The sequence below is a fragment of the Carcharodon carcharias genome, chromosome 14, assembly GCF_017639515.1.
Source record: "Carcharodon carcharias isolate sCarCar2 chromosome 14, sCarCar2.pri, whole genome shotgun sequence".
In the NCBI taxonomy this organism is placed as follows: domain Eukaryota; kingdom Metazoa; phylum Chordata; class Chondrichthyes; order Lamniformes; family Lamnidae; genus Carcharodon; species Carcharodon carcharias.
The window spans coordinates 74895351-75039529 of NC_054480.1; the positions used below are offsets into that span (position 1 = coordinate 74895351).

The 144179-nt window shown below is 43.7% G+C and overlaps 2 protein-coding genes across 6 annotated transcripts; both read right to left on the reverse strand.

The window, feature by feature from the left end:
* Positions 1-898: 898 nt before the first annotated feature.
* Positions 899-24239, reverse strand: prelid3b (PRELI domain containing 3). Of its 2 annotated transcripts, none has more exons than XM_041204282.1 (6): positions 24103-24239; positions 16169-16337; positions 12272-12361; positions 7749-7819; positions 6335-6437; positions 899-5123 (listed from the first exon to the last, which is right to left on the reverse strand). In XM_041204282.1, the coding sequence occupies exons 1-6, from the start codon at positions 24132-24134 to the stop codon at positions 5010-5012; spliced, it is 579 nt and encodes a 192-aa protein (XP_041060216.1). In that variant the 5' UTR covers positions 24135-24239; the 3' UTR covers positions 899-5009. The 2 variants fall into 2 exon arrangements, with proteins under 2 accessions (XP_041060216.1, XP_041060215.1); XM_041204281.1 differs by lacking the exon at positions 24103-24239 and adding an exon at positions 23774-23999.
* A 14761-nt stretch (positions 24240-39000) lies between these two features.
* ctsa (cathepsin A) lies at positions 39001-99399 on the reverse strand. Of its 4 annotated transcripts, none has more exons than XM_041204064.1 (15): positions 99320-99399; positions 98479-98642; positions 88363-88474; positions 85354-85404; positions 84541-84627; positions 78314-78469; positions 76595-76686; positions 74455-74539; positions 64314-64405; positions 57928-58012; positions 52899-53047; positions 50076-50151; positions 48265-48351; positions 45221-45322; positions 39001-40274 (listed from the first exon to the last, which is right to left on the reverse strand). In XM_041204064.1, the coding sequence occupies exons 2-15, from the start codon at positions 98640-98642 to the stop codon at positions 40191-40193; spliced, it is 1422 nt and encodes a 473-aa protein (XP_041059998.1). In that variant the 5' UTR covers positions 99320-99399; the 3' UTR covers positions 39001-40190. The 4 variants fall into 4 exon arrangements, with proteins under 4 accessions (XP_041059998.1, XP_041059996.1, XP_041059997.1 ...); XM_041204062.1 differs by having other exon boundaries at positions 48265-48354; XM_041204063.1 differs by lacking the exon at positions 99320-99399 and adding an exon at positions 99244-99300 and having other exon boundaries at positions 48265-48354.
* Positions 99400-144179: the final 44780 nt, after the last annotated feature.

Below are 144179 nucleotides of genomic sequence, written 5' to 3' on the forward strand. Positions count from 1 at the left end.
TGCAGAGCCTTGGTCAGACCCTGCCTGGAATGCTGTATTCAGTTCTGGACATACCTCAGGAAGGGTATATTTAATCTTGGGGAGGGGAGGTGGGTGCGGGGTGCAGTGCACGATTCCTCAGAACGATACTTGGGCTAAGAGTTTAAATTCGGAGGAAAATGGCATAAACTTGTCTCTATTCGCTCAAGCATAGAAGTTTGAGGTGTTACCTGGAAAAACTCAGCAGGTCTGGCAGCATCGACGGAGAAGAAAAGAGTTGACGTTTCGAGTCCTCATGACCCTTCGACAGAACTTTTGTCAAAGGGTCATGAGGACTCGAAACGTCAACTCTTTTCTTCTCCACCGATGCTGCCAGACCTGCTGAGTTTTTCCAGGTAATTCTGTTTTTGTTTTGGATTTCCAGCATCCGCAGTTTTTTTGTTTTTATCTCTGAAGTTTGAGGTGTGATCTTTTCGATGTGTTTCAAATAATACAAGGATTCATTTGGGTAAAGGTAACTATTTCAGCTTGTGGGAGAAACCCAGTACAAAGGAGCCATAACTTAAAATGAGTCTGGTCTTCTGGGAGTGAAACCAGAAAGTACTACTTTAAGCAAAGACAAGTAGAAATCCATCTGCCCCCCAAAGATTGTGAAATGCTATGCCAATTGAAACTTTCTAGACCGAGATTTCTTTGTTGGATAAAAGGGTATGAAAGCATCTGGAGCAAAGGCAGGTAAATGGGGTTGATGTGCAGTAGATCAGCTGTGATCTAATTGAATGGTAGAAAGGATTGAATAGCTTATTCCTATTCTCCATGTCTGGACTACTATATGCTCTCACATATCACTCAATAGCTTAATACCTAATGTGGCCTAGACAAACCTTCAAATCCAAAGAAATTCAGACACAGTGCAATCTACTTTAAAAACACAATTTTATTGTCAGCAGTTTTGTTAAAAATGATAACTTGGCTGGACTTTGAAGTAGAATTCAGTGCTATTAAAATAAATACTATTCCATACAAAAAAACTCCTTCATGGAAATGAAAGGCAGCAGAGATATTACACAGGAAAATAATTTTTTTATAAAACTAACACTGTGTTATGCTTCAATTGAACAAGCCTAATCCAATGCTCACTTCTTTCTGTTGGTCACATTAAGTTAAACAGAATCTTTATCTAGCAAAACATTAAATAATAAATGTTAGTAGCAGCATGTAAAAAATTGTCTTTTTGTAGCGGTACAAGATTCCAGCTCACAGGCCATTTTATGTAGAGAAGGGAACACAAGTAGATGCAGACTGGCCCAGGGAGGAATGTTCATTGTACCACAGCAAAACCAAATAAAGTAGGTGTAAGGGTAGAGCCTGGAACAGTCCTCTGAACCCATTTAACTTACTAACATACAGCAGAATTCAGTGTGAAATTGTCCATTCGCTGATTATGTCATTTTTAACTTTGATAACAATATTGGGTCACACTGCCTAATTAAATCTTCGTCCATCTGAATCTTACTTTTCAAAGAATGAGCTTTAGGTATGAGCTGTAGGTATGAGGTGATGAAACACTGGGTTCCAGTCCCAAACCTCAGTTTGAAAGAAAAAATCACCTATCTCTACAGAGTCGTAGCAGCCTTAGTACCCCTTGGGAGTCACTGAAATTACTGCGCAAGAAAGTATCTGTGATGGTGTGAACTCTTCAACTGAGCTACCTACTGTAAAACAAAATACCACGGATGCTGAAAATCTGAAGTAAAATAGAAAATGCTGAAAACACAGCATCTGTGGCAAGAGGGAGGTAGGGTCAATGTTTCAATTCGATGGCCTTTCATCAGAACAAATTCTGACGTGAATTAATCGACTTGAAACATTGATTGTGCCTTCCTCTCTCTACATATCTACTTTGTTAATCTCATCTCCCAGCTGTACAATTATGTAAACTGGAGTGGAGTAGCAAACTCACCACGTGCAGTGACATTTTCCATACATTGTTAAAAGTGTGACACTACTGAAAGTGTTTGGCACAATTCTGCCCAGATAAAATTACAAGGTGAGCCCAGAAAATAATTATATTAAGAGAATTATTTAAATGAAAATTTGAAGTTTAGAACAAAGAAGTGAAGTTTTCTTATTGCGAGATATGCTGTGTGTGATTCAATCTTGAGTGAAATAGTAAACACCTGTACTTTAGTGCTGCATGTTAGGTCTCAGCATCAGATAGTAATGTTTCCATCAGTGTACTGAGACATATGCTGGTGAATGGAGACAGCTCAAAGTTGTACCTGTCGTTCTCTCTGTGTTCCGATGGAAGTAAACCCATCTGTGCAGTAGCACAAGCTCTGAGTTTGTACTCCCTGTAAATATAATGGAGACTGAGTAGAATACAGTCCCTGAGAGCAAACCAAAATCCTACTGTATTTACTAATCAATAATCAATTGGTACTATGTAAAATCAGTGGTTATGAAGCGAACAGCTCAGCAGCTTCACATCAGAAGCCAAAAGTTCTTAACTCTCCAACAAAAATGTTACAGAAAGAGAGCTCAAAAAGATAAGAAGCTCTAAGACAGGACAGCCCAAATGAGATTCTCAACTCAAAACTGTCCTGTAGTTTAGAGATAAAAAGTCTATTAAAATTAAACGATTGCATTTGTAAAGCTTCTCAAACTCATTTTCAATGAGTTGCTGTGGAGTAACTTACGTAAGGAAATGTACAGCCAATTTGACTGCAGCAAGGTCCCACAAATAGTAATAGATGATCAATTAATATTGCTTTGATGGTATTGAAAGAGGAATGTTAGCCAAGGTAGTGGAAAATCTCCCTTTGTGAAATACTGCCTTAGGGTCTTTAACATCCACTTGACTTGATCAAGTCCCACGAGAAGGATGGCATTACTGATTTCTGTGTAGCTAATGTGCTGGTGCTCAATGGAGTGGGGCTTATACCCCAGCAACCTTCTGATCCTGAGGCAAGATTGCTGCTAACTGAGCCAAACTGACACTTTACTACACCAACTCTATAAGTTACATTAATCATTTTACATTCAGAACTGGAAACTGCTTTATAACTAGAATCCTGCGAACACTAAATCAAATTCCATTTTCAAGTGCTTTTAAAATGTTAAAGCAACTGTTTGAAGTGAAACAGGTCACAAAGATAACAGCTTAGCTCCAGGTTTTGTTAAGTGGCTTTTACCAATACAACAGGTTCCCCTTGCCACATGGCCTAGCTCAGGAATTCTTACATGGTGATCTGTCCCATTTAACTGTGTGATATTGGTTTGGTACAACAGAAGGATTGTTTCCCTGTAATCTGCAAGTGGCTACAGGAGCATCCTAGATATCCAGCCAGTAGCCGAAATCAATATTGCCCCTTGGGGTCAGAAGAAAGGGTTCTAAGCCTGGTCACTGAGGTAACCATGATATGTAAGGGTTATTACAAGGCCCCACAGAAATTCTGATAATTCAAAAGTAATGCGACTTTGGGAGGTGAAGGAACTGCATTTCCTTCTGCTAATTTACTGCTGGATCAGACGATGTTCCTGTTAAGATGAAAAATAATTAACGAGCAAGTGTCTCTTTTAAAAAGCACTAGATCAAAGTACCACAACATACAGGAAATCTTCACTAACGTTTCAGTGTGTTAGGAATGTCAACACTTCAATGTAGAAAATCTATGGCAGCTATGTGGTATAATTCTCTCCAAGTTAAATTGTAAACACTAATGAGACAAAGATTACCAAAACCTGGTTACCCAGAGATTCACAGGAACTTTTCATACAAAACCATAACTATAAAGTCTTTTTTGAGATTACGACAATACCCTTGGTTTTATGATACAAACTTGCTCTTGACCTGAAGACTTCATTGCTAAACTTAGAAGCTCCATATGATATTGCTTACTATGTCAGAGGCCCATTTATTGAAGAATGTTGCACAGAATGACAGAGAACTACATATAAGTTCCAAATGTTTAACTTCCTTACTTTAATACCGCAATTTTAAACACTCATGCCATGATACTTGCTATTTGGAACTAACAGTTGGGCTGTTAGGTGTGGGAGGCCAAAACAACAATATTTTCCAAGTTTTGATCACTTTGAATTTAACAGTACAATTATGCCAGAAAACCCCATGTTAATCCCTTATTTCCATTAAGTCTAAATCACAAGAGCTTGTCCAAATTGCAGGTGAAATATTTGAGTGTCCTGTACCTCAACCTCTGCTCAAAGTTGCTAGGTGCTGAGTCCTGCTGGGTTAAAGATCAAAAGGATTTTGCCACTCTCCAGTGCCTCATCCACATGGTAGGTCACAAGTTGCAAAGACAAGACAATAAGCATCAGTAGGTTGTTGGGTGCCACAGCTGATCCAGTCTCATGTTTTCTAACAGGAGCTACTGGAAAGCAAGCAGGAATGGGAATCCTGGCTGATTTTTCTGGTCTAGCATTGCTGAGACTAATTGCAGCAAACCTACTGGCCACCTGGCTATGGAGTCCAGACAAAGGACTGAACCGGATCTGTCTTCTTCAGTTATACAAGGTGTTGTCAAATTGATCCACCAGGGAGGGTACTGCTTTCTGATCAATGCAAGTGAGTGACACAAACACAGCTTTATCTTTAACCTCTGCAGGTATGTGGGCCACAACATCTGAAACACTGAGATCACAAGCTCCTCCATTGCTAACTTACTGGTCTTTGCCATCTCTCAATTCTTTTGCCAACATTATGATATACCTAGTAATAAATATTAATACCCAGTACTTCCCTCTGTGCTAATACAGTTCTAATACATTCTCTCCACAAAACAAACCCTCCAGGAAACATCATCACTGCACAGCTGGGACACAATCGCAATCAGCACGCTGCTGTATGGGGTGTCCCACTGAAACAGAGCAGGAACCAAACAAGTCCAAGCTGCTTTTCGTTTCTTAGATCAACAGCTCTAGTGAACGAGGGAAATTAAATGCACAGTGGGAAGCAGTCGGCTAAACAGCCCGAGGTGAGCAACATATTTCTCAACAACTCTCAGCTGTTATTCCACTGAAGTTGCAGCCATCGGCATTTTGATACTTCCTCTTGCAGATGCTGCCAACTCTTCGATTTCAGCATTTAACTTGCGAATTACCCATTCCATTGCTTCTCGTCCCTGTGTAGAGAAACACAGACTGCAACATTAAAACACTGGCTAAAACAGTGCAAGTCATTCATTAACTGTAGCTAAAGGAGCAAATAAAGTGCAGTAAGACCCTTTTGAAACCCCCGCCCCAAAACAACTCAGCCTGTCAATCAAATCAAAAAACCAAAGTTGGACAATTTAAGGGGGAGCATTATGGGTGCTGCAATTTTCCCCAGTGCCCATCAGGCAGAAAGAGAAAATGGTTTGGTGGGGGGAGGAAGGGTGTGTGTGTGTGTGTGTGTGTGTGTGTGTGTGTGTGTGTGTGTGTGTGTGTGTGTGTGTGTGTGTGTGTGTGTGTGGGGGGGGGGAACAGAATGAGAAAAATCAGACAGAATCCCCATAACTGATCACAAAGAAATGCTGCCAGGTGAGGAAAGATCAGGTCTGCCTTTTGTGCTCAACTAAGTGGGCTCTTACATCCTCGAAGGGTAGTGTGGTGGTAACATTTACTTATCTGGATAAGTAATCCAGAGGTTCAGGCTAACAATCCGGGGACACAGGTTCAAATCCCACCACGGCAGCTGGTTTATAGCAATTTATTATAATAAAATCTGGAATTGAAAGCTAGTCTCAGTAATGATGATCATGAAACTATCATCAATTGTTGTAAAAATCCATCTGGCTCACTTTAGGGAAGAAAATCTGCAATCTTTACCTGATCTGGCCCATATGTGAATCCAGACCTACAATAACATAGTTGACTCTTAACTGCCATCCGAAATAGTCTAGCACTACCTGCAAGTTCCCCACCAAGCCATACACCACCCTGACTCACAATTATATCACTGTTGCTTCACTGTAGCTGGCTCAGAATCCTTGAACTCCCTTCCTAATTGCACTCTGGGTGCACCATGGACTGCAGCAGTTTTAAAAGGTGGCTCACCACCACATTCTCAAGGGATAGGCAACAAATGCTGGCCTAGCCAGTGATGCCCACATCCCACGAAATGATAAATAATAAAAAAACATATAGAATGGCCACAGATAGGAAAAGAGATAGAGAAGAACTACCCGCATCCTTCGAACTATATTTAAAAGTTAGGGAAGAAATGTTGAGGGAGGGGTTTGGAAGGGAGAAGCACACAGGCTAAACTATTATCCTGCACAGGTAATTCAAAAAGAAAGTAATATTTTTTCCATTGTATCACTTACAATTCTGTTTTCCAAACCCTTATACTCACTTTATTTGCATTAGCAGAGATGCTGTTTGCCATTATTCCTTCCATGTAGCTGCTTAGACTGACCCCTTTAACACTGATTATAGCTTCTTGGGTAAGAATTGTTCTGAAAAAACAAAACAGAATCATATATTTGAAATCCTATCAGAATGGTCTGTACCTTCTTGCTCTCAATTAACATTTATACAATTTCCTAGTTCACTTTCTACTCAATTCGGTAGAAAATCGCATGAGTTACTTCTCCTTCAGGTGACAAAGCACTTTCCACTGAGGCAAAGCCACCAGAAATTAGTCAGCTGGACTAGCCATTGGTTACATCCCTTAACACAAAAAAGATCAGACATAGAAGGCAGAATAATGGAGAAAACCAAGCAGCAGATGCATCTTACAAGTCAATGCATTCCCATGGGTTTGTCACCTGCCTTATTCAACCTCATTGCCCAGTTATACTACTAAATAGCCAAGTTTTTAAAATGATAGAAAAGAGAGCAGCAACCAAAATGTGAGCTGGAACTCTAGAGGTTGACTCTACAATTCACTACAAATTTCTGCTCTTAGCCAAATTGATGGAGTTCACTCTTCATTTGGTGACTGCAAAGCCGATAATGAACTGCTGTTGGCCACCCAAGAGGAAAATGTGGAAGTCATCTAACAATGGAAGATTCTGCATGGAGGAGCAGTGAACAGCAGGGCTGGTGATTGTGCTGAGGGCTGCCAGGCTGAGGGAAACGAAGGTATGGCGGGGGCTGGAGCGCAGTGAACCAAGCAACAGTGGGGCTGGAGACGGGGAGCCAGGTACGTCCAGCTCCTGCAGGGCAAGGTTTTGGAGGCTGGTGCCATGGTATGTGGGAGTGAGTCTGACTGAGTGTATGGGGGAAGTGAGAGTGTGTGGGTGAGTGTGTGATTGTGAGAGTGTGGAGGTGAGTGAGACAGTGTGACTGTGTGGGAGCGGTTAGTGTGGGAGATTGAGTGTTATGCGGGGGTGGGGGGTGGTTGAGAGTCTGCCTTGCGACCAGTTTCAAGTTTCCTGCTCACTCTCACCACCACACACCAGCACATACACACACACACCCACTCACAGTGAGTGAGTGAGCACCCTGAGATTGGGAGTCAGCCAGACACACACACTGACCTCTCACATTCTGGTCATTTTTATTACTCTTTTTTAACTTAACAATTTATTGCTATGACATTGCTGTACTTTAGCTTAGCAATTGTTTCTTTCCTTAAAACCCAACTTGTGTTTTTGAAATTCAGTTTATTATTGTGCCAGGCCTTAATTTTCTGAAATTTGCTCAATAGCCACTTGAGTGAGAAAAATATGCAAATGTGCCTCCCCATCCACCGCCCCCCCCGGCCACCAGGCCGAGCTAAAAGGTTGGACAAGCCTGCCATATACTTGTGTGTGTGTACCTACTTTTCTGGGTCCTGTGGGTGGGGTTTATATTCCAATCTTTCATCCACCGATACTAGATTTGTTAACGTTATCTGCAAAATAATGCAATTAAGAACAGAATTGAAACATTAAGCAGAACATGTATTTGTAGGTGCTCAAAAGAGTATACACCATTAGTGACATATAACATGGCCACCAATAAAATCCTATCAAAATGAATGGGGAACCGGGTGGTTCAGTGGACAACATGCTTGCCTTCACCTTGGGATTTGGTTCAAACCAGATCCAGATTGAGAGTTTGTCAGCAGACTGCAAGGGAAGAATTTTATGTTCCATGGGCACGCCTGACCCAATCGGATGTAAAATCACGCAAGATGACATTGGACGAGAGTCCCAACATCATCGCGCACTTGCACGATATTTCACTCGGTGGATGCGCACGAGAGTCGGAAGCGCGCTCACTGACAATTAAGCCTATTAACGCTACAATTGTCTCTGAATTTTCGTGGCCCCAATCTTGCAGTTTGTGGATGAGCGAATTGACTAGGCGGCCTTTACATCTTTCATGAAACCTTATCCAAGGGTGGGATGAAATCTCCATTAGGAAATAAAATAAAAAAGAAATATCTGGAGACAGGATTTTTATGAGGTATGCCTTCAGGTGCTTGATTATGATGCATGGACATTTTTTTTGCAGCTGTTTAGAGCTTTATTTCATTATTTGCAGGTCTGCAGCTCCCAAAGGCAGCTGTCTGCCTTCAGGGAGCTCTCTCACAGCGCTCACCCACACCCGCAGTGAATTCGTCAGCTGCCCTCTACCTGCCGCCCACCCCAGCAGCACTGAGCTTTTCAGCACGTGTTTCATGCTGGCCAGCCAGTGTGAAATCATGGTTGGGGGCCCATTTCCCTGCCGCTCCTGGGCCTGCCAATCACGCATGCCCGGCGAGGGAAGAATTCAGGCCAAAGAGATGTCAGTTAGGATGGTCTTATCGGCATGGATCACAACATAAAACTACACCCAGTCTGGGAAACACAACACATCGGCTGTTTCAGTAAATGATAAAATCATCATTGGTGCAGCAGACGTTGCTGTTCTGAGGTACCAGTGTCACAGTAAAGTGAGCTTTACATGATCACACTGTGCCATACTGTTATGGGAATAATAATGCTGAATTATATAGACAGACTTTACAAGATGAACAGGCCATTGGCCCATCAGGTCTTTGCTGCACAAGAGCCTTCCCCAGCTTACTAGATCTAATCATACCATCAGGTCCTTCTATTCCTTTCCCCTTTGTGTACTTATCCAGCCTGCCTTTAGTATATCAATGCTATTTGCCTTAACTACTCTGTGGTCATGAGTTCCACATTCCCACCACTCTCTGGGTAAAGAAGTTTCTTTTGAATATCCTACTGCATTTAATTAGTGACCATCTTATATTTATGGTTCACATGGAAACATCTCCCCTAAATCTACCGTATCAAACCATTTCATAGTCTTAAAGACCTGCATCTGCTCACTCTTCAAACTTCTCCTTTCTGGAGAAAAGAGCCCCAGGCTGTTCAGCCTTTGCTAAGGTTTAATCTCTCAGTTCCAGTATTGTCCTTGCTAATCTTAACAGAAAAGATATAGAGGTACAGGAGAAAGTGCAGTAATGTGCAGACCAGAACTGTGCAAAGTGCTCCAACTGAGATTCTCTTCATTGTTTTCTGGTTCTATTACTCCACAAATGAATCACGTGCTTTGCTTTCATATTTTTATGGCTTTGTTAACCTGTGTTTCTACTTTGAATGATTTGTGAAATAGAAAAAAATGCTCTATTCTAGTGTTAGAACTGATCATTGCAACAAATACAAAGATGCAGACAGAAAGGGAAAGATCTCTTCAGCTTGGTGCTTCTTTTCAGTGCACTTCAACTTGTGCACTGTCACACCACCTCAAATGTCTGGAATTTTAGACTGTGGGACATCAGAATGATGAGCATAATATTCACCAATCCTTCATATTGAGCAGCAAGAACAATTTGCATTGCAATAATCCGGTGATTTGTCAACTGGCACCAGAAATATATATATTTTTTATTCTTTCATGGAATGTAGGCATCAACAACCAGCATTTGTTGCCCATCCTGAATTGTTCTTGAACTGAGTGACTTGTTAGGCCATTGCAGAGGGCTGTTAAGTCAACCACATAGGTGTGGGTCTGGTGTCACATGTAGGACAGACCAGGTATGAATGGCAGATTTCCTTCCCTAAAGGACATTAGTGAACCAGATGGGTTTTTACAACAATTGACAGTAGTTTCACAAACAGACTAGCTTTAAATTCCAGATTTACCCAGCCTGCCTTTCCAGATTCCATCAGCTGCATTGTTGGGATTTGAACCCTTGTCCCCACAGCATTATCATGGGCCTCTGGATTATTAGTCCAATGACATTACCACTACACCACCATCTGCCCTGTACATTATATGGTTTCTTAATTGCATTATTTTGCAGATTACATTAGCAAATATTGACCATAAAAGGTGCTTTGATTTAAAAACTCAACCGGTTCACTAATATTCTTCAGGGAGGGGAATCTTCTATTCCTATAGTAACTGTTTCCGCTGGCAGGAGTCGGTAACTAGAGGGCATTTTTAAGGTAATTTGTAAAAAGAAGCGGTGAGAAGTTATGACTGGAATGCACTGTCTGAAAGGGTGATGGAAAGTTTCAATTCTAACTTTCAAAAGGGAATCGGATGAATACACGTAGGGGAGAAAAATTGAAGCACTATGGGGAAAAAACAGAGAGCGGGTCTAATTGGATAGCTTGTTCAGTATTGCCAGATTCTACAATTATAGCACCTTTAACATTTTTGAAAAGCCTCAATTTCAGAGAAGCGCATTCAGTCACAAATCAACACTGTGTCAAAGATGGCTACATGGGATGATTAAAAGCTTGGCTAAAGAGATGATTTTAATGTATTAAAGGTGGAAAGAGAGGCAGAGGGGTTGAGGGAGGGAATTCTAGGGCTTAGAGTACAGGAAGCTGAACACATGGTTGCCAATGGTGGGTTGGTGGGAAGGGTTGGGGGGGGGGGGCGGGGGGGGATGATTTTGTGATGCACAAGACACCACCATTGGAGGACCAAGGTCTTAAGGGGTTTAAATACTTCAGTGAAAATTTAAAATTTGAGCTTTGGGATAGTGGAAGGGAATGTACATCAGTGAGCACGTAGGTGATCACGGAGATGAGCTGAGACAAGAGCAAAGTCAATTGATGTCAGAGATAGGAGGGGGTATGGAGTTGGAAGCTCAGCTTGGAATCAAAAAAGGTGCAAAAGGTTGCATAAAAACCTGTTCTAACCTGAGAGAATGGGGCGGGTAGGGGATAGAATTGGTGCCAAAGGAACAGAGTTTATGCCAGACCTGTCACTTTTTGTCACAAGCAGGTCACCTAACATTCAACTGGGGATAATCAAGGCTCATCCAAGGCTGAATGTTAAACAAGTAGCCTGACAACACAGCGGCAGTATAGGAGTTGAATGGGTTAATGGAGAGTTGGAGCTGGGTGCAGTCAGCATATTTGTGGAACTTGGTCCCATGCCAGTCAAACTCCTGTACTGGTCAAGTATACAGTGATTAGATATTGAGAAGTATGGAGTTGGTGACAATGCTTTTGCATGAACCATAACATTGAATAAGAGAGTATTGACCAAATTGGAAAATCAGACAAGGTATTGCCTGAATGTTTAAAGTTCCTCAGATAGCCAATTGGTAAGACACTATTCTGTATCACATTAAATCATACACTAGAAAGTCCCAACCCAATCTGTATCAAGTTGAGGTAATATTACCACAACTGATCTCAACATCCCTGGACTAGAATAGTGGAACGAAAGTGCCAATTCAAGCACCCCCTCACCATCCAAAGGCACCGTGGGAAATCTGCACCTGATAAGAATCAATTGTGTTCAGATATGATGCCATTAAATCAAGTAGTTGGCTGACACGGACAGGTATGCCAACAGGCTGCTGCCAATATGAACCATATTACAGCAACTATTTGGGAGTACAATACCCAAAGATGTCTGCAATAAGCTTCCTGTTATAGAATAAATGCAAAATGTCTTAAAGTAGACAAACATAATAAATAACAGACCAACTGTTGATTAAGATGATGCAGTTGCAATGTAGCAAGGCCAGTGATGAAAGAATCCCATTTAATTGGTTGGTTTATGCCTGCTGCTCATTGGACAAACTGGTTGTGACAGGAACATGCATTTTGTGTGATTTTTTTCCCTAGCACACAGGTTACAGCACTCAAGCATTTACATGGTCAAGGTTTGCTGTTATGTCTACAGAAGGAAATGCAGATCCAGAAAAAACTACACCTTGTGCACTGAAAACAGGGTCTACTCGTTTCAGAATGTGGGGCTGATTGCAGCCAAATATGGAGTTCCTGAAACTATGCAATATGTCTGATCATATATTAAGGCTCCCGTTATCCCCTCATGCATACACAGTGGGAAATTATGTCCTAAGTCATGTTACTTGACTAACATTTGCGGATCTAAGCTCCATGGTCCGTTTCGCGGGATCTACGACAGAATGTTCCTGTACATACGTCCGTGTCCTTGATGCACCGATGAGCTGGAAAATGGGAAGAAAATCAATGTTTTAGATTAAAAAACTTAATTCTTCCACCTGTCATTAATCAGAGCTACAGTGAACTTACTCCATTCGAGTCAATACAGCATTTGACAAGAATGACTACTGTACAGTATGGCAAAATTAGCTGCCCACTCCCCAGCCGTATGGGTTGTAAGTGAGACAGTCCAGATTCCTGACACTGCACTTTACAGACACAGCTGAGATATCAAGCAGTTATCGCTTGTCAAAGCAGGGAAAACCATTTCTTTTGTTTTTTTTTGTGACATCTTTCCATCTATGGATGGACACACGGTAAACAACCCATTTCAGATGGGATGTCTTCATATGGTGCACCTTTGCTGATGACCGAAGGGGCTAATCCTTCAGAGGCAGATTGTGCCACAAGTTCCAAACATGAAGCTACCAGGTGTCATTGTGGGTTGTTGTTTTTGGCGCTGGAGTCTGTTGCCAAGCTGCTGTAGCCACTGGTCATTGTGGTGGGGCATGCCAGTCCACAGGAGGTGCCACCATTTTCCTCAGTTGTCAGCTAGTGACACCCAAGTGCGATAATCGACGTCTAAGGCACTCATGTCACCCTTACAAGTATCCTTGAAGAGGAGCTCTGGGCTTCCTACTAATCTTCTGGCTCCAGCCACCCCACGATACAGAAAGCCCTTGAGGATGTGACCATCTTCCATCCTGCTCAGGTACATCCACAGGATGTGTGGGTGTGAGGAGCCAGAATGGGAGGTGTGAACTGTAACACTTGCTTAATTATCAAATTCCTCTCTACCTCCTTTTTATTTTAGTAGTTAAACATAGAGGTGTCAAACATATTCATTTGCCTCAGTCAGCAACAGAAACTCCTTATTCACCAGTAAATTGTTTAGGCACTTGGAGGGCTATGGCAATAGAGTGGAGGAATGTAACTGACTGGACTGCCTACAGGGACCAGCATGGACTCAATTGGCCAAATGACCTTTTGTGCTGTAACGATTGACTAAATAATGGACACAGGGTATTAGGATAAGCTGTACAACAAATAAGGGAAGTTGCAGATTATTTTTTTTTAAAAGAGTCGAGATGGTGTTCTTTTACTCCCAGTTTGTGATGCCATTCCATCTACATATTTCACAAAATGATTTACTTACCGAGCTGTAGAAAATGGACACCACGACCTCTCCTATATGTGGTAAAATGGCACACTGCCAGTACCGTAGGTTGGTTGGAGGGGGGCAGTGGTGCTTTCGAGGGGGTGGAGTGGGGGGTTGTACAGTTGAATCAACTTCTTTCAATTTAATTGAAAGAACAAGGGATTCTGTTTTATAAAAGTTTTATTTAGCAGAAACATAAATCTCACGTGTGAAACACTTGAACAGAATGTGACTGAGCAGTAAATTGACATCACCTAATTCAAAAAAACACCTCCAGCTGGGTTAAACTCTTGTACTTAGACTAAAGCAGTGAACTAGATTCTGACCCTGAATCTAACTTGAGCAATGTGTTAGAGGTCACTAGACAAGTAATCACATGCTATAATGAGTGAACAGGAATCACATGCTATAAAGAGTGAACTTCCCCTCCTTCTCTCCTGTTCTCAGCTTCTTGAATGAGTCTAAGTAGTAATTTGATCCACCCAGTCACTGAGCATGAGTCACAGTGAAGGGCTTGAAAGGTGACCTTGAGTTATTTTGACCTGCTTTTGCACACATTAATCAGTTGTGCAATAGCAGGGAGCCTGATGTGGAATTACAAACTGAAGTTATACGCAACCAATGTAACCTTTAACATACATTCCATGATAGAATCAAAGTCCACTGCCATTTCTACTACAATTAACTGAACTTTACCCCTTGTCAGTCTGATTTATTCTGCAATTCACTCACTGGATAAAATTAATACCGATTCTGTGAACCTAAAACATTTAACTCCATCCAATAGGATTCCATTCTTTTATAACTTCATCTTTCCTCACTCAGCCATTATATAAAATGCTTCCTTGTTTTCAGAGTACAGCATGATACACATAGTAAGTTGTAGGTTAGATGTCACAAGCCTGCATAGTTCAGTGAACCAAACATGGTTCAGAGCTCTGAATAGAGCACTCCTTATGGGCACACTGGAGATTCAAATTGGAGGACAGTGGAAGTTCTGGAATACAGTGGTTCTTGTCCCTTAGATTGTCAGATGGGATCATTTAATTAGTAGGCTAATAAATTCTTTGTGGACAGTTTTGGCGCTCAACATGTGGCTGTGCAATAAAATTTTAATCCATTTTCATTTAATTTACACATGTCTCAAACTGTGCATACCAAAAAATTCCAATGCTCTAATTTGGAATTTATCTACTACATATTTAAATACTTTTGCCACGCAAATTTTTAATGAAACTCTATTGGACACGCTTAAGTAAATGACAAAGTGTTGTGTAAATGGCAGCTAATTTTAATAGGACTAAGAATTTAATGATATAATATCTACATATTTATTCAGAATACTCCCAAGAACGGATAAAAGATAAAAAGTGCAGAGCATTCTTATCTGCTATTGTTTCATTCCATGCCTTGAGTGTGGAAACCTGATATCTCTCTCTCTCCCATGCTACTGATTTTAAGTTGTGATATAGTTCTCTTCCTGACTAAAGATGCTGCTCACACAAGTCTTCCATTTATTTTGAGGCTATCAGAATCCCATACAACAAATTCAGGTTGATGGATCTCTGGTCTCAACTGATTCAGGTCATTAGAGTGACAAATGTAAAATGCAGCTTGCAGGTGACTCTAGAGATTGATTCTGGTGAACGGCAACAGTTTGGGGTATGCTCTTGTACTTGTCCCCAAGTTCATATTTAGGATATTTTATTTGCACTATCATGGGCTGTGGGCGACTATATTTGGAGAAGTGGCAATTAAACATGTCATCAAATATTGTAACACAATTCATAACACCAGAAGGACAGGACACTGACTTGTTAGGCAAACACTGTGGTACAAGAATTGGTTTCATGTTAGTAAAATGTACATTTGCACAGTACCCCTGGCATAAGTATCAATGGAATGTGTGTCAGGATGAGGTGGGGTATCTGGATATTAGGCATGTGCCCTGATTGCTAGGGACTTCTGCTGGGTGATTAATGGAGCTATGATGCATTGAGCAGGGTGAGGGACTGATGGGTAGGAAATGTCATGTGAAGATGGATTTACTGACCTGGAGCACCCATGTGAGGTCATTTGAAAAGGGAATTGGATAAGCACTTGAAAAGAGAAAATTTGCAGGGCTATGGGAAGAGGGTGGGGAAATAGGGCCAGTTGAATTGCTCTTGGAGAGAGCCAGCATGGACACATCTGGCTGAATGGTCTCCGTCTGTGCTGCAATCATTCTAGTCTATTCTCGGGAAAGCGAGAGACAGCTCAGTCTCAGAGAGACAGAGGACGTTGAACAAAACATAATTAACAGTAGTGAGAAGATAACAGAACAATTAGTACTGGGAGCAGATGACAGCACGGTGAAGCAAGGGTCTTAAAGGATAATAACTGCCAGGTTCCTGTTAGTCAAAGAGAGCAGTGGTGTAGGATGGGGATCACTTCATTTATCCTTTTAGCTGCAGACCAAAGTTGTCTCTATGGGACTTAAAAAGGAAGGGTCCAGTAGCCTTAAAAATGTTGAAGGATTTTTTGCTTGCAAAAAGAAAAAATGTTCTATATATATATTCTGTATAGCTTGGGTATTAACCAAAATGTAGGTTCTACTCCTTACTACCTAAAAGAAAAAAAGTGTAACAGCTCATAGCTGAAGATCAATACTTACTGATTTGACAACAGACGGTAGCCCCCATTCTGTGCTGAGCAGTCTCTGACTATGCAACTTGCCTTGGTCATCAATATGTCGATCTAATACATCCACTCCTACAACACACGGATTCATGGGATTTGGGTACTTTTGCATGGCAGCTTTAAACACAGTTTCCCATGGGTGGCTGGAGAAATAAATACAAAGAAAAAGAACAAAATCACAGACTAGAAAAGTGTACAGGTGAATTTTGGCTTTGAAAGTGGCAAAGGAGGGGCAAAGCAGAACTCTGACAAGTTATAAACGTCAACTCAGGTGTGCACTTTCTAGTTCAAGCATTAGTCTCTCCCTCAAAACTTTATATTCCGCTCTTAATTCCTAAATTGGATAGTTGTCAGACATTTGGACATTTGAAAATGTGAACATTGTATGTCAAAAAGATTCTGCTATTTCCATTGTCTAGAATACAAGGCACTAATTTCAACATTATTTTTAGAATCTGAAGCACTGGACTTCCAGAGAGTAACACAGGGCAAAAGACCTTTAAATTATCATTTTTAGTAAGGTTGCTGTAGATCTGAACCCAATCAATATTAATCCATTAACATGCTAAAAAAAGAAATGGCACAGGTAGTAAGCAAGTAATCTAGCAAAATGGATTTTGAGATTACTGAATGACTAAGGAGCAGATGTAGAAAATTTAGTGTGAATTACCAAAGGAATAGCATTAAAAAGAAACGAGTCCAACATAAATTGAGCAAATCAAAGGTACTTGATGGTTTGTACTCCAACATTCTGGGGGGAAGCCAAGGAAAAATAGAAGCCTAATATAAAACTTTTCCCGAATGCTTTGGAAGAGAAAACTGTGTCAAAGGAATGGAGGGGGGCAAACATGACACTCATCTTTAAAAACAAGAAAGAAATAAACCAATAAATTGTGGGCTAGTTAGTCTCACTGCAGTGACTGATTAGAAAGTGGAGTATGCAGTATGAGATAAAATTACAGAGATTGGAGAAACAGGTCAACCAGGGCCAGTCAACCTGGGTGTCTGAAAAGCAGGTTGAGTTTGACTTAGTTTCTGGAATCCTTTGAAGAAATTAAGAAAAGATATAGAGGCGAATTCAGTGAAATTGGTTTATATAGATTTTAAAAGATTTGATAAGAAATTTCTGCGAGGATCTAGAAATAGAAGGGAACATGACACTTAGGTAGAAGTGGTTAGAGGGTAGAAACCAAAGATCGAAGCCAAAAGGTATGTCCCAGTGCATTTTACTTCCTGGTTAGCTGTCTGTGAGATTATTTCAATGTGATTCATTACTTAGCTTACTTGATGACATCACTGCTGCTGGATCCCTGGAGATGTTCTTGACTTTTCACTAGATTCAAACTAAAGTCAAGAAAGAAGAAACCTATGCCACCAAGATCATAAGATCTCTGTGGGCAACTCTCAAGGTCAGTGATGACTTGTCCTGGCACAGTTGATGGTAAATGCTGAGCTGCTCGAATCCCAGAGGTAAACTTGAAACAACTGCCACAACTTGTTTTGCAATTTGTATAAATTTCGAGATGCGTACCTTGAATTCAGTAGAAATAAGGCCACCAAGTCTTATAGGTTTCTTACAAAACTAAATTAAATCTTTATTAATAGAAGAAAAGATTTTAAGCACATACACAGATCTACAAATTACTATGGTAACTTCTATAATTCCCAGTTACACTCGCTAAGGCAACAGTAAGACACATTGATTTTAAAAGACCCAGGCAAAGAAACACGATACCCTGAACAATCCAATTCAAAATGAGTTTTCTTAACTTCGGTTCTTGGTACACAGCAGCTTGAGGCTTAGATGCTGGTGGCTTTTCACACTTGTTAGATCTTAGAATTCCTTGCCTTGCACACAGCCTTCTCTCCTTTATCCATATTTTCCCCATTGAATGCAAAATCCCATTGTTTCACTACTTCTTTGGACTTTACCTCTCTAATCATAAAAATCTCTCATAGTACCAATTTTGGGGAAAAATAAGCACACTGTTCCTTAACTTCTCCAGGCTAGATGAAACATTTCACCCCTCCTTTGAGATAAATCTAGTCTGGTTTATTTAAAAATGCAAATGTTCCCTTTACATCTATGTTTACCTACTTAACATTTCAAACCTTGCTTATGTTCTGTTACATCAAAGCCTTCAGACCAGCTGCCTTTAATTCAATTAAGTCACACACACACACATAGACTAAGAGCCCACTATCACTCTACTTTACAATAAATTCCAATGACATTTATTTCGAGAGGACTAGAATATAAGATATAAAATATAAAAGAAGGTATGTGCTGCTGAGGCTTTATAAGGCTCTGGTCAGACCACATTTAGAATACTGTGAGCAATTTTTGGGCTCCGTATCTCAGGAAGGATGTGCTGGCCCTGGAGAGGGTCCAGAGGAGGTTCACGAGAACGATCCTAGGAATGAAAGGCTTAACATATGAGGAACGTTTGAGGACTCTGGGTCTACACTTGATGGAGTTTAGAAGGATGAGGGGGGATCTGATTGAAACTTACAGAATACTGAAAGGCCTGGATAGAGTGGACGTGGGGAAGATGTTTCCATTAGTAGGAGAGATTAGGACCCGAGGGCACAGCCTCAGAGTAAAGAGAAGATCCTTTAGAACAGAGATGAGGAGAGACTTCTTTAGCCAGAGAGTGGTGAATCTATGGAATTCATTGCCACAGAAGGCTGTGGAGGCCAGGTCATTGAGTGTATTTAAGACCAAGATGGATAGGTTCTTGATTGGTAAGGGGATCAAAGGTTACGGGGAGTAGGCTGGAGAATGGGGTTGAGAAACTTATCAGCCATGATTGAATGGTGGAACAGACTCGATGGGCCCAATGGTCTAAATTCTGCTCCTATGTCTTATGGTCTTATGGACATTATGAGAATTATACCTTCCTGACAACTGCTGTTGCTTCACTACTCATCACGAAATCCAGGTCATTGTCCCAATGTCTTTGACATATGCTGTATTCACCAACAGCAAGATCTTATCACATTTCACTTGGCATTGTTAGCTTATGTTTCCAGCCAGGATATGGCAGGGTAAAAGAACCCTTGAATTTTTCCCTTCCCCCTTAATCACGGAGACCCATTATTTTAGGTTTTGGAATGGAGATTTTTAACTTGAACAGTTACGGCATCACTGAGAAACCCCACTGGAAACTCTCCAGAGAAACATTCTTTCAGCAATGAATGCTAACTGAACACTATCCAAGGCAGAAAAATGCTGAAGTAACAAGCTCACAGAAATATGTGACCAGTTCATAAACTTACTAATTACATCAGACAATAGCCAAGCTGGCAATGACAGGTCTTCATGACAAAAGAATACAATTATAGATATTATCAATGGCAGATGATTTAATTCAAAATGAACAGTATTTCATACTGAAATTTTCCACTCTTACAATTTTTCCTCCTTTAAGCACTAATGATTCACTAATGTCATTCAGGGAAGTTAAGCTGCCATCCTTACCAAGCTTTGGCCTGCACATGACTCCAACCCACAGCAACATGGCTGATTCTTAACTTCCGTCCAAAATGGTCTTCCAAGCCAGGTAGTTCTATCAAACCACTGCAGAAAAGTCGAATAAGAATAAAACCAGGCAGGCCACCCAGCATTAACCCAGCAGTGGAAATGACCAAGGTGCACCATGTCCAGTCAACACTTCAAAGACCTCCTGGGGGATTGTGCCAAAATTGGGAGAGCTGTCCCACAGACTAGTCAAGCAACAGCCTGACATAGTCATCCTCACAGAATCATACCTTACAGACAATGTCTCAGACACCACCATCATCATCCCTGGATATGTCCTGTCAGGTCAGACCCAGCAGAGGTGGTGGCACAGTGGTATACAGTCGGGAGGGAGTTGCCCTTGGAGCCCTCAACATTGATTCCGGACGCCATGAAGTCTTATGGCATCATGCCAAACATGGGCAAGGAAACCCCCTGCTGATTACCACCTACTGCCCTCCCTCAGCTGATGAATCAGTGCTTCTCCAAGTTGAACATCACTTGGAGGGAGCACTGAGGGTGTCAAAGACGCAGAATGTACTCTTGGTGTGGGACTTCAATGTACATAACCAAAAGTGGCTCAGTAGCATCACTACTGACCGAGCTGGCCGAGTCCTAAATGACATAGCTGCTAGACTGGGTCAGCAACAGGTGGTGAAGGAACCAACACGAGGGTAAAACCCACCTGACCTCATTCTCAGCAATTTACCTGTTGTACTTGCAGCTGTCCATTACAGTATTGGTAGGAGTGACCACCACACACTCTTTGTGAAGATGCTGCTTTCACGCTGAGCATACCCTCCATTTTGTTGAGTGGTACCAGCACCGTGCTAAATGGGATTAATTCAGAACAGATCTAGCAGCTCAAAACTGAGCATCCATGAGGCACTGTGGGCCATCAGCAGGAGCAGAATCTATTAGAACCACCATCTGTAACCTCATGGCCTGGCACATCCCCCATTCTATCATTACCATCAAACCGGGGGATCAACCCTGGTTCAACGAAGTGTGCAGGAGGCCAAATGTCAGGAGCATCACCAGGCATACTTAAAAATGAAATGTCAACCTGGTGAATCTATAACACAGGGCTACTTGCATGCTAAGCAGCAGGAGCAACATACAATAGACAGAGCTAAGCAATTCCATAATCAATGGATCAGCTCTAAGCTCTGCAATCTTGCCATATCCAGTCATTGCAATGAACAATTAAACCAGTGACGGACAACTAAACTGCAGGAGGCGGCTCCACAATATCCCCATCCTAAATGATGGGGGAGCCCAGAACTTCGATGCAGAAGACAAGGCTGAAGCATTTGCAACAATCCGCAGCTAGAAGTGCCGAGTGGATGATCCATCTCTGACTCTTCCTGAGGTCCCCAGTATCAGAGATGCCAGTCTTCAGCGAATTTGACTCACTCCACGTGATATCAAGAAACAGCTGAAGGCTATGGATATCACAAAGGCTATGGGACATGATACCAAGCTAGAGTGAAGACTTCTGCTCCAGAATTGCCAAGCTGTTCCAGTGGCTACAACAATGGTATCTACCCCTCAATGTGGAAAATTGCCCAGATATGTTCTATCCAAAAAAAAAAAGCAGGACAAGTCCAATCTGGCTAATTATGGTCATTGGAAGTCAATCATCTCAGCCCCAGAACATCAATGCAGGGGTTCCTCAGGGTAGTGCCCTAGACCCAATTATCTGTAGTTAATTCATTATTGGTCTTCCCTCTATCATACAGTCAGAAGTGGGGATGTTCGCTGATGTTGCACAACGTTCAGTGGCATTTGCAACTCCTCAAATACTGAAACATTCCCGAGCTTTCATGCTGCAAGACCTGAACAACATTCAGGCTTGGGCTGGTAAGTGGCAAAATGGGTGACTCGCACTATACAAGTTCCAGGCAATGGCCATCTCCAACAAGAGAGAATCTAACTATCTCCCCCTAGACATTCAACGGCACTACCATCACTGAACCACCATTATCAATAGTCTGAGGGCTACCACGGACCAGAAACTGAACTGGACCAACTATATAAATACTGTGGCTACAAGAGCAGGTCAGAGGCAGGGAATTCTACAATGAGTAACTCAGCTCCTGACTCCCCAAAGGCTGTCCACTATCTACGAGGCACAGGTGAGATGTATGATGGAATACTCTCCACTTGCTTGGATAAGTTCAGCTCCAACAACACTCAAGAAGCTTGAGACCATCCAGGACAAAGCAGCCCACCACATTAAACATTCAGTCCCTCCATCACTGATGGGCAATAAACGCTAGCCGCATCCCATGAATAAATAAAAAAAGCATTCAAATCTTCTTGTAGAGTGCACATTCTCTAACATTCAAATACACTAGCCCCAGTCACTTGGTGATCATGTATTTTTAAGATGGTAATCTAGCTGTAATGAGACATGCATTAAATAATAAATATAATCATTTAGAAAGTCATTTTTTCCTACACTGTAAAAGTATACAGAAAAGGGGTAATTTCATAATAAAGCTGGACACAATTAAATCCCGCTTTGGTGAGGAAATCTGCAAGCATGTGGTAATCTGCAAGCCTCCCTCACCCATAGCAATTAACCTGTAAACTAAAGTGAAGTCATTTACAGTAAAGCTGCTTTGTAGATTTAAAACTGCAGGCCAATTAAAATCATTTGACATTCTTATTATTCTGCTTTGGGGAACTGAATGGCATAATCTCTCATTATAGTATGACACATTGTCCATTTTATCTGAAGCAGCACCAGATCTACCAGTTTGTATAAAGTCAATACACAAATTGCCACATAGAGCACTTGGAGTGAGTAAATTAGGAGATCAAATTACAGCTCCAAACTAACTACGACTTGGACACACAGATTTTGTTGCCACAACAATGCAAAACACATTTTAACTATCGAGAAGGAGCATTTGTGCGGACTGTAAAGTACCAGCCAAGTAAATTGGACTGTGATTTATCAAGTGAGGTGTTTAACAGATTCAAACAGAAAATACTTTTTTTTAAAACAAAAAGCATTTGTCCTGTCAAATTCTCCTCTACTTGGAGCAAATTCACAGGCACAAGGTTTCCTGATGGCCTGTCATCATGTGTGTGGCCCACCAGCGAGTATCAGCAAGTTATTGGGCTGAGGATATAGGATCACCACACAAGGAAATTCTGTCCTCCCAGCAGCAAGCTCTAGCTAATGATTCTATTCATTCGCCCGACTTCCCAAAGCATGGCAACCATCTACAAAGTACGTCAGGAGTGTGATGGAATACTCTCCACTTGCCTGCATGAGGGCAGCTCTAACAAGAAACTCGAAACCATCCAGAGCAAAGCAGCCCATTTGATCAGAATCCCACCCACAGCCTCAAATATTCACTCCCTCCACCATCAGCTCACAGTACAATTTACAAGATGCACTGCGGCAACACATCAAGGCTCCTTGGACAGCACTGTCCAAACCCACCACCTCTGCCACCTAGAAGGGCAGCAGATGCATGGGAACATCAGCACCTGCAAGCTCCCCTCCAAGGCACACACCATCCTGACTTGGAAACATATCTCTGTTCTTTCACTGTTGCTGGGGGAAAATTCTGGAACTTCCTAACAGCACTCTGGGTGTGTCTACACTACATGGACTGCAGTGGTTCATGATGACAGTTCACCACCACCTTCTCAAGGGCAATTAGGGGTGGGTAATAAATGCTGCCACATCCCAAGAACGAAAAAGAAGCAACAGCGGCCTTCCATTCATCTTCCTGTAAATCCAAAAGACTAAAGCGGATCGTTTATTTCAACAGTCTGAGCCTGAATTATATTGAATCATTGACTTCACAGCTCCCTCTCTCTAGAGGTCAGCACATGGAGACTGCTGTCACCTTGACTGTAATCACAGGCTGACTGAGCATCGCCAAAAGGACCCAGGCCCGGCCAGGCCCAGCCGCCCTTCTCACCCACTAACCCGAGTGGGCCGGGGGGAGAACAGCAGCACCCACTCCCCGGTTCCTGGCGCGACCCTGAGGGGGGGGCCTGGTGTCAGCCCCGGTTATTGACTCTCTCACTCACTTAAACACATGCTCCGAGGTCCAGATCTTCATTTTCCCAGTAATCTCTGTCCGGTTCCGTGCGCTCTGAAGCCCTGCCGGGTACCTTCAACACGCAGCCCGACCCGCCAGCCACTCACGTCACCACACAGCCCGACCGGCGCCCCACTGACGTCAGCACGCAGCCATAGACCGTCCACCACTGACGTCAGCACGTAGCAAGACCACAGCGCCACAGCCGTCAGCACATAGCCCAAAACGCGTGCGATGGCGGCTCCCACTCCCCGGCTCCTGACACGACCCTGAGGCGGGGGCCTGGTGCCAGCCCCGGTTATTGACTCTCTCACTCACTTAAACACACGCTCCGAGGTCCAGATCTTCATTTTCCCAGTAATCTCTGTCTGGTTCCGCGCGCTCTGAACCCCTGCCGGGACTCTTCAACACGCAGCCCGTCCGGCGCTCCACTTACGTCAGCAGATACACCGTCCTGGCCATCACAGCCTTAACTGACCTCACGCAACCCGCCCTCCAGGCCAACCTCCAACTGGCCCCGCCCCCCGGCTGACTCGGGCTTGTGCGTGTTCACATCTTTATGTCAATGGGTAACTTTGCTGCTTTACAAAAACAAAAATTGCTGGAAAAACTCAGGTCTGGCAGCATCTGCGGAGAGGAATACAGTTAATAGAGAAGAGGTAAATTTAAACTATTTTGGGGGGGGGGGTGGTGGGACAGGCAGAGCTGGATAGAGGGCCAGTGATAGGTGGAGATTGCCAAAAGATGTCATAGACTGAAGGACAAAGAGGTGTGGAAGGTGTTGATATTATCTAAGGAATGTTCTAATAGGTGACATTAAATGTAGAAAGCAGGAAGAGCAAGGTACATATTAGCCCTAGTGGGGGTGGGGTGGGGGGAGGGATCAAAATAGGCTAAAAGGAATACTCAGTTTGGAAAGCTGTAAAATAATCATGAACTCTCTCCTCCAACCCCACCTCCTTTCCGATGCCCCTTTTTCCCATAATTTATATATATTTTTCTTTTCCCACCTATTTCCATTATTTTTAAAAGTATTTCCATCCATTGTTTTATCTCTACCTTTTAGCCTATTTCGATCCCTTCCCCTCACCCCACCCCCACTAGGGCTATCTGTACCTTGCTCGTCCTGCTTTCTACCCTTAATGTCACCTATTAGCACATTCCTCTGATAATATCACCAACTTCCACACCTTTTTGTCCTTTTGTCTATGACATCTTTTGGCTATCTCCACCTCTCACTGGCCATCTATCCAGCTCTACCTGTCCCACCCCCCCTTAAACCAGCTTATATTTCACCTGTTTTCTATTTTTCCTTAGTTTTGAAGAGTCATACGGACTCGAAATGTTAACTGTGTTCCTCTCTGCAGATGCTGTCAGACCTGCTGAGTTTTTCCAGATATTGTTTTTGTTTTGGATTTCCAGCATCCTCAGTTTTTTGCTTTTATCTTGGAATAGAAATGAGGTAGAATATAAGCTGGTTGAGGGGGTGGGACAGGTAGAGCTGGATAGAGGGCCAGTGACAGGTGGAGGCAAAGCAGAGATTGCCAAAAATGTAATAGACAAAAGGACAAAGGGGTGTTGACGGTGATGACGTTAGCTAAAGGATGTGCTAATGGTGACATTAAGGGTAGAAAGCAGGATGAGCAAGTGAGAAATGGCCCTAGTGGGGGTGGGGTGGGGGGAAGGGATCGAAATAGCCTAAAAGGTGCAGGTAAAACAATGGATGGAAATAAATGTTAAAAATAATAATAGAAATAATTGGGAAAAGAGAAAAAAAAACAATATTAATAATTATTAGAAAAAAGGGGATCAAAAAGGGGGTGAAGATGGAGGAGAGAGTTCATGGTCTGAAGTTGTTGAACTCAATGTTAAGTCCGGAAGGCTGTAAAGTGCCTAATCTGAAGATGAGGTGCCGTTCCTCCAGTTTGCATTGAGCTTCATTGGAACATTGTAGCAGGCCAAAGATGGACATGTGGGCATGAGAGCAGGGTGGAGTGTTGAAATGGCAAGCAACAGGAAGGTCTGGGTCATGCAAAGCAGACACCCAGTCTGCATTTGGTTTCTCCAATGTAGAGGAGACCGCATTGGGAGCAGCGAATGCAGTAGACCATATTGAGGGAAATGCAAGTGAAGTGCTGCTTCATTTGAAAGGAGCGTTTTGGCCCTTGGATGGTGAGGAGGGTGGAAGTAAAGAGGCAGGTGTTGCACCTTCTGCGGTTGCATGGGAAGGTGCCGTGGGAGGGGGTTGAGGTGTAGGGGGTGATGGAGGAGTGGACCAGAGTGTCCTGGAGGGAATGGTCCCTACAGAATGCTGACAGAGGGGGTGAAGTTAAGATGTGTTTGGTGGTGGCATCATGCTGGAGTTGACGGAAATGATGGAGGATGATCCTTTGAATGCGGAGGCTGGTGGGGTGATAAGTGAGGACAAGGGGGACTCTATCTTGGTTCTGGGAGGAAGAGGAAGGTGTGAGGACGGATGTGCAGGAGATGGGTCGGACATGGTTGAGGGCCTTGTCAACCACTGTGGGTGGAAAACCTTGGTTAAGGAAGAAGGAAGACATGTCGAACTGTTTTGGAAAGTGGCATCATCGGAACAGATGCAACGGAGGCGAAGGAACTGAGAGAATGGGATGGAGTCCTTACAGGAAGCAGGGTGTGAGGAGCTGTAGTCGACGTAGCTGTGGGAGTCGATAGGCTTGTATTGAACATTGGTGGATTGTCTGTCACCAGAAGTTGAGACAGAGAGTTCAAGGAAGGGAAGGGAAGTGTCAGTGTTGGATCATATGAAAGTGATGGAGAGGTGGGAGTTGGAAGCAAAATTAGTACATTTTCCCAGGTCCAGACGAGAGCATGAAGCAGCATCGAAGCAGTCATCAATGTACTGGAAAAAGAGTTCTGGTTGTGGGAGGGGGCCTGAATAGGACAGGGACAAGGAATGTTCCACACACCCCATAAAGAGACAGCATAACTGGGGCCCATGCAGGTACCCATGGCCACACCTTTTATTTGGAGGAAATGAGATGAGTTTAAGGAGAAATTGTTCAGTGAGAGAACAAGTTCAGCCAGACGGAGGAGAGTGGTGATGGATGGGGATTGTTCGGGCCTCTGTTCAAGGAAGAAGCAGAGAGCCCTCAAACCATCCCGATGGGGGATGGAGGTGTAGAGGGATTGAACGTCCATGGTGAAGAGGAAGTAGTTGGGGCCAGGGAAATGGAAATTGTTGATATGATGCAGGGCATCAGAGGAATCGCGGATGTGGGTGGGAAGAGACTGGACAAGGGTAGAGAGAATGGAGTCAAGATAGCAAGAAATGAGTTCCATGGGGCAGGAACAGGCTGACACGATCGATCTGTCGGGACAGTCCTGTTTGTGGATTTTGGGTAGGAGGTAGAAGCAGGCTGTCTGAGGTTGGGAGACTATGAGGTTGGAAAATGTGGAGGGAAGATCTCCAGAGGAGATGAGGTCAGGGACAGTCCTGGAAACAATGGCTTGATGTTCAGTGGTGGGGTCATGGTCCTGGGGAAGATAGGAGGAAGTATCTGTGAGTTGGCAGTCAGCCTCTGTGAGGTCAAGGTCAGTACGCCAGACAACAGCACCACCCTTGTCAGCAGGTTTGACAACAAAGTCAGGGTTGGACCTGAGAGAACGGAGTGCGGCAAGTTCAGAAAGAGACAAGTTAGAGTGAGTGAGAGGAGCAGAGAAATTGAGACGACTGATGTCACGCCGACAGTTCTCAATGAGAAGATCAAGAGCAATTAAGAATGCAGAGGGAGCGGTCCAGGTGGAGAGAGAATATTGGAGGCGGGTAAAAGGATCTGTTGAACAGGGGGCAGAATCCTGCCCAAAGAAGTGAGCACGGAGACGAAGGCGGCAGAAGAAGAGTTCAGCATCGTGCCGAGCTCGGAATTCATTGAGGCGAGGGCACAGTGGTATGAAACTAAGTCCTTTGCTGAGCACTGAACGTTCAGCATCAGAGAGGGGAAGGTCAGGGGGTATGGTGAATACACAGCTGGGGCTGGGATTAGAAGATGGGATGGGATCAGAGGGATGGGCAGGGGTGGAGGGTCCTGGATGGGCATTGGTATCGATAAGTGTTGGCGCTTTCATCCCTTAGCGCCTGAAAGAAAGAGACAATGTTTCTTGTTCGGCGTTGGATGAGACGAAGAATAAAATGAAATTGTGGTGTGTGTGTATATATATATATATATATATATACTCATATATATATATATATATATATATATATATATTTCCCACCAATTTCTATTATTATTTTTAAAATTTATTCCCATCCATTGTTTTATCTCCACCTTTTAGCCTATTTCGTTCCCCTCCCCCACTAGGGCCATCTGTCACTTGCTCATCCTGCTTTCTACCATTAATGTCACCATTAGCACATCCTTTAGCTAATATCACCACCGACATCACCCCTTCCACCTTTTGTTTATGACATCTTTGGCAATCTCTCCTTTGCCACCACCTGTCACTGGCCCTCTATCCAGCTCCACCTGTCCCACCCCCCTTAAACAGTTTATATTTCACCACACTTCTATTTCTATTTCTCTTTAGTTCTAATGACGAGTCATACGGACTCGAAACATTAACTGTGTTCCTCTCCACAGATGCTGTCAGACCTGCTGAATTTTTCCAGAAATTTTTGTTTCTGTTTCAGATTTCCAGTATCTGCGGTATTTTGCTTTTGTATTAGGGGACAGGCAGAAGAGTTTTGTGTGAGCTCAAGCTTATGGAGGGTGGAAGGTGGAGACTGGTGACAGGAGCATCGGAATGTTGGACCCGGCACTTCCTTACCATCAGAAGACAGAGTGGTGTGTGGTGGGGAATCATCCTCTCCTAGTGATGTCCCCTCGGGGTGCCTCAGGGAACTGTGTTGGGACAATTACTCTTCTTGATATACAGAAACGAGCTTCCCAACAAATTGAAAAACAGGGTGTGACAATTTGCAAATGACTGCACGGTTTACGCATCAAGGAAAACTTGAGATCATATCAATTCACTGTAAGATGATCTTCTGGAATTGCAAAAATGGCGGGATCCACGGGAAATGGCATTCAATGCCAAAAATGTTATGTCATGTGCATTACCAACAAAAAGGATCCACCAGCAGATAGCTTTAAGTTCTGTAATCAAATTCTCCAGCAGGTAGATATAACCATACCTGTGGCTCATCTGAAAACAATCTTCAATTGGCATTCCATATTCAGCAGATAACATTCAAAACAAACAGAATTCTTGGATTTCTGAGGATGAATTTTTGGTATTGTGACAAAAATATCAGAATTATAGCTTACTAAACATTAGTTCATCCAATCCTGGAGTATGTAAGTTGTGTGTGAGATAGGAACATAGGACCTAGGAGCAGGAGTAAGCTATTTGGCCCTTTGAGCCTGCTCTGCCATTCAATAAAATCATGGCTGATCTGATTGTGGCCTGAACTCCACTTTGCTGTTTGCCCCCCATAACTCTTATCTCCCTTGTCTTTCAAAAATCTATCCAACTCAGCATGAATAGATTCAATGACTCAGCCCCCATTGCTCTCTGGGAAAGAGAATTCCACAGACTAACCACCCTGTGAGAGAAAAAATTTTTCCTCATCTCCATCTTAAAACTGTGTTTCCTAGTTCTAGTCTCCCCCATAAGAGGAAACATCCTCTGCGTATCCATCTGATCAAGGTCCCTCAGGAGTTACATGTTTCAATCAAATTGCCTCTTGCTCTTCTAAACTCCAGCAGATACAAGCCTAGCCTGTCCAACATTCCCTCATAAGACAACCCGCCCATTCCAGTTATTAGTCTGGTAAACTTCTCTGAACTGTTTCCAATGCATTTATATCTGTCCTTAAATAAGTTGACGCATACTGTACACAGTACTCCAGATGTGATCTCACTAGTGCTCTGTATAACTGAAGCATAACCTCCCTACTTTTGTATTTAATTCCAATTGCAATAAATATTAGCTTTCCTAATTATTTGCTGTACCCGCATACAATCCTTTTGTGATTCATGCACTAAGACACCCAGATCCCTCTGCATCTCAGAGGTCTGCAATCCCCCACCAATTAGATAACATACTTCTCTGGCATCAGTACTGGGAAAAGTGGGGGCTGTACCATTGGAATGGTCTACAGCTGAACTGTGCTGGGACCAGTGAGCCATATAACTAGGAAAGTAGAGAGGGCTTTAAACTAAACAAGGGGAGGCGAGGGGTCAAGCTTGGGTAGATGTTGCAAATCAAGGGATAGAGTCAAGTCAGGAGAGCCAAATAGTAATTTGGGAAGCGTGAGTCAGAGAATGGCAGGATGGGCAGAGAAAAAAACTTCAGAATAGACCAACAGTCAAGACTAGATGCTATAAAGATAACAAAAAGGAAACACTAAAGGCTATATGAATGCATGTAGCATTCATAACAAAGTAAATGAATTGATAATACATAATGAAGTAAATAAATATGATCTGATAGCCATTACAGAGACATGGCTGCAGGATTACAAGGATTGGGTTCTGAATATTGAGGGGTACAAGACATTCAAGAAGAACAGGAAGGTAACTAAAGGTGGAGGGGCACTGGTAATCAAAGATGGCATTGGTGCAATAGTTAGAGATGACCTTGGTTCAGGAGATCAGGATGTAGTAGGGGAAAGAAGTCACTAGTGGGACTGGTGGTCTACAGACCCCCTAACAGTAACCACAATGTGGGACAAAGAATACAAGAAGAAATATTGGGTCTTTGTGATAAAGGGACGGCAATAATCATGGTGATTTAATTCTACGTATAAACTGGAAAATTCAGATTGGCAGTAGTAGCCTGGATAAGGAGTTCATAGAATGCTTTCAAGATATTTTCTTAGAGCAGCATGTTCTAGAACCAACCAGAGAGCAGGCTATATTAGACTTGGTATTGTGTAATGTGATAGGATTAATTAATGGCCTCAGTGTAAAGGCACCCCTAGATAGCAGCGACCACAATTTGATTGAATTTTATATCCAGTTTGAAAGGGAGAAGAGTGGGTCTAAGACTTGTATTTTAAACTTAAATAAGGGCAACTATGTGAGCATGGAAAGCTGAGCTAGCTGAAGTGAACTGGGATACTAGCCTAGGGGATAGATCAATAGAGAAGCAGCGGGAGACATTTAAGGGGATATTTCAGAATATTCAGAATAAGTATACTCTTATCATAATGAAATATTCTAAGGGGAGGACCCACCATCCTTGTTTAAAGAAGTTAAGGAAAGAATCAAACTTAAGGAAAAAGCATATAACTGTGCAAAGATGAGTGGCAGGTCAGATGATTGGTCAGAATATAAACAGCAGAGAATGACTAAAAGGTTAATCAGGAGAAAAGAAAAGAGTATGAGAGGAAGCTAGCTAGAAATGTAAAATATACATTTTATGATAGCAAGAGCAACTTCAGGTTTTAAAAAGGAAAAGAGTAAGTAAAATGAGTGTTGGTCTCTAGAGAGTGAGAATGGGGAGTTAATAGTAGATAATAAGGAAATGGCAGATGAAATGAACAAATATTTTGCTCCTGCCTTCAGGCATATAAAATATATAATATATTCAGGAGAGAAAAAACATTCCAGTAATAGCTATAATTCAAGAGGTGGAAGGGAGAGGGGAACTTAGTGAAATTACAATCACTATGGAAGCCTTACTAAGCAAACTGTTAGAGCTGCAGGCTGACAGTCTCTGGGTGCTGATGGGCTTCATCCTAGGGTCTTAAAAGAGTTGGCTAATGAGGTAAAAGATGCATTGGTGTTAATTTTCCAAAATTCACTAGATTTTGGAAAGGTTCCATCACACTGAAAAGCAGTAAATATAATCCCTCTATTCAAGAAAGGAGGGGGCCAGGAAACAGGAAACTATAGGCTAGTTAGCCTGATGTCTGTGTTGGGGAAGGTGTTAGAATCGATCATTAATGAGTTACAGCTGGGCACTTAGAGAAACTCAAGGTAATGGGGAAGAGTCAGCATGGTTTTCTGAAAGGGAAATCATGTTTAACCAATTTATTGGAATTCTTTGAAGGAGTAACATGCGCAGTGGATAAAGGGGAGCCTGTCGACGTGCTATACTTTGATTTGAGAAGGCATTTGATAAGGTGCCACATCAAAGGTTATTGAAGAAAATAAAAGCTCATGGTGTAGGGGGTAACATATTAGCATGGATAAAAGATTGGCTGGCTGGCAGAAAACAGAGTATGCATAAACAAGTCTTTTTTTGATTGGTAGAATATAACGAGTGGAGTCCTGTAGGGGTATGTGTTGGGGCCTCAATTTTTTACAGTTTATACCAATGACTTAGATGAGGGGAGCAAAAGTACAGTAGTTAAATTTGCAGATTACACAAAGATAGGCAGGAAGGTTTGTTGTGAAGAGGACATAAGAAGGTTGCAGACGGATATAGATAGGATGTGAATGGGCAAAAATCTGGCACATGGAGTGTAATGTGGGAAAACGTGAAATTGTTCACTTCAACAGGAAGAATAAAAAAGCAGAGTATTATTTAAATGGAGAATGACTGCAGAATTCCGAGATGTAGAGGGATCTAGTGCATGAGTCACAACAAGTTTATATGCAGGTACAACATGTAATCAAGAAGGCTAATGAAATGTTATCCTTTATTACAAGAGGAATTGAACATACAAGTAAAGATGTTATGCTTCAGTTATACAGGGCATTGGTGAGACTGCATCTTGAATACTATGTGCAGTTTTGGTCTCCTTATTTAAGGAAGGATGCAAATGTGTTAGAGGCGGTTCAGAGGAGCTTTACTAGATTGGTACTTGAAATGAGTGGGTTGTCTAATGAGGATAGGTTGGGTAGGCTGGGCTTGTTTCCACTGGAGTTTAGAAGAGTGAGGAGTAACTAGATTGAAGTATATCAGATCCTGAACAGTCTTTACAAGGTGGACGTGGTAAGGACGTTTCCTCTTGTGGATGAGTCCAGAACGAGGGGGCACTGCTTTAAAATTAGGGGTCCCCCTTATCGGACAAAGGTGATAATTTTTTTCTCTCAGAGGGTTGTGCAATTTTGGAACTCTGTGCTTCAAAAGACTGTAGAGGCGGAGTCACTGAATACCTTTAAGGCGGAGGTAGGTAAATTCTTGTTAGGCAAGGGAATCAAAGGTTATTGGGGGGTGAGATGGGAATGTGGAATTAGAAACACAAGCAGATCAGCCATGATGTTATTGAATGGCGGAGCAGGCTTGAGGGGCCAAATGGCCTACTCCTGCTCCTAATTCATATGATTCATATGAGTTTGCTAATGAAAAATGAAAACTAGTGAGAACACTAGTGTCAGTCACAGGAAGTAGAACACTTGAATGAGGATTTGTAATGACTAAACCTTATACTTATAGAAACAAATTCAACAAAGAAAGATCTTCAATTAAAACTTGATGAACTTTAAGGACAGCATTCCCCCCCCCCCCCCCCCAATTGGGGGTGTTGTGCGGGAGCGGGCGCAAGCGGGCAGATTCCCAATTGGTGCCCCCATTTGGGGGCACGCCACCATTTTACATGGGTGGGCCAATTAAGGCCCACCCAGTGTGAGGTCCACCAGGAAGCGCTATGCACTCCCTGTGCAGGTGTTGGGGGGGGATCCTTGAGCTGGGGGTGCGCTCTTTTGCGTGCATACAGATCTCCCTGAGGCAAAGTGCTGCCTCAGGGAGATCAGTGTTACTTTTAAAAAGATAATAAATGATGAGAAAAATGTTACTGACGTGTTCCCTCATCTGACACTGTCACATGTCAATTACTTTTATTAAAAATGTAACAAAAATTTTAAATCCATCATGAAACATCATCCCACCCGTGAATGAGGTTTCATGTTTTTTCTGAAGGCCGCCTGGGTGCTTTGCCTGCCCGCCAACATTAAGGCTGGACGGGCAGGTCCGCTAATCATTTCAATTACTTTTCAATAGGCCTTTGACAGTTCGGCCCAGCCGATGTCACCGCGCATCATTTTACACCCACTTGCCAAAGGAACAATTCTGCCCTAAGTTTCAGGACCCTCTATTAAGTATCATGAAAAATGCCTTGAACAGGAAAATGAATTACTGAGGAGTCAGAACAGCTGGTTGAATACAGAATTTAAAACCAACAGTGACGGGTGAGATGTGTGGTTTGGAAAAGCAGTTCCAGGCTTTCAAAGCACATTATGCATATTTTGAGAAACAGGTTGAGGATTAACCAAATGAATTGGAAGAGTCTAAGGAGCAGTAACAACCATGGAAGAAAGATTCCAAGATGAACTGAGTGCCAGTGTGAAGCTGTCAAACTTGTATAAGGGTTCTGGAGATAATCCTGAAACAAAGGCAACTGAACTCACCAAAGCAATTGAGAAGCTTCATAGTCTAATGAAACAAGCAAATGAAGTCCATAAAATAACTAAAGATTGACTGGTTGAGGTAGGTATCTCCATGAAGTTGAGCTGAATGAAAGATCAATGAACTTGAAAAGGAATTGGAAAATAAGAGAGTAAACAAATATTTGGATGAAATTATGAAAGGAAGAAAGAGGGAGGCTCCAGTTTTGAAGTGTCAGTGGGAGGAAATAAATGTGTGCAGAAGGCTGTAGCACATCTCTCGAGCTAAACTAGAAAATGACTTAAGGCAGCAAAACACTCTTGGTGCAGGTTTATTCATCTGGTTTTGATCAAGACAATGAAACGACAAAATCTGTTCTGAAGAAAGTGAGGAAGATGATTTTGAAGGTGGCTGTCAATCAGAAACACAAACTTTCTTTAGAAAACTCAAAGGACCAATCAAAGGCATGCTTCCATCAACAGAGGAGAATAGTAAAGCCCCCATGTTCTTCTGCATTAAGTTTGAGAAACTGATGTGAAAGCCATTTGTATCATATAGCATGACTACAATGCATCCATATGTGATAAAAAGTGTGGCTGCCACAGTATTGGTTTACAGTTCCACCAGAGAGGGTGGAAAATCATGGCCCAAAATAGAAATATAAGCTGGTCAAGATGTTTTTAAAGAAAACTTCAATGTATCTTCACTGCAATCAGTTTCATACTCAGGCTAAAAAAATGGCAAGTAACATTTGTGCTACACAAGTTCCTGGCAATGATCATCTCCAACACAAGAGAATCTTGTAGTATGTCATAAATGATCTGCTGTCCTTTTTTACTAACAGAAAGCAATCTAACCATGGCATTACCATCACTGAATCCCTCACTATCAACATTCTGGAGGCTGCCATTGACCAGAAACTGAACTGGACTGGACATATAAATACTGTGGCTACAAAAGCAGGTCAGGGGCTGGGAATTTTGCAGTGAATAACTCACAACCTATCTCCCCAAAGCCTGTCCACAATCTACAAGGCACAAATCAGGAGCATTACAGAATACTCTCCATTTGTTTGGTCGTGTGCAGCTCAACAAGTATGACAGCACCCAAGATGAAGAAGACCACTTGATTGGCATCCTTTTCACTACCCTAACTATTCACTCCCTCCAACAGTGATGCACGGTGGCAGCATCTAGAAGATGCAGTACAGAATCTTGCCAAGTGTCCTTTGACAGCACCTTTTAAACCCGCAACCTCTACCACTTAAAAGGACAGCAGGTAGATGGGAACACTATCACCTGCAAGTTACCCTCCAAGACACTCACCATCCTGACTTGGAAATATATTGCCGTTCTTTCACTGCTGCTGGATCAAAATCCTGGAACTCCCTCCCTAACAGCACAGAGAGTGTACCTACACCACATGGACTGCAGTGGCTCACCACCACTTTCTCAAGGGCAATTAGGGATGGGTGATAAGTGCTGGCCTAGCCAGCGATGCCCACATCAGTGAATGAATAAATAAATGAAAAGATTATGGGAAAACAATGCAATTGCTGATGGTTCTGTCCAGAGTTTAAAGGAAAGTAGGAGAAAAACAGGCTCTGAGTAATGATAATTCTGTGATGTTTAAACCCTGCTAACTATATTTGTCACATACACTTGCTTTTGCTTTGGTTAAACTCTTATAACTTTGTAAATACATGTGTAATTGTGAAAAATGAAAAGGTTATCTATTTATCTATACAGTATGTAGTAAGCTATTTGTCAAAAAGTTTATGATGGGAGGAACTTGTTATATTTTGAAAACTATTGTAAAGAAACCTTCACTATGGTGAAGCTTCCCTCTCTTTCTTTCCCTAACGAAGAAAGGAATCCGGCACTGCTACCTGACTCTCTGGGTCATGCTGTAGGAAAAACGGCATGGTGCAGATTGGAGTGGCTACAATGTACCGCTGGAGGTTGAGGACTACAACTCCTGGCATGTCTGGCATCCAGAAAAAGCATAAAGAATTTAGTTGGGGGGTTGTTAGAGGGAAAGGCTGCATATGCTCAAAGACAGCCGTTTGGATACGGCGTACAAAGGGTGACCACGGGATCAGGTTTCAGGGCACAAAAAATGAAGCAACATTGCGAGGTTAGTCCAGAGCTGGACAGGCGGCAGCTGAAGTGCTGTCATTAGCTCTGTGCATCTGGTGCTCAGGGTAGCATAGGAGCAGTTGATCGCTCTGTGCTGCTGGGGAGTTGGAGCTCAGTGAAGCTATCGGCTTTTTGAGGCTGGCAGGTGAGGAACAGGAGAAGCCCATGGTGAGCAGTGGGAGTCTGTTCAGTGCAGTTAGATAACTGGGATTGTGCCAGTGATTAGATACTAGACTGCAGCCTTGTGAATGGTGTGGAGTCTCAGGAGAAGATTGAGCAATTGGGAGGTAAGCAGTCATTGTAGCAGTTTGAGTGGGAGCAGCTGTTTAGAGAAATCAGAAGTTATGTCCTCAATAGCTGAAATCCCTCTCAAGAAAGACAGAGTTTTATAGGATTTTTTGTGACTTACAGTGATCACTGACATGAGTGGGTTACTGAGAAATTTGAGAGATCCGTCTGTTATGTCTGCCATTTGTGGTTTATGTTTGATTACAGTTTGCCTGTTAATTTTTACTTACCTCAGTTAATTCTGAATGTTACAGTATAAGATAGTATTGACTGTTTGCTTTGTTGACTCTTGTATAGTAAAAAAATACTTGTTTGTTTAAAAACTGTGGAACCTTGTGGCTTTATTCTCTTAATTCCTGGGATTTTAAATTTCATCTAATTTTTAAAGAATGTTGCTGGTCCCTCCAGTTCATAACGTTCCCACTAACAGCAACGTGGTAATGATCAAGTAATTTTTTAAAGTGTTGATTGAGGGATAAATATTGGTCAGGACACCAGGGATAACTCACTTGCTCTTCTTCAGAAGTGTCATAAGATCTTTCATGTTTATTTGAAAGTGCAGACAGATTCTTGGTTTAGCATCTCACACAAGGCACTTCCAAAAGTGCAGCACTCCCTTCGTGCTGCATTAGAATGTCAACCTAAACTTGTTCAGGTCTCTGATGTGGGATTTAAACCTGCAACTTTTTGAGTCACCATTGAACCAGAGCCAAATGATTAAGTCTAGTTAGTAAGGGATCGACTCTCAACTGAAGTGCTCAAAGGAATGTTTTATTGAAATTACTGCAAGTCTGAAGAAATCCTCTTTGAGAACACTAGCATATCCCAAAACATAACAGATCACAGACACTGTAGACAGAGTTTTCCAACAAAGTATAAAGCCACATCATGATAGCCTGTAGGAGATGCCTACAGACAGCAGATTGCCCCAAAGAAGCATTACAATAGCCTGATTTCCACACTTAGTGTCTAATTCTTAAGAACACTTTCAACCCAACATATTAAACAAATCTGTCCTCTTTCTCCATCCTCTTCCTGAGATAAACCCCTCTATCCACCAGCCCTCAATCCAGAAATATATTCAACTTTCTTGAACCTTACACTGTCTGCACTGGTGGCCTTTCCTGATCACTAATCCACAACTCAACCACCCTTCAGATGACAGTCTGACTGCCCTAAATAACCTAACTTTTGAATATGTGCCTTCCTGGTATTTGGTGCCTCTTAATACATAAACAGCCTGAATCTAAAGAGACAGAGTCAGATTGACAGTATTTACAGCAGAAGTATTTAAACCTGATGTGCAAATTTCAAGGAGAATTTCAGTAAAGATTGTGCTAGCTTAGCCTCTTCAATCAGCTGAACTGGCAGGCAGGCATGTGTGCAGCCTTGAGGCCCTACCAGCTCGTTGGTCTAGGGGTACAATTCTTGCTTTGAGTGTTTGAAGCAGAGAGCATGTGAGAGGTGCAGGGTTCAAATCCTGGACAAGCCCTTTGATGTTGTTTTCTTATAGGCCAAGTCATAGGGTTACATTCTGTGGCATGGTGACCAAGTGGGAAGGCGTGATCTCAAACTAAAAATCGCAGATTCAATCCCCGTCTGTGCCTCGAGGTAATTGATAGTTGTAATCTTCTCTGCTGAAAAAAGCATGTGTGCAGCCTTGGAATCCTACTCATGGAAAATCTGATAGTGACAATCCTCCTCCCCATGTCCTGTAAACGGAAGAGTAGATTCCTCGTATTCCTGAGCTCTAGCTTTTCTACTCATTTTTTAAAACTGACCCACAAGAAAAAGGGCAGCAGCACCCATAAGGGAAAAAAAGTACATCACTAAACATAAAGAAGGTGCTACATATTACAGCACAGAAGGCTATTCAGCCTATTGAGCCTGTGCTGTTTAAAATAACAATTAGTCCCACTTCCCCACTCTTTCCCCAATGCTCTGTATAGTTGTTTATTTTAAAGTATATATTCCAATCTCTTTTGAAAGCTACTGTTGAATCTGGTTCCACCCATCTGGGAATGCATTCCAGATCATAACTCTCTGCTTATTCAGGTTTAAAAAAAGTTTTCCCACAGATAAATTCTTTACAGTAAAAGAGAGCAGGTATATGAGTAATGCTCCAGAATCTGAGGTTTTTGAGGGCAAACTATTAGCCTTCACTGTTATTACCCCTCAAACTGACCACACAACTTTAGGATTTAGCACAAGTGCAGATTAATGCAGAAATGCCAACATTGTGGTCTGTCACTCTGCTCCATCAGATGCCACAGTGTAGACCCATCCACAGCCGACAATCAGTAAAAACAACTGAGTTAGTGAAAATGCCCATTTTTATATTTCATCTCATTGTTAGAAACCCTGTCAGAAGTTAAACCTGTTCAATGAGGGGTAGCTGGGTTTCTAAGTGGCGGGGTGGGGAGGGTGGGGGGGGGGGGGGTGCTGAGAAATAATTACTAAGCAAGTAATCTGGCCCTGAGCAAATAATTTTATATTTGTACAATGTTGTCAAATGTCTCCATTAGGATTAATTAATTAGATTTTTAAAAAATAATTATGTTCAAGCTTGTTCATGATATTTCTGCTTCCACATTAGCTCCATTTGCATATCCCAATCTTTCTTTCAATTTAAAATGATGTGATTAACAGTGCTTTTCATTTCCCGGTTGGTGCCTGTGGAAATTCTTAAATGTAAGCAGCTGCACAGTCAGCTTGAGGACATCACCGCAGCTTGACACTGGGAATCCCCATTACAGAACACTACAATCCCAAATGCACACTGGGCAAGTTAAAAGTTCACGTCACTGATAGCTAGATTTCTTTAGTTTCAACGAGGCCAGAAAGGCTTTGTTTTGCCACTGACTCTAAAGTCCAGGCCAATGTTAACAACAGCACACTGAAGGTTGAGCTTAGATCTCTGCACTCCAGAAGTTTTCCTCTAGGCCTCATCAGCCCAGATTTACAAAAGCAACAGAACCACAGAAAACATAGTGTATGGCACAGCAGCAAAGGTCAGAAAGAGCAAAGCACAAAACCTGAAGTTGCACAGCAGTCGAAAGTTTCAGTTTCCTATATTGGGTCAGCATTTGTTGCTGAAATTTCAAGATGGAGGAGTCTGTAGTTCATTTGAATTTCTGATATTAACAGGTTGGGGATCATTCTATTACTCCAGGTTAAAATCAAAACCCATTTAGGTCTCCTAGCTGGGTGCCAGGACCCAGGAGTTCATCAGTTTTCAGAATTTGTCTATTCCCTGATTGACTGGCTCATTATTTCTGTTGCTGTACACTAATTGCTGTCCCATTTTGGTAGCTAACCACAGAAATGTGCCAAGAACTGCAGGGAGGCCAGGCCCCAGCGGTGTACCCATGATTGCAAGAGGGAGGTGTCCCTGAAGTGTGCCAATGATTGAAGGCATTTCTTGGGAGTGTTTAATATTTGTATAGAAAAAGACCGGTTTAGAGTATGTTAGGAGGCAATAACCCTTTACAGATTGGAAGCAATGTTTCATGAATGGTGCTCAGTCCTCAACCACACTAACTCAACAATCCTTCCAAATATTGCCTCAGAACACACTTTGAACTCTATTTTGATGTCCACTTGTCCAGCAAGGTGATCCCTATCTTCAGGGCTTCTTGGTGCAATTCATGCCAGTCAGTCTCAATACGGCTCCTTGTGTAGGAAACGGCTGAAGAACGTAAATGAAGCTTTTGGTTTGTCAGTTGGCACCATGTGACCTGCTCCCTACAAATCAAATTTGAGATAAAATTAATGAAACAATGTTGTTAATGTAATGTCTAAATTATTGGCATCTGCTTTCTTCCTCTTCTAAACTTTCTCCTTCGTTGCTGAAGGACCAAACTCTCAGACCCTTGATGTGCTCAAATGGTCATTCTGCCTATGAACACTTAGCTAGTGGGGGCTCATTCAATCCTCCGCCAATTTGCAGTTGGGAGTATTTTAACACAGTAAAGCATACCACGGCACTTCACAAGCGAGTGAGCAGATAAAAACTGCCACTGAGGCAAAGTTGTCGAAAGAGGTAGGTTTTAAAAGAGGAGGGGTGAGGTGGAGGTAAGTACCAAGGTTCAGAGAAGGAATTCCAGAGCTCGGGGTCTAGGCTGCCAATGAGGCAGGGGGCCAAAATTGGAGGAGCACAGCGGGGTGAGGACACGCATGGATTTGAACACAAGGTCAAGACTTTTAAGATCACGGCCTTGCCAGACTGGATGCGATATCAGTCAGCAATCACAGTGGTGGTGGGTGATCTTGATCTTGCTGCATTTGGACATGGACTGCTTCTGTATCTGAGGAGTCATGAATGGTGCTGAACATTGTGCAATCATCAGCGAACATCCCCACTTCTGACCTTATGATAGAAGGAAGGTCATTGATGAAGCAGCTGAAGATGATTGGGCCTAGCACACTAGCCTGAGGAATTCCTGTAGTGATATCCTGGAGCTCAGATGATTGACCTCTAACAACCACATCCACTTTCCTTTCTGCTAGATAGGACTCCAACCACGGAGAGTTTCCCACTGACTTCAATTTTACTACCATCGCTTGATATTACAGTCAGTCAAATGCTGCCTTGGTGTCAAGGGCTGTCACTTTCACCCACCCCATGAGTTCAGCTCTTTTGTCCATGTTTGAACCAAGGCTGTAATGAGGTCAGGAGCTGAGTGGCCCCTGTGGAACCCAAACTGAGTGTCAGTGAGCAGGTCGTTGCTGAGTAAGTGCTGCTTGATAGCACTGTCGACACATCACTTTGCTGATGATCGTGAGTAGACTGATGGTGCAGTAATTGGCTGGATTAGATTTGTCCTGCTTTTTGTTGCTGGGCAATTTTCCAGATTGCCAGGTAGATGTCAGTGTTGTAGCTGTACTGGAACCGCTTGGCTAAGGGCGCAGCAAGTTCTGGTGCACAAGCTTTCAGTACTATTGCCAGGATGTTGTCAAGGCCCATAGCCATTGCAGTAACCAGTGTCTTCAGCCATTCGGGAAGTGGTACTGGGCAAATTGTTGGAACTGCAGGCTGACAAGATGTGAGATTCTGGTGGACTTCATCCTAGGATCTTAAAAGAAGTGGCTAGTGAGATAGTTGATGTGTTGGTTTTAAATTTCCAAAATTCCCTAGATTCAGGGAAGGTTCCATTAGATTGGAAAATAGCGAATGTAACTCCTTTATTCAAAAAGGGTGGGAGACAGAAAGCAGGAGACGACAGGCCAGTTAGTCTAACATCTGTCATAGGGAAAATATTCAAAGCTATTATTAAAGACAGTGTAGCAGGGCACTTAGAAAAATTCAAGGTAATCAGACGGAGTCAACATGGTTTTGTAAAAGGGAAATCATGTTTAATCAACTTATTGGAGTTCTTTGAAGAAGTGACATGTGCTGTGGATAAAGGGGAACCGGTGGATGTACTGTACGTAGATTTCCGGAAAGCATTTGATAAAGTGCCACATCAAAGGTTAATGCAGAAAATAAAAGTTCATTGTGTAGGGGTTAACATATTGGCATGGACAGAAGATTGGCTAGCTGACAGGAAACAGTAGGCATAAATGGATAATTTTCTAGATGACAAGATGTAATGTACAGTGTACCGAAGGGATCAGTGCTGGGGCCTCAATTTTTTTTACAATTTATAAAAATGACTTGGATGAAGGGGCCAAAGGTATAGTTGCTAAATTTGCTGACGACACAGATGATGATAGGTAGGAAAGTAAGTTGTGAAGAGGACATAAGGAAGTACAAAAGAGATATTTACATTAAGTGAGTGGGCAAATATCTGGCAAATGGAGTATAATGTGGGAAAATGTGAAATTGCCCATTTTGGCAGGAAGAATAAAGAGCAACATATTAACTAAATGGTGAGAGATTGCAGAGGTCTGAGATGCAGAGGGATCTGGATGTCCTGGTGCATGAATCGCAAATGGTTAGTGTACAGGTACAGCAAGTAATTAGGAAAACCAATAGAATGTTATCGTTTATTGTGAGGTGAATTGAATACAAAAGCAGGGAAGTTCTGCTTCAGATACACAGGGCATTGGTGAGACCACATCTGGAGTACTGTGTACACCTTATTTAAGGAAGGATGTAAATGTGTTGGAAGTAGTTCAGAGAAGGCTTACTAGATTAATACCTGGAAAGGGTGGGTTGCTTATGAGGAAAGGTTGGGCAGGCTAGGCTTGTATCCGCTGGAGTTTAGAAGAGAAAGAGGTGACTTGGTGGAAACATATAAGCCTGAATTTCACCTTTCGTGGGCACGCCCGATTGGTGGGCATGGGAGCGGTCGAGAAATGGACTGCCAACCACAATCAGCCTCTGACCACGATTTCACTCTGGCCAGCCAGTGTGAAGTGCGTGCTGAAATGCTCAGCTCTGCTGGTATGGAGGCAGGAAGAGGGTGGGTGATGACATCACCGTAATCATCAAATAAAAGGGTTTAAAAGCTGAAAAAAATGTCCATACATCACAATCAATCACCTGAAAATATAGCTGATAAAAATGCTGTCCACAGATATTTATTTTTATTTTATTCCATAATGGAAACTTCATCCCACCCTTGGGTGAGGTTTGATGAAAAATGGAAAGTGTGCCTGGCTGATTCGTCCATCCACCAACTCTAAGGGTGGATGAGCCATGAAAAATCGGAGACAATTGCGGCATTAATGGGCTTAATTGCCCTCTTAATGGTTGGCAGGCGTGCTTCTGACTTTTCAGCACACCCGCCGAGCAAAAACTGTGCGAGTTCACAATGATGTTGGGACACTCGCCCATGTCTTCTCACGCAACTTTACGCTCGATTGGGTCAAGCGGGCACCCACCTGCGGGACATTAAACTCTGCCCATAAGATCTTGACGGATCTCGACAGGGTGGATGTGGAAAGGATGTTTCCTGTTGTGGGAGAATCTAGAACTAGAGGGTCACTGTTTAAAAAAATAAGGGGTTGCTTATTGAAGACAGAAATAAGGAAAACATTTTTCTCAGAGAGTCTTGGGAACTCTTCCTCAAAAGGCAGTGGAAGCAGAATTTTTGAATATTTCTAAGGCAGAGGTAGATGGATTCTTGAAAAACAAGGGGTGAAAGGTTATCGGGGATAGGCAGGAATGTGGAGTTGAAGTTACATTCAGATCAGTCATGATCGTATTGAATGGTGCAGCCGGCTTGAGGGCTCCTAATTCATATTTTTATATGTACTTGATATCATGTGGAATGAATCAAATTGGCTGAAGACTGGTATCTGTGATGTTAGGGACCTCTGGAGGCAGTGGAGATGGATCATCCACTTGGCCCCTCTGGTCATATGGTTGCAAATGCTTCAGTCTTGTCCTTTGCACTGACATGCTGGGCTCCCACATCACTGTGGATGAGGATATTTGTGGAACCTCCTACTGCAGTTAGTTATTGAATTGTCCATCACCATTCTTGACGGGATGTGGCAGGACTTCAAAGCTTATATCTGATCAATTGGTCATGGGATTGCTTAACTCTTGTCTATCACATGCTGCTTCTGCTATTTGACCTGCAAGTAGCCCTGTGTTGTAGCTTCAGCAGGTTGACACCTCATTTTTACATATGCCTAGTGCTGCTCCTGGCATGCCCTCCTACACCCTTCATTGAACCAGGGTTGATCCCCTGGCTTGATAGTTATGGTAGAGTTGGGGATATGCCAGAGGTTAGATTGTGATTGAATATAATTCTGCTGCTGTTGATGGCCCACAATACCTCATGGATGCTCAGTTTTGAGCTGCGAGATCTGTTCTGAATTAATTCCATTTAGCACGGTGGTGGTGCCACACAAGATGATGGAGGGTATCCTTAATGTGAAGATGGGATTTTGTCTCCACAAGGACTGTGCGGTGGTCACTCCTACCAATACTGTCATGGACAGATACATCTGCGACAGGTAGACTGGTGAGGACGAGGTCAAGTATGTTTTTCCCTCTTATTGGTTCCTTCACCACCTGCTGCAGACCCAGTCTAGCAGCTGTGTCCTTTAGGACTTGGCCAGCTTGGTCAGTACTGGTGCTACCGAGCCACTCTTGGTGATGGACATTGACGTTCCCAACCCAAAGTACATTCTGTGCCCTTGCCACCCTCAGTGCTTCCTCCAATTGGTGTTCAACATGGAGGAGCACTGATTCATCAGTTTAGGTGGGGCGCAAGTAGTGATCAGGAGATTTCCTTGCCCATGTTTGGCCTGATATCATGAGAATTCATGGATTCTGGAATCAATGTTGAGGACTCCAGAGTAACTCCCTCCTGACTGTATACCACTGTGCTGCCACCATCTCTGGTGGGTCTGTCCTGCCGGTGGGACAGAGTATACCCGGGGTGGTTACGGTGATATCATTGGCTGTAAGGTATGATTTGGTGAGTATGTCAAGTTGTTTCTTGACTATGATAGCTGCTGCCCCAGAAAGTAGCAGAGGTTATGTATGAAATTGTTGAACTCGATGTTAAGTCTCAAAGGAAGGTGAGATTCTGTTCCTCAAATTTCCATCTCATCTTCTGCTTCCCTTCCCTGGCTCTGCCCTTGGTTATAAGCTCTCTAACTTCTTCCAGTTCTGATGTAAGGACATGGACCTGAAACATTAACTCTCTTTCACCGATGCTGCCAGACCTGTTGAGTATGTCCAGCATTTCTTGCTTTTATTTATTGTTCATGCTATTATGAAGCCATACCTTTATTGTCAGGAAAGCAAGGTTGCCAAACTCCTTGACGAAACCGCCCACCTGATAACCATTCCTGTCGTTATACAGCCAGGTCCGACGGTTCACCGTCACCTGAGGGGAAAATAAAAGGTGCACTCAGATGGGGCCATGCTTCCCAAAAGGCAGTGACACCAACCCTCCACTACTCTGTTCTCTTCAGCAATGCAGATCCAACAACTCATTGTGAAGGTGGTCAGACAATCGAGATACCTCTGCTATTGCAGACTCCTCTTACCATAAGGCTTATTTTGCATGGATTCTAGAGAGATTTCAAAATCCACAGCTCCTTCCCTCTCTCAGCTTTCTTCTTCCCCTAAAAACAAAAGCTTTAAAGCACAAGGCTAGTGTTATCTCACTGGCATTATCTGAGTCATCGTTACTCATGATACAGTCATGGTTACCTTGGCCCAGTGGTTGCTGCATTTTAAAAAAGAGCAATGTGATTTACAAGGGAAGACCTCTCATTGTCTGAATAAACTTTTGTGTATTCCCACAGAGTAAACGTTATATCTTCTTCATACAGAGATGCTAAAGTAATGAACTTATAAGCTAAGCAAAACTTGCTCATTATTAGTGAATCCTATCCCAGGATTCCATAGAGCAGCACAACTTCTGCTAATGTATCCAAAATTTAAACAGTGCCTTCAAAACTGATGCTCCAACTCTGGGGACACGGCACTCTCGGAGCTCAGTGTACATTTGAGACTTTATTTACTGACTCCCCAGTTATGGGATCGGAGCACAGGTTCACTGCTGTTTCCTCTTGTTCTTATCCAGCAAGAAAATAATATCCAGGGACAGGGTTAACCCTGGTTCCATAAGCCCTGCCATAACAGACCCAATACCCTAGAATTTCATTTTTCTTCCTGTGCTTGACCTCCATTTGAAACGAATGAATTCAGGGCTTCCTTACAGCACAGGAGGTGGTCATTTTGCCCATTGTGCCTGTGCCAGGTCTTTTAAAGAGTTATTCAATTAGACCCATCTCCACCACATTTCCTTTTCAAATATATTTCCAAATCCAAATGAGTTCTAGCTGTGGCTCAACCACTTAACCTGCTCTTCCACCTTCAATTATTTTTATGCATATACCCATCTGCTCCTGCACTCCCTTTGGAATTGAGCCTTTTATCTTATATTGCCTCTCCTCACTCTTCCTAATAAAGTGTACCATTTCACACTTCTCTGCATTAAATTTCATTCGCCATGTCTCAGTTCATATCACCAATCTTTGTCTTCTTGAAGTTTATCGCCATTCTTTCACAGTTTAATACTTCCAAGTTTTGCGCCATCTGCAAATTTTGAATTTGTGCTTGTACACCAAAGTCCAGATCATTGATATATATTAAGAAAAGCAGTGTTCCTAGTATCAACCATGGGGAACCCCCTTGTACACTTTTGCCCAGTTTGAAAACAACCGTTTGTTACTAATCTGTTTTCTGTCACTCAGCTAACTTGATATCCATGCTGCCATTTTCCCTTTAATTCTATGGGTTTCGAGTTTGTTGGCATGCCTATGATATGACACACTACCAAATGCCTTTTGGAAATCCAACCACATTACCTCCATCAACCCTCTCATCAAACAAACTCAATCAAGTGAGTTGAACATGATTTTCCCTTAACAAAACCATGTTTTGCTTAGGCAATCCACATTTGTCCAAATGACTGTAGTTCCAGATTATCATTTCTAAAAGCTTTCCCACCATCAAAGTTAAATTGACTGGCCTGTAGTTAGTTTATCCTTACACCCTTTTTAAACAAATGTAGAACATTTGCAATTCTCTAGACCTCTGGCCCCACTCCTGTTTCTGAGGAGGATTGGGAGACTGTTCCTCTGCAATTTTCACCCTTACTGACTGAGACTGCTGCCTTACATAAAAAGGTGAGTCTTACTTGTTTAGCTGAAGCATGCTTGCCATTTGAGCACCTTGTGTGGTAAAATGGATCTTTGTATTTTGCACTAATAAATTATGCAGCAGTCACGGCCAAAGAAGGTGGGAGAACGGGAAAGGTGTCTGTAGTGCAGTCAGGAGATGGCTCTCGTAGGCCCTTTTGGGATTTTTTTCAGCTACTTAGTGCTTTCCTCACCTGGCAACAGGCAAGAATTCTTCCCATACCGCTCACAGTTTATGGTCACAAATGAGGTTACCACAGCTACCGCTCTTACTCCAGTATGGAGGCAACTAAAGGTACAGAGCAGTTCGACAGGTTTATCTTTAAACTACACGCTCGGTCACGGCTGTTAAATCAAGTAGATGAACAATTCCACACATACATTAAATATCACCTCTACCTGAGCCATATACAGGATACTGCATCTCCTTGGTCTTTGCATGTCCCTCAGACCTTGCGTATATTTGGCTGTGAAGTGTTACTTGCAACCATATGAGTATTTTTTTTGAAATACCCAGAGAAATTTTAGTGGTTAAGTTTAAAATTGACCTGATACGAATGTTGGGGAAAAGGACATTTTGCCATGCTAATGGTCATTATGACTGGTGTCCTAGCATCTAACTGCCATTATCAGGATTGGCTAGAAGTGAAAGTGAATTCCTGACTCTGTTTACTTCCCTTTTGAAGTAGAGTGTCCTGTCATCCTTTTAAAGAATTTCCATTCCGATAATTATATTAGGCTATGATTAAACTTCAGTTCATTTCATATTTTTCACCGTGTGTTCTGAACGTCACAAACAGCTCTGTTGCATATATCGTTAACATTTTCATTGCAAATTTTGAGGGCAGTTTATGGGAAGTTTTTTTAAGAAATGCAAAATCTGGCACTGTTCTCTTTTAGGCTCTTACTTGCTACCTCCTGCTGTTAATTATGAGGTTATTCAAGAATTAAATAAAGCTTTTCCCTACTTCCTTTAATGAATTTGAATTTTAGTTCATTGTCACAGTATTGTGAAAGTACTCATATGCAGATGCACACAATTAGCAGTCTGCTCCTTCCACACAGCTCAAATCCACTCACATCTGACTCTGCAAACAAGCCGCAGAAAAGTGCTCACCTTTTGTTGAAGAGACTCCACAAACCACTCGTCTCCCAGGAAGTTACAGGCCATGTCCACATCTCCATTATAAACCAAGATCTGGTACTGCTGTCGCCAGAAATACAGCCAAATTGACACAAAGGAAAAAAAGTCTTTAACATTTAATTCAGAGAGATTGGAAAGTATTTGCATCGTAGACTGAGAGCTAACAGGCAATAGTCACCTCAGACTTGAGAGAATCAAGCACATAGCCCAGTAGTACTGAGAGATAACTGCATTGTCAGAGGCGTCATAATTCAGATGAGATATTAAATAAAAACTCTGTGTGCCCTCTCAGGTGGATGCAAAAGATCTCCCAGCACTCTGAGGGGAATTCTCGATGTCCTGGTCAATATTTATCCCTTCACTACCATTGTTGGAGCAAGTTATCAGTATCATGGTGCTGTTTGTGGGATCTTGCTGTGCAAAAATTGGCTGCTGTGTTTCCCTATGTTACCACAGTATGTACACTTCATACCTACTTCATTGGTTGCAAAGCCCTTTGGGCCACTGAGGTTGTGAAAGGTGCTAATATAAACGCTCTTTTCTTTATTGTAGTAGGCACTACAGTGTGGAACGTAAGCCACTTGCTTTCAAACTTGAAACAGCATGGGTACCGGCGCCCCTGGGAGCCCTACTTCAAACTGCCAAATGACAGCATCATTCACTCAAAGATGGACAGGCCATCACAACGCAAAATGTTTATATTGATATACAACGACAGGAATAACTTGATAGTCAGCCAGAAATACTGAAAGCTGGTGGCCTTTGAGCCACTCATGGACTCCCTAGGATTCAGGGTCTGATGCCATTGTAGGCTGCTCACATAGTACGGACTAAAATGTCATTGAGGGTGCCGTGGAAACTTAGCAAGGTCCTTTCACAGTCCATCTAATGGATTAAAACTTAATTCAACAATTATAAGGCTTCTTGTTGCAAGGCTTCGCAGAGAATTAATTGGAATTTTAAAAAAAGGGAGTGAGCTGTCAGCATGGTGAATCCTGCATAAAGATTTTGTTTTCCAATAAATAAATCATAAAATATCTAAAAGAACATCCAACGTGTTTCAAAATGGTCATTATGGAAAGTGCAATAATATTCAACTGCAGCATGTTGCACTCTGAGGTGCCTCAGTAAATTGCTATTCATGTGATATTTGTCATATACATTCAATGTCCGTCATACAGCCTGAAGGGTCCGACACAATTTCCAGCCCTTTGGTGCCCTATGGCTGAAAGATGACCTTTCCCCATTGTGCCTTTGCAGCAGCTGTCCCAAGCTTTAGTGCGTCCCTCAGCACACCATCCTGGACCTTGGAACATGCCAGTCCGTAACAGTCAGTTGGGGACAACTCTTTGTCCTGGAAGACCGACATAAGGATAACCCTGCATAAGGATATTAAAACCAAGACCCTGTCCTGCAGATGAGTGTGAAGAGATTTTATGAATTTGGTCAGAGGGAGGAAACTTAGTGAACATTCCCCTCAGTCGTCACCAAAAAAAAATTAACTGAACATTCCTCTCATTGTTATTGCTGAGTCCTTGTTTCTCAGAAGAGGTGCTACCAGATTTGACCACATAACATTAGTCACTGCATTCAGAGCCATTAACTGTATGTGAAGCCAATGGACTGTGAATAGCTCACGACAGAGACATTAAACAATACAATCAAGCTTCACCTCCCCACAATCCCAAATCAGTGCTACATGATTCCAACAAGCACAATTTCTAGAAGTTAGTAGCTAGCTTGGAATAAAAACAGTGGAATGGAAGGAGCAATGTTTCAATTACCCTGGCAGCCAGTAGTTTCAGGTATTGATCCTTCATATCAGTGTAGAGGGGCCGGTAAAACAGGTTCACAATTGCACTAAGCAGGAGCAAAACCAAATAAGAAAACAATTAAAAGTAATCCAGAGGTTCTTCAAAATTTCCTAAGGAGGCTGCATTTAAAAATATCACAACGTTCCTGCAAAAATAGACTCCCCAGAAAAGCCTTCTCCTGATCTCAACTCCAGAAAGACAGCACACTTTCCAAGGAAAACAGTACGACTCTTGCCGAAAATACTTTTAATTAATGTACAGCAACAGGAATAATAAAGGTAATTTGAACTTAACCTGCCTGTCTGGAAATTAGCAGGGTTGGGGGCAATACTTGTTTTTCACCCTGTCTGATTTTACTCGTTACTGAAGTCGGTGGAGAGCTAGCTTGGGCTGGGAGCAAAACTGGGATTCCATGGGATTCTTGTTGAGTGGACTGGGGTACAATTGCCCCAATGCCCTGGCCAATAAATAGACAAAGAGGATTCTCAAAGCACTGCGCTTGTCTTACTTGGTATCCCAGTCCCAAATGGGCAAAGATCAAATGACATCACAGTACCTTTGGAAACTGCAGACTGCAGTTAAAATAAACTAAAGCCTACACATCAAAGTTTAATTTGGCTTTGGAATAAGACTGGGCCATCACCACTGAAAATCCATTCATGGATTAAGAGGGTAAGAGTGACAATAAGATTAAGTAAATGGGCAAAACTGTGGAAAATAGACTTTAATGTAGGCAATTGTGATGTCCCCCCCCCCCCCCCCCCCCCCCCCCCCCCCCCAACCACTGCTGTACGCAGCCAGACCACAAGTGATACTGGAGGGAAAAATGGTGTGTGTGTGTGTGTGTGTGTGTTTGTGTGTGTGTGTGTCAGAGCCTTTTGGAGCCTCATGCAAGCATTCTCCCACACACGCAGAGCATTCCTCCTTACAAATCTCACTGTCCTGAGTATTTGCAATGCTGCCTGCTGGGGTTCTCTTTCAGTTGTCTATCTGAGCTGACCTGTATCTCCACCCACCCACTGATCTCACTCCCATACAGCACCAGCACCCGTACAACACGAGGCTCCGCTCACTTTCGATTTCAAAAGCGTGGTCATTGTAAGGTTTATTTTCAGCTCCCCCATCCTTTCCCCTCCTGCAGTCACCCATGTCCTTTCCTGTTCATCACTGTTGGCTCCCCGGCATCATCTTCCACCTTCCCACTGTCAAATACCAACCCAAACCCTTTTCATTCCAGGATGTCCAGGTGAAAGTTCTCTATTTTTCTGAGAATCCCATCCCCATCCACAATGACCTCCCCAACCTCCTCCTTCCCACGCCCAAGGTCCGTGTCTGCCCTTGAGTCCCCACTAACCACCCTCAGCATCCCTTCTACTGCTACCATCACCCTCCCAGCTCACTCTGTCCCCTCTCACACTCACCATTCCCTCCTACCACATCCACCTTCAGTTCTCCCCCCAGGAGGCAGTCATCAACCCCATATACCCCTCCCTTGCATGTTCACCTGGACATCCCACTCCCCCTTACTCCTCCTCTACCCTTACTACCCCCCCACCCCTGGTACACCTTCCTCTCCCAGTCAAACCTAGACTTTCACCACCCCCCCAACCCTGCCCCGGTACACCTTCACGCCTTCCTCTCTCACTCACACTGGAGCTTCCTCTCTCTCCCCAACACCACACCCCCAATGATCATCCGTAACAGCCCATGGCCAAGACTGTGATGCACTGAAGCATACTTCTGGCAACAACAGAGACCTCCCACCTTCCCAGAGCTGCCTCGCGGCAGAGTCCTGTCCATGCATTCGATGCACATGTTCCTCCAGGGTCCTGTAGCTGTGGGGCTCCAGCATCTTCTGCTTCTTGGATGTTGGCGATGTGAGCAAAGCTCCTGTACATCTCACTTGTCAAGAGATGTTCTGGGACGGCTTGTCTTCCCAATGACGTGGGCCGTAAATTTGACATGGGGGGATGATTCCAGCGAGCAGGGTTTATAACGATAAGTAGATATGTTAACATGACTTTCCCGATGTGCAGTGGTGGGAAACTCAGCCTGCCATTGATGAGTGGAGGGAATAATTGCAAACTACTTTCACAATGATGTGAAACTGATTTTTGGCCTTCCCACCCATGTTGTCCGCTCATGCCTGCCATGGTGCTCAACACCAACGGGCATAGAAAATTCTGGCCTATCATCGATTGTCATAAAGTCCCATCCGGTTCATTAAAATCCTTTAGGGAAGGAAATCTGCTGACCTTACCCCAGTCTGGCCTACACATGACTCCAGACCCACAGCAATGTGGCTGATTCTTAACTACCCTCTGAAATGTTCAGTTCAAGGGCAACAAATGCTGGTTTTTCCAGTGATGCCCACATTCCATGAAAAAATAAAGAAAACAGAAGCATTCCGCATTCCTACAAGATGATAGAAGCATTCCAAAGAATGGAAGTACAATCATATTGCCCTATCCGGAGTAGTTGTGAGGATACCATACCATGTACCAGCCATAGCATGAATACAAGTACACAACTTAAACCATATACCTGTATAAAAATCACAGTGAGACTTTGTAAGTACACTGTTCACCAAGACTCCATCCATAGTCAGAGTTTGTAATGACTAATACTTTTGGCACACCTCACTTTGGGGTACAGCCAAGTGGAACCCACCCCAAAGCAAGAGAACAGTCCTAATGACAAATTACAGCAAGAACGGCTGAGCACAAGAAATTCTACTTCCACGCTCTTACATTTATCACACAGAATTGCATTGTAATTCAAAGACCATTTTACCTGCACATCTCCCATTTCTGCACAAAGGCAGGAATGTGCAGAGCCTTCCGCACTCTTGGGTCATTCAGGTAGTTGCTGCAGGCAGTGGTGTTGGTGCATGGGGGGTCAAGCCGGACATTTCTGTGACTCAGATATGCATCCTGCAGTTTCTAGAGAAAATACATCAAAGGTGAATACGCTGAGAAAGACAGAGAAAACAAGGCAGTAACTACATAACACAACCCGGTCCACCAGAAAGTTCCCTAGGTCCTGCTGTGTAGGTGGCATGAGAGAGAACATTTTCAATTTACACTACCTTGAAGATATGGATTCATCCTCTCTATTTTGAAATGGGCACTCATACCAGGTACTGGACAGAATCAATCCCATGGTCGTTCTGCAACCCAAATTAAATTTCACTGTCACATTGTTCCTAAAGAATTTCACGTGATACTTATCTCCATTTTTCACCAGGTTCAAATGTAAGACTAATGGACCTGAGCCTTAAACTGAAGCTGGATCTGACTGGACTTGATCGAAAATTCCTGAGAAAATGAACGGTGCAGAAAACAAAATGAAACTATCTGCAGTAACCGTGTACAGACTGGGAATACCTATAATGAGCTGGAGCAGCCGTATGAGGAGGAGTGAACAGTTCAATCATGTTTCAGTAACCAGAACTCTCTGCTGGAAAAACTCATAGGCAGAAATTGAGGGAGTGTAAAATCAGGGTCTGACATGACTTCACTGCATGGTTGAACACTCATTACACTTGGGCAGTCACTTGGGTCAGGTACGGAAGTGGTATGGGTAAGAGTCAGCATCTTCAGGAGAATACTCATTAATAGAAAAACAATTCAGATGTATGAGCTGGACTCAGTTCAAACAGTAAAATCATAAGATTGGTTGAGTTCTAGATCAATTTAGTTCACCAATTCCTTGCAGCAGGAGACAAAATAATTCCCCCCCATCTCCCAGCCCCGAGGCTACTTTTGAGATTTTCCCGAGGGCTACTTTTTGATTTTCAGGGACTTCTTTCTCATCCTATCATTAAGTAATGCTGTCACATAGTAACATCACCTTCTGCATTTGTTTCCTTCTTTAGATATATAAGAAAGCACAAGTAACAAACAAAAAGACTATAACAGCTCATAAATTCAAGACAAGGATTAATCAGATCTAAATAGTATGCTAACCATGTGTCAATGCTAGCTTAAAAACTTATTTTGCAAAGTAAGCCCTTTATTTGGCGACACATCTTGTGCATTCATGACTTAAAGAGAACAGGTAGAAAGTAACAGCAGTTTTGACTGGAAAGTTTCCATTCTAACCAAAAGTAGTAAATATTTATAAAGTTAACATTAGTTTCTCCTTTGTTTACCTTCTATTACTGTTAAGACTGTGTATTTGTATCAAATCATCATAGTGACTTCAGCATTTCACCATTTTATGCAGTTAGTACATGACTTACAGGGTGAAGTCAGTGCAGCACCAACATCAGAACATGACCTTGTTGGATTATGTATACCATGCTTTAGTAAAAGGAAGCAAGGTGTCACCATCCATGAACTAAGGTTGCCTGTCCTGCTATCTGAAAAGTCTTTGTTCATCGCTTAAAAACAATTCCTAATTTATAACAATAAACTAAGATCAGATTCATCTCAATTCCAACTATCTGATGCAATGAAACAGAAATCAGACAGGCATAGGCAGCTTCAGTTAGTTAGTAAAGGATCAAATAAAGCTGCATTGCTCTCTTCTCTTTGCCTCCCCAACCCCACCGCACAAAATTAACATCTGATGGACCTTCTCTCCATTGGCTGCTGCCCGTCCTTGGCACAGGTGGGTCCTCTGGACCTGCTCCTGGCCCCTTTTTTTGGTTTCTGGTTATCTCCATCCTTTTAATTCTATTTTTTTCCAAAACCTCATTCTGGTCCAGAGGATGTCAGAAGTTTGACTCAAACTGGTTACGTGGTTCTAGAAAATGTGGGATGATTTGATCAAATGGGTCAATGTCTAGGATAATTGCTTCAGCTCCTCCAATGACAGGTTCGCTACCTCCCGCCGCTGCTACTCCTCCAATCATAGCTTCTGTCTCTCGAGGAGCAGCAGGGAGGGAGGCTGTGATTGGAGGAGCTGAAGCAGCCAGCGCAGGAGAGGCAGGACATGTGATTGGAGGAGCAGCTCTTCCCAAATTCTGTCTCCCACATTTGCTTACTGCTCCTCCAATTAAACTGCATGTTGTTTTCTCACTCGCTGTACCTGGGCTTTCAATTCTTCAAACCCGGATTGGAGAAGCCATGATGTATGGAATGGGGGTGGGTGATGTTTGGGGGAGGGGGGGGGTGACCTTTCTTGAATTTGTCACCCCATCTTTATTTTTCATGCGGGCCACTGGTGGCGTTTAGGAGGCAAAATTGCCCACAGCCCCATTTATTTTTAATCCTGCCTTGCAGTTTGATTACCAGTGTCACCCTGTTGTCCTGACTTTTAACCAAAATAAGTAAGGAAACAAAGATACCACTTTCCTTAAATAAAAGGCCCATTGCTTAGATTAGGCAATTACTTCCTGCTCGTTCACAATTCCAAGAAATCACCTTTCCTCCAGTACTTCTACTTTCTCTATACTCAACATCCCCTTTTGTCTGCTCTGTTAATTAAGTTCATTTATAGGATCCTTTTCCAAATAGGACATCTCAAGATGCTTCACAGGAACACTGGATGTGAAATGGTCAGATAAGGGACAGAAGGACAAACATGTTCAAAAGCAACACTTTGGAGAGGCTTACACAGGAGGGGAGAGATAACAGGTAGTGAGGGTTGGGGCAGCAGTTCAGGGGTAAGTGTGGGGCTCTGGAAAAGCTTGAGCAGGAGGTAGTGGGATACTAGCAGAAAAGACAAACTCAGCCACCACCTGATTTTCAAAATGCTTTTTCCCTCTGACCTTCTCTTTATTCTAAAGCCACCACTGACTTCCTTCCACCACAATAAACCTCACCCTTTCCCATTAGCTGGCAGACTTTACAACCACCTGTTGCTCTCTCTCTCTCCATAACTGCTTTTCTATTGTGCCAGCACTGTTAGCTCTTCATGGGTTTGCTGTTGCAGGTAGGAACACCAAACATGCCAGGTTCACTGCAGCTGGTGGCCGAAAGGATCCCCAGTACAATATAAAAGCAACTTTTACTTCCATTGGTTCAGGTCTGAATGCTTGCATTTTCCCTCAAAATATAGATTTAGCCGTTTGGTAGTACAGAACTTGAGTATTGCTGAAAAAAAAGAGACATGTCTAAGCTTTGCGTCTTGCAATCAGCAGGAATGAACCAGCGAATGGCTGTCACTTATTTTGTTTAGCTGAAACAGACATAATGTGTGTACATGTTCTGTCTGTAAAGAACAGGGACCTGTGTATTAATATATGTAGCTTCCAGTACACATGGTGAGCCTGACTGACAATCTTAAATTGGTTGTCAGCATAATTCTTAGCACATTGAGGACTAATTAGCAAATGTTGTCCAATTGGGGAATCAAATCTAATGTTTGGAGTTTTGCAAGCACGGGCTGGTTGGGTATGGTCTGTACCTTGCCTGTTGCGAACAGTGGCTGGGAGCTGTTTGATATGATCCGCTAGGCTTTGGGATGTACGGCCTACATACATAGCATCACACTGAAATTGATATACCACATTGCTCATTCCTCAGGGCAATGCCTTGACAAATCAGGGTGGAGCTGCCTGGTTTAAATTTCAAACAATGCTTAGCAGTTAACTGTTAGCCATTATCAGTGGTGCTTTCTCCATGGCAACACCACTTGCTGCCCAATCAGCACTCTCTTCACATACAGTATAAATTGTTGTTTTCCACCTTATATTGGTATTCTTGCAAGTATCCTGATGAGTGCAAGATGAAAAGTTTCAACACTTTTTTTTCAGCAATACTCAAAAATAGTTTTGTAAAATTGTTATTTTTAAAAGCACACTGGGATGGGGTGAAATTGGACATGGGGGCAAAAACAGGGGGAATGGGTCGTTCAAATGTTACGCAGCCTGCTGATAGGTGGACTGATGATCTTCAACACAGTGGGATGTCATGCAATGGGCAGTAAATCAGTTTCCACCTGACATGTGTCTCAGCCCAATTCCAATTTCACCTCCATCCTCCACTCTATTGTCTTATTTTAATTCAACTGATAGAATCTTCACACAAGGCCTCAGATTGTTTTTGCCAATTAAATGAGATGCACAGCCCACTGCTGACTCACATACTACCTACTTCCCTTGGTCAGCACTGCCAGACAACTCCACTCACCTTGGCCAGCGCTGCCAGAGCCCCCCATCCCTCCACCAGCACCTAGTCAGTCCACAGCAGAACACAGTCTCAACTTTCAAAGTCTGTTTAAATTTTTGTTACTCCAATCCTCAAACTCCACAGTGCACAGTATTTGCTCGATAGATACCACAAGTATGACTTCCTATTAACACCTGCATTTCTGTTCATTTTATTCAAATTCTTTGGCTTCTGTTTGATCCATCCCCAACAAAATTACAGGGGAATACGGGACAAACTTAGTGCCCCTGACGAGCTAACCCAATGGAGCCAGGGATGGAATCCAAGGCCAGTCTTTCCTGTATGAGGCAGTTCCACTGCGATAATCTGCATCAACAGGAGGATTGTCTGAACAGAATCACTATCTACAAGGTTATATTTTATTAAAGTACTAGATTCACCACTGGAAACAAGAAGAAAGAGCAGGGACTCTAATGCACCACCGCCTCAACACCCTCTGCTCCACCATTGAAAGCTGTGCTTTTAGCTGCTCATGTCCCACACTCTCCTCCTCTAAGATGTTCCTTAAAACCTACTCTAATGGAGCTTTTGGTCCGCTGTCCTAATAGCTCCTTATGTGGCTCAGTGTCAAATTTTATCGTCTAATTACACTCCAATGAAGCATCCTGGGATGCCCTATTACATTGATATCGCTATATAAATGCAGATTGTTGTTGCATTATCAATCTGGCCACCATCTTTACAAAGGCATTAAAGGAGTTTACCTTCCTCCACCACTGGCTCATTTCGTTTTTGGGGAACAAATTTCCCAAGTTACTGATGACCAGCTGCTTCTGGTTCTCGTCAAAGCTGTTGAAAGATGAAAGAACAGTTGGTCACTTGTTGATTAAGTACTTGGCTCTTAATGTATTTTCTCCCACTGTCGTGTAGCTCCCACCTCAATGACAGACCGTGACCTCGAGGGACAACACAGTTACCTGCTGCCATTCCCTCCACTCCTCTGTAACCCCCAACACCCCCTCCCTTTCCTATGGCACCTTTCCGTGCAAGCGCAGGAGATGCAACACCTGCCTTTTCACCTCCTCCCTTCTCACCATGCGAGGCTGCAAACACTCCTTCCAAGTGAAACAGCGATTTACTTGAACCTCCCTCAGTTTAGTGTACTGTATTCGCTGCTCACAATGTGGTCTCCTCTACATTGACGAGACCAAACACAGACTGGGTGACGACTTCGAGGAACACCTCCATTCAGTCCATAAGCACGACCCTGGGCTACCTGTTGCTTGTCATGTTAATTCTTCACCTTGCTCCCACTCTGACTTTCCTGTCCTTGGCCAGCTACAGTTCCGATGAAGCTCAACGCTAGTTCATGAGCACCTTATCTTTCAATTCAACACTCTACAGCCTTCTGAACTCAATATTGAATTCAATGACTTGTCATGCAAGTATAATAATTTTCACAATATTTTTCTGGTTTATTGTGAAGTAGGTTTATGGAAGTAAGTATAGTTGGGTCTGTGTGAATGTGATTTAATTACATTTGGAATCAAGTAGGCTGCAAGTTTAAAAGCTGCAAGTTTAAAATTAATCAAAAGAAGCTGGGTGCTTGACATGCTAATGAGTAAACACGGATGCTGGCTTAGCATGTAAGGTTTGAGGGGAATTTACATGTTTAAATAAATGAAGGGATATTTGGATTTCAAAGGGATCTCAGTCTGTTTACAACTAGCCAGATAAGCAAGGCTAAGGAATGTGTTATTTTTCCCCAAAGGTTACTGGCAATATTGGCACCATGAAAGTTTTTATATTGTGAGGAAGATACAGGCTGGGAATTTCAAGCCCCGTCGCAGGCAGGACCCGCCATGGGCGAGGCAGTTCTCCAGCCTGAAGTCCATTGACTTGCGGTGGGACTGGAAGATCATGGCGGCGAGGTGTGGAAAATCCTGCTCACAGTTTCAAAGACATATGAAACAACAGAATTTACATATTAAAAAGGAGAGAAACATATATAAAGAAAAATGAATGACTGTGTCAGAAAGACATGTGAGATCTAACAGGAGTAAGTGGAATAGCCTTAGTGAAGCCTCCAGCATTTGTGCATAAGTCTGCTGTCTTACAAAGCTGAAGTTGGGGAATAGCCATTTGGAATTCACCGTCCAGGGTATTAAGCTAACTTGCTGAGTTTTTTTTAAATCTAAAATTTAGTGCGGACAGTTGCTTTAAAGGGAGCGTAACAGGGAATCAGGTTAATTAGGAATTTTAAGAGTTATTAGTAATAATTGTAGTCTTATGTGTGTGCTTGAAATCTTTTATATTTTGTTAATAAATATTTTACTTTAATTTTTAAAATCTCTAAACGTGTTGGTGGACTTATTACTTTGAATTCAATGTACACATCTCATAATAAATACAAATTGCAAAACTGTTGTGATAGAATGACAAAGTTTCCCTCGTGGATTTGGTTTGCCTTGCACACATTATCTACCACGTCATAACAGACTTTAGAACATGACCTCGGTCTCCACCTTGTTCCATGTGTTTATTTGAATTTTTTTTTGCTGGCTGGTTTCTTTCTTTACCCCTTCATGTTCCATTCAGATGGTTGCTATGTAGCTATTCACGCCTCATTTGGACACAACCCTTGTTTCTTTACTGTACCCATTACCATTCTCTTTGGCTTTTGTATCATCAAATCTTTTGTTATTTATACTCCCTTGCCCATCACCCTACCACAGGCCTTCCCTTTTGTTCTTCCTGTCCTCCTCCCCCACTTCTCCTGGCTTAAAAAATCTTACCTTCCTATTTTTCTTCAGGCCTGATGAAGGGTCATCAACCTGGAACATGAACTCTGTTTCTCACCACCAATGCTGCCTGACCTGCTGAGTATTTCCATCAATTTTTTTTGTTTTTATTATCTGCTGCTCTTCACTGGTCTATTGTGAGGGGAGGTTAGGGGTAGGGGTATGAACATCTGAGTGTGTGGCCATTGGTCAGAGGAGTCAGCAGGCATACACATAGCATAATTTTATTTATGAAGGAGTATATTCTGGGGAGAAGGCTCTCAATGCCATGTTACAGAAGTGAATGCTAATAGTATGAGATAAAGAGCAAATTAACATTTATATAGCCCCTTTCATGGCCTCACAGCCAATGAAGTACTTTTGAAATCACTATAGTAATGTCGGAAACACAGCAGCCAATCTACATATAGCAAAAAACAACCCGATAATCAGTGATATTAGTGAAGGAATAATACTAGCCAGGATATCGAACAGAATTCCTCTGCTTTTCCTTGAAGTAGCACAATGGGATCACATCCTCAGTACTGCACTCAAGTGTCAGCCTAGATTATCAAGTTTCTGGACTGGGACTCAAACCCATGACCTCCTGAAGAGCAGCAGTGCTATCACTGAGGCAAGCTGACACCTTCAGTGATCCTCTCTGTTCCCCCTCACATACCTGCTCATGGTGTACAGTGGACGATGAGGCCAGATCTCAAAGCCCTCCAGGCCTGTTCAGAGTCTGTGGATGCTGGGGATCAACTGAAACTTTTCAAAACTGAAACTGATAGATTTTTATTCTATAGGTTTACATGGAATATGCAGCACAAGGGTAGGCCACTCAGCCCAACAAGTCTATGCCAGCATTCATGTTCTATTCAAGGCAAGGACATCAATAGATATGAAATAAAGGAAGGCAAATGGATTGAGTTGTAGATTAGCCATGGCCTGAATGGCAGAACAAGCTCGAAGGTGTGAATGGCCTACTCCTCTTCCTATGTTCCTCCATGTTATGGGTGAGGTGTGTCTGGAACAGTCCAAGCAGATTGGAGGGTGGCAAATGTAACCCCACCATTTAAAAAGGAGGGAGGGAGAAAACAGCTTTTTACAGATAGGTTAGCCTAACATCAGCAGTTATGCTAGAAAATGCTAGAGTCTATTATAAAGGATGTGATAACAGGTCACTAAATATCAACGGGATTAGACAAAGTCAACATGGATTTATAAAAGGGAAATCATGTTTGACAAAACTACTGGAGTTTTTTTGAGGACTTTATTAGCAGAATAGATAAGGGAGAACCAATGGATGTTTTGATAAAGTCCCACATAAGAGGTTAGTGTGCAAAGTTAAAGCACATGGGATTGGGGCTAATATTTTGGCATAGATTGAGAATTGGTTAGCAGAGAAGAAACAGAGAGCAGGAATAAATGGTTTTTTTATGGAATGGCAGGCGGTGACTAGTGGTGTACCGCAGGGATCAGTGCTTGGGCCCCAGCTATTTACAATATATATCAATGATTTGGATGAGGGAACCAAATGTAATATTTTCAAGTTTGCTGATTACATGAAACTTGGTGGGAATGTAAGCAGTGAGGAAGGTGTTAAGAGGTTTCAAGGTGATTTGGACAGGTTGAGTGAGTGGGCAAATACATGGCAGATGCAGTATAATGTGGATAAGTGTGAAGTTATCCACTTTGGTAGGAAAAACAGAATGGCAGAGTATTATTTAAACGGTGATAAATTGGAGAATGTTGATGTATAAAGGGACCTGGGTGCTCTTGTACACCAATCACTGAAAGTAGGCATGCAGGTGCAGCAAGCAGTTAAGAAGGCAAATGGTATCTTGGCCTTCATTGAGAGGGGACTGGGGTACAGAAGCAAGGATGTCTTAGTGCAGCTATACAGGGCCTTGGTGAGATCACACCTGGGGCAGCCTTTTCTGGTCGGTGAGCAGGGGGTGGGGCCCGCTCGCCGATGCGTAAAACGACGCGGGGTGACATAGAGCATGTGTCCTGACGTCACCATTTAGATTTTCAGTTCGGTGGGTGCATAGCCGACTCGGCTGCATGCCAGCCAACCTGTCAACAGCCTATTAAGACCATTAAAAAAGTAATTGAAATGGTTAATGGACCTGCCTGTCCAACTTTAAGGTTGGCGGCAGGCAAAGAGCCCAGGAGGCCTTCCCATAAAGCATGAAACCTCATCCACGGGCGGGATGAGGTTTCATGAGGGATTTAACATTTTTGAAACATGTTTAAATAAAAGTAATGGACATGTCAGGAAATTTTTTTCGACCCTTTAAAAAATGTAAAAATCTTCAACCGATCTCCCTGGGGCGGAACTTTGCCTCAAGGAGATCTGTGCGCTCTTTCGTGCCCATGTGCAAAAGAGCACACTCTCTTTTCAGGGAATCCCCACTCCCCGCTGCCCCCACCCCCACACAGGGAACGCATAGCGCTGCCAAGCGGACGTCACACTAGGTGGGCCTTAATTGGGGGCGCCGATTGGGAACCCGCCCACCCACGCTCGCTCCCACACAACACCCCCAATGGAGGGAAAATGCTGCCCTTAGAGTAATATGTGCACTTTTGGTCTCCTTACCTAAGAAAGGATATACTTGCCATAGAGGGAGTGCAGCGAAGGCTCAGCAGACTGATTCCTGCGAGGGCAGGATTGTCGTATGAGGAGAGATTGGACCGACTGGGCCTGTATTCACTGGAGTTTAGAAGAATAAGAGGAGATCTCATTGAAGCATATAAAATTCTGATAGGGATGGACAGACTGGATGCAGAGATGATATTTCCTCTGGCCGGGGGAGTCTAGAACTAGGGGTCAACAGTCTCAGGATACAGGGTGGACCATTTAGGACTGAGATGAGGAGAAACTTCTTCACTCAGAGGGTGGTGAACCTATGGAATTCTCTACCACAGAAGACTGTGGAGGCCAAGTCACTGAATATATTTAAGAAGGAAATAGATAAATTTCTGGACTCTAAAGGCATCAAGGGGTCTGGGGAGAGTGCTCGCCTATGGTATTGAGATAGAGGATCAGCTATGAACATATTGAATGGTGGAGCAGGCTTGAAGGGCCAAATGACCTACTCCCACTTCTTTTTTCTATGTTTTGGTATAATTGGCAGGAAGTGCCCCGGGAACATGAACTAAGCTAGCAGCAAACAAAAATTGTCATTTCAGATAATAAAAAAGGAAAGAAAAAGAGTACAGAAGAAAGTGAGAAGACAAAGACAAGAAACATGAAAAAAAGAATTTGAAAGTAAACGGAAGAGATATATAATTTGGGTTTTTCCTCTGAACAGAGGAAAAACTATATTTTATGATGTTACACTCCTACATGTCATAAATGCCCTGTGAATATAAAATAACGTACCTCCAAATCTGAGCAAGAGTTACTTGAGAAACATTTTAGATTTAGCTAATTCCTGGTGCCTGATATTTACACTCTTTGCAATTGATCTCTGCTTGACCCTGTGGTTAACAACCAAATACAGTTAGCTGGAGTTTCTTATTTAGAACAGAGCCCAGCTTAACAGCTGATCAACAAAAACCATGCTCCAGATCCTAGACTGCCCAGTAACAATGCCAGGGAACATCAGTTCATTTATACAAAAATGTAAATGGGAGTATTACAACTCTCCTCACCTGGCAGAAATCAGGTGCATAGGCAATTAAAATTCTCCTTGCGTCCACCCCTCCTCCAATCCCACTGCTTTCCTGTGGGATCCCATATTAACCTGCTTTCATTTTTACAGCCATAACAGCTCATTCACAAAGGCAGTGAGGTCCTGCTTTAGATATGCTGACCAGGTTCCAATCGGGGCCAGTGGCAATTTTGACCACAGGCCTGGGGTAGGGAGTGGGGGTGGAAGCCCATATGGATGTCCCAGCAGGCCAAACCAGTCGGGAGCAGAAACTAGGGGCCGCCAAAGATGAGGCTTGTTAGCTTATTTTTGTTTTCATGTAGGTGGAGAGAAACAGGATGCTCCTTTGCACCCCACAAAGAAACTATGGGCCTCCTCTACCCTAATGTTTGCCTTCTCCTCTGACTCCACACTTCCCCCTCTCATCCCTGGCCCACTTATTTGAATGCCGGACCATCTACTTTCAGCAATTAGAATCTCATTCCTGTTTGTTGACCTTCCAATGCTTCCCACAGGGTGTGGGGTTGGAGACTGATGGAGGCCCAGGACATAATCCCTTTGATCTCAAATCCACCTTGATCTCATTTTCCACTAATGTCACCACACCCCTCCCCACCTACCCATGCCCAATAGTTACTAAGCACTAAATCTCTGACAGGTAGCACCCTGCTTGCCTTCCCAACTTCGGGTCCTGTCCTGACTATTCCTTACCGGATTTCACCAGGCACTCCTCCGACACAATCGGCGTACAGGTTGTATGCATTCAGGCCTGAGTGCCACACAATGTATGACACCTCTATAACCTGAAAAGAAAGTAATAATCTTTACTTAATTACTGCATTGTAATCCATGTGAACAAAATAAATAAGCTACCCCCTTGCCAGTAAATTTATTACATTCTGACTTATTGAGAGAACTTCCTCTCTGGTTTACCTCTTGTTGAGATACCAGCTGGTCTCCAGCAACTGTTTTTTTTATTCATTCACAGGATGTGGGCTTCGCTGGCTGGGCCAGGATTTATTGCCCATCCCTAATTGCCCTCAAAAATGAATTTTAAAAAATGTTGCTGGAGACTAGCTGGCATCCCATTAGGACTGGGATAAAGTGAGCTGCAGGAAAATATAAGTGGCATTCCTCACTGCAATGTAGAGCACAAAAAGTGAGGAGGTAAAGCTAAACCTTTCACAACACACTGGTTATGCCTCAGCAGGTGTGATGTACTCAATTCTGGGCACCATTCAGCAGATGTGGAGGAGAGTTATCGGGATGGGAGATTTCATTTAATGTGGAGAGACTACAGAAGCTGTGTTTATTCTCCTGAGAGGAAAGGGGGCCTATGCAGAAATTTAACTGAGGGGATTCAATGATTTTGATAGAGTAAAGTGAGGGAAAATGGTTTCCAGTGGTAGTAGATCAATAAGCAGAGGGCACAGATTTAAAATGATTGGCATAAAGAACTGGAAGGAAAATGAGGAGAATCGTTTTACCCTACCTGCTGTTAAGATTTGGGATGTGCTGCCTGAAAGGCTGTTGGAAACAGATTCAACAATTACTTTCAAAATGGAAAAATGACTTGAAAAGGAAAACTGTGGGCAAAGAGAATGAATGGGACTCAATGGATAGCTCTTCAAACAGCTGGCACAGTACGATGGGCTGAAAGGTCTCCTTCTCTCCTGTAAAATTCCATGATTCCAAATGCAGAATAAGGCAGGACTGTAATGGTTCTTATCCTGTCTACATTGCTTGGGATGGAATACAGATCCATCAAGTGATGTATCTAGCTGCTTGGATAATAATTCAAAATACAGATCAGAGAGGATATTTAGTCCATCTAGCTCATCCATCCTTAGGAACCTCAACTTAGTTTCCAACTGCCCCAGGTCACTGTAGAACAAAGCTCTATTCTAGTATTGATTACTCTATGATGTAGCATTTCCCAACATTGTTCCTGAACTTGCCCTTTAGCAGTTTCACTGTGTCCCCTTATCTCACATTCATGGTTAACACTAGAACAAGGCACTTTTCAGGTCTCCTCTCACTTATCCTTTTCAGAGGTAAAGAGTCAAAGTTTTATCGAGCCTTGCTGCATAACTGAAGTCCTCTGACACCATGGATCATCCTGTGGTCTTTCTCTGCACAGACTCCAGGAGCTTGGACGTTTCCTTTTGAGTTTTTGTGACCACAGATGAATGCTGTACTCAAAGGCTACTCCTCGACCTGCCTTAACTTAACCACGACCCCTTGGGCTGTCTTAACCTAACCCTGGCTCCTTGCCCCGCCTTAACCACAACCCCTCAGGCTGTCTTAGAATCATAGAACACTACAGCACAGAAAACAGGCCATTCGGCCCTTCTAGTCTGTGCTGAAATATTATTCCGCTAGTCCCATTGACCTGCACCTAGTCCATAACCCTCCAGACCTCTCCCATCCATGTATCTATCTAATTTATTCTTAAAACTTAAGAGTGAGCCGGCATTTACCAGGTCAGATGGTAGCTCATTCCACACTCTCACCACTCTCTGAGTGAAGAAGTTGCCCCTAATGTTCCCCCTAAACCTTTCCCCTTTCACCCTAAAGCCATATCCTCTCGTGTTTATTTCCCCTAATCTGAGTGGAAAGAGCCCACTCACATTTACTCTGTCTATATCCCTCATAATTTTGTAAACTTCTATCATATTTCCCCATATTCTTCTACGCTCCAAGGAGTAAAGTCCTAACCTGTTTAATCTTTCCCTGTAACTCAACTCCTTAAGACCCGGCAACATCCTAGTAAATCTTCTCTGCACTCTCTCAATCTTACTGATATCCTTCCTGTAGTTAGGTGACCAGAACTGCACACAATACTCCAAAGTTGGCCTCACCAATGTCTTATACAACCTCACCATAACATCCCAACTCCTATACTCAATACTTTGATTTACGAAGGCCAGTATGCCAAAAGCTTTCTTTACAACCTTGTCTACCTGTGACGCCACTTTCAGGGAACTATGTATCTGAACTCCCAGATCCCTTTGTTCCTCCACTCTCCTCAATGCCCTACCATTTACTGTGTATGTCCTACCTTGGACTGACCTTCCAAAATGTAACACCTCACACTTTTCCGTATTAAATTCCACCTGCCATTTTCTGGCCCATTTTTCCAGTTGTTCCAGATCTCTCTGCAAGCTTTGAAAGCCTTCCTCGCTGTCCACAATGCCTCCAATCTTAGTGTCATCAGCAAACTTGCTGATCCAATTCACCACATTATCATCCAAATCATTGATATAGGCAACAATGGTCCCAGCACAGATCCCTGAGGCACACCACTAGTCACAGACCTCGAGTCTGAGAAGCAATCATCCACTACCACTCTCTGTCTTCTCCCACACAGATAATTTCGAATCCAGTTTACAACCTCTCCATGGATACCAAGTGTCTGAACCTTCTGAACTAACCTCCCATGTGGGACCTTGTCAAAGGCCTTACTAAAGTCCATGCAGACAACATCCACAGCCTTTCCTTCATCTACTTTCTTGGTAACCTCCTCGAAAAACTCTACAAGGTTCGTTAAACACGACCTATCACGCACAAAGCCATGCTGACTATCCTTAATCAGCCCTTGGCTGTCCAAATAATTATATATCCGATCTCTCAGAACACCTTCCAATAATTTACCTACTACTGACGTCAGGCTCACTGGCCTGTAATTACCTGGTTTACTTTTGGAGCCTTTTTTAAACAACGGAACAACATAAGCTACCCTCCAATCCTCTGGCACCTCACCATTGGCTAAGAACATTTTAAATATTTCTACCAGAGCCCCTGCAATTTCTACACTCAAGGTCCGAGGGAATATCATGTCAGGCCCGGGGGATTTATCTACCTTTATTCGCTGTAAGGCAGCAAGCACCTCCTCCTCTTTAATCTCTATATGTTCCATGAAACTACTGCTTGTTTCCCTGCCTTCCTTATACACTATGCCAGTTTCCTGTAAATACTGATGCAAAAAAACTGTTCAAGATCTCCCCCAACTCGTGAGGCTCCACACATAGACGACCACTCTGATCTTCAAGGAGACCAATTGTGTCCCTTACTATCCTTTTACTCTTAATACACTTGTAGAAACCCTTCGGGTTTACCTTCACATTATCTGCCAAAGCAACCTCATTTCTTCTTTTTGCCTTCCTGAGTTCCTTTTTTAGTATTTTCTTACATTTTCTATACTCTACAAAGTACCTCATTTGCTCCTTGTTGCCTATACCTGCTATACACCTCTCTCTTCTTCTTAATCAGATCGCCAATATTCCTTGAAAACCAAGGTTCCCTATCCTGTTAACTTTGCCTTTAATCTCGACAGGAACATGCAAACTCTGCACTCTCAAAATTTCACCTTTGAAAGCCTTCCACTTACTGAACACATCCTTGCCAGAAAACAATTTATGCCAATCCACTATTCCTAGATCCTTTCTCATTTCCACAAAATTGGCCTTTCTCCAATTTAGAATCTCAACTCGAGGACCAGACCATCCTTATCCATAATTAGCTTAAAACTAATGACATTGTGGTTACTGGACCCAAAATGTTCACCTACACATATTTCGAGCTTGGCCTAAATAGCCAAGTGGTTATGGTACTGGGTTTGTAACCCCAAGATCAAGAGTTCAAATCTCACAATGGCAAACTATGAAACAATGTAACTTCATCTGAATAGGAACAGATGGAAACATGTTTGTACTCAGAAGAGTTACACATACTTCTGTCACCTGACCTGTCTGGTTCCCTAATAGGAGATCAAGTATTGCATCGTCTCTCGTTGGTACCTCTATATATTGATTTAGAAAACTTTCCTGAACACATTTGACAAACTCCAAGCCATCCAGCTCTTTTACAGTATGGGAATCCCGGTCAATATGTGGAAAGTTAAAATCTCCTACTATCACAACTTTCTGTTTCTTACATCAGTCTACTACCTCTCTACAGATTTGCTCCTCCAATTCTCTCTGACTATTGGGCAGTCTATAATACAACCCTATTAGTGTGGTCACACCTTTCCCATTCCTCAGCTCCACCCATATGGCCTCTGTGGCCGAGCCCTCTGGGCTGTCCTGCTTATGCACAGCTGTGATATTTTCCCTGACTAGTAATGCCACTCCTCCCCCTTTCATCCCTTCCCCTCTATCACGTCTGAAACAACGGAACGCCAGAACATTGAGCTGCCAGTCCTGCTCCACCTGCAACCAAGTCTCACTAATAGCAATAATGTCGTAATCCCACGTGCCAATCCACACCCTAAGCTCATCTGCCTTTCCGACAATACTCCTTGCATTGAAATAGATGCACCTGAGAACATTTCTATCACGTATGGACCCTTGATTTCTGTCTATACATGCATTCCTCGCTTGACCTTTATCCTCCTCCACCTCACTATCTGCTCTAACACTCTGGTTCCCCTCCCCCTGCAAAACTAGTTTAAACGCCCCGGAGCAGCATTAGCAAACCTACCCGCAAGGATGGTAGTCCCTCTCCAGTTCAGGTGCAAACCATTCCGTCGGAACAGGTCCCACCTTCCCTGGAACAGAGCCCAATTGCCAAGAAACATGAAGCCTTCCCTCCTGCACCATCTCCTTAACCACGTATTTAGCTGCATTATCCTCCTATTTCTAGCCTCACTAGCACGTGGCACGGGTAGCACTCCTGAGGTCCTGTCCTTCAACTTAGCACCTAACTCCCTAACCTCTCTTTGCAGGAACTCCTCCTCCTTCCTATCCACGTTATTGGTCCCTACATGGACCACGACATCTGGTTGCTCACCCTCCTTCCTCAGAATACTGAGAACTCGATCCGAGATATCACAGACCCTGGCACCAGGGAGGCAACAAACCATCCGGGATTCTCGATCTCTCCAACAGAACCTCCTATCTGTCCCCCTAACTATCGAATCCCCTATCACTACTGCTCTCTTCTTTTCCCTCCCTCCTTTCTGAGCTGAGGGTCTAGCCTCGGTGCCAGAGACATGACCACTACAACTTGCCCCTGGTAGGTCATCCCCACCAACAGTATCCAAAACGGTATATCTATTGTTGATGAGAACAGCCACAGGGGTGCTCTGCTCTTTCTGTCTTTTCCCCTTCCCTCTCCTGGCATTCACCCAGCTGCTTGCCTCCTGACTTAACCTAACCTTGACTCACCTTACCCCAACCACGACTCCTCGAACTGCCATAACCCAACCACTACTTCTCAGCCCACCTATACTTAATCACTACCTCTTAGGCTACCTTCACATTTAGTCATTAACCTGCCTCTCTTACTCATTCCAATCCTGTCCTACGATATCAGCCTTGGCTGTTCATCCATGTTTCATGCTCAGGTGGCAGGTCCATTCACAACAATTAAAAATTGAACAGACAGAGTTACATAAATGAGTGTGAGGACAGGCAATACATACATGGAGCTTTGAAAGAGTAAATAAGGAGAAACTGTTTTCACTGACAGGAACTAGGGAACACAAATTTCAGATACAGTAATTGGCAAGAAATCAGAACGAAGATGAGAAGTTCTAATTTTTCATGCAGCAAGCAGTTATGACCTAGAATGCACAGACCACAGGATTCAATAGTAACTTTCAGAAGGGAATTGGATATATTTTGAAGAAAATTTACAGGGCTACCAGGAAAGAGTAGGAGAGTGGGACTAATTGGATAGCTCTTCAAAAGGGCCAGTACAGTCACATTAGACCAAATGGCCTCCTTCTGTGCTGTAGCTAACCCGAGAATGTAAGAGTAATTTTAGATTAGAAGAGGCCAACAATAATATTGTCAACAAAATATGGCGGGGCTGAGGACTGGGGATTTAAAAACCAGCAAAGGATGATCAAGGAATTGATAAACAGGGAGAGAAGAGAATACAAGAGAAAACTAACAAGATGTTATTCTGTTTATTGCAAGAACTTCAGCAAGTATATATAAACAGGACAGATTAGCAAAAATAAATATTGATCCTTTAGAAGCAGACAGAAAAAAATTTCAAGGGAAAATAAGGAGGCATGTTAAACAATGATTTTTTGTATCCATCTTCACAGGAAATGACAAAAAAAAACACCTAGAAATTGTACCACAGAAACTAGTTGGACTAAAAGCTGACAAATCTCCTGGGCCTGCTGGCCAACATCCAAGGGTTTTAAGAGAGGTAGATGTAGAGGTAGCGGATGAATTAGTTTTGATCTTCCAGGATTCCCTAGATTCTGTAATGATCCCCATGGATTGGAAGGTAGCAAATGTAACACCGATCTCAAGGAAGGAGGGATAGAGAAAACAGGAAACTACTGGCCAGTTAGCCTGACATCAGTAGTCAGGAAAATGCTAGAATCTATTATTGGGGATGTGATAACAGGGCGCTTAGAAAATTATAATATGATTAAGCAGAGCCAACACAGTTTATGAAAGGGAAATAGTGTTTGACAAATCTAAGAGCTTTTTTGAGGATGTTATTATCAGAATAGATGAAGGGGAACCAGTGAATGTGGTGAATTTGAATTTTAATACATTTTTGCACAAAATTAGAATTCATGGGATTGGGGATAATATATTAGCAAGGATTGAGGATTGGACAATGGACAGAACACAGAGTAGAAAAACATGCTTTTTTTTCCAGGTGTGCAGTTGTAAATAGTTGTGTGCCACAGGGATCAGTGCTGGGGCCTCAGCTATTTACAATCTATATCAATGATTTGGATGAGAGGGTCAAGTGTACTATTATCCAACTTTGCTGATGATACAAAGCTAAAGTGGGAAAGTGAGCAGTGAGGAGGACACAAAGAGGCTGCAAAGAGATATAAACTGGTTAAGTGATTGGGCAAGAAGGTGGCAGATGGAGTGTAATGTACCGAAATGTGAAATCATCCACTTTGGTTGGAAGAATAAAAAACTCATTAAATTGATTCCTGGAATGCAGCAATTGCTATGAGGGGAGATCCAGATCCAGGCCTATATTCTCTGAAATTAAGAATGAGAACTGATCTCATTAAAATGTATAAAATTCTGACAAGGTAGCTGCTGAGAGGCTCTTTTCCCTGGAGGGAGGCAGAAAGCAGGAAACTATAGGCCAGTTGTCCTAATATCTGTCATAGGGAAATAGCTAGAATCCATTATTACCAAGGTTATAGAAGGACACTTAGAAAATCTTAATGTAATCAGGTGTGGCTTTGTGAAAGGGAAATTGTGTTTAAATAAATTATTAGAGTTTGTTGAGGAAATAATAAGCAATGTGGATAAAGGGGAACCTGGAGATGTGGTGTACTTCAATTTCCAAAAGGCATTTGATAAAGTGCCAGATAAAAGTTGCTACTCAAAATAAGTGCTCATGATGGAGGGGTAACATATTAGCATGGATACAGTAAGGCAAGAGTAGGGATAAATGGGTCATTTTTGGGTTAGCAAGTTTTAACTAGTGGAGTGCCACAGGGATCAGTGCTGGGGCCTCAGCTATTTACAATCTATATCAATAACTTGGATGAAGGGAGTGAATGTATGCTGGCTAAATTTGCTGATGACAGCAAAATAGGTAGGAAAGCAAGTTATCAAGAGGAGGTAAAGAATCTCCAAAGAAATACAGATAGGTTAAGTGAATGGGCAAACATTTGGCAGATGGAGTATAATGTGGAAAAATGTGAAAAGTAAGCAGTGTACTATTTAAATGGAGAGAAATTGCAGAACTCAATGGTACAAGGGGATCTGGGTGTCCTGATATATGAATCACAAAAAGTTAGCATGCAGGTACAGTAAGTGATTGGGAAGGCAAATGGAACGTTGGTGTTTATTGCAAGGGGAATGGAATATAAATGTAGGAAGTTTTACAGCACTTGTACGGTCCTTGGTGAGACCAAATCTGGAGTACTGTGTCTCCTTACTTGAAAAAGGATATAAATGCATTAGAAGCAGTTCAGAGAAGGTCCACTCAACTCACTCCTGGGATGAAGGGCATATCATATGAAGAAAGGTTGAACATGTTGGGTCTGTGCCCATTGGAATTTAGAAGGATGAGAGGTGATCTTATTGAAACATATAAGATCCTGAGGAGACTTGACAGGGTGGATATCCGGAGCATCCTCCTTCTTGTGGAGGAGACTAGAACTAGAGGGTCAAGTTAAAAATAGGAGGTCTCCCTTTTAACACAGAGATGAAGAGACATTTTTTTCTCTCAGAGTCATTAGTCTGTGGAATTCTCTGCCCCAGAGGGAAGAGGAGGAGGAGGGTCACTAAATGTATTCAAGTCAGAGCTAGATAGATTTTTGATAGACAAGGGAGTCAAGGGCTATTGGGAGCACAGGCAGAAGTGGAGCTGAAACCACAATTAGATCAGCCCATGATCTTACGAACATACGTAATAGGGAAAGTAGGCCCTTTGGCTCCTTCGACGTCCACCTTGTCAAGGCCATTCAGGATCTTATATACTTCAATCAAGTCACTCCTCACTCTTCTAAACTCCCGTGGAAACAAGCCCAGCCTGTCCAACCTTTCCTCCTAAGACAAACTGCTCATTCCAGGTATCAATCTCGTAAACCTCCTCTGAACCGCCTCCAACACATTTACATCCTTTCTTAAATGAGATGACCAAAACTACACATGATATTCGACATGCGGCCTTCCCTGTATAACTGAAGCATAACATGCTTACTTATTTGTTCAATTCCTCTTGTAATAAAGGTTAACATTCCAATAGGCTTCTTGATCACATGCTTTACTTGCATACTAACTTTTTGTGACTCATGCACGAGAACACCTAGATCCTTCTGCACCTCAGAATTCTGCAGTCGTTCTCCATTTAAGTAATACTCTGCTTTTTTATTCTTCCTGCCAAAGTGAACAACTTCACATTTTCTCACATTATACCCACTCATTCAACTAATCTATATCTGTCCGTAAACTCCTTATCTCCTCTTCACAATATATTTTCCTACTTATCTGCAAATTTAGTTACCATGCCTTCGCTCCACTCATCTAAGTCACTGATATAAATTGTAAAAGGTTGAGGCCCCAGCACAGACCCTTGGGGACTCCACTCATCACATCCTGCCAATCAGTAAAAGGCCCATTTATGCATACTCTGTTTTCTGCCAGCCAGCCAATCTTCTATCTAGGATACTATGTTACCCCCTACACTATGAGTTTTTTTTTCCACAATAACCTTTGATGTGGCACCTTATGAAATTCTTTCTGGGAATCCAAACACAGTACATCTACAGGCTTCCCCTCTATCTACTGTGCGTGTTACTCCTTCAAAGAACTCTAATAAGTTGGTTAAACATGATTTCCTTTTCATAAAATCATCCTGCCTCTTCCTGATTACCTTGAGCTTTTCTAAGTGCCCAGCTATAACCTCTTTAGTGATCGACTCTAACACCTTCCCCACCTTATCGAATGTTGGAGCAGGCTCAAAGGACCTACTCTTGCTCCTAAGTCCTATGTTCCTATGGCTGGTGTGTCTAGAGCTAGGGGTCTTAGTCAGGTAAAGGGTTGTCCATTTAAGGCTGAGATGAGAAATTTCTTCAGAGAGCTGTGAACCTTTGGAATTCTCTACTCCAGAAGGGCTGTGGATGCTCAGTTGTTGAGCACATACAAGACAGAGATCAGCTGACTTTTGGGTGCTACAGGAATCGAGAGATATAGGAAAATGCAGCAAAGTTGATAGAAAAGATCAGCCATGATCTTATTGAATGGCAGAGCAAGCTTGAGGGCTGTGGGGTCTCCTCCTGCTCCTATTCCTTGTGTTAAGTTCCTTTGATTCTATGAGATACAGGGGACAGAGAGAAAGGCAGGTGTTGAAATGACCCACAAATACAGTTGTGATTAGAGTAAACGTACAAAGCAATACTCACCCTGGCCTGACAGTTCTTATCTTTATTGTTGTGGAAGTTGCATTTTCCTTCAGAACAGCAGAACTTCTGGAGATCAGACCACAGTCTAAAAAAATAATTGCAGACCAAACTTAAATATTTAGTCCTAGACTCGGCTGAGAATAAAAACAGAAAGTGCCAGAAATACTCAGCAGATCTGTGGAGAGAGGAACAGAGTTAATGTTTCAGCTCTATGACCTTCCATCAGCACTGGGAGAAGTTAAAAATGACATTGGATTTGAACAAGAGAAAGGGAGGATGAGAAGAAGAATCAAAGGACAGGTCTGTGATAGGGCAGAAAAAAGTTTTATGGTGCAAGATTAAAGTGAGCAGCAATGGGACAAGTTAAGAAACAAAGATGTGCCCAGAAGAGGTGCGAATGTCAGGATAGCTTCCATCCAAAAGCAAAGTGAAAGATTGTCTCTTCACATCTGTTCAGACAGTGCAAAGAAATTGAGCGAATGGAAGGCTGTCCTCACAGGAAATAGGGTGTGAGGAGATATGTCTGATTGGGCTTATAGTGAAAATTGACGGAATAACCAATCCACAGAAATAGGGAAGCCTGGGAAGGGAAAGGAGGAATCAGATGTGGTCCAGATGAAGTCAAGGGAAGAGTCGAAGTTGGAGGCAAAGTTCTTGAAATTTTCCAATTCAGGATGAGCGCAGGAGGCGGCACCAGTATTGTCATCAATGTACAGGAAAATGTGGTAAGTGTGGGATCCTGAGTAAGACTGGAACAAGAAATGTTCCACAAATTTCACAAAAAAGGCAAACATAGCTAGAACCCAGGCAGGTACCCATAGCAACACCTTTTGTTTGGAGGACGTGAGTGGAGTTGAAGGAGAAATTGCTCTATGAGAGAATTGGTTGAGCCAGGCGGAGGAGGGTGGTGGAGGATGGGAGCTGGTTGGGCCTCCTTTCGAGGAAGCAGCAGAGAGCCCTCAGACACTCTTTAGCTAGGGGATGGAGATGTAGATAGTTGAATGTCCATGATGAAGAGATGAGTGTTTAGGTCAGAAAACTGAAGTGATGAAGGATACTGGGAAAGTCATGGATGTAGGTATGAAGAGGCTGGACATGGAGAGGAAAAATAATCGAGATAGGAGGAAATCAGATCAGTGAAGCAGGAAGGGGCTGAAATGATAGCCCTACCAGCAGAGTCCTGCTCATAGAACATGGGATGGAGGTAGAAGTGGGATTTGAGGTTAGAAGCCGTGGAGGGAAGATCGTTCAAGCCTGAGAAACAATGGCTTAATGTTTGGTGGTGGGAGGTAGAAGGAAGTGTCAGAGAGTTGACCTTCAGCCCCTAAGGTAGAGGTTGATTGGCTAAACAACAAGAGCAATGACAATGTTATGGCTGGACCTGAGAGAACAGAGCGCTGCAAGTCCCAGTTTTTCCAGCTCTGATGAAAGGTCAGCGACCTGAAACGTTAACTTTGTTTTTCTCTCCATTGATGATGCCAGAGCTCCTGAGCATTTCCAGCATTTTCTGTTTTTACCCTCAATAAACTTACCTGCTTGACTACTTCAGCCTCCTGAAGTAGGCTTCCAGCTCGAGAACCCTCCAGCCTGTCAGTCAGGCTGCCTGTGAGTGCGAACCAGACAGAAAACAACATTTAAAGGAGCCCTGTATTTAAAATTGTAGTGTTAGGGTATTTGAGGCTATAAGGGTTCATATGGGACTGGGAAAATAGTACCACCCACGTTATGATGTAGAGAGTCACATGGGAGTAGTGGAGTGTAGTGGTGAGTTTGGTAGAAGTTGGCATGAAGATAGCACCTAGTCAAATCAGCATCCTGTATATATATTTGTGTGTTATTAATAAAGAGTTATTGTTCAACCGTACAAGCCTCTAGACCTCTTCATGAGGTAACTTACAATCTTACAACAAACAACTGCAGGACATTTGAGAAAGCTGCTCTCCCTGGGTATCCTGACCTCACAACACGCCCCCCCACCCACCCCCACCCCCCACCCAACCACCCACCCCCCTCCCCCCACCCACCCCACCCCTCCCCCCTCTCCCCCCCACCCCACCCCTCCCCTCCCCACAACCCACCCACCAAAACATGGAACACGTCTCAGGGCTAAAACCCAGGCCAATGAGTTGTTGCTACTTACGTTGACCTCAACAGTCCATGGTAATAAGAGAAGTAAACCAAAGAGTTATCGTTGTATTCCCAGCTGGATAATCCATTTCCGACTGCCATCCCCTAAAAAAAAACATTAACATTAATATGGAACATAGGCACTGAGGTAAATTACTCCCCCATTCAATGAGCTACTGGTATATACCCATCTTTACCTCACATCCTGATACCCTTAGCTAACTAAAATATTTTTCTCAGATTTGAAAATTTAAGATGTCTGAACATCCAAAGCCTTTTGATGGAGAAAGTTTCAGATTTCCACTGCCCTTTGGGTGAATAAGTGCTTCCTGGTTCCACACCTAACAGGCCGAATGTTAAGATTGATCTCTTATATTGATTCTCCAACTACAATAAATAGTTTCTTTGTGCTTATCCTATCAAATCCTTTTAAACATCTTGACTAGATCATCACTCAACCTTCTAAACTCAGGGGAAAATAATCCACGTTTATTACATACAGCTGCAGCTGCAAGTGACGGAAAACACAGCAGATTTTAAAGGAATTGCCCACAAGTGAACAAAACAATAACTCTATCTGATGTTCTCACCCAATAGAACATTAAGCCACACAGACTAGATGGCTGAATTGAGTTGTGTGGATTGTGTTATCCAGGACAACAGCCTGTGTCATAGTCACTAAATTAGGGAAGAAGGTTGGGGAAATACTCAGAGGGGCCGTGTCCAGTTCACTATATCATATTTGGGGGGCAGGGGATGAAATGGAGAATTTGTTTTTATATTTGTTCTTGGGATATAGGCTGTACTGGGAAGGCAGCATTTGTTTCCCATCCACAGTTGCCTACAGGCCATCAAGAATTCACTTCGTAATTTGGGACTGGAGTCACACATAAACCACACCAGGTAAGATCAGCAGGTTTTCTTCAGGGAAGAGATATTTTACAACACAATAGATTTCTGGTACCATTTGACAAATTCCGTTTGACAATTATCCATGGCAGGATTTGATCTCTCAACCCTTGAGTTTCTGGTCCAATGCCATTAATCACTAGACCCCTGTGTCTTCCTAGTAGAATTTAAGAATTATCACTGCAAAGGAAAACACATGAAACAATAATGACAAAGATAAGTTGTGGGTTTTCCCTCAATGTCAATAAAAAACAGACCATATGCATTTAACCTTTGGACATCTTAAAGTGATTTATAGTAACTGAAGTACTTTTGAAGTGTGGTTACTTATGTTACGGAGGAAACAGTAGCCAACTTGTGCACAGCAAGATCCCACAAACAATGTTAAGGCAACGAGCAGATAATCTGCTTTTCAGTGATGTTGGTTGAGGGGTAAATATTGGCTATTGAAAACTCTGTTAGTCCTTAAATAGCGCTGTGGGATCTTTTACATCAACCCAAGGGGGCAGGTCAGACAAATTTAGCATTTCAACCAAAAGATCGCACCCTTCTCCTCCCCCTTCTCAGACCTCTTCTTCCCCTACTCAACCGGGAACAACACCATCCAGCTATGGTTCTTCATTCCTTCAAAGGAATAATACTGCAGATGTCAGAAATCTGAAATATAAACAGGAGCTGCTGCCAGTGTTCAGCAGGTCAGGACCCTTTTATGGAGGTAAAAGGTCACCAATATGAGACATTAACTTTGCTTCCCTCTCTACAGATGCTGCCTGCCTGAGTATTTCCGGCATTTCTACATGACTTTTCATTGCTCGGCTCCCACCTTGAAACGGATACTATGATCAATCATGACACGCTCTGCCAGTGTTGGCACATAGACTCCTCCATAACTCTCTCCGGTGATGTAGAATTCATTCTTACTGTATTCTGGGAATAGGTGGAAGAACTCCTTCAGGGCCAGGTAATTATTAAATGAAACCTGGAGCAGGAGGGAGAGAAAAAGGAAGCAAGAGTGTAAGAGAGAGAAATTTTCGGTAGACACATTTAATTAACAGGACTACAATTGACTAGCATTAAGTATGGTGTTAAAAAAAGCAGCAACCACAGAATCCACTGTCAAAGTGTGATTTCAATTATCTGTTATACTTCCTCAGTTCCTTGAATGAACAGAGAGGAAATAGCCATTCATCTCTATTCCAGGATGTTAATGCTTTTCCAATTACATTGTTAAGGTTAAGAGAAACACGTGATGGGTATTAAATGTCTTTGAGCACATACGAGTAGGGGACAGGTCATTAGAAGCAACTGTCTGCCCCTACTCCGCAGCTGTATTTATACCCACGTGTCCTTGAAGAGGGAACACGTGTGTCTGCCAGTATGCTTGAGGCCTTCCATGACTGGTGAGCGACTCAGGTGCTGGAGTGCATCATCAGACCCGTAAACATTTTAATTTAATTTGATAAGTTTCCTTTTAAGGTTTGTATTTTTGCTGCAATGCCCCTTTAAGGGGCTGTTAATTTGTTCATTAATTTACTTTTTTATTGGTACTCAAAAGGATATAAATAGGGGATAGCTGGGACACTGGGTGGAATGGAAGGAGAGCTGCGAGACTGAACAAATCAATAAACTCTCTCAATGAAGAAAAACGCTGTGTTTTGGTTTTGGCTTCACTAACCAGCTTGGATCCTATTAACAGAGGATACACAGGCCAGAAGACAACTACACAGACACCATCTTTCAGCACAACCGACTTCTAAAGGTGGATGATATATCAGCTTCCGAAAAGGTCCAGAGGGGAGCCAGAAGAATGATTCCTCACTTAAAGAGAGTAGCTACTCAGATAGACTTAAAGAACTCGGTGTATTTACTCTAGAGCAGCATAGACTTCGAGGCAATCTGAAGTCCAAGAGTGAGGTAGTGTGCCTACTGAGAGATTATGCTAGTTTAACAGATTGAAGAGCACTGGGGAGCTGAGATTAAACTGTGTAAGAGTACGAAAAGACTGGAATCTAGGTGTTTTTTCATTCCCCTGAGTAGTGAGCCTCTGGATTTGTGTTGCTGGCTGATATGAAGTGTACTGACTGTACATCTTCAAGAGGGAATTGGCCAGGTTACTGGCTGAGAAAGGGATTGCATCATATGGAAAGCAAGAGATAACACTTGGTCCATGATTTCCTGGACTAATTCTGATCACTGGAGGGGGTCGAGGAGGAATTTTCCAGGGTATATTTTCCCTTATTGATCCAGAGATATTCTGTTTTGCTTCTCTCAGGAAATCACATGTATGCAAGGGGCAGGAAAGGTAGGAAAAGTCTATGCACAATATTCCATCCATCATGAGTGTGGGGCAGGCTAGATGATCTTTTGTAGCTCGTCATCTTCGTACATTTGTAGTTTGAAGCCTTTCCGTGCCAGATTGCCAGTTCTTCATTCCCAACTGGGGGTACAGATCGTTACAAGCAAAAGTCAACACTTTTACCATCTAAACCTCAGTAACGACCTGCCCATCGAAACCATGTTCAAGCTCTGCTAGAACCCCACGTACCTTCCACAGGATCCCCATTCAAGTCCAGACCTAATCACAGCCCTGATCTAGAAATGGACACAAGAGCTGAATAGCATTGGGGAGGCGGGAAGACCTGATCTCGATATCAGGGCAGCATTTGACTGGAGATGGCATCCATGCAGCTCTGGCAACACTTGTCAATGAGAAACAAAAAGGGAAAACACGCCAGTGGCTGCAGTGATACTTTAAACAAAGGAAGATGATTTGGCTAAAGGAGTGGTGCGGGAGAGAGGGGTTCCATTTCGTGGGGCACTGGCATCAGTATTGGAACAGGAGGGATCTGTACCGTTGGGACGGTCTCCACCTGAACCAATCTGGGACCAATGTTCTAGTGAAAAGGGTAAATGGGGTGGTCAACAGGACTTTAAACTAGAAAGTGGGGGGGAAGGAGGGAAGGGTAAGCTCCAAGAAGAATGACTAATGGGAAACAAAGCAGCAGGTTAGCGTGGGGGAGGGGTGTGTGGATTCAACTTCATGGAAAATTATGAAAAAACTGAAAAGGAAGGAGAGCCCAGGAGAGGCTATTAAAGTCTCCAGAACACAAAATAGGACAGAGTGTTTGGAAAGGGCTAGGAATCTAACTTCTAGCACATCAGATAAAGGGATGACAATGAGAAAGGGGACGGGAAATACAGGACTGAAGGTGTTGGATCCGAACGCACGCAGTATACGAAATAAGGTAAATGAACTTGTGGTGCAGATTGAAATTGGCAGGTATGATGTGGTGGGCATCACGGAGACATGGCTGCAAGGGGATCAGGACTGGGAGCTAAATATCCAAGGATATACATCCTATCGAAAAGATAGGCAGGTTGGCAGAGGGGGTGGGGTTGCTTTGTTAGTAAGAAATGAAATTAAATCGATAGCAAGAAATGACGTTGGGTCAGATGATGTAGAATCTGGGTGGGTAGAGTTGAGGAACAACAAAGGTAAAAAAACCATAATGGGAGTTATGTACAGGCCTCCGAACAGAAGTCAGGATGTGGGGCACAAGATACACCAGGAGATAGAAAAGGCATGTAAAAAGGGCAAGGTTACAGTGATCATGGGGGATTTCAATATGCAGGTAGACTGGGAAAATCAGGTTGGTAGAGGATCCCAAGAAAAGCAATTTATGGAATGTCTACAAGATGGCTTTTTGGAGCAGCTTGTGGTGGAGCCCACTAGGGTACAGGCAATTCTAGATTTAGTGATGTGTAATGAGGCAGATTTGATAAGGGAGCTTAAGGTGAAGGAACCCTTAGGAGGAAGTGACCATAATATGATAGAATTTATCCTGCAATTTGCGAGGAAAAAGCTGGTATCAGATGAAACGGTATTACAATTGAATAAAGGCAACTACAGAGGCATGAGGGAGGAGCTGGCCAGAATTGACTGGGAGATGAGTCTAGCAGGAAAGACAGTGGAACAGCAATGGCAGGAGTTTCTGGAAGTAATTTGGGAGACACAGCAAAAATTCATCCCTGGGAAGAAGAAGCATACTAAAGGGAGGACAAGGCAACCATGGCTGACAAGGGAAGTCAGGGACAGTATAAAAGCTAAAGAGAAAACATACAGTGCGGTGAAGAGCAGTGGGAAACCAGTGGATTGGGAAGCTGACAAAGACCAACAGAGGACAACTAAAAAAGAAATAAGGAGGGAGAAGATTAAATATGAGGGCAAACTAACCATAATATAAAAGAAGATTACAAGAGTTTTTTTTAGATATATAAAGGGTAAGAGAAAGGCAAAAGTGGAAATTGAGCCGCTGGAAAATGACGGAGAAGTAGTAGTGGGGAACAAAGAAATGGCGGAGGAACTGAATAGGTACTTTGCATCAGTCTTCACAGTGGAAGACACGAGTGACATCCCCAAAGTTCAAGAGAGTCGGGGGGGCAGAGGTGAGTATGGTGGCCATTACCAAGGAGAAGATGCTAGGAAAACTAAAAGGTCTGAAGGTGGATAAATCACCTGGACCAGATGGACCAGAACACCCCAGTGTTCTGAAGGAGATAGCTGAAGAGATAGTGGAGGCGTTAGTGATGATCTTTCAGGAATCATTAGAGTCAGGGAGGGTCGCAGAGGACTGGAAAAATCGCTAATGTAACTCCCCTGTTTAAGACGGGAATGAGGCAAAAGATGGGAAATTACAGGCCGATTATCCTGACCTCAGTCGTTGGTAAGATTTTAGACTCCATTATTAAGGATAAGATTTCAGAATTCTTGGAAGTGCCCTGTAAATAAGGCAAAGTCAGCATGGTTTCATCAAGGGGAGATCATGCCTGACAAATCTGTTAGAATTCTTTGAGGTGGTAACGAGTAGGTTAGATAAAGGACAGCCAATGGATATTATCTACTTGGACTTCCAGAAGGCCTTTGACAAGGTGCCGCACAGGAGGCTGCTCAGTAAGATAAGAGCCCATAGTGTTAGAGGCAAGGTACTAGCATGGATAGAAGATTGGCTGTCTGGCAGGAGGCAGAGAATGGGGATAAAGGGGTTCTTCTCAGGATGGCGGCCGGTGACTAGTGGAGTTCCGCAGTGGTCAGTGTTGGGACCACAACTTTTCACTTTATACATTAATGATCTAGATGAAGGAACTGAGGGCATTCTGGCTAAGTTTGCAGATGATACAAAGATAGGTGGAGGGACAGGTATGGAGGAGGCGGGGAGGCTGCAGAAGGATTTGGACAGGTTAGGAGAATGGGCAAAGAAGTGGCAGGTGGAATACAATGTGGGGAAGTGTGAGGTCATGCACTTTGGTAGGAAGAATAGAGGCATAGACTATTTTCTAAATGGGGAGAGAATTCAGAAACCTGGAGTGCAAAGAGACTTGTGAGTCCTAGTCCAGGATTCTCTTAAGGTTAACTTGCAGGTTGAGTCAGCAGTTAGGAAGGCAAATGCAATGTTGGCATTTATTTCGAGAGGACTAGAATATAAAAGCAGGGATGTGCTGCTGAGGTTTTATAAGGCTCTGGTCAGACCACACTTAGGATATTGTGAGCAGTTTTGGGCCCCGTATCTCAGGAAGGATGTGCTGGCCCTGGAGAGGGTCCAAAGGAGGTTCATGAGAATGATCCCAGGAATGAAAGGCTTAACATATGAGGAACGTTTGAGGACTCTGGGTCTATACTCATTGGAGGTTAGAAGGATGAGGGGGGGATCTGATTGAAACTTACAGAATACTGAAAGGCCTGGATAGAGTGGACGTGGGGAAGATGTTTCCATTAGTAGGAGAGACTAGGACCTGAGGGCACAGCCTCAGAGTAAAGGGAAGACCTTTTAGAACAGAGATGAGGAGAAACTTCTTTAGCCAGAGAGTGGTGAATCTATGGAATTCATTGCCACAGAAGGCTGTGGAGGCCAGGTCATTGAGTGTATTTAAGACCGAGTTCGATAGGTTCTTGATTGGTAAGGGGATCAAAGGTTACAGGGAGAAGGGGGTAGAATGGGGTTGAGAAACTTATCAGCCATGATTGAATGGCGGAGCAGACTCGATGGGCCGAATGGACTAATTTCTGCTCCTATGTCTTATGGTCAAGGCGAAGGAGCAATCCTCACAGCCTCAGAAGTCATTGTAGGGTTCCCTCAAAGAAACATCCCCTAACCAACCAATGACCACACTTAATGACAAAGTCAAGAGAGTAGTTATTCATTAATGATTCCACAGCATTCAATTTGATTCACAATTCCTCCATTAATAAAGAAATCTATGTCAGCCTACAACAGGATGTGGAAAAGATCTGGCCCTGAACTATCACTTGGCAACTAACATTCATACCACATAAACACCAGGTAAAGATCATCTCGGACAAGAAAAAGCCCAATCACTTCCCGTTGACTTTCAATAGAACCACCTTCGTTGAGGTGAAGGATTCAGTGTCACCACTGGCCAGAAGTTGAACTGGATTAGCTTTATCAACACCATAGTTACAAAAGCAAGGAGGAGACCGGGTGCTCTACCATGAATAACTCACAGCCTCAATGTCATTAAACCGTCTGAAAAAGGTCAAGGAGAGTGATGGAACGTTCACCTGGATGGGTATAGCCACAACACTCACGAAAATCAACACCATGCAAGATAGAACGGTTTTTTGATCGATGCCCCTGTGCTCAAAATCCACGCCTTCCACCACGAGCACAGTGGTAAGCACTCACTACAGGATGAAGTGCAGCATCTGACTAAGGTTACTTCGACAGTATCTCCTCCCCTGCAATAAATGTCACAGGAACACTATGACCTCCAAATCACATACGACTGGCTCCCAGGATCAGAATTCCCCACCTAACAACATTGTGGGGGCTCAAAGAGAAGGCCCATTACCTTTACAGGATAACTAGAGATGGGCAATAAATGCCAGCCTTGCCCACAGCCCATGAACAAATAAACATATCCCCTATCTACCCATAGTACGAAACACAGACGCATGTTTACACACGCGTACACACCCCATGCAGACCCACCCACCCATGTACACACTCACAATGCACACTACCATGGTCTTACCGCACTATCATTGGTGTGATATTGCTTGTCATTGGCATAAGAAAATCCAACCCCTGCTGGTGACTCAAGGTACAGCACGTTTGCAATCTGTGATGGAAACAAGATTCATTATGTATTGTTAAAGCAGAAGTCGGTTGAAAGGACAGACACTAATGGATAAATCCTAGAAATCTGCTTATATAAGAGTCGTACAAGACACTAAATTATTGACTACTCATAAGCATTTCTTTCAAATGCCCCATTAAGAATATTTTCTTTCCCAATTTCCATTGGATAAATTCAGGCGGTTTAAGTGAGCGAGTAAAATTATAGCAAGTAGAGTTCGGCCTGAGCAAGCATGAGGTTATCCACTTTTGACCTAAGATAGCACTTTCTAAGTGGTGAGAAACTAGGATGATGGAGAAGTGAAGAGACTCGAGAGTCCAAGTTCATAAATCCTTGAAAGCGAGTAGGCATGTACCAAAATTAATCAAAAAAAGCTAACAAAATATTGACCTTTATCTCAAGACGTTTGGATGCAAAGTGGAGGAAGTTATGCTTCACTTGTATGGAGCCTTATACAGACTGTATCTGGAATACCACGCTCAGATTTGGGCACTGCACTACCGCAAGGATGCACTGATCAAGAAGGGGGACTTGCAGATTATCCAAACATAATACTGGGTTTAGGGGGTTAAATTATGAGGACAGGTGGCTCAAACTTGGCTTCATGCCTTTGAGTTAGAGGGGAGAAAGGGGAAGAATTAAATAGAAACTAAAACAAAACTGACCAAAGGCAGCAAGAGTTCAAAATGCAAAACAGAAATGACAAACCAGATTCCAGGAGTAGGGATTATAATGCAGAGTCTTCCCATCTGCTTGGATCTGAAAAGTAAACAGCAACATTCGAATCAGTTTGTTAGGTATGAGGGCAAAATTGGGTAGATCAATGGTTCCCAAACATTTTTGGCTGAAGGATCCTTTTTTAAATGGATTAGAAATCATGGTATCCCCAGTTAAATATGATAAACTCCGTGCATGTTTACATTCTGGATGTGAACCTCAACAGTGTCTCGCGAAAGGGACTTACATAAGATTTTGCCAGGGTGGCAATATAGTGATGTGACAAGTGATGAGAAAAGCTTCTTCTTCCCTCAGCTGAAGGATAACACTATGGCAGGCTTGTCCAAACAGTGGCCCAAGGGCCAGATGCGGCCCACCGGAAACCATGGTATGTGGCCCTGTAGCCAGTTTTCAAAATGCCGGACAAACAGCTAAGTGAAAGAACCTGTAAAGAGCTGCTCCTCCAATTATTGGCCATTGCTCTCACAAGTTTGTTGCTGACAGGCTCACCAGTGAAGCCCGGCCGCCAGTTGGAGGTGGTGTGTGGGGAAGAGGCTGACAGGTGTGTATGAAAGATTGTATGGGGGTGGGAATTGAGAGTGAGGGAGAGCGCGAGTGAGAGTATGAGTGAGTATGTGAATGAGACAGTGAATGGGAGTGTGTGCGTGTGTGAGGCGGAAGGGAGAGAGAGAGAGAGAGAGAGAGAGAGAGAGAGAGAGAGAGAGAGAGAGAGAGAGTGAGTGAGTGTGGAAGTGAGAGAGTGAGCGAAGTGTGTCTGTGGGAGTGGGAGTGGGAGCGTGCGTGTGAGTGAGTGAGTGAGTGAGTGAGTGAGTGAGTGAGTGAGTGAGTGAGAGTGAGAGAGTGTGTGTGTGTGTCTGCCTTACTCCCAGTCTCAGGTTTCTCACTCACTCTCACCCCCACACACCAACACATACACACACACCCACTCACAGTGGGTGAGGGTGAGTGAGTGAGCACCCTGAGACTGGGAGTGAGCCAGACACACACATTGACATTCTGGTCATTTATATGCTCTTTTTTAAACTTAACAATTTATTGCTTTGACATTGCTTTATTTTTGCTCAGCAATTGTTTCTTTTCTTAATACTTTTTTTTGAAGTTCAGTTTAAAGTTGTGCCGAATCTTCTCTCTGAAATTTGCTCAACAGCCCCTTGAGTAAGAAAAAAGTGGGAACGTGGGCCCCCCCAAGTGAAAAGTTTGGATAAGTCTGCTCTACAGGATAAGCAACAAACTTCACCACAACAAACCGCACTGCTCCTGTAGGAGAAAGCTTTTAATGAAAGGTTGCTGACTTGAAACATTAACTCTGTTTCTCTGCTGAGACCTGAGTATTTCCAACATTTTCTAATTTCATTTTAGATTTCCAGTGTCCACAGTATTTTGCTTTTATCTTTGTGGGATTAGGCTCAGTGCCTCCTTTTGGGAACACTGGCACTGTTTCAGGTGTAACCTGCCATCACCCATCCCTTCACTGTATGGCTGCTGAATGCTTCAGGGTTTATTCCCTTCCCGCTGCTGTTTATCAGCCTGTCTTCACTGGCATGCTGCCTGGGGGGCGGGGTGGAGGGGGGGGTCAGTAATTCTACCATCAGAACACCCCCAGTATCTGGGACGGCAGGTTCAGGAAAGCAAATTCAATTCAAACAGCGTGTCGCACTCAGGCCACTGTAGCAATGAATGCCATTCACCTCCCTAGAAAGTCTCCACAGAACCCCAAGTTGTTGACAGTTTGAGAATTAGGAGAGTCAAATCCAGGAAAGAAACCATACGGACCCCCATCACTCCATAAAACAGCTTTGGAAATGAGAACAGCCCCACCTTCTAGTAACTCGTGGAAATATACTGCAACTCCTGCAACGCTGCAACATCTCAAATCTGTTTTAGATTGAAAACTTCTCTCTCAGGCAGTGAGACTTCAATTAAAATAAAAGGGAAAAGAGATGCCTGCTACTTGTTACCTTCCATTGGTTAGTAAACAGTTACCGTGTTGGACTACCCTGTCAGCTGTGGTTCAGTGGTAGCTCTCTCACCTGAGTCACAAGATGGTGAATCCACTCCAGAGACTGAAGCACATCTAGGCCCTCACATCCAGTGCAGGAGAGAGTGCTGCAGTGTCAGAGGTGCCTTTGTCCAGAGGAGATGTTAAACTTGAGGCCCTGTCTGCCCCCTCAGTTGGACATAAAAGAGGCTATGGCACTGTTTCATAGGAGAGCTGGAGAGTTCTCCCTGGCCAATATTTATTCCTCAACTACCGGTCTGAACAGCGCATCTGGTCATTTGTGTCATTGTGGGATCTTGCTGTGCACAAATTGGCTGCTGTGTTTCCAACATTACAATAGTGACTACACTTCAAGTACTTCACTGACTGTAAAGTACTTCAGTACATTCTGAGGCTGTGAAAGAGGCTTTACGAAGCACAGAGTGATCAGGGAATTGAGTGCTTTGTAAACAAGGAGTTAAAGTCAGAGATTTGGTGCAAGTGAGAACTCTCTAGTAAGCATTTCTCAAGCTGTAATTTAGTTTAATATTTGGAATTTGACCTAGAACTTTCAAACTGCAAGCTAATTAATGACAAGTTAACAGAAACTGCTTGTCAGTGGGAGTGACAGTTAACTGTCAGGGTTTAACGGTCTGGGTTTAACTGTCAGGATGTCCAGCAGGAGTACCTGGCTGATGCTTACTCCAACAGCCCACTGCCCCCGCATCCATCCTCAATCCCCCCACCCCTCAACTGCCCACTGCACCCGCATCCAACCCAACCCCTCAACCCTCCCTGGACTTGCTGAGATGAACTGTAACTCTCCTACTGAGCCTGTCCAATCAGCACAGACAAGAGAATTCTACTGGGCCTCACAGGCTCATACTGGGCAATGAACTTAACTGACCAGGTCACTCCTCAGAACCCTTAATGGAATACTAAACCATTCCCAAAAAATACATACCGAGTTCACGGAAGATTCAAAGTCTCGCTTTGCTTACCAAGAAGGGGCCATGTTCATTCAGAAGCCCATCCAAGGAGCTGCAGCCAGGGCCTCCATTCAGCCACAGTACCACAGGATCATTCTCAGGATGTCCCTGAGACTCCACAAACCTGTGGGACAAGAGCAATAACCAATCAGCTCCAGGAACTTTTGCTAAACACACTAAGATATACACAGCAACAGGCTATGGTATAAAAGGCTGGGGCTGGGCGGGAGAAAGGGCCAGGGCTGGGAAGGTAATAAACAGTAAAGTGCCATCAGGGCACAAGGAGGTGGCGGCAGGGGTAGATTATCAATAAATATATAATTCAACTTATAATTTAAATTAGACAGATCTTATTCATTATATATTCAGTTTACTTTAAATCTAATCTTATTACACTCAAGCTTAGTAAGGGATGGCAGTGCAGCTTGTGTTCTGTAACTGCAGCATGTGGGAGTCTGTGGAGACTATTGTGATCCCAGACAACCACACCTGCATTAAGTGTCTGCATCTCGGGAAACTTCAGCTCAGAGTTGTTGAGCTGCAGTCCAAAGTGCAGAAGTTGTGGTGTATCAGTGAGGGAGTGTCATCTGAACTCTTTGATCCTGGAAACAGTCACACCCCTTGGGTTAAGTCATGGTACAGGTCTGGTTGGTGGTCAGGAACAGGACAGTGCGAGTTCAGTAGATAAGGGCATCTAGTAATGCTGGAGGATCTTCGGTCTATGCTCTCAGCCAGCAGGCATGAACAAAGCTATTGCTGCTAAAATGAATGAGGGCAAAGTCTATAAGTGGATGAGCAAACTGATCAAAGCACCATGGTACAGGATGTCTGTTAAGTGCACGGGAGTGAAAAGGAATATAATAGAGCTAGGGGACAGTATAATAAAAGCATAATACTGCGGATGCTGGAAACCTGAAATAAAAACAAAAAATGCTGGAAAAACTCAGGTCTGGCAGCATCTGTGGAGAGAGAAACAGAGTTAATGGTTTGAGTCCGTATGACTCTTCTTCAGAACTGGGGAGAGGCAGAAATGTAATTAATGCTGTTGGAAAAGAGGAGCAGGGCGGGTGGAGCAAAACAGAAGCCTCGTCTTCCTTTTCCCTCGGCCAAGGAATCCCCCCACCACTGTGGTTGACAGGGCTCTCAACTGTGTCCAAACCACTGCCCACACTTCTGCCCTCACCCCTTCCCCTCCCTCCCAGAACCATGATAGGATTCCCCTTGTCCTCACTTTCCATCCCATCAACCTCCAGATTCAAAGGATCATCCTCTGTCATTTCCGCCAATTCCAGCATGACACTGCCAAACACATCTTCCCGTCAGCATTCCATAGGGACCGTTCCCTCTGGGACACCCTGGTCCACTCCCCTATCACCCCCAACATCTCATTCCCTTTCCACAGCACCTTCCCATGCAATCGCACCTGCCCCTTTGCCTCCTCACTATCCAAGACCACAAATACTCATTCCAGGTGAAGCAGTGATTTACTTGTACTTCTTTCAAGTTAAGTATACTGTATTTGCTGCTCACAACGCTTCTCCTCTACACTGGGGAGGCAAAACGTAGACTGGGTGATGGCTTTGCAGAACACCTTTGCTCAGTCTGCAAGCATGACCCCAATCTTCTGGTCGCTTATTTCAATTCACCACTCTGCTCTCATGCCCACATGTCCACCCTTGGCCTGCTGCAATGTTCTAGTGAAGCTCAACGCAAACTGTAGGAACTGCACTTCATCTTCTGATTAGGCACTTTACAGCCTTCCGGACTTAACATTGATTCAACAACTTCAGACCATGAACTCTGTCCTCCAATTTGATTTCCCCCCAGCTCTTCAAGTGCCTGTTTGTATCTTGTTTTCATGCTTTTGCTTTCAAACAGTACTGACCTTGTTCTCTGCTATTAACACATTCTGCTATTTTGCTTTCAAACAGTACTGACCTTTATTCTGCTATTAACACCTGCTCTGGACCAAAGATTTTGTTTTTATGCTATCATTACCACTCCCTTTATCTTGTGTTCCATGATATCTTTGTTATTTGTTATTCTATTTTGTTCCACCTGCCCCTCCCCCTTTTTCAACAGCATAAAACCCATCACCTTTCTGTCTCTCTTCAGTTCCGAAGAAGTCATATTGGACTCAAAACATTAACTGTGTTTCTCTCTCCACTGATGCTGCCAGACTTGCTGAATTTTTCCAGCACTTTCTGTTTTTATTATAGGGGACAGTATAGTTGGGAAATAGACAGCTACAGCTGGGAATTCTGAAGGTTGTGTTGCCTGCCCGGTACCAAGGTTCAGGCCATCTCCTTGCATGTATAGGATGGAATGGGAGGAGGAAAATCCATTTGCCATTGCCCACATTGGAACCGACATTGATAGGACTAGGAACTAGGTTCTGTCGAGAGTGTTTCGGGAGTCACGGTCAACATTAAAAGGGAGAACCTCAAAAGTAATCCTTGGATTGTAACCTGAGCTCCTGCACAAGGGGGATTAAACGATTAGAAGGTTAAATACGTGGCTGAAGGAATGGGGAGAGAGGCAATGTTCAATTCATGAGGCACTGACACTGATATTGGGAAAAGAGGGAGCTGTTCCCTTGGGATGAGCTGAATTTAGAGCTGGGATCAGTGTCCCAGAAAATCAAATAACCCGGGCTGTGGATAAGGGTTTAAAAACAGATTGGAGTTGGGTGAAAGGGGAGGATTCAGGAAAGGCTAAATTCAAAAGCAGGATGAGAAATGACAAGACTGTAGAGTAGCCAGTTGGATAAAACAAATAAGCAGAGCAGAACAGGAAGGGATTGAGAGATTAACAAAGGCAATAATAGGACACTGGTGACTAAGGTGATGCCAGGATAAGATGGAAAGAAGCTAAAAGCTAAAGGCATTGTGAACCATTCACAAAATAGGTGAATCAATAGCTCAAGTCAGAAATGAATGGAAAACAAAAACAAAAACAGAATTACCTGGAAAAACTCAGCAGGTCTGGCAGCATCGGCGGAGAAGAAAAGAGTTGACGTTTCGAGTCCTCATGACCCTTCGATAGAATTTGAGTTCGAGTCCAAGAAAGAGTTGAAATATAAGCTGGTTTAAGGTGTGTGTGTGGGGGACGGAGAGAGAGAGAGAGAGAGAGAGAGAGAAGTGGAGTGGGGGTGTGGTTGTAGGGACAAACAAGCAGTGATAGAAGCAGATCATCAAAAGATGTCAACAACAATAGAACAAAAGAACACATAGGTGTTAAAGTTAAAGTTGGTGATATTATCTAAACGAATGTGCTAATTAAGAATGGATGGTAGGGCACTCAAGGTATAGCTCTAGTGGGGGTGGGGAGAGCATAAAAGATTTTTAAAAAATTTTTTAAAAATAATGGAAATAGGTGGGAAAAGGAAAATCTATATAATTTATTGGGAAAAAAAAGGAAGGGGGAAACAGAAAGGGGGTGGGGATGGGGGAGGGAGCTCACAACCTAAAGTTGTTGAATTCAATATTCAGTCCGGAAGGCTGTAAAGTGCCTAGTCGGAAGATGAGGTTGTTCTTCCGGTTTGCGTTGGGCTTCACTGGAACAATGCAGCAAGCCAAGGACAGACATGTGGGCAAGAGAGTAGGGTGGAGTGTTAAAATGGCAAGCGACAGGGAGGTTTGGGTCATTTTTGCAGACAGACCGCAGGTGTTCTGCAAAGCGGTCACCCAGTTTACGTTTGGTCTCTCCAATGTAGAGGAGACCACATTGGGAGCAACGAATGTAGTAGACTAAGTTGGGGGAAATGCAAGTGAAATGCTGCTTCACTTGAAAGGAGTGTTTGGGTCCTTAGACGGTGAGAAGAGAGGAAGTGAAGGGGCAGGTGTTGCATCTTTTGCGTGGGCATGGGGTGGTGCCATGGGGGGGGTTGAGGAGTAGCGGGTGATGGAGGAGTGGACCAGGGTGTCCCGGAGGGAGTGATTCCTACGGAATGCCGATAGGGGGGGTGAAGGGAAGATGTGTTTGGTGGTGGCATCATGCTGGAGTTGGCGGAAATGGCGGAGGATGATCCTTTGAATGCGGAGGCAGGTGGGGTGATAAGTGAGGACAAGGGGGACCCTATCATGTTTCTGGGAGGGAGGAGAAGGCGTGAGGGCGGATGCACGGGAGATGGGCCGGACACGGTTGAGGGCCCTGTCAACGACCGTGGGTGGAAAACCTCGGTTAAGAAGGAGGACATGTCAGAGGAACTGTTTTTGAAGGTAGCATCATCGGAACAGATGCGACGGAGGCGAAGGAACTGAGAGAATGGGATGGAGTCCTTACAGGAAGCGGGGTGTGAGGAGCTGTAGTCGAGATAGCTGTGGGAGTCGGTGGGTTTGTAATGGATATTGGTGGACAGTCTATCACCAGAGATTGAGACAGAGAGGTCAAGGAAGGGAAGGGAAGTGTCAGAGATGGACCACCTGAAAATGATGGAGGGGTGGAGATTGGAATCAAAATTCATAAATTTTTCCAAGTCCCGACGAGAGCATGAAGCGGCACCGAAGTAATCATCGATGTACCGGAGAAAGAGTTGTGGAAGGGCGCCGGAGTAGGACTGCAACAAGGAATGTTCCACATACCCCATAAAGAGACAGGCATAGCTGGGGCCCATGCGGGTACCCATAGCCACACCTTTTATTTGGAGGAAGTGAGAGGAGTTGAAGGAGAAATTGTTCAGCGTGAGAACAAGTTCAGCCAGACGGAGGAGAGTAGTGGTGGATGGGGATTGTTCGGGCCTCTGTTCGAGGAAGAAGCTAAGGGCCCTCAGACCATCCTGGTGGGGGATGGAGGTGTAGAGGGATTGGACGTCCATGGTGAAGAGGAAGCGGTTGGGGCCAGGGAACTGGAAATTGTTGATGTGACGTAAGGTGTCAGACATTGTCATCAAACCTGCTGACAAGGGTGGTGCTGTTGTCTGGCGCACTGACCTCTACCTCGCGGATGCTGAGCGTCAACTCACAGACACTTCCTCCTACCTCTCCCTGGACCATGACCCCACCACTGAACATCAAGCCATTGTTTCCAGGACTGTCACTGACCTCATCTCCTCTGGGGATCTCCCTCTCACAGCTTCCAATCTGATAGTCGCCCAACCCCGGACGGCCCGCTTCTATCTCCTACCCAAAATCCACAAACAGAACTGCCCCGGTAGACCGATCGTCTCAGCTTGCTCCTGCCCCACAGAACTCATTTCTCGTTATCTTGACTCCCTTCTCTCTCCCCTTGTCCAGTCCCTTCCCACCTACATCCGTGATTCCTCTGACACCTTACGTCACATCAACAATTTCCAGTTCCCTGGCCCCAACCGCTTCCTCTTCACCATGGATGTCCAATCCCTCTACACCTCCATCCCCCACCAGGATGGTCTGAGGGCCCTTAGCTTCTTCCTCGAACAGAGGCCCGAACAATCCCCATCCACCACTACTCTCCTCCGTCTGGCTGAACTTGTTCTCACGCTGAACAATTTCTCCTTCAACTCCTCTCACTTCCTCCAAATAAAAGGTGTGGCTATGGGTGCCCGAATGGGCCCCAGCTACGCCTGTCTCTTTATGGGGTATGTGGAACATTCCTTGTTCCAGTCCTACTCCGGCGCCCTTCCACAACTCTTTCTCCGGTACATCGATGATTACTTCGGTGCCGCTTCATGCTCTCGTCGGGACTTGGAAAAATTTATGAATTTTGCTTCCAATCTCCACCCCTCCATCATTTTCACGTGGTCCATCTCTGACACTTCCCTTCCCTTCCTTGACCTCTCTGTCTCAATCTCTGGCGATAGACTGTCCACCAATATCCATTACAAACCCACCGACTCCCACAGCTATCTCGACTACAGCTCCTCACACCCCGCTTCCTGTAAGGACTCCATCCCATTCTCTCAGTTCCTTCGCCTCCGTCGCATCTGTTCCGATGATGCTACCTTCAAAAACAGTTCCTCTGACATGTCCTCCTTCTTCCTTAACCGAGGTTTTCCACCCACGGTCGTTGACAGGGCCCTCAACCGTGTCCGGCCCATCTCCCGCGCATCCGCCCTCACGCCTTCTCCTCCCTCCCAGAAACATGATAGGGTCCCCCTTGTCCTCACTTATCACCCCACCAGCCTCCACCATTTCCGCCAACTCCAGCATGATGCCACCACCAAACACATCTTCCCTTCACCCCCCCTATCGGCATTCCGTAGGGATCGCTCCCTCCGGGACACCCTGGTCCACTCCTCCATCACCCCCTACTCCTCAACGCCCCCCCCATGGCACCACCCCATGCCCACGCAAAAGATGCAACACCTGCCCCTTCACTTCCTCTCTCCTCACCGTCCAAGGACCCAAACACTCCTTTCAAGTGAAGCAGCATTTCACTTGCATTTCCCCCAACTTAGTCTACTACATTCGTTGCTCCCAATGTGGTCTCCTCTACATTGGAGAGACCAAACGTAAACTGGGCGACCGCTTTGCAGAACACCTGCGGTCTGTCTGCAAGAATGACCCAAACCTCCCTGTCGCTTGCCATTTTAACACTCCACCCTGCTCTCTTGCCCACATGTCTGTCCTTGGCTTGCTGCATTGTTCCAGTGAAGCCCAACGCAAACTGGAGGAACAACACCTCATCTTCCGACTAGGCACTTTACAGCCTTCCGGACTGAATATTGAATTCACCAACTTTAGGTCGTGAGCTCCCTCCCCCATCCCCACCCCCTTTCTGTTTCCCCCTTCCTTTTTTTCCCCAGTAAATTATATAGATTTTCCTTTTCCCACCTATTTCCAGTATTTTAAAAATTTTTTTAAAATCTTTTATGCTCTCCCCACCCCCACTAGAGCTATACCTTGAGTGCCCTACCATCCATTCTTAATTAGCACATTCATTTAGATAATATCACCAACTTTAACACCTATGTGTTCTTTTGTTCTATTGTTGCTGACATATTTTGATGATGTGCTTCTATCACTGCTTGTTTGTCCCTACAACCACACCCCCACTCCACCTCTCTCTCTCTCTCTCTCCGCCCCCCACACACACACCTTAAACCAGCTTATATCTCTTTCTTGGACTCGAACTCAAGTTCTGTTGAAGGGTCATGAGGACTCGAAACGTCAACTCTTTTCTTCTCTGCCGATGCTGCCAGACCTGCTGAGTTTTTCCAGGTAATTCTGTTTTTGTTTTTGTTTTGGATTTCCAGCATCCACAGTTTTTTTGTTTTTATCTTTTTTTTTTATCTCAGAAATGAATGGGTTTGATCTAAGTCAATCTGGAGAGGGGCTTGCAGAGTGAGTAAGGTTAGGAAGTGAATAGGTGACTTTTAGAAGAGATAAATGCAAAGTGGAAAGTGTGAGATTGCCCTTGTAATGAAGGATGGGATAAAGGTAACAGAAAAAAAAGGATGTTATCTTGGAAAATCATTGCGTACACCTAAGAAGCAAGGACAGAAAAGCTGTTGGGAGTAGTTTATAGATCTGTCAAACACAATTTCCTTTTCATAAAAGCTTTAATAAAACTTTTTATAAAATCAATATGAGCTCTGTCTGATCACGCTGTGATGTTCTAAGTGCATCAGGATTTCCTTAACAATGGATTCCAGCATTTTTCCGACAACAGATGACAGGCTAATTGGCCTGTAACATTCCATTTGCTGTCTCCCTGTGTTTTTGAATAGCGGTGTTGCATTTGCTAACTCCAAATTTGCTGGGACAATTCTAAAATTTAGGGAGTTTTTCAAAATCCTAGCCAGCACATCCATTATCTCTGCAGCTCTCTTTTAGAATTCTAGGATGTAGGTCACCAGGTCCTTGGGAATTGTTATATTTTAGTCCCTTAAGTTTCTTCAGTACTTTATCTCTGTTGATAATTTCCTCAGTCTTTTTAGCCCCTAGGTTATCCTCTTTCTGATATGCAATTTGTGTCTTCTGCTGTGATTAATATTTGTTCAGCGTTTCCACCATTTCATCATCTCCCAGGTTAAATCCTCCTGTCGCTGCTTCTAAGGAACCAACATTTACTTCAGCTACTCTTCCTATTTATATACTTGTAAAAGCTCTTACAATCAGTTTTTATATTCCTGGCTAGTTTACTCTCTCATTCTATTTTTTTTCCATTTTATCAACTTTTTAGTGGCCCTTTGCTGGTTTCTAAAACACTCCCAATCCTTAGATTTGAAAGATCGAAATCCCCTCCTACTGGGAAATTTATGGAACATAATTTCAAACCCATGGACATGTTTTGACCTTATGATTGGAACTATAAATTTTAAAAAGATAAGCTGCGGTCAGCAGTACAGGGCTGGGCAGCAAGGGGTTAATTCGGACATTTAGTGAAAACACAGTGACTCATCAAAAGGCTTTGGGCATTGACTAACGTGATCAAGAAGTCTGATTACCCAATACAATGACACAAAGGACATATCAATACAATACACTCAAGGACTTATTTAACCACCATGAACAATAGTACTGGAATAAGGGTTCATTTAAACCCTCATTAACTTTGGAGCTAGGTGCTGTTACTGTGCCGCCTCAAACAGCAAGAGAATTGCTCATACAATGAGAACTGATAATATTCATCTATATACATCTTTCATGGAAAACCCTGTATTGTTTCAACCAGCAGGAGCTGATGACATTTGTCTGGACTTTGTGTGGAATCAACTAAATGGACATTGGAACAACAGGGGCTAGGTTTATACATAACAAAAACAAAAACAGAATTACCTGGAAAACCTCAGCAGGTCTGGCAGCATCGGCGGAGAAGAAAAGAGTTGACGTTTCGAGTCCTCATGACCCTTCGACAGAACTTGAGTTCGAGTGCAAGAAAGAGTTGAAATATAAGTTGGTTTAAGGTGTGTGTGTGGGGGGGCGGAGAGAGAGAGAGAGAGAGAGAGAGAGAGTCTCCGCCCCCCACACACACACCTTAAACCAGTTTATATTTCAACTCTTGGACTCGAACTCAAGTTCTGTCGAAGGGTCATGAGGACTCGAAACGTCAACTCTTTTCTTCTCCGCCGATGCTGCCAGACCTGCTGAGTTTTTCCAGGTAATTCTGTTTTTGTTTTTGTTCTAGGTTTATACATATCTGAGTTAAATTATGAAAGAAGAGCAGATCTGAGGTTTTGTGCTGCAGTTGGAAGAAGGGTCAAGTTTGGTCACCTTGACTCAGGCCTACAATCAACACCAGACAGACCAGCCGTGTTGGGGGATTGTAAGTGTTTTCAGTCAAATTGTAGTGATATTGGTCTGAGGGTTTTTTTTCCTGAAGGTTTCAGGGCAGGACGTGGTGTTTGGCCTGTGTTTTTGTAAGTTATAACTGAATTGTAGTGACTTTGTGTCAGGTACTGGGAATGGGTTGTTTTAAATTTGGGGGTTTTATACTGTGGGGTTGTGGGTGATTCAATAAAGCGATTGTGAACTATCAGAAGAAACTTGTCTCACTGGTCATTCTGTTCAAGCCATACATTTGTGAATTTGGTGTCACGAACTGGAGTGTGGGGAGGGTCTCTGAGGGAAAAGAGGAACCCCTACAGATTTGCTACGATTCTTTGCAAAATTATAAGCCTTGTCTTTTAATCTAATACTATCCTTAACTTCCTGTATAAGCCAGAGACGGGTGTTTCTTGCTGAGTTTTTGTTTTTTCAATGGAATGTATTTTTGCTGAACATTTTGAATTGATTTTTTTAAAAATGTTTTCCACTGTTAAATTACATCTGTACCTTTTGGTCTATATACCAAATCAATGCGAAGCTAACATATATTGCCCATCCCTCATTAGTCTTGGAAAGTGGGCTGCTTTCTTGAGCCATGGCAATCCACGTGGTGTAGGTACATATACAATGGTGTTAGGAAGAGCATTCAAAGATTTTAACCCAGCAACAGTGAAGGAATGGTGATATAGTTCCAAGTCAGGATGCTGTGTGACTTGGAGGGGAACTTGCAGGTGGTGGTGTTCCCATGCAGTTGCTGGCAATGTCTTTCTAGGTGGTAGCATTCAGATTTGAAAGCTGCTGTTTAAGGAGCTTTGGCTGCAGTTTATCTGGTAGTCAGCAAACACTGCAGTTGCTGTGCTCTAGTGTAGAGGAAGTGGATGCAAAACAGTTAAAATAAGCTAAACACTCTCAATTTAGGAAGCGAACCTAAATCACTCACCAGTAGTGGAGGTGTATATTTTCAGATGTATTCAAGTATCCAGAGTACTGCTTAAAGCGGGGTTGCTTGGCCAGGCCTGGGAGGTAAACGACCTCATCCTTAGCTGGAGCAGATTCAATAAGAAAGGCTTTCAGCAACACAGCAAACAGCACAAGAGAAATCATCTGTGGGAAAGAAACCAGCAGAGTTATTTTTTTAAAAATCAGTGAGTAATAACTTTACAGTTTTCTCTGGCACTGCAGATATTGAGCAGGTTATGAACCAGATTGGCCAGGACACCTGGAAGAAATTCTGTTCAAAACAGTACCATAGAATCTTTCACACCCTGGAGAGAGCAAATAGCTCACTTTAATGTGGCAAGAAAAAGACAGCACTACGTCACCCCCTCAGTACTACACCAGGAATGTCAGCTTAGATTTAGTGTCCCAGTCCCCGGAGTGGGACTTGAATCAATTCTGACTCAGGGTGAGTGTGTCCCCAATAGAGCCACACAGAAGCAACTCAGAGTGCCAGAGGGCTGGAGACCACGATACCACCCAACCCCTACAACAGCCCCCAGGGCGGGGACCTCAGAGCCCTCCCCCTACAAGGACACTGACTCTCATGAAGGAGGCTCTGCCCCAAAGGTCCCCAACATAGCTGTGGACAAGGGGAAAAAAAGCAGCACACCACCTACCCACCCGCTATCACCCCCTACCCATCCCCTGCCCCTAGCCGATCTCCAGCGCCGGGAATTGCCCTGCTATCGAGCCCAGACACGGTTACCCTGTATCCAGTAATGCTGTGAGCGGCCGCTGTCCCAATCCCCTCCACGGACTCACCCCGGTTCCCATTCACTCACCCCTATCCGGATTCCAGCCCGAACCCAGGGTCATGTGAACTCAAAGTCATGTGTTCCGGGTCCTGCTGCGGGTGGTCACATGACCAGGAGGCGGGCTGAGAGGGAGGGGTAGGAATGAACCTCAATGTGCTGTACTCCCTGTCTACAATAGGTGACTCACTGCTGTAAAACACAGCCCCATCTCAGTACTGGGAGCATTGGGCTACTCAAACCCATAGTGAACAATGCTGACTTCTAGCATCTTCATCTCTTTGGAACAGAGGAATCTAAGAGGAGATTTAATTGAGGTGTATAAAATTATGAGGGGTCTAGATAAAGTGGTTAGGAAGGACCTAATTCAGTAACCGGGAGGGAGGAAGAGATTTAATGTAACTGGCGGAAGGATTTGAGGGGCAATATTTTCACCCAGAGGATGGTGGGGGTCTGGAACTCCGTGTCTGAAAGGGTGGTAGAGGCAGAAATACTCATGTTTAACTCACTGGGATATGGACTGGATGTGCCAGAACTTACAGGACTGCGGAACAAGAACTGGGAACTGGGATGAGACTGGATAGCTCATTTTCACTGGCACAGAGATGATGGGCTGAATGGCCTCCTCCATGCTGTAAATTTCTATGATTCTGTGCGTCACAGCGTTAAGGGGTAATGCACTGTCATTCTTGGTTTAGTGTTAGCACTCTAAATCACAGAGTTTGTGGGTTAACTCCTCCCCCTCCAGTGATGTCAGCTCAGATTCCAGGCTGAAACTCCAGTGCAGGACCAAGAAAGTGCTGTACTGTCAGAGGTGCTATCTTTTAGATGAAACATTAAGCTGAGGTCCCATCCTCCCCATCAAGTGGACATCACTAAAAAGCACTATTTTGAAGAAGAGTTGAGGAACTCTCCCTGGCATCTGGGTCTTATCTCTTGGCCAATGGCCAAAGCAGATTATCTTGCTATTTGTGGGACCTTACAGTGTGTAAGTTGGCTGATGTGTTTTCCTACACGACAACAGTGACTACACTTCGAAGACTTGCTTTGCATCCAACTGATTGTGCTCTTGGGTTGTTTCCTTAATGGAGTCCCTTTGCACGTGGACAAGTGGTTAAGCAGACCCCAAACTCCCAATGATGGGGTGAGCAATCCACTTTCAGATGAAACGTGTCTCGCTGGATGTCTGTCCAGTAATCAGAAACCCAGTAGTCATCTCTGCTTCTTTGGGCTGCTTGGAGTGGGTCTCAAAATCTTCTGACCCACAGTGGGAATACCAGCACTGACTCAAAGCTCACTCCACTGGGTAATATCAACTACCCCACTTTATCTGAGATGCAAGTGAACTGAATTTTTAAACAGGTAACAATAGTCAAAAATAACTTGCACCATTCATGTCCTCAGCCAATTAATTAATTTCTAAGTACATTCACTGTTGTGTGGGCAAACATGACAACCAATTTATAATCTGTTCTTTCCTTGTGTAGATGTTTGTTGACAGGGTATGTATTTCCAGCATTCTCTGTATTGCTGAGGGAAGCTGGGGGTGCTCAGAAGTTGGCTGTGTGACCACTATGCAATGATTTTGGACAGCATCATTCCCATTTCCAGTGGCCCTTAATCAGCACCCATTGGTACTTAATTAGCATCATCACTCAGAGAGCTCACAGGAAAAGGAAGAATTTCACACTGATGCAGAGGGAAGAGGTTCTTTTGAAGTTTGGGCTGAAGGACAACAAGGAATATTTATTTTCCACCCTTTACATAACAAAGTGAAAACATTATGTTAGGAGCTAGAGTTAGTTTTCAGTAAGTTATATTTGTATTGGTGGGTGTTACAAGTCTGTATTTATCTGTAAAGGTATGGTTGTGGATGAAGAAGTTGTGTAATATAATTAATCTTTCTCTTGTTTAATACATGTTTTATTCTTTTGTTGAACCTACATCAGCAGACTCTGTGACTCTGTTCAGTAGCCACTATCCACGTTTCTAAACAAAAAATAAAAGTTAGGATCTATCAAGCTGGGTTCCACCCAGGGATCTGACTTGTCCAGTAGTAACATCATCTGGGATTATAACAATTACAACTGTTTCTGATTTTTCTATGCAGAGGCTACTGGCCTGATTCAGTACAGAAATAAACAGAGCATGATCTGCACCTCACAGGGGAGGAGGTCAGTGGAACACCATTTTGAAGAAATCTGTGACTTTTGGGAAGATTGCAGCAAAATAAAAACAGACAAATGTGTCTCCCAGATTCAAGAAGGTTCCAAACTCATACTAGGTAAATTCAGATGCTCATATTTAAATCTGCATGAATGGGAAAGGGTTCCATTCCTTATTCCTAATATCCCTCTGCCACTGTCTTCCTCTGAAGCTATAGATTATGATTGGAATGTGATTACATGGCAGCCTTCAACCCTGCAAGATGCCAGTCTGTCATGTGTCAACCTTGGCTCAGGGGCAGCACCCTCATCTCTGAGTCACAAGTTGCTGATTCAAGTCCCAATCAACCCAAGTGCTGTATAGAGTGCCGGACTGTTGTCAGAATGTGGGCAACAATGGCAAGGTTGGCATTTGTTGTCCATCCCTAGTTACCTGGAGAAGGTGGTAACGGGCCTTTTAGTTGAATCACAGCCGTTGCTACGCTATGGCTTGTCTGTTATTTTATCTGATCAATTTTGGCCTGGAAACAATGAATAAGAATGAGAGTGTTAAATCCGCAAAGAGAGTCAGGTCTGAAAGGAAAGTCAGCAGAAACGTTCCTGCTGATTCCAAGCTGGAGAACCTGACAGGGGTTTGGCTTTAAATGACCAACGAACATTTAGCTTCATTTCAGTGCACAGGATAGTGATAGGGAGCCTTTTGTAGGAGGCCTCATTGACTGAGCATAGTTTCTGATCAGGGCTGCGCCATCTATTGCCTGGGTCACCATTCCACGCAGGAACAGGGAGGGTCATTGAAGTCAAATGCTGATAAACAACATTAATAAGATGATCGTTTATGCCGTCAAACTAGTTAAGTTCAAAGCGCCAGAGGTGATTCTGGAATTACATAGGGCCCTGGTCAGGCTGCACCGTGAATATGGGATACTGTTCCTTCGCCACAGCATGAGGCGGCTAGTTGGCAATAGATCTCATGCATAGGAGGTCAGTCCATGTTAGTCAGTGAAAGAGCTGAGAAATGGTTTGATATGTTCTTCAGCCTCGAAAAAGAATGTGTTGGAGAGAATCTTAAGGAGATGTACTGAGATAAGGTAAATGGATAGGCTGGAGGCAGCAAGTGAAGAGGGCACAGGGTCAGGTTAAAGGTCAAGTTTAGGACATACAGCAGGGTCAGGTTTTTTTATCCATTTTTTATTCATTCATGGGATTTGAGCATCCCTAGCAAGACTAGCATTTGTTGCCCAGCACTAATTGCCTTTCAGAAGGTGGTGGTGAACTGTGATCTTGAACTGTTGCAGCCCATGTGGTGCAGGTACACCTACAGTTCTCCGAAGGAGGAAGTTCCAAGATTTTGACCCAGCCACAGTGAAGAAATGGAAATATAGTTCCGACTCAGGATGGTGAGTAGCTTGGAAGGGAACTTGCAGTTGGTGGTGTTCCCATGTGTCTGCTACCCTTGTCCTTCTAGATGGTAGTGGTCATGGGTTTGGAAGGTGCTGTCTAAGGAGGCTTGTTGAGTTTCTGCAGTGCATCTTGTAGATGGTACACATTGCTGCTACTGTTCTTCTGTGGTGGAGGGAGTGAATGTTTGTGGATGGGATGTCAATCAAATGGGGACTGCTTTGTCCTGAATGGTGTCAAGCTTCTTAAGTGTTGGAGTTGCACTCATCGAGGCAAGTGGGGAATATTCCATCACACTCCTGTTGGTGAACAGGTTTTGGCGAATCAGGAGGTGAATTACTCACCATAGGATTCCCAGCCTCCGACCTGCTCTTGGAAACACAGTATTTTCCATCTCTGAATTCCAAGCTCCTGATCTGCTGTTGTCATGACAGGTAGTATTTATATGACAGGCCCATTAAATTCCTGGTCAATGGTAACCCCCAGGATGTTGATAGTGGGGGATTCAGCAATGGTAATACCATTGAATGTCAAGGGGCAATGGTTAGATTCTCTCTTGTTGGGGATGGTCATTGCCTGGCACTTGTGTGCCACAGATGTTACTTAAAACTTATTAGTCCAAACTTGAGTGTTGTCCAAGTCTTTCTGCACATGGACATGTACTGTATCTGAGGAGTTACGAATGGAACTGAACATTGTGGAAACTTCAGCGAACATTACCAATTCTGACCTCATTACCTTGTGATGGAGAGAAGGTCATTGTTGAAGCAGCTGAAGATGGTTGAGCTGAAGACACTACCCTGAGGAACTCCTGCAGTGATGTCCTGGAGCTAAGATGATTGACCTCCAACGACCACTACCATCTTCCTTTGTGCTTGGTATGACTCCAACCAGTGGAGAGTTTTCCCCCTGATTCCCATTGACTCCAATTTTGCTAGGGCTCCTTGATGCGGTCAAATTTTGCCTTGATGTCAAGGGCAGTCACTCCCACCTCACCTCTGGAGTTCAGCTCTTTTGTCCATGTTTGAACCAAGGCTATAATGAGGTCAGAGGCCGAGTGATCCTGGCGGAACCCAAACCTAGCCTACAGAGAAGGTTATTGCTAAGCAAGTGCTGCTTGATAGCACTGTTGATGTCCCCTTACATCATTTTACTGTTGATCAAGAGGGGACTGATGGAGCAGTAATTGGCCAGGTTGGATTTGTCCTGCTTTTTTATGTACAGGACATACCTGGACAATTTTCCACGTTGCCGGATAGATGCCAGTGTTGTAGCTGCACTGGAACAGCTTGGCTAAGAGCGCAGCAAGTTCTGGAGCACAAGTCTTCAGTACTATTGCCGGAATATTGTCAGGGCCCATAGCCTTTGCAGTACCCAGGACCTTCAGCTGTTTCTTGATATTAAGTGGAGTGAATCGAACTGGCTGAAGACTGACACCTTTGATGCTGGGGACCTCAGGAGGATGCTGAGATAGATCATCCACACAGCTCTCCTGGCTGAAGATTGTCGAAAAGGTTTCAGTCTTGTCATTTTGGGTCTGACATCATTGAGGATGAGGATGGTATGGAGCCTCCTCCTCCCATTAGTTGTTTAATTGTCCACCACCATTGGCACCAGGTTGGGGCAGGACTGCAGAGATTAGATCTGATCTTTTGGTTGTAGAATCACTTAGCTCTCTGTATCACATGCTTCTTCCGCTATTTATTATATTTGCAGTCCTGTATTGTAACTTCAGCAGATTGGCATCTCATTTTAAGGTATGCCTGGTGCTGCTGCTGGCATGCCCTCCTACACTTCTCATTGACCAGAGTTGGTCCACCAGCTTGATAGTAATGGTAGAGTGAGGGAAACGCCAGGTTATGATGTTACAGATTGTGGTTAAATACAATTCTGCTGCTGCTGATGGCCCATAGCACCTCATGGATTCCCAGTTTTGAGTTGCTTGATCTGTTCAGAATCTAATTTAGCACAGCAGCAGTGCCATAAAACACAAAGAGAGTGTCCTCAGTGTGAAGACAAGACATTGGCCAGGATATAATGTGGAGGCGGTGTTTCCATACACCACAAAAAAGTCAGGGTCAACTCAGCCTCCGCTGGCCTTGGAAGCCATGACTGAATTTTACATTGTTCAGGCAACTAATAATTCGTGATGGGATGTCCCTCCTCTAAGAGCTGCTGGCTAATCACTGGGAGCGGTAGTCCCCTGACTAGGGACCATTGAGGAGACCTGGAGTAAAGGTAATTGGGGTAAACCTCAGTTGGACCAATCAGGCAGGCCCCAGTGAGGGGTGGGCATTGATTGCGAGAGTGGGTGGGGGGTTGCTCTTCCAGCAGGGGCAGCACTTGATGCCGGGGGAGCCCTATGTGCGACACAGGGTGCCCAACCTGGAAGGACCCTCCCGAAGCCAACAAAGGGGCCGCCAGCTTTTACTGAGCAGCCTTCTGAGTTGGCAAAGTGTCCATCTGTCCCATCAGCGGGAAGATTGACCACTTAGGGCCTCAGTTGACTATGAGCAGGTGGGCCTCCCACCACCTATCCTGCTATTGATAAAATACCAGGGGTGGGGGGAAGGTGACAGTCTTCAGACCTGATTTTATGTTTCCCTCCTCCCAGACCTCTTTTAGAGGCTTGGGGGGGGGGTGGGGGGACTTAAAATACCACCTCTCGTCTCCACCTGGACTATGCGTGGCGGTCACTCCTACCAATTCTATCATGGACAGATCTAAATGCGATAGGTATATTGGTGAGGACAAGATTAAATAGGTTTCTCCTTCTTGTTGCTTCTCTCACCACCTGTTGCAGGCCCAGTCTGGCAGATATGTCCTTCAGAACTCAGCCAGCTATTAAGCCACTCTTGGTGATGGACTTTGAAGTGCCCCACTCAGTGTACATTCTGAGCCTTTATCACCCTCAGTCCTCTTCCAAGTGGTGTTCAACATGGAACAATACTAATTCATCAGCTGAGAGTGGGGCAGTAGGTGGTCATTGGCAGCAGCTTTCCTTGCCCATGTTTAACCTGATGCCTCTGCTGGGTCTGTTCTGCCTGTGGGACAGGACATACCCAGGGATGGTGATGGAGGAGTCTGGGACATTGACCAAAAGTAGTGATTCGGTGAGTATGACTGAATCAGGCTGTTTCTTGATGAGTCTGTGAGAAGGCTCTCCCAGGTTTAACACAAGTGAACACATTAATAAGGAGGACTTTGAAGGGATGACTGGGCAGGGTGCACCCTTCTTGTTAAAAACAAAAAAACTGCGGATGCTGGAAATCTAAAACAAAAACAGACTTACCTGGAAAAACTCAGCAGGTCTGGCAGCATCGGTGGAGAAGAAAAGAGTTGACGTTTCGAGTCCTCATCCCACACCTTAAACCAGCTTATATTTCAACTCCTTCTTGGACTTGAACTCAAGTTCTGTCGAAGGGTCATGAGGACTTGAAACGGCAACTCTTTTCTTTTCCGCCGATGCTGCCAGACCTGCTGAGTTTTTCCAGGTAATTCTGTTTTTGTTTTGCACCCTTTTTGTGTCTGGTTTTAGTCTTATTAAACTTTTCTGTAGCGGTTTGATACACCTGAATGGCTTACTAGGCCATTTGCGAGGGCAGTTAAGAGTCAACCACATTACAACGGATTTGGAGTCACATGTAAGCCAAACTGGGTAAGAATGGCAGGTTTCATTCTCTGAAGGACATCAGTGAACTCAATGGATTTTTACACAATCCAGCAGTTTCATGGTCACTATTATCACTCTCATCCTGGCATCTGTCCAGGATCAGAGTGATAGTCAAATCAAAGACAGGCACTAAGCGTGATGAACAGCAGTAACAGCTTTCAAGGTGAATGGTTGAGGCCAGGATATTGAATAGTTTAAGAAACAACTGGATATTCTGGAACAGCTGATTGGGTTTGTATTCTGAAAGGATGAGATCAAACAGACTGAAAGGTTCGTTATTCGAACCTTCAAGCAGATCTGTCTTGTGAATTTAAACTCAGACTAGGTGATTGAACCAAACCTGGCAGGAACCCAGCCCTTGTCATTCCCCAATTATCGCATTATATCACCATTTCCTCATTGTGCTGTGGAGTGGTTTTTCTTAAGCAGCCGGTGATTTCTAAGTTCCCCCACTGGGAGTTTTGAGGTGTGTGATTGAGGAACTGATGACTGAGCAAGAAATAAAATGCTGAATTGTGCTTCAGAGGAACTGGTTGCTTGATGCAGAAGGTTCTTGCAACTGTAAAGACCTAAATTCCCTGATTACAGAGGGACTCAGAATGAACTGGCCAAAAGAAACTCCTGTAGTTTACAAGCATGCAATATATGTTGTAAATTATATTTTATCAATAAACCTGTTCATACATATTAATAACACAAGTACCAAGCCTCTCATCTTTTTAATGTGAAGGCCGCATCAGTGATGATTCATTAGATCTGCAGGACCTTTGACAAGACATCAAACATGTGCAGGGACATAGATTTTAAACAACCTTTCATCCTTGTTTTGGTGACTGTCTTGGTGTAAGTCTTATAATTGAAATTTATTGGGATATTGTGTAGAAGCAGGATGTGCAATGAAGTGATTTTTATCTGCTCAATACAGTACCTGTGTGTGTAGTAACCTATGTCCTGGTTAAGCAAAAACAGATCACCAATGTTAAGAATAAACATAGCTGGAGCAGCTGTAGAACAAACCTAGGAAGGAGAGGGATCTGAAGACATTGTTCTTCTGATCGGATCAATATCTTGGTCTGTATTTTGCAGGGGTGAAATATAAGCTGGTTTAAAGTGGTTGGGGGTGGGGGGTGGGTGGGTGGGGGGTGGGGGGGTGAGTGGGACCCCCCCCACCCCCCGCCACCTTAAACCAGCTTATATTTTACCCCTCTCCTAATTTTACTTAGTTCTGTTGAAGGGTCATGAGGACTCGAAACGTCAACTTTGTTCTCCTCCGCCGATGCTGCCAGACCAGCTGAGTTTTTCCAGGTAATTCTGTTTTTGTTTTGTATTTTGCAGTACTGTTATCAAAGTCATTGAAGAAACTAGGAAAGACATGTTGTTATTTATAAAGCACATTTCACAGCCTCAGGATGTTGCAAAACACTTTACAGCAATTACAAAGTGTGATCACTGTTATAATATAGGAAGCAAACAATCTACCCACAGCAAACTCCCACAAACAGCAATGTGATTTCTAAGTTCCCTCACTGGGAGTTTCGACGCATGTGGTTGAGGAACTGATGACTGAGCAAGAAATAAAACAATGAATCATGCTTCAGAGGAACTGGTTGCTCGATGCAGAAGGTCCATGCAACTGTAAAGACCTAAATTCCCTGGTTACAGAGGGATTCAGAATGAACTGGCCAAAAGAAGCAGACAAATTACCAGACAATCTGTTTTAGTGATGTTGGCTGGGGAATATATATTGCTCAGTACATGGTGGAGAACTCACCTGTTCTTCAGAATAGTGCCATTACATCAAACTGGGAGGATAGGTGGGGCTTCGGTTTAACAGCTGATATGATAAACGGTACCTACAGCAATGCAGCACTTCCTCAGTAGTGCAGTAAAGTGACAGTGAGATTATATACTCTAAACTCTGATTTTGGTGACCCTTTTGATGTATGTATTATAATGACGTAAAGTCTTTACCCTTATTGGTTAATGTTGTGTAGAAAGGGATGTGTATTGAGATGGTCTTAGTCTGCTCAGTTGAGCAAAACCAGATTGCCAATGTTAAAAGTTATAGCAAGGGAGCTGCAGCTCTGACCCAGAGGTAAGAGCAACCAATGAGCCATGGCTGACATAAATTGTTGCTGAGTTTTTGTCCAAAAGAAGATTTCTAGCTTTATAAGAATAACTTTAAATAATGCAGAATGGAGTTGTTAGCAAAACTGAAGCCTGTGGGATTAAAGGGACAATGGCAGCAGGAAAACAAAATGAGCTAAATGGTGGAAAGTCAGAAAAATGATGAACGGTTGTTTTTCAGAATGGAGAAAAGGATCTAGTGGTGTTCCCCAGGGGGCAGTATTAGGATCCACTGCTCTTTTTGAAATAGATTAAAGACCTGGACTTGGAAAAACAGGGCATAATTTCAAAATCTGAGGATGACAGCAAACTTGGAAAGTGAGAAGGACAGCGACAGATTTCAGGATGCCATTAACAGAATGGGGAAATGGGCAAATGGCAGACGAAAATTTAATGCAGTGATGTGCGAAATAATACATTTTGGAAGGAAGAACAAGGAGAGGCAATCAAAACTAAATGGTACAATTCTAAAGCAAGAATAGAGAGACCTGAAAACTAGTAAAGATATCTTTCACGGTGTTAGGACTAATGGAGGCAGGTGGTGTAGGTGGTTATTGTGGTATAATGGAAATGTTAGGTTAAGTCCCATAAAGAGTTAACTGTAATAGTCTGCGATGTCATAGAAGGAAGTGACATATATGCATGTGATCTGAGAGCTGAGGAGAAAGCAGCATGGATAAACTAGCAAAAGGGAGTGTTCTCATAACTCTAAATATGCTACAATAAAGCTAGGGTATTTGCAGCTGGCAGTCTTTGGGAGCTATTGAAACCACCCCAACCCAACAACACAATAATATAGGCACAAGGAGAGAATACATGGTCCCTGTAAGGTCAGTGGGCCCTCTAGGACTCACCCAGCAGCAATCCCTGGCACTCAGGAGTCACACCTAACATTCAGATGCTCCACCTTATATTCATGCACCTTCAAATGATGCCAGCCTCACACCCACCTCCTGCTGCCTCCACATACTTCCAGCTGTTGTGGGGAATTTTCAGTCAGGGAACATGGTTCCTGGGCTGTGTGATGGTCCCCCCCGACATTAACTAGACGGAAAGGTATGTAGGGGCTACTCCTTAGTGCCGGTGCTCGGACCCCTGCTGCTCATGAGCCAACCTTGGTCAGTTGAGAACAGAGGTAATAGGCTGAGCTAGTTAATAATGTAAATCTGTGTAAGGTAGGGACAGACGTTGACGTGGGTTGTATGTGTATTTTGTGTGTTTAAAATAATCAGAATCGTCTGGGCATTGTGAACACCCATAACCTTGTTCTGGGAGGGCAGTTAAAGAGAGATGGATATCTGTAAGTAGACAATAGTAGACTATCAATATTCATCGGAGTTCACCTCCGACTGTTAACAGGCTATCAATACTTATCAGAGTTTACCTCCAGCTGCATTGTAACATGAACTTGGCTGTGTACAATCGTTAATATGAAATGGGAAGCAATCTTTGTGTATTGTTTACTATCTCCGCTGTATTGTTAGCCATAGCAATGAATGAAACTGTCTTACCATAAAAACTGGATACATGCTTGTATTGGTTAGATGTGACTCTGGTGTAGTCTACATCTCTCGTTGCAACGATAATAAAATCAACTGTGTCTTCGCTTCCAGCTGGGGTCTCGTGGCTTTTTCTTGTTTTCTTCCGGCCACACTAATTCGACAGGAAGCCCTCAGCAAATTAACAGACCCCAAGAAGTGTAATTAAGAAATCCCCTAACACAGCTATTCAGCTTTGGCAGGCACATCACCCAATGACAGTGCAAAACAATCCCTGACAAAGAGATTTGTCCCTCTCTCTTACGGGACAAGGTGGCACCCAATAAATGGGAGCAGAGCAGAACCAGTGAGGGAAAAGTTCACCTGCATCTCCTGAACCCTCGGGAGGAGATGGTTCTCAACATCGTGGATCCAGCTGTGATGGAGCCCGTGGCACTCAACATCACTGAGAACATTGAGGATGACAATATGTTCCATCCTTATGCCCCTTCTCAACTCCCTCATCACCCTCATCCTGCTATTTGGTATGGTGTGACTATGGAGCTCTTGCTTCTCACCCCATCCCCCTTCCCTCACCCCAGATTTCCCCTTTTTGAGATCCTGCCTTCGCACATCCAAGAACTGCCACCTGCGCAGCCACAGGAACTCCAGGAGGAAGAGAGAGAGAACGACAGCACCGAAAAAGAGATCATGCCACCTACTATGACACTCACAACCACCAGTTCATATTTTGGCACTGCATGTGTCTTGAAGGCTAGTATAGAGTTGGGATCTGCACATCATGAGTCACAGGGCATTAGTGGTCTGCAGCCAGACCAGGGTGATGGATGGTTTGTTTGCCAGCACATCAGAGGGCAAGGTTGAAAATGAGTACTCCTATAGGGGATTCAGATGAGGACGTCGGTAAGATGGGATTTTTAAAATTCTTTCATGGGATGTGGTCATTACTGGCTAGGTCAGCATTTGTTGCCCATCTCTAATTACCCTTGAGAAGGTGGCGGTGAGCCACCTTCTTGAATCGCTTCAGGTATACCCACAGTGCTGTTAGGGAGGGAGTTCCAGGATTCTGACACAGTGACTCTGAAGAAACGCTGATATTGTTCCAAGTCAGGATGATGAGTGGTTTAGAGGGGAACCTCCAGGTGATGGTGTCCCATGTGTCTCCTGCCCTTGTCCTTGTAGGTGGTAGTGGTCGCGGGTTTGGCAGATGCTTTCGAAGGAGGATTGTTAGAGTATGCGCATGCACGCCCATATGCGGGTGCATGACCTGGCCTGCCAGACAGCCTCTGGTTGCTGTCAAGAAACATGGAGGTCCCCAACTCCAAGTTGGTAGAGGCCACAGAGTTTGCCAGGACCTGTGTTGTCCAAACTCAGAATCCTGGCATGACATCTGCTGGCTGGGCTGTATGACATCAGGATAGTGCCAATTCAACATGCGGTCATATTCTTGGAGAATGCTGCATGAGCTTCACAGGTGTGAGTCAGCGTTATAGCCTGCCCTTGAGAAAATCAGGGGCTGTATTTTATGTGGGCCCTATGTGTTTTCGGCGGGCAGGGGGGCATGTAAAACAGGGTGGGTGCCCAGCCCACAAACTTCCTGCCCAGCCCCGAGCTCACCTTCATATCATAGTAGGTGGATGAGTACCAAAAATTTGTAACTCTTTCGAGTACAAACACGTTTCCATCTATTCCTATTCAGATGAAATTACATTGTTTCATAATTTGCCATGGTGAGATTTGAACTCTTGATTTTGGGGGTTACAAGCCCAGTACCATAACCACTTGGCTATTTAGGCCAAGCTACCAAAATTTGTAACCTGCCCACCATATTTAAATAAATAATTAAGGGTCAATTAAGCTTGTTAACAAGCCAATTGACCCCAATAATACACTGCCCATGGAATAATATAGTTGGTGTTGGCAGTCTGGTGGGAGTGAGTTTTTCTTATAAAGTTTTTAAAAGGGTGGGAAGGAGGGGGGTATATTTTCGGTGGGTGCCCTTTGCACATCAGAAGGCGGCCACTCCTAAGGATGTAACCCCTTTTCTTCCTACCCAGCTGCTCACCAAAACCCACCATCCCAACCCCTTCCCCCTCCCTAAACTGGCCAACCTTCTCTACCCGATACCTCAGAACTACCTCACCACAGCAATGCAACAAGATCTGGACAATATCCAGACTTGGGCTGACTGGTGGCAAGTAACATTCGAGCCACACAAGTTCCAGGCAATGACCGTCTCCAACAAGAGAGAATCCAACCATTGCCTCTTGATGCTCAATGGCATTACCATCACTGAATCCCCCACTATCAACATCCTGGGGGGTTACCATTGACCAAAAACTGAACTGCACTAGCCATTTAAATACTGTGGCTACAAAAGCAGGTCAGAGGCTAGGAATCCTGCAGGGAGTAACTCACCTCCTGACTCCCTAAAGCCTGGCCACCATCTACAAGGCACAAGTCATGAGCATGATGGAATACTCCCCACTTGCCTGGATGAGTGCAGCTCCAACAATTCTCAAGAAGCTGGACACAGTCCAGGACAAAGCAGCCCACTTGATTGGTACCCCATCCACAAACATTCACTCCCTCCATCACTGATGCACGGTAGCAGCAGTGTGTACCATCTACAAGATGCACTGCAGGAATTCACCAAGGCACCTTAGATAGCACCTTCCAAACCCACGACCACTACCATCTAGAAGGACAAGGGCAGCAGATAGATGGGAAGATCACCACCTGCAAGTTCCCTTCAGGTCACTCACCATCCTAACCTGCAAATATATCGCCGTTCCTTCACCGCCGCTCGGTCAAAATCCTGGAACTCCCTCCCTAACAGCACTGTGGGTGTACCTACAGCACTGTGGGTGTACCTACACCACATGGATTGCAGCGGTTCAAGAAGGCAGCTCACCGCCACTTTCTCAAGAGCATCTAGGGATGGGCAAGAAATGCTGGCCTGGCCAGTGACGCCCACGTCCCATGAATGAATTTTTCAAAACTCCGGAATCCATTGAGCCTTCTTCTTGAGTCTTCTTGCAGTCCCAGCAGTGCCCACTAATGAGATCTTGGTGTTGCTGGGACTGTTGGAACTGCCGGCTAATCCGATTGGCTGGCAGCTCCCGAGGGTGCCAGTGAGGGACGCAAAATATCCGCCCTTCACCAATTTTGGGCGCCTGCAGCGTGTTATAGCTGTGGGGCGGGCTGATGTGGAGCGAAGCCGACATTCCTCCTGAGGTGGGGGGTTTGGAGGGAGCCTTCCATCCCCCTTCCCCAGAATATACAGCGTTATGTAGGTCTTTGTTGCACTGCTAGGGCAAAGCTACAGAAATGCATTTCTTGATTCATAAATTTATACTTAGTTTTAAAAATCAGATAAATGGTAACAGAGACATTTTGAAAAATCATGAATTTATAGTCATTTTTTAAAAAGTTAGATAAACAGTTTCAGAACCATATTAAACTGCCTTAAGCAGCCCAAATTCTCACCAGGGCCATTTCTTCCCTTTTAACCTTGAGGTTGACTCCATGCGTTAGTGAAACCTCCAGAGCAGCTCAGAAGGCCCACCACAACTTTTCCATTATATGCTACAGTGTATGTGTACTTCCCCAAATTTCCCGGGCTTCTTGCTATTGCAACAGTGGCGAACAATGACAGCTTCACCATCATAAGCTCAGCAAAATCCAAGTCAATATATCTTCCCTGACATAGTGTGTCCAACACTGAAGCGGCACTTCAGGCACAGTTGAATACATAGTTCTATACAACTGAGGCCGAACTTCCCCATTGTTGCAGTCTAGCTAAAAGCCAACGCTCCATTAGCCATTTTGATCATTTTTTGTACATGCCTACTAACGTGCAGTGATTTTTGTACTTAGACTCTCAAATCTCTTTACCTCTCGACAGTTCACTCCAGTTTGTGTCACTCTATAAAATAAACACAGTTGGGAGATCAATGGTGTCAGCATTTTTCCCTTCACATTTCTCCTTCCTTCAGGGTTGGAGATGCCAGTCGGGCATGAGGGCATCACAACCCAACTGATACCTTTATGCATTTATATTCTGGCAGGGGACTGGAGAAGGAGGCTGGGGGCGGGGGGTGATGGAATCCAGTCCCTATGCTCTATGTTGGGACCAACAACAGTGGAAAGAATAGGCAACCGATTCTATTTGGAGAGTACCAGGAATTAGGAGCTAAATTACAGGACATGACTTCAGGAGTTTTGACTCTGCATTATTACTTAGCCACATACAAATTGGCATAAGGATAAACAGATTGGGGTGGGGGAGGGGTGAACTCCTGGTGGAAGGGGCGGTGTGGGAAGGAGGAGTTCTATTTAGTCCACCCTGTCGCAGACCTTTCCCTTCTTGTTCTTTGCCTGCCCTCTCTTTTCCACAGCTTTACTCCTGTTCGTCAACCACCTGAGGCACTGTCTCTTGTTTTTCTCTCTCAACATACCTACTATCTGTTTTCCAGTGATTTGTTATTATTTCAGGTTTATTGGCCTTCCTGGATGGTCTATGCTGTACAGAGTCAGTATGTGATCCAAATCACTGCCTGTACATAATCTTGAGAATTTCACACACAATACATCAAACACCGTCCATTTGCCAGAGGTGATAGATGGACTCAACCTCAACCGTGTCCGGCCCATCTCCCGCACCTCTGTCCTCACACCTTCCTCTCCCTCCCAGAACCATGATAGGGTCTCCCTTGTCCTCACTTATCACCCCACCAGCCTCCGCGTTCAAAGGATCATCCTCCACCATTTTCGCCAACTCCAGCATGATGCCACCACCAAACACATCTTCCCTTCACCCACCCTGGTGGCTTTCCAGGGGGATCGTTCCCTCCGGGACACCCTGGTCCACTCCTCCATCACCCCCTACACCTCAACCCCCTCCCACGGCACCTTCTCATGCAACCGCAGAAGGTGCAACACCTGCCCCTTTACGTCCCCCCTCCTCACCATCCAAGGGCCCAAACACTCCTTTCAAGTGAAGCAACACTTCACTTGCACTTCCCTGAATTTAGTCTACTGCATTCGCTGCTCCCAATGCGGTCTCCTCTACATTGGAGAGACCAAAAACGCAGACTGGGTGACCGCTTTTCGGAACACCTTCGGTCTGTCCGCAAGTATGACCCAGATCTCCCTGTCGCTTGCCATTTCAACACACCACCCTGCTCTCATGCCCACATGTCCATCCTTGGCCTGCTGCAATGTTCCAGTGAAGCTCAATGCAAACTGGAGGAACAGCACCTCATCTTCCAACAAGGCACTCTACAGCCTTCCGGACTTAATATTGAGTTCAACAATTTCAGATCCTGAACTCTCTCCTCCATCCCCACCCCCTTTCCGATCCTCCTTTTTCCCAATAATTTATTTTTTTTTACACTACATTTTTTTCTTTTCCCACCTATTTTAAAATTTATTTCAATCTATTGTTTCATCTCCACCTTTTAGCCCATTTCGATCCCTTCCCCCCACCCACCCGCACTAGGGCCATCTGCCACTAGCTTGCTTCCCTTAATGTCCCCATTAGCACCTCCTTTAGATAATATCACCATCATCAACACCCCTTTGTCCTTTTGTCTATGGCATCTTTGGCAATCTCTTCGGCCTCCACCTATCACTGGCCCCCTATCAAACTCTCCTGTCCCACCCCCTTCTACCAGCTTATAGTTCATCTCATTTCTATATGTCTTCGTTCTGATGAAGGGTCATACGGACTCAAAACGTCAACTGTATCCCTCTCCGCAGATGCTGTCAGGCCTGCTGAGTTTTTCCAGGTATTTTTGTTTTTGTTCTAGATTTCCAGCATCTGCGGTATTTTCCTTTTACCTTAGTGATAGGTGGACTTCTGCTTTCCTAGGCAGTATTGCTAATCTGTGTCTTTTACAAGAAAGGGTTAAAAAGGAACACTTTTATGTTTCCACAGAGAATGTTCACAGAATCTCAGGGAAACGCTGGTTTCCTGGCTTTGGCACCTAAATTTACGACGTTCTTATCTCTTGTGTCTAGCCAGGACTGCTGCAGGTGAGTAAAGTGCTGGTTTAGGTGGATAACACAAATGTAATTTCATGCACTGGCTGAAATACATGACAAGTTTAGAATGGAAATGGCACCTTTAAACTTACCATGCCGTCATTACACCCTCCGTCCAGTGGTGGGAGTACAGCATCTTCAGTAAGTCTAATGATTCACTTGTTTCACGGCTGACACATTTTAAATAAAAAAGCGTGGAAAAGACTGTAACAGGTAAATTTCACGACTGTGGAAAACTAGTCCCCAGCATTCAAAAAAGCACATAGAACTCAAGGCTGAAATGATCATTAACACAAAACAATACAATAAAAACACAAGTTGACTTGCTGATTGAACATGTATGTGTTTCGTACAAGTTTGTCACGCGTCAGTGTCATAAACGAAAATAATCAATAAAAGAAAGAATTCCAGGACTTACAAGGAGCTGCCAATCTACAGATACTTCCCTAAGCAATTTAGCTTGATCTGACCTTCGGGGTCTCATATTTGGTTTACTTTACCACAGGTAGCCTTAAAGAGACAGAGCAGGTTAAACACCACTCCATTTTGCAGTTAAACATCACAACCATGGTCCAGATCCCAGGCAACCCATAAACAAGGGAGATCAGCCAATATTCTACAGACAATTTCTTTATTCGTTCTTTGGATATGAGCAGCATTTGCTGCATATCCCTAATTCTCCTTGAACTGAGTTGCTAGCCAAGTAGGACATGTCAGGGAGTATTTAAAAGTCAACCACATTGTTGTGGGTCTGGAGTCACATATGGGTGATGATGGCAGATTCCCTCTCCTGAAGGACATTAGTGGACCAGATGGGTTTTTATGACAATGTGTAGTTTGTCACAACTCACTGGGGATATTGCGCTGCAATATCAATCCCCGATGCTCCTGGAGCCGCGACAAATGTGAAAAAGTTTGATCCACCCACCTAACTGTTTAATTTAGGTTAACAGAATATGAGCACCAGGTTTGTAAACTTAATAAGTAAATAACTGTTTATTGAACAAATTGTTATTAACCAGTGCCAAAAGAAAGAAAGATGAGCTGCTAATTTCTAACCTAAACTCTACCCCTTTTTAAATCACTATATGCACACATACAAGACACATAAGGCAAACAAAAACATGGATCTTAAGGTGGGATAAGACAGTTCAATAGCATCAATTCCGGAGTACAGGATTCGATGAGTTGATTTTGATTGATGTCTTCCAAATTCCTTTCAGTTCTTTGTTGATGACATGAGGTGGTCTTCCAGCACTTTCAGTCTTTAGTTCACTGGCTGAGCACTTGCTTTTCAACGTCTCTAATGGTGTTTTTTTTCCCCTTTGCCTCTTGAGAAGGGTTTTCAGAGAGGGAGCAGGTTAAAGAGATATTAGGAGAAAAAGCCAGTTAGCTATTATTGTAGAATTACTGGAACCTTACAAACACAGGAAGCAATGGTTTTAGGTATTTTTCCTTACAAGCTAGGAGCTATTCTGCTGCACTGCTCTCACACAAACCCTAGCCACCTGGTCAGGAGCCAATTAAACTGTTGTTGCCAGGCAGTTCCACATTTAGACCGGGCTCCTCCTTGGCACCATTCTGTCTTTCATGGCACACTCTGTTCCAGGACAGCAACATTGTGCATATCCCTCACAGTGTTCTAGTAGACATGTCTTTCAAATTGCAGGCATTGTAATTTTAATGCACAGTCCAACAGAAATAAAAAGATATAGTCTTTACAAGTCTCATGAACATTACTGAGAAGGGCTATTTATTTCACATTTATTAATTGAAATTAAATTCCTCTATCTGCTTGAATTCCTGTCTCTGGATTACTAGTCTAGTAACAGGCAATTTGTTCATTCACTGCGAGGTGTTAGGTGACTAAGTAACTGCTTAAGGTTCACTCTCATGGTTTATACAATCTGAACATCACCTGGCCAAGAGATTATGACCTTGTGTTGACTGACAGACACCCGAAAGTGAGATATGCTTTCAGATAAGTCATGAATATCAGGCATTCAATAGCTTATTAAGTCAGCCTCACTAATTTGGCACACCAGCACTGAAAGGTTATACTGAACAACAAAAATTGAGTAGGTTGGGGCTCTTTTCCCTAGAAAGGGAAGGCTGAGGGTGACCTATTAGAGGTCTTCAAGATTATGAAAGGGTTTGATAGGTTAGATGTAGAGAAGATGTTTCCCCTTGTGGGGAAAACCAAAATGAAGGGCCACAAATATAAGATAGTCACTAATAAATCCAATAGGGAATTCAGGGGAAACCTCTTTTCCTAGGGAGTGGTGAGACTGTGGAACTCACCATCACAATGAACAATTGAGAAAAATAAATACATTTACACAGATGCATTTAAGGGAAAGTTGGATAAACATATGAAGAGAGAGGATTCAAAAGTTAGAGTTAGATGAAGAGGAGGCTTGTGATGAGCATAAACATGAGCATGGATCTGTTGGGCTGATTGGCCTGTTTGTGTGTTGTGTACACTCTATGTAATTCTGTGTAATGTATACATTCACCCTATATCCTAATAACATAAGGTGGGTGATGTGTTTGTTGCTATGGTATTTTAAATGTAGGAGACTGTTACAGGGTTTTGTGATGTCATGTGCACCTTACTGTGATATCAGGGCTGTTACTGTGACAACACAAAGTTGAAGCTCACATAAATTGAGGAGGTTCTCCCATCAAATCTGGAAGCATCAGCTGTGGGACTACATCAAATACCATTCAATTTGTATTTTACACAGGTTTATGGGATCCTTTAGACTTGTTCTTCAGGTAAGCATTGAAGGCGGTTCAGAGGAGGTTTACTAGATTGATACCTGGAATGAGTGGGTTGTCTTATGAGGAAAGGTTGATCAGACTGGGCTTGTTTCCACTGGAGTTTAGAAGAGTGAGGGGTAATTTGATTGAAGTATACAAGATCCTGAATGGCCTTGACAAGGTGGATGTTGAAAGGACGTTTCCTCTTGTGGATGAGTCCAGAACTAGGAGGCACTAGAGGTCGCCCTCTTAGGGCAGAGATGAGGAGAATTTTCTTTTCTCACTGTGCGACTTTGGAGCTCTCTGCCTCAAAAGGTGGTGGGGGCAGGGTCATTGAATATTTTTAAGACAGTGGTAGATAGTTTCTTCTTAGGCATGGGAATCAAAGGCTGTCGAGGTTAGATAGGAACGTGGAAATCGAAACACAAGAAGATCAGCCATGATCTTACTGAATGGCGGAGCAGGCTCGAGGGGCTGAATGGTCTACTCCTGTTCCTATTTCTTATGTTCATATGTTGGGCATAGGAATTCACAGTTTAAATACTTTCTAATTTTTAGCCACAATATTCTGCAGCTGATTGTTTAAAGTGAGATGATTCCACAAATATTGTAACACTAGTAATTGGACACACAGCTAGATTGTCTTATCCTGACCAGAACTTGGTTCTAAAAATGTCTCTAACCCAGAGGTGCATGAGCTAAGAGCGACCCAAAACTTTCCTCATAGTGTCTAGTTTTTGATTTAGTGAGGGCAGATCTTTGTGTTATATGGGGCAAGTCACTGAATGAAGCTCCCACCATAAGGCCTTTGCCTGTCGGCAGTACGTACCAGGAAATTGTCACAGCTTTCGATCTATTCAAAGAAATAGAAAGAAAATGATGGGGATTTCCTGATGTGTGCTTCCACTGGGCGAATCTTCCTTCTAGGAGTGTACACCCAGGATATTGGGTCTGAGATGTACTACATTTGTAAACCCAGTTATAATGGTTACACAAATTGTGGGCCTCTGTTGGTATTAGGATTAGAGCTAGGGTTTAGTGTTTGAAGGTTAACAATCAGATTTAGTATTTAGAATTTAGGGTCACAGTTAGGATTAGTGGTTAAAGGTTAGAAGTTTTGGTTAGACTTTAGGATTAGCTTTAGGGTTGGTGTAATGATTTAGGGTCTGAGTTAAGATTAATGGTTGTAGGTTAGTGATTAGGGTTTAGTCCTTTTTCAAATGAATCAAGACTCCTTTTTTAAAGGAATCAAACTTTTGAAGGGTGAAGCCAGGCCTGTTGTATAGATGGTTTAAAGTTAAAGCTCATGGTTAGGATTTAGTTACAACTAGGGGTAGAGTTTGGTGGTTAGGGTTGGTGAGAGTTTGGAGATTCAGGGTGAAGGCGTCCGATCGTGAGCCTGATGCTTACAAGTGTTCGGGTTCGGACTAGATTGAAAATTGGATGTAATGGAAAGAAATCACCTAATCCTTCAGCCTTTTAGTGTCCTGTTTACATTTATCAAATTTCTGGAATAATCTACCCAAAAAGCAACTGTCCAAAACAGTGCAAGGGGTCAACACAATTGGCCACATGCAATCTGCTGCACTGAATATTGTTTAAAAAGTGTGAAACTTATTAGTGTTTATGTTCAAAGAAACTGGGGTGTGCTTGTACAAGGAATGCAGAAAGTTAACATGCAGCTGCAACAAGCAATTAGGAAGGCAAATGACATGTTGGCCTTTATTGCAAGGGAATTGGAATATGAGAATAAAGAAGTCTTGCTACAATTGTACAGGGTTTTGGTGAGACCACATCTGGAATACTGTGTGCAGTTTTGGTCTCCACATTCAAGAAAGGATATACTTGCATCGGAGAGGGTACAACGAATGTTCACTGAATTGGTCCCTGGGATGAGGAGGTTGTCTTATGATGAGAGGCTGAGTAAATTGGGATTATATTTTTTGGAGTTTATAAGAGTGAGAGGCGATCCCATTTAAACCTACAAAATTCTGAAAGGGCTTGACAGGGGCGTTGAGAGATTGTTTCTGCTGGTCGGGGAATCTAAAACAAGGGGGCGTGGTCTCAGGATAAGGGGCCAATCATTTAGGACTGAGATGAGGAGAAACTACTTCACTCAAAGGGTTGTGAATCTTTGGAATTCTCTACCCTCTGGGTAGAGACCATCGTTGAATATATGTAAGGCTGATTTAGACAGATTTTTGGTCTTTCAGTAATGGGTCTGGGATACAGGGAATGGGCAGGAAAGTGGAGCTGAAGCCCAAGATCAGCCATGATGGTATTGAATAGTGGAGCAGGCTTGATGGGCGGTATGGTCTACTACTGCTCCTATCTTTTGTGCTCTTGTGAATAAATCTCCATCTCATTTTATTTTCAGTTCCCCATGTTGTATTTTGGAGATCACGGCAGCAATGGAAGGATTTCACAAGTGGTGGTACAAATTCTGCAATTGTAGCGTTGAGGAGGAAGAAATGGTAGGTTGCTAGACTGTGCCTTTTACAAAAAAAAGGGTTTCATATTTGCACAGAGAATGAACTCAGAGTCCCTGGTTTCCTGTCTTGGCCACCTAAACCTAGGTCCTACTTATCTCTTATGTACAGCCAGGACTATTGCAGGCAAGTGCGGCATAGGGTTAGGTGCACGAAACAAATGTAATTTCATCGACAGGCCTAAATACATGAGTTGTGCCCATGTTTAGAATGTAAATGGCTTATTTAAATTTATTATGCTGCAGTTATCCCCTGCATCCAATGGTGGCAATGCAGCACTTTCGGTTGGTGATGTCCAATAGAAATCATTGATCAGATGCACTGTATTTAATCGAAAACTTGTACACAATCACACAATATAGATAGATATTTAACATGCATATTCCAAATTGGTAATATAACATCCATCTCTCCCCCTGCTGTAGCACATCTGCTGATGAAACATTCATCCATGATTATTACTTTCAGATTTGACTATTACAAAGCCCTCCTGGCCAGTGTCCCATCTTTCACCTGCCTTTCATCCAAACCCCTGCTGCTCATATCTGAACCTGCACCAAGGTCCCGCTCACCTATCAGATCTGTGCTCGCTAACTTACGTGGTTACTCCCTTTATGCCTCCAGTTTAAAATACTCGCCCTCAGGTTCAAATTCCTCCATGGCCTCACCGCTCCCTATCTCTGTAACCTCCTAGTGCCCTACCATACTCAGAGAATTCTTCAACACTGGCCTCATGATCACCCCAAGCTTCCTTTGCTCCACCATTGGCAGCCAAGCCTTCAACTGCAAAGGCCCCAAGCTCTGAAATTCCACCCCCACCACAAAACATCTCTTACTCTCCTCCAAGACCCAGCTTAAAACTTACCTCTTTGACCAAACTTTTAGCCACCTTTCCTGGTACCTTCTTATGCAATTCAGGCCGGGATTTCCTGGTCCCACTTGCAGTGAGACCCATCACGGGCAGGATGGAAAATGTGGCAAACCTGCAAAAAGTGGGAATTCCAGGTCCAGCCTGGCCTCAGTGTCACATTTTTGTCTCATCACATTCCTTTGAAGTGCCTGGAATGTTTTACTCTATTACAGGCACAATATAAATGTAAGCTGTTTGTATATATTTGCTTAACTATCTTTCATCATTAGTTGCAGAACTTTGCTGCCTCTCCCACTATAGTTTGGAGTTCTGCATTATATTTATCAGATACAGCCATTTTGTTGTGGCTTTCTAGGCTTCTTTCCAGCATTTTGCGAGCAAGGTTTTGACTGTATCAGAGTGATGATGAAAATGTTGACTTACACATCTAAGTTGAGCTGAAGATAAAACAGAGCTTGGTGGTGGCAATTGTCATATTCACCCTCGGTCAGGCAATTTCTGACCCATTTTCAACAGAGTGCCCTGCATCCTTTTTCTAGCATTGACTGACCCACCTCCATGTGAAGGTCAAAGATATGGACAAGAGGTTAACTAAGCAAAGAGTAGGGCCTATTGCAGAAAGGTGTCATGGGCATGGAGGGGAAAAACGTGGGCAGGTTTCTCAATACTTTGTGTCTTTCTTCAGAAAAGAGGGAAGTGATATAGACATTGCAGTTAAGGAGTAGCAGAGTGAAATATTGGATGGGATAGACATCATGAGGGAGGAAACATTAAGGGATTTAGCATCTTTGAAAATGGATAAATTGACAGGCCCAAATGAACTCTATCCCAGGTGGCTAAGAGAAGCAAGGGAGGAAATGATGGATGCTCTAACCGTCATTTTCCAAACCTCTCTGGCTACAGGCATGGTGTCAGTGGACTGGAGGACTGGTGAACATAGTACCGTTGTAAATAGGAGGAAAGGGAGAGACTGAGTAATTATTGGCCAGTCAGCCTAATCTCAGCAATGGACAAATCATCAGAAAAAACTCAAAGGGACAGTACTAATTATCATTTAGAAAGACAGGAATTAATCGAGGACAGTCAGCATGGACTCATTAAAGGATGATGAACTTGATTGACTTTTTTGAGGAGCTAACAAGGGGGTTGATGAAGGTAGCATGTTTAATGTATTATACATGGATTTTAGCAAGGCTTTGGACAAAGCCCCACATGGCAGATTGATCAGAAAAGTAAGAGTCCATGGGACCTAAGGGGAAAAGTGAAAAGTTGGTTGCAAAATTGGCTTAACAGCAGGAAGCAAAGAGTAACAGCCAACTAGTGGTTTTATGACTGGAAAGCTATTTCCAGTGGATATCCACAGGGCTCAGTACTGGGACACTTGATCTTTGTGCTGGTCTAGTAATGTGATCTCTTTGAATATCATGGACTACCGCATTGTTGCAGCAAGTTTAGGAAGTGAGTAAAATCTTTGGAATGAGATATTTCAGCTTTACCCAAACATGCAGCACATTAAGGTCAATAATCTCAAACTACCTGTCCTTAGTTGGCTTTGAGTGGTTACCTGATTGGTCAAGCTCCCTTTCCATATAAAAGGCTGCATCTTTCAGCATTCCTAACCCCACTCTGGCAGATGGTGGACCCCAGGGTGGGATTTGCCACTGCCGACCAATTAACAGGACTAATTGAAGATAGCAGTCTGTGCCTGCCACCCCACACCCCCAACCTGTGTCCCCGCACTGCTGAGGCTGTGTTGCAAAGGAGAGGTTACTTCCATGATGAGGCACCCTTGGAGACCGGTGAGTTCTTTTGAAGAAGCCAGACAGGCAGGTCCCAGTGGTTGGTGGGGGAGGTGGGGGAAGGGGTAGGAGTGGGGTGGGGCATCACAGTTATTCTAATGACAGCGCCATAGATGCAGAGATGACGACTACCACCAGAAGGGGCTCATCCATTGACCATGGAGCATCTATCAGGGACGGAGGCCCCCCAGAACCCAGTGGGAGGCTGCCAGAGTTTAGTGGTCTTCCCAGATTTTGATGTGCCCTCCCTTCATGGGCAAATGCCGGTGGGGGCAGGAATTGCCTCTTACTTGGGCAGTTAATTGCCCTTATTATCTGCCCGGTGAACAGTTACATTGCTGAAGTCCCTGCCACTAGCAATATGCAATGGTGGCGGCAAGATGCTTGGCTCTCCTCCCCATGCCATCTAAGGAATTTTGGAGGATTATAATCAATGCAACCACTATCTCTGCAGCCATTTCCTTTAAGACCCTAGGATGCCAGCTATCAGGTCCAGGGGATTTGTCAGCCATTAATCCCATTAGTTTTCCTATTTTTTTTTGTGACTATGATTGTTTTAAGCTCCTCCCGCCTTTTTGCCTCTTGATTTTCTCCTATGCTTTCGATAGTTTTTATCTTCTACCATGAAGAAAGATACAAGATACTTATTCATGTCTCAGGGCATGGGGAGGAGAGCCAAGCATCTTGCTCCTGCCATTGCTTATTGCTAGTGACAGGGACCTCAGCAATGTGACTGTCCACCCTGTTTTACATTATTAATTCCCCAGTCTCATCCACTAAGGCACCAATGCTCACCTTAGCTACTCTTACTTTTTATACATTTGTGGAAGCTTTTAATGTCTGTTTTTATATTTCTTGCTGTGTTTCTCTCATACTCCAATTTCTCCATCTTTATTGGGCTGTAACTTATGAGCTCTCCAGCATCGGATTAGGGGATACCCCAAAGATGCGCTGGGGAATCTCTCAGAACTTCACAGATAAGGGTTTGCATGGCATTTGCCCAGAAGCACAAACTTCCCCTGGGCAATTGCCCTGCTCTAGGAACCATCTGAAAGTGCAATTTAAATCACAAGCTATGGATTGTTCCGACAGGGTTATATCAATAATTACACAGAAAAGGTTAGAAGAATTAAAAGCAAAATACTGTAGATGCTGGAAATCTGAAATAAAAAACAGAAAATGCTGGAAAAACTCATGTGTCTGAAAGCAGCTATGGAGAGAGAAACAGAGTTAACATTTCGTGTTTATATGATTCTGAACTCAAAGCGTTAACTCTGTTTCTATCTCCACAGATGCTGCCAGATCCATGAGTTTTTCCAGCATTTTCTGTTTTTATTTTAGAAGAATTAAAACCTCTTCTAATTAATGGGTAACTATTGTAAAGATCCAGACCAGCCCCCGCCCCCACACACAGGACTCCCCACATACCTCTGACTCCCCATGGGATACACCTCCACCAACACCCCAACTAACCACCCTCCTCCACAGTATTCCCTGAACCCCCACCATAGGATTCCCCCCGCCTACAATGTGCTCCTCACCTGACCCGACTGACTCGACTCCCGCTTGCCCCCTGCCTGACCTACCCTGACCCCCCCCCGAACCGACCCAACTCACCCACCCCCACAGGCCAGACCTGACCCAACCCAACCCGACTCCCCTCATACCTGTCTCGACCCAACATCCCTCTACCCGACCTCCCCCCAAAACTCAGACCTCTGACACCATGCCCCCTCCGAGGCAACTATGGCTGACAAGGGAAGTCAGGGACATAAAAGCTAAAGAGAAAGCATACAATGTGGCGAAGAGCAGTGGGAAACCAGAGGATTGGGAAGCCTACAAAGACCAACTGAGGACAACTAAAAAAGAAATAAGGAGGAATAATATTAAATATCAGGGCAAACTAGCCAGTAATATAAAAGAAGATTGCAAGAGCTTGTTTAGATATATAAATGGTAAGAGAGAGGCAAAAGTAGACATTGGGGCGATGGAAAATGATGCTAGAGAAGTAGTAGTGGGGAAACAAAGAAATGGCGGAGGAACTGAATAGGTACTTTGCATCAGTCTTCACAGTGGAAGACACGAGTGACATCCCCAAAGTTCAAGAGAGTCAGGGGGCAGAGATGAGTATGGTGGCCATTACCAAGGAGAAGGTGCTAGGAAAACTGAAAGGTCTAAAGGTGGATAAATCACCTGGACCAGATGGATTACACCCCAGAGTTCTGAAGGAGATAGCTGAAGAGATAGTGAAGGCGTTAGTGGTGATCTTTCAAGAATCACTGGAGTCAGGGAGGGTCCCAGAGGACTGGAAAATCGCTAATGTAACTCCCCTGTTTAAGAAGGGAGTGAGGCAAAAGACAGGAAATTACAGGCCGATTAGCCTGACCTCGATCATTGCTAAGATTTTAGAGTCCATTATTAAGGATGAGATTTCAGAATACTTGGAAGTGCATGGTAAAATAGGGCAAAGTCAGCATGGTTTCATCAAGGGGAGGTCATGCCTGACAAATCTTTTAGAATTCTTTGAGGAGGTAATGAGTAGGTTAGATAAAGGAGAACCAATGGATGTTTTCTATTTGGATTTCTAGAAGGCCTTTGACAAGGTGCTGCACAGGAGCCTGCTCAGTAAGATAAGAGCCCATGGTGTTAGAGGCAAGGTACTAGCATGGATAGAAGATTGACTGTCTGGCAGGAGGCAGAGAGTGGGGATAAGGGGGTCCTTCTCAGGATGGCGGCCAGTGACTAGTGGAGTTCCGCAGTGGTCAGTGTTGGGACCACAACTTTTCACTTTATTCATTAATGATCTAGATGAAGGAACTGAGGTCATTCTGGCTAAGTTTGCAGATGATACAAAGATAGGTGGAGGGATAGGTAGTATTAAGGAGGTGGGGAGGCTGCAGAAGGATTTGGACAGGTTAGGAGAATGGGCAAAGAAGTGGCAGATAGAATACAACGTGGGGAAGTGTGAGGTCATGCACTTTGGTAGGAAGAATAGAGGTATAGACTATTTTCTAAACGGGGAGAGAATTCAGAAATCTGGAGTGCAAAGGGACTTGGGAGTCCTAGTCCAGGATTCTCTTAAGGTTAACTTGCAGGTTGAGTCGGTAGTTAGGAAGGCAAATGCAGTGTTGGCATTTATTTCGAGAGGACTAGAATATAAAAGCAGGGATGTGCTGCTGAGGTTTTATAAGGCTCTGGTCAGACCACATTTAGGATATTGTGAGCAATTTTGGGCCCCGTATCTCAGGAAGGATGTGCTGGCCCTGGAGAGGGTCCAGAGGAGGTTCACGAGAATGATCCAGGAATGAAAGGCTTAACATATGAGGAACGTTTGAGGACTTTGGGTCTATACTTGATGGAGTTTAGAAGGATGAGGGGGGATCTGATTGAAACTTACAGAATATTGAATGGCCTGGATAGAGTGGACGTGGGGAAGATGTTTCCATTAGTAGGAGAGACTAGGACCTGAGGGCACAGCCTCAGAGTAAAGGGAAGACCTTTTAGAACAGAGATGAGGAGAAACTTCTTTAGCCAGAGAGTGGTGAATCTATGGAATTTATTGCCGCAGAAGGCTGTGGGGGCCAGGTCATTGAGTGTATTTAAGACCGAGATCGATAGGTTCTTGTTTGGTAAGGGGATCAAAGGTTACGGGGAGAAGGCGGGAGAATGGGGTTGAGAAACTTATCAGCCATGATTGAATGGTGGAGCAGACTCGATGGGCCGAATGGCCTCATTTCTGCTCCTATGTCTTATGGTCTTAATGCCCAACCCTAACCCCATGTGACCCCGCAAACCCACCCCTGAGTTCTGTGCCCCCACTCCTCCTGTGCCTGCCCAATGAGAGGAAATTCCTCCCCAAGAGCTAGCAGCAAATAGGGCCACTGTACATAAAAAATGTGTAAAAATGTTATAAAGACAAGTCTAAAGGCACTGTACCTGAATGCACAGAGCATTCGCAATAAGGTAGACGAATTAACAGCGCAAATAGATGTTAATGGGTACGATATGATTGCGATTACAGAGACATGGTTGCAGGGTGAGTAAGGCTGGGAACTGAATGTCCAAGGCTACTCAATATTTAGGATGGATAGACAAAAAGGAATAGGAAGTGGCATGATGTTGTTAGTTAGGGATGAAGTCAGTGCAATAATGAGAGAGGATATTGGCTCAGATTTTCTAGATGTAGAGTCAGTCTGGGTGGAGCTAAGAAGCAACAAGAGGTGGAAAACATTAGTGGGAGTTGTCTACAGGCTGCCAATCTGTTGTGATAAGGTAAGGGACAGCATTAAAGAGAAAATTAGAGATGCATGTAACAAGGGTGCTACAGTAATCATGAGTGACTTTAACCTACATATAGGCTGAGCAAACTAAATTAGCATGGTGGATGAATTCCTGGTTTTTTAGACCTGTATGTCAAGGAGCTGACTAGGAAACAAGCTATCCTAGATTTGGTATTGTGCAGTGAGAAGTGTTTAATTAGTAATCTTGTTGCTTGGGGTCTTTTAGGGAACAGTGACCATAACATGACAGAAATCTTCATTAGGATGGAAAGTGAGGTAGCCCGATCTGAAACTGGGGTCCTAAATCTTAACAAAGGAAACTATGAAGGTATGAGGCATGTGTTGGCTAGGGTAGATTGGGGAACTTCATTAAAAGGCATTGAGATGGTGGATAGACAATGGCTAATATTTAAGGAATGAATGTGTGCATTGCAACAGTTATGCATTCCTTTCTGACGCAAAAACACAACAGAAAAAGTTGCCCAACCATGGCTAACAAAAGAAATTAAGGATAGTGTTAGATCCAAAGAGGAGTCATATAAAGCTGCTAGAAAAAGTAGCAAGCCTGAGGATTGGGAGCAGTTTAGAATTCAGCAAAGGAGGACCAAAAGATTGATTATGAGGGGAAAAATAGAGAGTAAACTTGCAAGGAACATAAAAGGTACTGTAAAAGCTTCTATAAGAAGAAGATTAGTGAAGACAAATGTAGGTCCCTTACAGTCTGAAATGGGAGAATTTATAACAGAGAACGGGGAAATGGCAGAGTAATTAAACAACCACTTTAGTTTTGTCTTCATGGAGGAAGACACAAATAACTTCCCAGAAATACTACCGAACCAAGGGTCTAGTGAGAAGGAGGAATTGAAGAAAATTAGTATTACTAAAACAATATTGCTGGAGAAATTAATGGGACTGAAAGCTAATAAATCCCCAGGGCCTGATAGTTACATTCCAGGGTACTAAAGGAGGTGGCCATGGAAATAGTGGATGTGTTGGTTATCGTTCTGTAGATTCTGGAACAGTCCTGGCAGATTGGAGGGTGGCAAATGTAACCCCACTATTTAAAAAAGGAGGGATGGAGAAAACAGCAAATTACAGACCGGTTAGCCTAACATCAGTAGTAGGGAAAATGCTAGAGTCTATTATGAAGGATGTTATAACAGGACATTAGAGAATAACTATGGGATTAGACAAAGTGAACGTGGATTTATAAAAGAGAAATCATGTTTGACAAACCTACTGGAGCCTTTGAGGATGTAACTAGCAGAATAGTTAAGGGAGAACCAGTGGATGTGGTATATTTGTATTTTTAGAAAACTTTTGATAAAGTCACACATAAGAGGTTAGTGTGTAAAATTAAAGCACAAGGGATTGGTTAGCAGACAGCAAACAGAGAGTAGGAATAAATGGGTCTTTTTTGGAGTGGCAAGTGGTGACTAGTGGGGTTCCGCAGAGGTCAGTGCTTGGGCCCCAACTATTCACAAAGCATATCAATGATTTGGTGAGGGAACCAAAGGTAGTATTTCCAAGTTTGCTGATGACGCAAAACTTGTTGGGAATGAGAGCAATGAGGAGGGTGTTAAGAGGCTTCAAAATGATTTAGACAAGTTGAGTGAATGGGAAAATACATGGCAGATGCAGTATAACATGGATAAGTGTGAAGTTATCCACTTCAGTTGGTAAAACAGAATGGCAGAATATTATTTAAATGGTGATAGATTGGGAAATGTTGATGTACAACGGGACCTGGGTGTCCTTGTACAACAATCACTGAAAGCAAGCATGCAGGTGCAGCAAGCAGTTAAGAAGGCAACTGGTATGTTGGCCTTCATTGCAAGAGGACTTGAGTACAGAAACAAGGATGTCTTACTACAGTTGTACAGGGCTTTGGTGAGACCACACCTGGAGTATTGAGTGCAGTTTTGGTCTTACCTAAGAAAGGATATACTTGCCATAGAGAGAGTGCAGTGAAAGTTCACCGGACTGATTCCTGGGATGGCAGGATCGTCGTTTGAAGAGAGATTGAGATAACTAGGCCTGTATTCACTGCAGTTTAGAAGAATGAGAGGAGATCTCATTGAAACATATAAAATTCTGACAGGGATGGACAGACTGAATGCAGGGACAGACTGAATGCAGGGGTGATATTTCCTCTGACTGAGGGTGTCTAGAACAAAGGGTCACAGTCTCAGGATACGGGGTCGGCCATTTAGGACTGAGATGAGGAAAAACTTCTTCACTCAGAGGGTGACTCTCCGCATGCTTTAAACTACCCTCTAACATTGTGCAGTGCCAGTATCTGAGCTGGAGGCTGGGAGTGTAAGGTTAAATGATGGCGCGTCCTCTTCACTCTCATAGAGCTGCTCTTTCTTTTCCTCAGGGCTCTTTGGTAGCTGGGCAGACATCAGATCTTAACTATCTAAAGCACAAAAACATAAGGGGTGGGTTGGGTCAGTGGGGAGCAAAGCAGGAGTTCCATGGCAGCTCCCAAATCGTGGCATCCTTCAGGATGAGGGTGAGGAGTGAGTGGAGAAAGTACATAAGGCAGCAACTTACCAGCATCCTCAGTCTTGTCCGCACAGTGTACCACTGGGCCTGTGAAGGTGATCCCAATGATTTTGTGGACAATCTCGTCAAGGGTGCTGACCTCTGCCAGGCTTCTGGTTTACCCACCTGTTGTGTGCCACATTCTCCTGCAAGGGTAGAATGCCAGTGATTATATGTCAGTGTGCCTGCCGTAGCTGAATTGGAGAAGCGTTTATAGCTCGCATGATTGGAAGGTGCAGATGTTGGGGGTGCATTCTGAGTGCCAGGCAAAGCTGCTGGGTGAGTAGGGCAGTGTGAGAGGTGTGTGGTCTGGTGGGTGAGAGATGCATTCGCTTATGTTGACCACCCTAGTAGGGTCATTAGACTTCTTTCTGCACCACTGCCAGGTATTGGCTGCACCATGTTGGGTATTAAACTGCTCTTGCCACCTTTTTAAAGATTTTTTCATGGGATGTGGGTGTCGCTGGCTAGCATTTGTTGCCCAAACTTAATCACCCGTGAACTGAATAGCTTGCTAGGCTTTTTAGAGGGCATTAAGAGTCAACCAATTGCTGTGGGTCTAGAGTCACATGTAGACCAGATCAGGTAAGGATGGCAAATTTCCTTCCCAAAAGGGGATTAGTGAACAGATATGTTTTTACAACAATCGATGATAGTTTCATCCTCACCATTACTGAGACTAGCTTTCAATTCCAAGTTTTATTAATTGAATTTAAATTCCACCAGCTGCCATTTGAACCCATGTCCCCAGAGCATTAGCCTAGGCATCTGGATTGCTAGTCCAGTGACATTTCCACTATGCCACCATCACCCATTCCCTTTTGAGCTTCTATCTGGAAGGTTTCCTGCTCCTGAAGGCCTCTTACCCGGTCTCCACCTGTCTGTCCAGTGTCTCCAGGATGGCGTCCCTGAAGAGGGGAATCCTTTCCCTGGTGCGCGGTGTCACCTCCCTTCACCCTGAATGCTTCCCATATCCAGCAACCTGCAGTTCTTTTTTACAGGGCCTGCCCATTTAAGAGGGGGAAGGCTGCCTGAAGAATATGGTTTGTTCAGAACTCTACTCAGCCCAGAGATGGCCAATTAGGGGGCTGCCCTTGGGAAAATTGCCACTACTGGAGAGTGCGGCCTCAGGACCCCCCCACCCAACCATTTCATCTTGACATCAGGGTCCGAAAGCTCATGGTAAAATCCTGCCCAACATCTCACTGCTCTGACCCATTTCACAGCTGTTTGCAGAGTCCTTGCTCACAGTCAGGTTCTTGGCCTATGCTCAAACTCTGCAACTCTGTTTTTAGTATCAGCAAGAAGTAGTTGTGACTGGTTGGATACAGAGTTTTCAAGTTGAAAGAGCAATGGCTTAAACATATGAGAGAACTCACAGTATCAGTACCACGTAGAGAGATCAAGTTACATAATGGCTGCGTTATTCCTTCACCTGATTTTTTGCCGTGTTCAGTGAGGCAGGTATGGAGCAAGCTTGGGCCAAGCCTCCTAATCTCGACCAGTCAGAAAGTAGCTGTCTGATCACACAAACTTGAGTCAGCTAAGCAGTAGTTTCATCACTGGAATATAGAGCAAGGAACTGATAGTGGCAAGGACAGAAGAGACTGCAAAACCTTACGATGGCTAATGCTGTACAAGTGGGAAAAAGCCAACTTCAATGAGGCGAGTATGCTTCTGGCCCAAATAAATTGGAAGCAAAGATCAACAGGTAAAACTTTAGCTGAACAATAGGTTGCCTTTAAAGAAGAGATAGTTTGGGTATATTTCATGTATATTCATTCCCACACAGGGGAAAGGTAGGGTAAACAAATCCAAAGTTCCCTGGATGACAGTAAAGGTAGAGAGTAAGATGAAGCAGAAAAAGGGTACATATGACAAACAGAAGGCAGGTAATACAGTTGAGAACCAGGCTGAATATGGAAGATGCAGAGGGGAAGTGATAAAAAAATAAGAAAAGCAAAAAGAGAGAGTATGAGAAGAGAACGGCAGCTAACATAAAAGGAAATTCAAAAGTCCTCTAAAGACACATAAAGAGCAAAAGGGTGGTAAGAGGAGGAGTTGATTAGGGACCTAGAAGATGATTTACACGTGGAGGCAGGGGAATTGCTGAGGTTCTAAATTAACACTTTGCACCCGTCTTTAACAAGGAAGAAGATACAGCCCAAGTCATAGGCCGGGATTTTCTGGTCCCACCCATGGCAGGTATCATCGTAGGCAGGACAGGAAAACTTGGAGAGTGGCCAAAAGTCAATTGACCTTTGCCTGCTCTATAAACTTCCCCCTCCCACCCTTGACGATGCCTGTCCTGGGTGGAACTGGAAATCCTGCCCATAGTGAGAGAGGAGGCAGTTAAGACACATGATGGGCTAAACATTGATAAAGAGGAGGTATTAGAAAGGCTGGGTGTACTTAAAGATCACAAGTCACCAGGACAGCATAAGATGCATCCTAAGATACTGAGGTAAGTGAGGGTGGAAATTGAGGAGGCTCTGGCCATAATTTTCCAATCCTCCTTAGATACAGGGGTGGTGCCAGTGGCCTGGAGAATTGTAAATGTTACACTCTAATTGAAAAGAGAGTGTGAGGATAAGCCCACCAACTACAGGTCTTTCAGTTTAACCTCAGTGGTGGGGAAACTTCTAGAGATGATAATTCAAGACAAAAAATGAATAGTGACTTGGGCAAATACAGGTTAATTAAGGAAAGCAGCATGGATTTGTTCAGGGAAGATTGTGTCTAACCATCTTGCATGAGGTTTTGATGAGGTAACAGAGAGGGTTGGTGAGGTAATGCTGTGGAGTACATGAACTTCCAAAAGGTATTTGATTAAGCACTACATAACAGACCTGTGAGCAAAGTTGGGATTCATGGAATAAAAGAGACAGTAGGTAGAAAATTGACTGAATGACGGGAAACAAAGATTAGTGGTGAATAGTTGCTCTTTGGACTGGAGGAAGGTTTACAGGCGAGTTCCCCAGGGATCAGTATTAGGACCCCGGCTTTTCTTGATATACATTAATGACCTAGATTTGGGTGTACAGGGCAACAAGTTCAAAATTTCCAGATGACACAAAACTCTGAAGTATTGTGAACTGTGAGGAGGATAGTGATAAACTTCTAAAGGACATAGACAGGCTGGTGGAATAGGCAGACAGTGATAGAGAAGTGTGGAGTAATTCATTTTAGTAGGAGGAATTTTTTTTAAAAATTCATTTACGGGATGTGGGCTTCGCTGGCTAGGCCAGCATTTATTTCCCATCCCTAATTGCCCTCAAGAAGTTGGTGGTGAGCTGCCTTCTTGAACCGCTGCAGCCCCTGTGGTGTAGGTACCCCCACAGTGCTGTTAGGGAGGGAGTTCTGGGATTTTGAGAGAGACAATATAAAATGAAGGGTACAATTTTAAAAGGGGTGCAGGAGCAAAGGGACCTGGGGGTTTTGTGCTCAAATCATTGAAGGTGGCAGGACAGGTTGAGAGAGCAGTTAATAAAACATACAGGGTGGAATCGTCCCAGACTTGCACTAAGTGCAGTAGCGGCTGGGAAAGAGAACGTTTTACCCGTCGACCGCAGTGGCGGCTTTTCACACCATATCATCCCAATCCCGCCTCATTAATCATGCATTTCACCATTTTGATGGTGGGCAGCTCTCATTTGCCTGCCACACTGTCACCTCGTTGCTTCCTCACACCGAATGCCATATTTAAATTGCAGCCACGTGCACACTTCTCAGTGCTTCCAGCCGAGGACTGCTGCTCAGAAGATAGGATGGCCCTGAAAGGCAAGAAGACTGCAGCCCCCCGATTCAGTGGTGCACCCCTGGTACACCTTTTGGACACTGTGGAGGCCCGCTGTGATGTCATCTACCCCCCGCTCTGGCCACAGGAGGTCCAGCAATCTCACCACTCCTGCTTGGTAGGTGATGGCAGTGGTGATCAGTGCCAATGCTATACAGACAAGGTTGGCCATCCAATGAAGGTAGAGGATATATGATATCATCTGTGCAGCCAGGGTATGGCAATCATCTCTTCACTCTAAACTCACACACTCAAGCTCAACACACGTTCACTGGCTTCGCACTCACTGCCAGCTCAAGGAGCTCACCACTCATCCTCTCATACACATCCTCACAGCTCCACCTGGCCTCATCTCCTCTGGAGACTGCCTCCTCAGCCCTCGCCATCTTGAGGCCACTTGCACAGGTCAACATGTACCCCCCCAACACATACCCTGGGATCCCCCCTTTCCCCAGTGCAGCCCTCTCTCTGCGGCCTTTTCCCTTGCCTGAGACCACTTCTTCCCCTTCCCCAAGCAAGGCCTAGCCCTACAGCTTTTGAAAAGCCACTCCCATCTTATGGCTGGTCTGTTAGGTAGAGACCTGCCTGTGAGACTCCTTAAAAGTGATGTGGTGCTGCCTGTGAAGCCTGGCACTGATGACCGCGAGTGCTGCCCAGAGCAAGATAGGCAAACAAACCTCGAAGTCCCGAGCGAAGTGCAGCCTGCCAGATGCATGTGGCTTATGTACAGTTGTGAAACATGCCAGTGTGCAATCACGCCAATGTGCTCCTGAGGCATGATTCTGGGTTTATAATGATATGCAGATGTATTACAATGAAGTTCCCGATATCCGATGGCGGGATTCACGGCTCGCCATTGACAGGCAGAGTGGATGATTACAAACTGTTTCAGGACATCGTGAAGCAAATAAGTAAATCAGGAAGGCAAAGAGAGGATATGATAAAAGATTGGCAGGGAAAAATCAAGAAAAGCACAAAGATGTTTTACCAATACATTAAGAGCAAGCGGAAAACTAAGGAAAAGGTAGGGCCTATCAGGGAGGTACAAGGTAACTTGTGCGTTGATGCTGAAGATGTGGGCAGCATTCTCAATGAGTACTTTGTCTCTGTCTTCACTAAGGAGAGGAGGGATGATGCAGACATTCTAGCCAATGAGGAGGAGTGTAAAGTATTAGATACAATCAACATAGTGAGAGAGGAAGTATTGGAGGGACTGGCATCCTTAAGGGTGGATAAACCACCAGGGCCAGATGGATTGTTTCCCAGGATGTTAAAGGAAACCAGGGATGAAATAACGGATGCTCTGAGGATCATTTTTCAATCCTCACTAGATACAGGTGAGGTCCCAGAAGATTGGAGGTCTGCAAACGTCGAGCCATTATTTAAAAAGGTGCAAGGGATAGGCCAGAAAATTATAGGCCAGTCAGTCTGACTTCAGTGGTGGGCAAATTATTGGAATCATTTCTGAGAAACAGGATAAACTGTCACTTAGAAAGGCACGGATTAATCGTGGATAGCCAGCATGGTTTTGTTAAGAGAAAGTCATGTCTTACTAACTTAATTGAATATTTTTGAGAAAGTAACAAAGAGGAGTGATGAGGGTAGTGCAGAAGATGTGGTCCACATGGATTTTAGTAAGGGATTTGACAAAGTCCCACGTGGCAGACTGGTTAGAAAAGTAAAAGCCCATGGGATAAGGGGAATGTGGTGAGTTGGATCTAAAATTGGCTCAAAGACAGGAAACAAATGGTGATGAATAATAGGTGTTTTTTCAAATAGAACGTGTTTTCCAGAGGCATTCCACAGGGCTTAGTGTTGGCTCCCTTGCTGTTTGTTAATGATTAATGATTTGGACTTATATGTGGAAGGCATGATTGGGAAATTTACAGATGACACAAAAATTGGCTGTGTAGTTGATTGTGAAAAGGATAGCTGTTGTCTCCAGAATGATATCAATAATTTGGCTGAGTGGGCAGAAAAGTGGCAGATGTGTGGAGAAGTATGTGGTAATGCATTTTGGGAGGGCAAACAAAGCAAGGGAATATTCAATAAATAGGAGGATATTGAGGGGGGTAGAGGAAGTGAGAAACCTTGGAGTGCATGTCCACAGGTCCCTGACAGTGGATAAGGTGGTAAAGAAGGCATATGGAATGCTTTCCTTTATTGGATGAGGTATAGAACACAAAATCAGGGATGTAATTCTGAAACTGGATAATACACTGGTTAGGCCACAGCTGGAATTTTGTGTACAGGTCTGGTTACCACATTCCAGGAAGGACATAATTGCTCTGGAGACAGTACAGAGGAGATTTACAAGAATGCTGCCAGGACTCAAAAATTGCAGCTATGAGGAAAGATTGGATAGGCTAGGGTTGTTTTCCTTAGAACTGAGGAGGTGGAGGTGTGATTTAATTGAGGTGCATGAAATTATGAGGGGGCCTAGATAGACTAGATAGGAAAGACTTGTTTCCTCTAGTGGAGAGGTCAGTTACCAGGGGGCACAGATTTAAGGTGATTGGTAGAAGGATTAGAAGGGATATCAGGGAAAACTTTTTCACCCAGAGGGTGGTAGGTGTCTGGAATTTACTGTCCAGATTGGTGGTTGAGACAGAAGCCCTCAACTCAATTAAAAGGTACCTGGATCTGCACCTGAAGTGCTGTAATCTGCAAGGCTATGGATCAAGTGCTGGAAGGTGGGATTAGAATAGGTGGATTTTTTTTTCAACTGGTGCAAACATGATGGGCTGAAAGGCCTCTTTCTTTGCCATAACCTTTCTGTGGTTCTATGGCCCAGAGTCAGGCTTCAGGCTGGCCTGTTTCTCTGGTGATCCTCTGGTGAATCCTCCATGTTCAGATTCTTTTAAATATTTTCCTGCCCCTCCCGGCTCTATTTCTACCACTGCCAGATCACCTGATTTAAGGGGTGGGTGGGTGGGTGGTGGGGTAAAATGAGATTGCAGGACCTGATTCAATGGAGTACTAGATCAAAAGCCCTATCCAAATATTGGCTAATATTCTTGGCATCTCATTGCAGCCCAGGATGCTTCCTGAGGATTGAAGGGAAATTCGATGAAATTATATTTCTCATCAGGTTGTGTATGTCTGAAAAATAACTGTAGAGTTGCACCATGCTCAGGATGGTGAACTGCCAACTCAGTGGAGTTCAGTGGGAACGCCACCACCTGCAAGTTTCCCTCCAAGCCACTCGCCATCCTTGACTTGGAAATATATTGTGGTTCCTTCACTGTCGCTGGGTCAAAATCCTGGAACTCCCTCCCTAACAGCACTGTGGGTGTACCTACATCACATGGACTGCAACAGCTCAAGAAGGCAGCTCACCACCACCTTCTCAAGGACAATTAGGGATGAGCAATAAATGCTGCCCTAGCTGGTGACACCCACATCCCATGAATGAATATAAAAAATAACTTCACAACATGGGCAATTCCAGAGACTTATAACAGTGCTGAGCTCTGAAAGCACAGAAGTGCATATTTCCTTGATCAATCTCATCACCTACATCAACAGGAAAGGATTCAGCTCTCTGTAAGGTTATCCTGCTTTTGGTCAGCAGAATTGTGTCACACTGAAAACTGCTATCTTTCCTGACAGCTGTCACTATGCCTTTGTCTTAAATCAGTCCACTGCAGATATGTGGTTGGTTAGGATACTGTCCTCCCTGCCCTGGGATGTAAGTATGAATCCAATCAGCAAAAATTTTCTAATTCTGAAATAGCCACATGGATAGCAAGAGCCCATGGTGTATCTGTTCTGGGAGTGCTTGATGTTGACAACGGTTATAATAGAGTCACATTCCCTAGTCCGACTATCCTTTACCTTTTATATACATACTTCATGATGCACTTTGATGAATCCTCTGTCCGTGCACCTTAACAATTTTTGCTGGACAAAATAGCTTGTTTTTCTGTAATCTTTTATGTCAAGATTAACAAGTGCTAACATTAGGTAAGTTGAAGCCAGTTGGCTGATTGTTCCAGAACAAACTAGCTGGTCTAACTGAGGTAAAGGGTCACTACATAAATGGAGTGTTTTCCACATATATCAATAGAATACATTTTGTAACTGTTTACCAGTTAAAGAGAAGACAGTGTGAAGGGAGGCCTCTGATGAACATGAAAGGTCAGGGATCTCAGCCAACAGGTAAACAGCAAGTCAGCATTTCAACATCATTGAGGTGCAAGAATGCTACTTAAACTCTACTAAAGATTAGTGATATTCCATCTATATTCAACAAGCTGCGGTTATTGCAAAACAAAATTACACAAGTTAATCTTCATTGCATTTCAACATTGTTTTGAAATGAAAAAAAAATCCATTTGCAATAGCTTAAAGGGACAGTGACAACTTGGATACCATTAGCACTAAAAGACAGAAAGCAGACAGTAGTGCTGAACAGTTGTCTATCAGATTGATGGATTAGCATTTGTCCCTCAACCAACACAATTATGTGAAAAAAGATTATGTAGTCATCCACCTCATTGCAGTTCATGTGAACTTGCTCTGTTTCCCTCCATAACACTTCTTTCAGGTTGGCATCTTAAATCCCACATACTACGTGCTTTACTTTCCTCAACATGTTTGTCATTGTTTGAACTCCGTAGTCCGCTTCTCCATTGAGAGAGTCTTGGTCTTTTATCCGTTCTTCAAAGATGAGGAATGTGTTCAAGAGCCTGGGTTACACTGATAGTCCAACCTGAGGAATTAAGTGGCAAACTAAGATTATCATCAAGTCTAATGAAGCTATGTTGGGCCCGGTGGGGGGGGGAGAGGGGTGGGGTTTGTTGGGGGGTGGTGAAGGGGGCTGCTGGACAACTTCTGAATCAACCAGAATCACTGCCAACTTATTGCCCAGGATAGCCTGCCAGAGCAGATAGCATAATCAGTTCTTTACAAGGATTAGAGCTGAAATGCTGAACTTCAATTGCTCTACCCTTGATGGTCCTTAAAATCTTAGAAAAGTTGAACATAGGTAATCAGGCAATTAAAATATATTGAGAAAGAACCAACCAATCTATTTAATAGACTGGTTTCTGTTGTAATGGTGTTGGTTACAGAACATATCTGTTAAAGAAGTCTTCATAGTCTTCTTTATGACAACAGCAAGTCTTTATTAATTACTTGTAACTTTATACATATATACAATAAAGTGTACAGGCATGGAACTATCTCCATGTCTAGATCTTAACACGTTTGCTCAGCACCACACTGACCCTCGTTCTTGGTCATGTGCCTTCTTATATCACAGTGTGGAGGTACTGTACTCAGTCTCACATTAACACTGTATGTGCCAGACCCTTATACTAGAGTTTCAATATAAACATTGAAGCACGCTTGTATACATTTAAGGCTGGGATAGGCAGATTTTTGGTCTCTCGGAATTAAGTGAAATGGGCAGCTTCATTGGTTTCAGCAAATTAAACTCCCAGCTAGAATGATTATTGAACCTCACAATTGAATTTTACATTGTTAAGGGAAATTCCCTTTCCTGGGACTCGAGGCTCTCTTCCTATCTTCTCCCCATAAGTAGCCTTTAGTCTCAGAGTGCAATGCCTGGACAATTCCACCAAGTGTGGTAGCGGGCGTGAAAAATGACATTTTACCTGTCAGCCGCAAATGGCGGATTTTTGCAATGTATCGTCTGCTTCCCGCCTCATTAATTATGCAGCCACCGGAACCATGCCACCTCGCTGGCAGGCAGCCTCTGAATCGCCCGCCATGCTGTTGCCTCACCATTTCCTCACTCCGGGTGCCATATCTAAACTGCAGCCACGCACACAGTTCTCAATGCTAGCACCCCAGGACTGCTCCAATGAAGACTTGACCCTGAAAGACAAGAAGTGCTCAGTGATCTGTCAGTGGAATGCCTTTTGGAGGCCCGCCATGATGTCCTCCACCCCTGCTCTGGCCACAGGATGTCCAGCAATCTCACCACTCCGGCTTGGGAGGTAGTAGCAGTGGCGGTCGGTGCCAATGCTGTACAGAGGAGTTTGGCCATCCTGTGCAGATAGAGGATGAATGATCTCATCCGTGCTGCCAGGGTAAGGCAACCATCTCATCACTCTAAACTCACACATTCACGAGGCCATCACACATTCACTGGCATCTCACTCAATGCCAGCTCAAGGGACATCACCACTCACTCTCTCACACACACCTTCACATCTCCAACTGACCTCATCTCCTCTGGAGACTGCCTCCTCTGCCCACACCACCTTGAGGTCACTTGCACAGATCAACATGTGCCCCCACACACATCTTGGGATACCCCCTCCCCCAGAACAGCCCTCGCCTTGCAGCCTCTTTCCTTGCCTAAGGCCACTTCTCCCCCTTCCCCAAGCAGGTCCTAGCCCTGCAGCCGTTGAAAAGCCACTCCCACCTTATGGCTGATCTGGTAGGTAGAGACCTGCCTGTTAGTCAAACTAAACTAAGAATGCCATTAAGGAGAGAAAATACAGATTTAATGAAGAACGTGCGTATACACTCAGCACCTTGGACAGCCCTCAGGGCATCCCAAAGCACTTCATAAGAACATAAGAAATAGGAACAGGAGTAGACCACTCAGCCCCTCGAGCCTGCTCTGCCACTTAGTAAGATCATGGCTGATCTTCTTGTGTTTCAATTTCTGCATTCCCATCTAACCCCGATAACCTTTAATTCCCTTGCCTAACAAGAATCTATCTACCCCAGCCTTAAAAATATTCAATTAACTCGCCCCCACCACCTTCTGAGGCAGAGAATTCCAAAGTTGCACAACCCTCTGAGAGAAAAACATTTCTCCTCGTTTCTGTCCTAAAAGGGTGACCCTGAATTTTAAAACAGTGCCCCCTAGTTCTGGACTCAACCTCAAGAGGAAACATCCTTTCAACAACCACCTTGTTAAGGCTGTTCAGGATCTTGTATGTGTCAATCAAATCACCCCTCACTTTTCTAAACTCCAATGGAAACAAGCCCATTCTCTCTAACCTTTCCTCATAAGACAACCCGCTCATTCCAGGTATCAACCTAGTAAACCTCCTTTGAACCACCACCAATGCATTTACATCCTCCCTTAAATAAGGAAATCAAAACTGCACAGAGTATTTGAGGTGCGGTCTCACCAATGCCCTGTATAACTGAAGCATAACATCCTTACATTTATGTTCAATCCCTCTCATAATAAAGGATAGCATTCCATTAGCCTTCTTAATTATTTGCTGTACCTGCATACTAACTTTTTGTGACTCATACTAGAACACCTAGATCCCTCTGCACCTCAGAATTATGCAACCATTCTCCATTTTCCCACTCACTCAATCTATTTATATCCATCTGCAACCTCCTCATGTCCTCTTCACAACATAATTTTCTACCTATCTTTGTGTCATCTGCTAATTTAGCTACCAGGTCTTCACTCCCCTCATCTAAGTCATTGATGTAAATTGTAAAAAGTTGAGGCCCCAGTACAGACCCCTGTGGAACTCCATTCGTCACATCCTGCCAATCAGAAAAATGCATACTCCCTGCTTTTTGCCAGCCAGCCACTCTTCTACCCATGCTAATATGTTACCCACTATACCATGTGCTTTTATTTTGCATAATAATCTTTCATATGGCACCTTATCAAATGCCTTCCGGAAACCCAAGAATAGTACGTCTACAGGCCCCCCTTTATCCACTGCGCTTGTTACTCCTTCAAAAAACTCCAATAAATTGGTTAAACATGATTTTACTTTCACAAAACCATGCTGACTCTTCCCAATTGCCTTGAGCTTTTCCAAATGCCCAGCTGTAACCTCCTTAATGATCAATTCTAATAATTCCCTATGACAGACGTCAAGTTAACTGGCCTATAGTTTCCTGCTTTTCGCCTCCCTCCCTTCTTGAATAGAGGGGTTATATTTGCTACTTTCCAATCTGATGGAGCCTTTCCAGAATCTGGCGAATTTTGTAAAATTAACACATGCTCATCAGCTACCTCATTAGACACCTCTTTTAAGACCCTTGGATGTGGCCCATCGGGACCCGGAGACTTGCCAACCTGCAGCTCCATCAACTTGCTCAGTATCGTTTCCCTAGTGATTTCAGTTTCACCAAGTTCCTTTCTCTCGTTCACCTCCTGGTTTGTAGCTATTACTAGAAAGTTTTTGTATCCTCTATAGTGAACACAGAAGCAAAATATTTGTTCACTTCTTCCGCCATTTCCTTATTATCTACTATTAACTCCCCACTGTCATTCTCTAGAGGACCAACACTCACGTTACTTACTCTTTTCCTTTTTAAATACCCATGGAAGCTCTTGCTATCTGTTTTTACATTTCTAGCTATATTCCTCTCATACTCTGATTTCTTTCTCCTGATTAACCTGTTAGTCATTCTCTGCCATTCCTTATATTCTGACCAATCATCTGACCTGCCACTCATCTTTGCGGAGTTGTATGCTTTTTCATTAAGTTTGATGCTTTCCATAACTTCTTTATTTAACCATGAATGGTGGGTCCTCCCCTTAGAATTTTTCTTTATAGTAGGAATTACTTATTCTGAATACTCTGAAATATCACCTTAAACGTCTGCCACTGCTTCTCTATTGATCTATCCTCTAGCCTACTTTCCCAGTTCACTTCAGCTAGCTCAGCTTTCATCTCTACATAGTTGCCCTTATTTAAGTTTAAGATACTAGTCTTAGACTCACTCTTCTCCCTTCCAAATTGGATGTAAAATTCAATCATTTTGTGGTAGCTGCTATCTAGGGGTGCCTTTACTCTGAGGTCATTGATTAATCCTGTCACATTACACAATACCAAGTCTAATAAAACCTGCTCTCTGGTTGATTCCAGAACATGCTGCTCTAAGAAACTGTCTCAATAGCATTCTAAGAACTCCTCATCCAGGTTACTACTGCCAATCTGATTTTTCCAGTTTATGTGTAGATTAAAATCACCCATGATTATTGCCATTCCTTTATCACAAGCACACAATATTTTCTCTTGAATACTTTGTCCTACACTGTGGCTGCTATTCTTCATCTCCACCCAAACTGATTCTACATCTTGATCTCCTGAAACAAGGTCATCTCTAACTATTGCACCAATGCCGTCTTTGATTAACAATGCTACCCCTCCTATCCTAGCTTCCTATTCTTCTTGAATGTCACGTACCCTTCAATATTAAGGACCAATCCTTGTCATCCTGCAGCTATGTCTCTGTAATTGCTATCAGATCATATTTATTTACTTCAATGTGAGCCATCAATTCATTTATTTAATTATGAATACTACTTGCATTCAGATAGCGAGCCTTCAGTTTTGTATTTTTGTTACCTTTGTAACATCATAGCTAATGAAATCCTTTTGGAATATAGTCACTGTTACAATGCAGAGAAATATGGCAGCCAATTGCGCATGGCAAGGTCCCACAAACAACAGTGAGATAACT

Excerpts from the sequence above, each read along its gene's own strand:
- ctsa (XM_041204062.1), bottom strand. The coding sequence starts at position 98,642 with ATGATTTCTCTTGTGCTGTTTGCTGTGTTGCTGAAAGCCTTTCTTATT. Across the intron at positions 84,628-85,353 it reads ATCCCTACTCCTGGAATCTG|ATTGCAAACGTGCTGTACCT; the intron begins GTTTGTCATTTC and ends TTTCCATCACAG. Across the intron at positions 74,540-76,594 it reads CATGGACTGTTGAGGTCAAC|ACTGTGGTCTGATCTCCAGA; the intron begins GTAAGTAGCAAC and ends TTATTTTTTTAG.
- prelid3b (XM_041204282.1), bottom strand. The coding sequence starts at position 24,134 with ATGAAGATCTGGACCTCGGAGCGTGTGTTTAA. Across the intron at positions 16,338-24,102 it reads ACCTCGGAGCGTGTGTTTAA|CCACCCATGGGAAACTGTGT; the intron begins GTGAGTGAGAGA and ends TTATTTCTCCAG. Across the intron at positions 7,820-12,271 it reads TGGAGCTTAGATCCGCAAAT|ATAACGTTAACAAATCTAGT; the intron begins GTTAGTCAAGTA and ends ATTATTTTGCAG.